Source organism: Anser cygnoides, chromosome Z (genome assembly GCF_040182565.1).
Source record: "Anser cygnoides isolate HZ-2024a breed goose chromosome Z, Taihu_goose_T2T_genome, whole genome shotgun sequence".
In the NCBI taxonomy this organism is placed as follows: Eukaryota; Metazoa; Chordata; class Aves; order Anseriformes; family Anatidae; genus Anser; species Anser cygnoides.
Window position 1 is genome coordinate 34,011,938 of NC_089912.1, and position 143,151 is coordinate 34,155,088.

The following is a 143,151-nucleotide window of genomic DNA, read 5'->3' on the forward strand; positions in this document are numbered from 1 at the left end:
TCTCTACAGGGCACATTGAGGGAGAAGGAGACCAGAGCATGTGCCTGTGCCATTCTGCACGTGGCCAATATTTTAGCTTTGCCTGTAGTGACCACACTGGGCTGTCAATGGTGGCAGCTGAGACAAGACACATGTCCCCTTCTCCTGCCCTTCCCATGTAAGAAGAAACCTCTGGTAGCTAGAGACTGAAAGCAAGATACACCTGAGCCTGTGCCGAGGTTGAGACAGGACACACACCAGAGTCTTGAAAAACAGTTTCTCAATAAAAGACCAGCATCAGGCAGGCACAGCACAGAGGATTAATAATGAAATCTGAGACCTTGGGTATAATTATCCAGGTACGGTACACTAACCAAAGTGTACTGATCCCCCACAGCAGTTCAGTACTGTGGTAAAAAAACAGCTGAATCTTTATTACTGGCTGTAGTTTGAGAACTGTTTCACCCTAAACATGCAGTCTCTGATACCTATGACAAGTTTTGCTGGATGTCTTACTTTGACAAATATTGTGAAACATCATTCCATTACTGCTGACTTGTGGTTAGAAAGTAATACCACACGATCTATTCTGAGGTGCTTCAGCTTAGTCTGCAGCCAAATTTTGCTAGACAGATGCAACTTCCAGATTTGCACCTGCAGAAGTGAAACCAGATTTTGTTCCAAGACCGTCACTGAAATATTCGTGTTGCAGAGTAAGGGCTGCACTTGCAGTACAGTGAAGCCAACATTACAGTGCATTTCTGGATGCTGCAGAGTATGAAAACCAGCACAATGCAACTGGAGAAGGACAGGGTCAGATCTCAGAATATGCTATTTGTCTAGTGCTGTTTTATCAAAAATATTTTTACTGTAGAAAAGAAGGTATAGAGGACAAAAAGTTGGCAGGTTTGGGAGCAAAAGTGCCATTAAAACTGCCTGCTCTCTGGAAAACCAGTACTACTGGGCAGAAGCAGAGTACTTTTTTCTTTTCAGGTTGGAAATTCTGCCATCTCTAAACTGCATAGCATACACAGAGATCTAGACCGGACCATGACTTGCTGCAGTAAAATGCCATGCATTATTTGCTGTCTGGTTACCTAGACATGTCATGGAATATCAGTAGATTTTCTTGTTGCCTGTTGCCCTGAACAACCTCACTGTTGATGCATTTACTTCTTCCCAAGGGGAGATCGAAAGATCAGCTCCTGCTCTGGTCAATGTTACCTCTTAAAAAGAGCTCCTTGTCTTAGAGATCAAGACACAAACTGAGCTGTATCTAACCATCATCAGCTTGACAAGAGTCACTACTCACTCAGCAGTGCCCTATGGACTTTCTGAGGCTTTGAGCCTTACAACACTGGGACAGTGGAGTCAGTTTTCAGCAATGTTTAATGCAGTGTATCAGAAGAACAAAAGAGCTGCAGACCAAAATTGTACTCTTTGCCTATGAACTTCATTTCTTTGCTGTTTGATTTGGCTCCAAAACACTTCCAACCAATTAGTCTGTTAAGTGAAATGGCTAAAGAAAACTTGAAGAACCAAGTTTAACCTGAAAGAAGTCAATGGTTACCGAGAAAGAGGAAACCACAGAGGAAAGCTACACGTTTCATTCAAATGAAGGATGCTGACAAGGATTTCAGGTGGTAGGACCCCTTGTTTTCTGCTAGGACAGTTTTTCAGTGGCTGCACCTGTATGTGCTGACAGCACAGCGCTCTCTGAAGGCACCTCCCCAGACTGTCTTTCAACAGAAGTGTCCCTCTATCTGTATATCCCACCAGCTCTGCCATCTAGGACAGGGGCTAGCTGCAGGGTTGTGTTGTGTCCCATCCTATTCCTGCCTGCAAGATCACCTTTGTGCAGTCTGTGGGCTTTTCTTGCTCTTCTATGATGACCAGGTCAAGCAGAGCCAGGTGTTGCTGAAGTTAGACTCACTATGACACTGTAGGCTGTGTGGGTCCATGTTAAGGATAATCACCTCAGTGAAAGAGTGGTTAGTAATGCAGAACTACAAAATTGCAGAAAACCAGTTCTCTTTACTTCACTTTTCTCTGTGGACAGGAGCTGGGCTCTCAGTGCTCAAGAGGAGCAAGGTACTGAGCACAAGCTTACATGGCTGTGGCCATGAGAGCTTGGTCCCAGGCATCCCTGGAGGTTCTCCACAGCCAAGTGTCCCCTGAGGCAGAGTTGTTATCTCTATCCTCCACTTTGGGCAGAGGTGGATTAGGTTGATGAAGATGAGAGCATCTTCCAGACTGTGGAATCTTTACTGGTATCTTCATGTAAGCTTAGTTCTGCTACTTCTCCTGGTTACACCTTTTTTATCACATTTGCCCAATTGTCTTTTGTTTAACAAAAATTGCATTGCTAAGGACGACATAGCAGCATAGTGCTCCATCAACCCACCTTCCTGAGCAATGCCAGCTCCATCAGCCCAGCACAGGAAATACTCAGCCTGGCTGGAGATGTTGGCAGAAATGACCATGGTTTATCTGTTCAGCTTAGCCTTTCATGTCAGAGTATTAAAATCTGCTAGACAAGATCTCATATGTTGCCAGCTTCCATTTAAAAGGAGCACTGGATTTTGCTTCACTGATCCTTGTCTGATAGACCTGTTAGAGCATACATTTCCCTTCAGTGCTTTGTAGTTCTAATTTGCTATTTCCAGAGTTCTCAAATTCCACAGTCGCTGCACACTCTGTAGGTGTAAACCTGAGATTTTTCCACCGATTCTAGGTGATTACACCATCTGAAAAACTGGCTTTTAAAGCTGGACAACTTAGCATTTCTCTTCTGGGTATATCTGTTGGTTTCTGTTCTTAAAATGCTGCTGGAATCAATAAAATTATTTCATGTTGGTAAGATGTGACTTTTCCCTAACATCCAAATTAAGATGTGATATCTGATGATGAAATGCAAGGCCTGATATTTTCTACATGAGAAAGATACCTATTTTAAATGTCAATTTGTAATATCTTTACTATCCATCACTTGAACAACTGCATTCTCTTATTTTTGCTCTCATATGAAGGTCAAATTGTACTAGTGAATACAAGACCTCTACAAATAGTAGGAGCTAACACTCTGCATGACTAAATGCCTGACAGAGACAACACATCACTTAGAGCAGATCCAGACATAGCAGCAGAGTTTATAAACATCTTGGATCAGATTTTCTGATATGCCTGTCTGCAGGCAGCATGCCTGAAGGGCAGAAGTGGCATAAATGGCTTTTGGCCATCGTCTCACACTATATCTTCCCCACAGCTTTATCTCAGACTTCATCTTATCTGAAAAGCAATAGCACTTATGACATTAAAAGCATGTGTGCTTGTATCTCAGCACAGTCTTGAACCCACTAACAGTTGCTGCTTTTAAAAAATAGCATCTTATAAAAACTGTTCAATGGTCACACAAACAACAAAAGAAAATGAAGGGCTCACATTTGTTTTAATCTTCACTAAATTCATGGTTCAGAAGAGACATAAGGGAGGCCAGAATCAGGATTATTATGGTGTTTTTTGTTTTATGGCACTATTTAGAACAGTTTAATCAGGAAAGCTGAGCACCAAATTGCATTACAGACAGCTTCCAAGAGCAACTTTTTGTTTTAAGACTGTAAAAGGCAAAAGGCACTGCCTTCTTCTGTGTGATCAAAGACCCAGCATAAAAAGCATCAGGAGGACTTTAAATGCCAGTTCCTGTACTCCCAATGTGTGTATCTTGGACTCTTTCCAATATGGGAGCAAGATGGATTTTTATTTTTATTTTCTTTTTAAATGGAAGAAAGCTGCCAAAATACATAAGGAGAAGGATTAGAGCCAGTTGCTTTTTGTTGGTTCTTGGGTGGGAATGTTGCCAGGCAAAGCCTTATGCTGAATTCCCAGGGAATTTCACTTTCAAAAGCCAGCTTCTGGATTTCCCTCATTTGGGAAGCTGTCCCTGAAAGGGATATTCATATCTAGCAATCGGCTCAATGCAGAATTGTTGTGCTGGCAAATTGGCTGTTGGCTATTCAGACGCTGCTCTGCATAGCAGGCTTTGCTGATTTTTTTTTTTTTTCTCTGGGTTGGGATGACTTGTGAGCCAGGCATGTTTCAAAAGCACAACTGCAGAGCACCCTGGGTAATCCAAAGGGTACTCTCACAAAAGCAGGAAGACAGCGTTGCTCTTGGTATCAATAGCTGCTAACACTGAATCTCCAGAGTTGCTTGCCAAGGCTGAACAATGACCACAGACACATTATTTCTGTCTTCTTGGAGCCTGTGATGGTATTGCAGCTGTTAACCTATAAAGGGACAGAGAGCTATCTCTTCCTATTAATTTACCCTGTGCCAATCATTCTGTCTGTCCTGTCTCTCTCCTTTACTTTGTTAGGTGGGGGAGAAAGGAATATTTTTAAAGGAAGCTGCATCTTCTCAAAATCTTCTTGTTGTCTACGTAAACAGAATCAAAGGATGTGAAAAATCAGACATAAGATGCAATTCTGGGAATAGGTTTCAGGTGCCAGTGGTTTTGTAAACTTCAAAAATGCTCTAGGGACTAATCACACTTCATATTTTTCATATGTCAAGGAGAAACAAGAGATCTTGAGAGGCTTCCTGGAGGTTTTGAAATAAAATCTAGCATTGTAGAAAGGCTAGACCCAAGATGAAGGATTACACAAGGGCTCTGGAGTTCTGCAGTTCCAAGCAGTGCAATGTATTTTTTATATGATTATGGATGAATTACTTCATGCCTTTATATTTCTGCCTGTAAAATGGGTCTAATAACATTCATGTGTCATAGGCACATTCTTCAGCTGTTTTGGGATGTTCAGATGCTGCAGCAATAAGAACAACAGAAACAGTGCTAAAAATAACAATATGTATAGCAGATACTGCACAGAAAAACTAAGCAACTTGTCAGACATTTCAAGTTAGCTTTAGCAGATAGCAGGGAAAGAAACAAGAGCATACATGACTAGCCAAGCATGAAAGCCACATAATTCACTGCTAGCCTACAAACTTTGATTTTGAAATAAATTATTTCTCTCTTCACTAGAATGAGGCATTATTTAACTTTGTAACAAAGTCCAAGTGTTCTTATTGCTGCTGAACCCTGATGCTGAAATGTAGCTCTTTTAAAGTTAGCAGTAGTCATTTGCAATACAGTAAGCAGATGGAGACCCCATCAGAAATCAATGTCCCATTGTAACAGGTCCTGTGTGTCTAGACAGTCAGAGACAGTCCCAGCCTTTGAAAAGATTACAGGCTGAATAGACAAGAGAGACAAAAAATGTGGAGAAGAAGCCAGCAGACCACAAATGAAGTGTTGTGCTCAGGTTCCCAGTGCTGGTCCCTGGTGAAATGGAGATGAGGATATGCCTGGGGGTGCTGTGGCTGAGTGCCTCGCACTCTACCTCCCACTTAGGGCCCAAAGTAAGGACTGCTAAGGGCTCCTGCTGCCAGAGAGAATAACAACGAAACAAAGATAACTGGATCAGCCAGGGATTCTGCAGCTGAGGGGAGCCTACATGATATTTACCAGCTGTCTGCAGGAGGGAATCATATTTCTTTTGCACAGATGGATGTGAACATAATCACCTTCTGAAGAAACAAAACAAGATTTCTGAATCCTACCCAGGTTTACCTAGAGATTACTTTAAATCCAATAATGTTTTTATCTGCACCTGAATAACTGTAATTAACAAAAATTGATCTATGCATGCAGACAGAAGCACCTGCAGGTGTACTGGACCTGCTCTAAGTAGGTCTTGGTACTTCTGTGAAGATGGTCTGCATGACCTCCAAACTGTTTTGCTAATTTCAACCAAACTTGACAATGATGTTCTCATGAGATTTGTGAAAATATGTGCATTGACAAGGAAGAGAACGTCAGTGCCAGTATCTCTCCAGCTGCTTAAGCTTATCCCACTGGTTTATCCCACTACTGGAGCTTACATGCGGGAAAACACTGTTGTGTTTCGTTTGTTCATGGAATGGTTTTATGTAAATTCATCCAGTGTACCTTACCTAGATTCAATGTTTCATTACCTAGATATCTTATTTTCATGGTCATTTCATTGCCTAGATCAAATTTGGTTTTAATGTGTATGCTTTTTTTTTTCTTTCTTTTTTTTTTCTTTTTTTCAGATTTTTTTTTCTTGTTAGCATATTATGCTGAAGCCTTGAGAAAAAACCTAAGCCCAGGAACAGTCCTGTCAATCTTGGTAAAGCCACTTATGAACCTACAAAGATCAGTAACAGCACCAAATCAGTAACAATACAAAGAAGTATGATTTGTATTTATCTTGCTGGTCCAGGACCTTCACAGTGTAATCAACATGGTACACTCTGAAAAACTCTGTCTTTTGAGCTGGGAATATTTCAGAGCAAGGAACATGCCATTACATGTGTTAGCAGTACCTACTATACGTAGGTATGAATGAATGATAGCATCTTTTTCTTCACTATTTTGAACATAGTAGAGCTTCAGTGATTCAGTTTTCTCATAAAGAGGTCTTCTGCTGGATGAATCATTGGTTGGCTCTTTGCAGTATCAAGGAATGTAGGAGAGGCTGCTTCACATGCACGCCTGAGTTAATAGATCAGAACTACCCTGCAACTGTAAAAGTCAGTCACATCAGTGCTGATGCTGAGAGCGCACAAACATTTGCTGAAAGCTTTGCTTAGCAGAATGTACTATAAGGGCACCGTGGTTTCTTTTCTAAACAAGACACTGGGCCATTAACACACATTCCTGATGTGTTCGAGTGTGCTGGTTCAGACTGTGGGATAGTTATCCACAATGCTGTAGTCCAAGACTTTAAAAAAAATCTAATTTTGTAACAGCTCCAACATCTGATACATTAAAGAAAACTTGCTATAGGCACATTAAAAACAAACTATGCTTTTTTTTTACTGTCTTTTTATTTTATTTTATTTTATTTTATTTATTTTATTTTATTTTATTTTATTTTATTTTATTTTATTTTATTTTATTTTATTTTTCAACTTACAAACAGATGACATGTCTAGGTTCTGGGAGATGGTTTTGGGGAAACAGATAGTTATTAGTATAAGAATATTAGTCATAGACAAAAAATCCATTTTTCTGAGTGTATAATTACATATTTAAGAGTATGTTTCAATCTAACTGGATTGTATACTAAATAACAGGGTTTTCTTGATCGGGAAAGAATGCATAGTTCTTACACACAAGTCCACTATGCTCTTTTCTTACCAATGTGTGCATGTGTGCGTGCAAAACAACCTGTGAGCCACTCTGCATAAATCCTGTTTAATATTAGGGACTCTGTATAGTATTTTATATCACATTGCAAATTCTGTTCTCGTTGTGTTTGCTTGTCTCCTCTGTGACCTTTTGCCTCCGGATTCAGCTAGAGTCCCCTGGGAGGTGACAGAAGGGAAAAAAATCTTTAACTTGGCTAGATTTAACAGTGGAGGGTCATTAAATCCTGGTGATCAGCTATTCAATTACAGTCCATTTAATCATACAGCAGCAAAATAATTGGCAACGACTCAAGGCAAACTAATTGTTCCAATCTGAAACTCGGCAGGGTGACAAGTGAGCTAAGGATGAGGTGGTGATGGATTTTGAACATCTGACAGGTCTGATCTGGGAGGCTCCTGACAAGGAGATGAGTGGCAATCCAAGAAGGGTTTTCTCTTCAGTCACATCAAAAATGAGAAAAGACTGGGTGCAGAAAAATGGCTGGAAGAAGGAGAGAGAAAGGGTACTTTCAGGAAGCAAAGGGGAGAGGAGGAAGGCTGGGCTCTTTAGAAGCATCTAATCTAAACCTTAAGGTTCCTTTGCAACAAGGGCACAAAGGCAAGCCAATGTGTACAGATTGCCTTTTTTTTTTTTTTTTTTCCTCTGTATTTCTTGTATCAGCCAAAAAGTAATTAGGATTACTGGAACTTGTGTGTGTCCTGGGAGAACTTGGACAGAGAGCTCAGAGAGCTCCAGGGCTTGGAGCTATGGGAAGAGGAGTTAGCTGGAGCATACTGGGTATCAGCCCTGGTAATGGAGGCTGGCCTGTGAAACTATTTTGCCACAAAAATTTCAGTGGCAAGGTATGTGCAAGAGGCAGACACAGAGCCTGGAATCATACCTGATGTGGATCGGAGAATCACAAAAACGTAGAAAGGTTTGGGTTGGAAGGGACCTTAAAGACCATCTAATTCCACACACCCCCTGCCATGGGCAGGGACACCTCCCACCAGACCAGGTTGCCCAAAGCCCCATCCAGCCTGGCCTTGAACACCTCCAGGGATGGGGTATCCACAGCTTCTCTGGGCAACCTGTGCCAATGTCTCACCACCCTCAGGGTAAAGATTTTCTTCTTATATCAAATCTAAATCTACACCTTTTTGGTTTAAAACCATTGCCCCTTGTCCTATCACCACACCCCCGACACAGAGTCCCTCCCCAGCTTTCCCATAGGCCCCCTTTAGGTACTGGAAGGCCGCTATAAGGTCTGCCTGGAGCCTTCTCTTCTCCAGGCTGAACATCCCCAATGCCCTCAGCCTGTCTCCATAGGAGAGGTGCTCCAGTCCTCTGAGCATCCTCATGGCCCTCCTCTGGACTTGTTCTAATACGTCCATGTCCTTCTTGTGTTGGGGGCCCCAGAGCTGAATGCAGTGCTCCTGGTGGGGTCTCACAAGAGCAGAGCAGAGGGGGACAATCACCTCCCCAGCCCTGCTGGCCACGCTGCTTTTGATGCAGTCAGGATACGGTTGGCTTTCTGGGCTGCAAGCACACACTGCTGGCTCATGTTGAGCTTCTTGTCAACCACCACCCCCAGGTCCTTCTCCTCAGGGCTGCTCCCAGTCTATTCACCGCCCAGCCTCTATTTGTGCCTGGCATTGCACCAGCCCAGATGCAGGACCTTGCACCTTACATTGACTCAGTCTACTGGGACTAAAAACAGTTGTTGGGTGAGCATCAGCAGGTTTGTGGCAGCACAGCCTTTTCCTGTATGTAAGATAAGTACACTAGTGCTGTTAGGTGAACCCCCTCAGTTGGCTCCAGTGCATCTTAGATAAGCAAATATTCAATAATGGAAAAAAAGTAGAGATTAGTTGGATATAATTCTGGGTCAGGATGGAAATTCACATTTTCCTCACTAAGACCTCAAATGTCAGGAGACATGCCAAAACATTTGAGGGAGAGGTTTGAGGACTAAATTTCCTGGAACTGAGGTATAAATGCTTGCCTAGCTCTTTCCATGTAGTAGCACAAAAGCTTTCCAAAATGCAGAGACAGATGTACCAAAACAACACAGCCATAAAGTAGAAATAACTCAAGTGGGAGCCATGAAGAAGTTATCACATCTTGTTCTAGAAGGCATACGCTGAGTAGCTGCAAACACCAGAAACAGGAACAAAATCTTATCATTAAGAAGAGGTATTTTTTCACTGCCCCTGGAACAGAAGACAACAGCCCTTGCCAGAAGCCAAAGGTTGAACATTGTGAGCAAATTATTCAGAATAAGAATTTCAGTGTTTTGGGGAACAAAAACTCTTTACAGAATCTGATGCGGATGGTAACTGAGGGGCACAGGACTGGGAGGGAAGCATGAAGAAGTGAAATATAGAGGAAACTAAAGGGATGAGTAGGCAAGCTCAAAGGCAAACTCAGGAAGTGTGAGTTAGATGAGTGGACAGTGAGGTGGATTGAGAACTGGCTGGATGGCAGAACTCAGGGGGTTGTGATCAGTGGTGCAGTCTGGTTGGAGGCCTGTAGCCAGTGGTGTCCCCCAGGGGTCAGTACTGGGTCCAGAGTTGTTCAACTATCAATGACCTGGTTATGGAACAGAGTGCACCCTTGGCAAGTTTGCGGATGACACAAATCTGGGAGGAGTGGCTGGTACCCCAGAGGGCTGTGCTGCCAGGCTGGAGAGCAACCTCAAGAGGTTTAACAAAGGCAGGGTCCTGCACCTAGGGAGGAACAACCCCAAGCACCAGCACGGGCTGGGGGTTGACATGCTGGAGAGCAGCTCTGCAGAGAGGAACATGGGAGTCCTGGGGGACATGAGCCAGCAATGCGCCCTTGTGGCCGAGAAGGCCAGCGGTGTCCTGGGCTGCATTAGGGAAAGTGTAGCCAGCAGGGAGGTGATCCTGCCCCTCTGCTCAGCCCTGGTGAGGCCACACCTGGAGTACTGTGTCCAGTTCTGGGCTCCCCAGTACAACAGGGACATGGGGCATCTGGAGAGAGTCCAGAGGAGGGCTACGGAGATGATGAGGGGGCTGGAGCACCTGTCGTACGAGGACAGGCTGAGAGAGCTGGGCCTGGTTAGCCTGGAGAAGAAAAGTGAGAGGGGATCTGCTCAATGTGTAAACTCCTGAATGGAGGGTGTCTAGAGGATGAGGCCAGACTCTTTTCAGTTGTGCCCAGAAACAGGATAAGAGGCAGTGCGCACAAACTGAAACACAGAAAGTTCCGGCTGAATCTGAGAAAACACTTCTTTACTGGAACAGGTTGCCCAGAGAGGCTGTAGAGTCTCCTTCCCTGGAGATACTGAAAACCTGCTTGGATGCCATCCTGTGCACTGTGCTCAAGGGGACCTTGCTTGGCAGGGGGGTGGACAAGATGGTCTCCAGAGGTCCCTTCCAACCTCAGCCATTCTGAGATTCTGTGATACACATGCATGTTTGCTGAAGTGGCCCCTAGTGGTAATGGACTGTTTGTAATCAGATTGTTTGTTTCTCATTCTTTGTAATCCTGCACGTGGATCCTGAGAGGATCGTAACAATGATAGAAAGGTTCAAGTTAGAGGGCGACTCTAGAAATCACCCCGTTCAACCTTCTGCGGAAAGCAGTGATTTAGATCAAGTTATCCAAGCTCTGTCACACTGAGTCTTGAATAATTTCAACAAGTCCACCACTTCTCTGGGATCCCATGTCTAATTGTTCTCATAGCAATTTTTATTTTCATTTTTTGATATATCTGGTCAGAATTTCCCATGAAATTGGAGGAAGTATCAATAGATGTTCAATTTTTGGTTCCTAATTCAACCTTTCTCCTCTATTGGTAGTTCCAAATTATTTTTTTTTGTCATTGTTTCTCAGCATAGAGACTTGGGGGCTGGTCTCCCCCAGGAGAACTGAGCCAAGGAAAGGACTGAGTAGTTCTGAGCAGTTTCCTGTAGGCATCTTAAATTAAACTTCCAGCCCCATACAGTGGCAGACCTACAGCTTCCTTGTACTTCTACTTGCTAACGTACCTGTAAGAGCCTTTCTTGCTATGTGTGACATCTTTTGCTAGTTTGAGCTCTGTCTGAGCTTTCACTTTCTTAACCACATCTCCTTGTGCCAGAGCAGTATTTCTGCATGTCTTTGCAGGAGTCTTGCCTTTTCGATCTCTCTCATACTTCTCTTCTGCACTGAAGCTCTCCAACTAGCTCACTGTTTAGGAGTCTGTTTTCCTGTTATGACTCTTCCTTTTTCTGATTAAGGGTGTGGACCCCTCTTGTGCTTTGAGGAGGCCATCTCTGACAATCTTCCAACACTCCTGAACTCCTTTGCCCTCCAAGAAAGTCTGTCTTTCACTGGATCTCCCTTAACCCTCCTGTGAGGAAGCTAAAATCTCCCTTTCTTGATCTCAGGGTCTTTATTCTGCTACTTGTCTTCCTCAAGCCCCTTAGGACATGACACTTCACAATCTTATCATCGCTGTAGACCAAGCTGCCAAAAAGTATTCATTATTTGTGAACAGTAGGTCCAGACCAACACTCCCAGATAGTGTATGCATTATATTGCCTGAAGACACACTATGTCCTGAACACAGAAGTGTAAATCGCTTGTGCAACACTATGTTACTTTCCCAGCAAATGTCAGGGCAGCTGAAGGATGTGTATCTGTTTGCATGTACCACATGTGTGAACTGCTGATAACGAGACTAAGGATCTTCTGACAAAAGGATGTTTTCCACACAAAGAAGCATGGGAACAGAGCCTGCCCTGGATGACTGTGTAGGATTTGCTGCAAGCCTGCATGCAATTTCTTGAGTAAGCTGAAATAAAGAGGCAAAGAATTCACCAAGCGTTTTTGAAAGCCTATCATTTGTAGAAAGAGAGACCCAGTCCAAAACTGTAGCTGCGGGTAAGCTCTCAGGACATGGAAACGTGCAAGAAAAAATACTATTTTCACTTTCAATTAAGTTAGGAGAGTAGGACTCCGAATGAAAGCTACCAGCTGAAGGATCAGAGAAGGTCTTTTAATTGCCATTTACTTTGTACAGCTGACACTGAAAGAGACAATAAAAGCTGACTGAACCTTGCCTTCTAAGCTTAGTCATAGACAGGCTGCACTGCCTCCATGACAAAGAAAGAAGCTGGGGACATCAGTACAATTTGGCTGCAAGCAAGCCTCACCTCTGTTTGACCCTCCCTACCATTTTGCTGACTTTGATGATGGCAAAGAAAGAGCCTGCAGCTGAAATGTGCTAGCAAACTCATCTTGTTCTGCAGCAGAATTGGCAATCTGGGTATTACAACCCTCCAGCTCGCAGAAACGCAAGCTGTAGGAGATTCATTCGAGCAGGAATTCTGCCAGAACAAAAGGAAACACATTGTTACATGCACTGCAGCAGCAACAGAGAGCTCAGGTGGAGATGTCTGCCCATTCTGAGGTGGTTAAACTCCCTGTCCCAAAAAGCTGGCCAGCCAGAGTGAGCCAGTAGACTGGGGGAGTGGGCTGCCCTCCATGGGGGCCCTGAGAAGGTTTTGGATGGGCTGCTAGCTTCCAGTAGCAAACTATTGAGTCAGTCACACAGTTGTTTAGATTGGCAATTTTCAGCACATATCGAATGCTTATCAGGCGGTATTTCCCACTTTTTTTTTTTTTCCCACAACTGTTAATTTACCTCAGTGGTGGACTATCAATAAAATAAATATGTTGGTGAAATAAGTAATTAAAAAAATTAAAATCTTTTAGAAGTCTCCTTCAAGAATGAGTATCGTTTGTCTTCTTGCAAAGTTACACAAATATGCAACAATGAAGATATGCACTAAGGGAATATTATTAGTAACCGACATATTATTTGGTTACTAAGTATGTGATAAGTTGTGCATTCTGCATTTCTGAAAAACCTATGGTTAACCAACAGGGATAATCCCAGTGAAACTGAAATAAGTGTAAATAATTGGAATAATTACAAAGAGTAGAGTTTAGAATAAAGAGATTAAGGATTGTTAGATATAATATTTAACAATGCACAAAAAAAATCAGAGAAATCTACTTGAATTAAAGAAGGTAATGCATAAACTCTGCCCAAGACATAAGCAATTCTTCAATAAATGCTTAATGCCATATGTTGATCAGAATACACGCCACTGAGGGATAAAGAAAAGAAAAGAAAAGAAAAGAAAAGAAAAGAAAAGAAAAGAAAAGAAAAGAAAAGAAAAGAAAAGAAAAGAAAAGAAAAGAAAAGAAAAGAAAAGAAAAGAAAAGAAAAGAAAAGAAAAGAAAAGAAAAGAAAAGAAAAGAAAAGAAAAGAAAAGAAAAGAAAAGAAAAGAAAAGAAAAGAAAAGAAAAGAAAAGAAAAGAAAAGAAAAGAAAAGAAAAGAAAAGAAAAGAAAAGAAAAGAAAAGTTGTTGATCCAAAAATTGCCATTTTATGGACATAGGTAAACAATTTTCTTCCACATTTTGAAACAAAATTGCGTTGACACAAGCAAAAAGAAATGATACTGAGCTTTACAGTCAGTACATTCATCCAAAGCATGTTTCCATCTAGGGACAAATTGTTTTAAGGGTTGTCATTTACTGTCAAATTCCCTAGAGACTTCCCTAATTAGAAAAGCTCTGAAAGAGTAAGAGTGTGAGAAGTGTAGAAAAGATAACCTTAAAAAAAAAAAAAAAGTACTATAGCATGGTTCCACTCAGACTGTCATCCTTTGAGGTGAAGTCTTACAGAATCATTCTGTCCTAGGTTGTTTGATCAACATCTTTGGGAACTTTTATCCCTCAGAGAAGCATCACAAAAAGTCTTTGAAAGAAGAACATTTGAATTTGTGATGCAAACGGAACTGCTTGATCAGCATCCTGTAGGACACATTGCCTAACATGTCCTTTTCCATTTTCCTTAGTGAAGTTCTTCACTAGTAAAGGTCTGTGGCAGATCACTTGATAACTGGCAGACATAAAAAGGTCTTGCTGGAAAAAACAAATTAAGTTGAAACTAGCATGTCTCTGCTCATCTGCAAAGCCAGTTGCCTACTTAACAGCAATGTTTGAAAAGAGAGAATTAATTAGCAATTGATCCGATCCAGTGAAAAAATAAAAGGGCAGTGTCCTGAACTATAAGTGGAAAGAAAGTACAGTACAGCCTTCTGTAATTGTGGGAATCATTATATCTCTGTACAGATTTCATAATAACACATGCATCTTACATAATTAAACAAAGATTGTTGAATCCACATAGAGGGATAAGTCGTTCTCCCAGGTAGTATTAAGTTAGTTAAGCACTTACTCTATAGGTTCGCTGGGTAATCATTGAGTCACATAAATCACTTCTCAAATGACTCCACACTTTTTTAGTCAAAGTTGATCCTTAAGGTGAGATGTTTCCTCAGAAGCAAAAGAACCTTTGTACATTTTGCATGATTATTTCTGAAGTGTAATTTCATTCTCCTTTCCCAGATGACAGCTGCTTTCCTGCCTTCACTTTGCAGAAGACAAAGCCTGTCCTGAACTTATAGCATATGAATCTCTAGTAACTGCTGCCCCACCATCCTTGGGATTCATTTTGATTCTCACTGTCCAGGTGGTTGAAATCATTACTGGAGTTTGCTACTTCATCTCCCTTGCCTTGTAAGTAGGACTCTAACAAGAATGTTCTGGTGGCTTTATGAACAAAGTCTAAAATATTCTGCCAGTCCGTTTGTATGCCTGAATCACTAATTCCCCAATTGCTGAAGAAAATTTATTATAGCAATCTGACTAATATCTTAGTCACCTGGATACTATTTGCAATAAACAGAGAACAAGTAAAAATGACTTATCCACTATCTAGGTCCAGTTTAAGAAATCTGTGGGTAAGAAAGTCAGGCAGACTCCCACTGCCAGAAAAGAAAGGTTGCTATATGATTTACGGGGACAGTGGATTTTCACCTCTGCTATCTTCTTAATATTGTCCACTGTTAATGTCGAGATGACACGAAAAGATATTTGAGTACCACAAACAGACTTGTTTAAATAGCACAGCTGACCGAAAGTTAAGTTTGACTCAAACCAAATCTGAAAATAAATAAACTGAAGATAACACCTTTCAGTGTACAGATTTGAAACTGAAGAATGAGCTTTAATTTCCCATTTATGATTTAATTGGTACACGAGGAAACATACTTCAGTATCTTTCTACTAAAGGACTGTTACAACTGCATATTGCTGTGTTCAGAAGAAAAATCTTCTACCAAAAATGAGTTCCATGGAACTGAAACAAATCTGCCCCCCCTCACATGTAACTTAATATTCCTTTGGTTAGAGGCGTTAAAGTAATTCTATTGAAAAGGAGAAGGAGAAGGAGAGGGAGAGGAAGAGGAAGAGGGAGAGGGAGAGGGAGAGGGAGAGGGAGAGGGAGAGGGAGAGTCAAGAAACTGGCATAAGGGTCTTTCTGTGAAGATTAGTATCTGCAACATTAGACACAGATAGTCAGCTGTCTTTTAACATCCTGGAAATGAAAGAGCATAAGAATTCAAGTGAAAATTACAATTCCTTTCCCATAACAAAGTATAGGAAATAGAATCAGCTAAAATAAGAGTATAATGGTGTAAATTCATTTTTTTTTTAGAGCCTACACGGTCAAAATAGCCTTTTGTATCACCTTTATTATTATTATTATTATTATTGATGAGTATAAGCAGTAATTTTGAACTGGGTATTTATAAGTTATTATATTCTATATATAAGCTGGGCCATCACTGGGAACTCTAACATCAGGAAGCAATATGAGTTAGCAGTTTCAAAACCTGTGATTAACAGCTGCTATGTTACCTTGTCAGCATTCATAATAGCTAGAATACTGAATATATTTGGAGTATGGACATTCATTTAACAATGAACTTGAGAAATGAGACTCAAATTGAGGAATAAAACATAACTGCACATGAAAGCAATGAAAGACAAATTCTTCTTAAATTTATTATAAATAGACTGAAGGAGAAATTTAAAATTTTGATAGGCTTCAGGAAAAGATCACCAACGTATAAAATCATAAAAATACACTACCATCATAAGTTTCTAAATTGATAGCTGAATAAAGTTTTCTAAAATAATTCATTTAGCACATTTTTAATGGAATATATCAAACAAAAAAAGAATCTGTGCAGGATCTGAGAGTATGAAGAAAGATGACCTTTTCTAAAGCTTAGATGCCATCTGCTGGATGGGTAAAAAGAATGCAATGAGCCTGACACTTCTAAGTGATAATTCTGTCACATGGAAATCTGAGGATGGACTGTCCCCAGAACTGCTGGTTCCTAACACTATAACATCAGAATTAGGAAAAAAAAAATCCTTCTTGGGACTGGGCAGCTCACTAGGGAATGGAAAAAAATGAATACAAGAAGATGTAAAACTGCAAAGCGACATTCTGCTTCCATTCACAGAGGGAGCACCCATTTCAGGAAAGAGGAAAATGGGCATCAAATTCAAATCTTTTGAAAAAGAATTTATCCAGCAAGACTCCTTTCAAGACAGTGAATTTTGGGCCCTAAACCTAGCACTTAAGCTTTGCTTTGTGCAAGAGAGCTTACTCCTTGAAGGTGAGAGACATAAAGAAGAAACTAGAGGAAAACTACAAGGACAGATGATCTAAGATTCATGTTTTAGTTGTAAAGTATGGGATGATTGACAAATCATTCTTCAGAGATAAAAGATTTCTGAAGGAGTTTATGCCCTTTGAAGACAAAAAAAGTGCATGTATTTTACTTTATTTAACTGGACTACAGATTTCCACTCTCTGCAAATTTGGACTTTTGCAGTGATGAGCTTTAAATGCTTCAATATATGCAAAAGCAATAAGCCTTTCATGATACTCCCTCTTAAAAAAGTAAATGCAGCATCATTTGGGGAAGAAAAATGAAACAGTGCAATAAATGAGCAGTAAAATTTGGGAATTTTCCTCCTAAAGCAACAATCAGATACTTGAGGAATGTATCTTATGGCATAACCTAACTATTTTTTCAAACCCAATAAATATTTGCGTATTAAAATGGACATAATCATCGCTTACCATATTAAAATTACATTCTTACTGTAGAGGTGGCCATCATTGACTTTTACCATCGTTTTCTGCAGGGAATGCAGACATCATACTTCCAGCTGATTGAATTAATCTTTGTTGCAGTCCTGGTTGTGGAGATCAGTGGCTCTTTTGGATTGTCCTTTGCTCTCTCTTTTTTTTTTTTTTTTCCCAGTTGGAAATTAAGAGTGGCATCTGGCCTGCTGGAAGTCTCTGATGAGACCACAGCATTGCTTGAGCCATGGCAACCACCTGCAGGTACTCTCTGTGGCTGCTGTGATGAACAGCTACCACTAAAAATTGTTGCACGTCCATGCAGAGGGCACATAGTCTGTCCTGTCTCCTCAGCAGGTATAGGTGGTTTGCTGCATGTGGAGTGCATCAGACGGCCTGTGTACATGCAGAAGAGTGTAATTCACAAGTACCCTCCGTGATGCCTCAGGTGAAAACATGTAAACCCTGTCTCTTGTAAGAAGCACAATGCTAAGGGTTATTGCCAGTTTTGTACTTTTGCTTCTCATTGTAAATTGCTATTGATCATGCACTAGTATTGCTACACTACCAGCTTCACTCCATTTACCCTTATCCACCCACCATTCCTCCTTTGTATATGTGTGAACATATACAAATCCTCTCACAGCAGCTGTGGAACAGCGGTGAGCAGAAGAAAGAATAATTCGTAATTACTGCTATCTGCGAAAGTTTCAACTTCTCTCCCCAGTGCAGGCTCACTTGGACAACATGACATCTCTGCTGGTTCTCACTGAAGCTTTGTTCAGCTCTGCTTGCTTTGCCTGTTTTCAAGTTTGCCCCTTATGCCTAACTTCTAAGAGTTTCTTGTCAGCTTTGTAGCTCTGAAGACCTACTCATCATCTTCTCTTTTGCTCAGACCAAACCAATTATCCCTTTAGGTCATTTTGCTCCCCCGGTTATCTTATTTGTGTGTGACTATTGTAGCAGAAAGTAAGCGTTACTGTAACCACCAATATTTGTAACCAGACATGCAAGAAGTGAATACTGCCTTAAATCCTGAAATGGAATTGCCCTGGTTGTTCTATCTTCTCCTTGATCTTAGAAAACACCATTTAGCCAAAAAAGTAGAGAGATAAACACAGCAATACCTATCTAATTTGATTTTCCCCTTCATTGAACTTGTCTTCTGACAAACAATTAGTGGATTATTGTTATTTGTTGTTCTCAGTGCTGGTGATTTAATTTGCTTCTTCAATTTAATTATATATTTTTTTTAAGTTAACGTTTAAGTCTGCACTTTGAAGATCTATTGAGTTCTCCCCACAGAGAGGACAGAACCACACAGAGCTCAAACCAAAATTGGTACATGACCAGTTATGTTGGGCAGGATTAACAGGCAAGCCCCCTGATTTCCACTCAGATTCCCTACCCACTGGTCTAAACCACCTCTTATGCTTGCAGTGGGAAGTCTGGGGACACAGTGGTGGAAGAGAAACCAATTGTCTGAGAGTAAACAAGGAAAAACATGCTGTGAAACCCCCAGAAACTCCCCTCTTTTTCTTTTCTTTTCTTTTCTTTTCTTTTCTTTTCTTTTCTTTTCTTTTCTTTTCTTTTCTTTTCTTTTCTTTTCTTTTCTTTTCTTTTCTTTTCTTTTCTTTTCTTTTCTTTTCTTTTCTTTTCTTTTCTTTTCTTTTCTTTTCTTTTCTTTTCTTTTCTTTTCTTTTCTTTTCTTTTCTTTTCTTTTCTTTTCTTTTCTTTTCTTTTCTTTTCTTTTCTTTTCTTTTTTCTTTTCTTTTCTTTTCTTTTCTTTTCTTTTCTTTTCTTTTCTTTTCTTTTCTTTTCTTTTCTTTTCTTTTCTTTTCTTTTCTTTTCTTTTCTTTTCTTTTCTTTTCTTTTCTTTTCTTTTCCTTTCCTTTTCTTTTCTTTTCTTTTCTTTTCTTTTCTTTTCTTTTCTTTTCTTTTCTTTTCTTTTCTTTTCTTTTCTTTTCTTTTCTTTTCTTTTCTTTTCTTTTCTTTTCTTTTCTTTTCTTTTCTTTTCTTTTCTTTTCTTTTCTTTTCTTTTTTCTTCTTTTCTCTTTTCTTTTCTTTTCTTTTCTTTTCTTTTCTTTTCTTTTCTTTTCTTTTCTTTTCTTTTCTTTTCTTTTCTTTTCTTTTCTTTTCTTTTCTTTTCTTTTCTTTTCTTTTCTTTTCTTTTCTTTTCTTTTCTTTTCTTTTCTTTTCTTTTCTTTTCTTTTCTTTTCTTTTCTTTTCTTTTCTTTTCTTTTCTTTTCTTTTCTTTTCTTTTCTTTTCATTTCATTTCATTGTACCAGCAGTCATGTGAAATAGACCCAAACCTGCCATCCTTGCATGTTCTGTAATCACTCTCCACAGTACAGACAGAGCTAAAAAGCTGTAATGCGACATGAATGCACTGGCACAATGGCACATGAATTAAACGTTACATATCCCTACTTCAGTTAGCACCAGAAAAAGGCTTTACCTGAGGAGTTCGGTAGTGACACAACCCTGAGCATCAGCTGAGCAGGCAATCCACTGAGTGCTGAGTGCTTTGCATAACTCAGGTTTGTAGCAGCACCCTAGGACAGGAACCATTACCTGGTGTTGGCACTGGCCCCAGTGAGGCCAGGAATCCTGATGATAAGCTGAATATCAGAATCACAATGCATTAACTAAAGGTTTGACTCTAAAGTGTTCAATGTTGTCTTCTGTGCCGGACGGCTGTTCATGGCTTCAGGAGGGAGGAAAGGTCCTTTTGAACTAAGAGAGCTTTTAACTAGAGGCTGATTTTTTTTTTTCCCCTCTCCAAGGTTGGCAGGGAGAAGGAACAATCTGTCCATCTGTTTCACATTTCAGCCTTTCACAATTGTGTAATTACTCCTTCTGCCCCAGCAGAATTGCTTGCTGAACCTTGAAATTTGGCTGGTAAGTAGTGCTCAACTGGAATGTGTACTACAGCCAGCTAAGAAGCCATACAGATCTCTTCTAAAAAATCAGTGCTGAGCATGCTTCTCAGTCACCTAATGAAGCAAGGCACACTCCTAGTGAGCCTGCTGCCCCATTAGCATTTAAACACTTGCTGTGACAGTTTACATGTGGATCTCTGTGACTGCGTTACTGAAAATGACAATTTACAAGGGACAGTAGAAGTGCAGAGCAGGGACGTGTGTGTGTGTATCCATCTATAGGTGAGGGGGGTGCCTGGACACAATAGTATCATTCAGGCCAAGTCATATGAAGGAATCTAAAATCTGTGCTTCTAATCACAGCCTAGGATATACCACCTTCCATTATATTTGCATAAAAATAGTCTTGAGTACCAGGAGTCACCACAAGCTAATGGATGTTATGCTGACCCTCTTAGCACTGCAGAAACAGTATTCATGTGACTTGGTGTTACCTTAGAAACAATTAGTGACTCTGGAGAAAATGGTGATTAGTACCACCATGGTACAAGAGGTAAGAATCTGAGTATAGGGAGAAGAGCTGCAGAGAGGTCTGTAATGACAGAGCATCAGTTAGCTCAGAAGTAAGTTATTAGAGAAATACTTCAGGGACTGTTGTTTGAACCTATTTTACTGAAAATTTCCTTTAAGGACTGTGTTGCAAAAACTGGAAACACCATGCAGAAACTTTGTGGCTAGCTCAAAGTTTACAGGCACTGTCCACATGGAAAAAGACCTGATTTCAAGAACTGGAATAAAGTAAATAAATGTAAGCAATTGTACTGGGTTTTTGTGGGAAGTGCTTAGTAGCAGGGGGGCTGCAGGGGTGGTCTCTGTGAGCAGAGCCCAGCAGCTGCCCCGTGTCAGAGAAGAGCCAGCTCCAGCCACTCCAAAATGGACCTGCTGCTGGCCAGAGCCGGGCCAATAAGCAATGGTCTTTGCATCCCTGTGAAAGCAAGCTTAAAAAGAAAAAAACAAAAAACAAAAAACAAAAAACAACAAAACACTGCTGTGCAGCAGCAGCTGGGAGAGCAAGGAGTAAGAACCAGCCCTGCAGCCCCCAGGTGAGTGCAGCAGGAGGGCAGGAGGTGCTCCAGGCAGGCAGCAGCAGTTCCCCTGCGGCCTGTGCAGGGAGAGGCCCCTGGTGGAGCAGGCTGTCCCCCTGCAGCCCATGGGTCCCACACGGAGCAGATCTCCACGCTGCAGCCCCCCCGTGGAGGAGCCCCCGGTGGAGCAGGTGGATGTGGCCTGGAGGAGGCTGCGGCCCATGGAGAGCCCCCGCAGGAGCAGGCCCCGGGCCGGAGCTGCAGCCCGTGGACAGGAGCCCACGCAGGAGCAGGGGGTCTGGGGGGAGCTGCCGCCCACCCGTGGGGGACCCGTGCTGGAGCAGTTTGCTCCTGGGGGATGGATGGACCCCGTGGTACGGAGCCGTGTGGGAGCAGTTCTTGAAGAGCTGCTGCCTGTGGGCAGCCCCCGCAGGCTCAGTTCGGGAAGGACGGCATCCCGTGGGAGGGACCCCACGGGGAGCAGGGGCAGAGAGGGACCATGAGGGAGCGGCGGAGATGAAGCGTCAGGCACTGACCACCGCCACCATTCCCCTATGCTGCTCAGGGGGGAGGAGGTAGAAGAGGTGGATGGTGGGCAGGTGTTTTTAGTTTATTTTGTTTCTCACTTCTCTGGATTGTTAGTAATAGGTAATGAATTTCTCTAATCTCCCTATGCTGAGTCTGTTTTGCCCATGACAATAACTGTTGAGTGACCTCTGTGTCCTTATCTCAACCTCTGAGTCCTTTTCATGTTTTCTCCCCCATTCCCTTTGAGGAGAGGGAGTGAGAGCTGTTGCGATGGAGCTCAGCTGCCCAGCTGAAACCACCACAAAAGGCTCGAATTGTGAATGAGGTTTTGTGTGAGGTACAGTTCAAGTCCAAGGAAGATTAAATCAATTTTGAGCAGGTGTGGGAAAGGACAACTAATCAGAGGAATGAAGGCAAAGCTACAAAAGTTCAGCATATTTAGAGTCACAAAATGAAAGCCGAGGGAAGTGGTACACTTACATCTCTTTAAGTACTTAGTGTACTTACATGTACTTACTGTACATGAATACTGTATGAATGCTGAAACGCTGGAAGGCCATGCTAGCCCAACAGCAAATGGGTTTAAATTGATCACCAAAATACCTTCACGTGTAAGACAGGAAGAGAGTTTCTGACTGAACATATTTTATTGCTTGAACAATAATGACAAACAGTAAAAACCAAAAACCAACCAATGAACCAAACATCAAAACACCCCACCTTACTTTGTTTTCAGATATTTTACGGGAGCATATCTGACCCTGAGAAAGGTTCTCTTGGTACTGCCTTCTTATATTCCCAGTTGCTAAGTTTGAGCTAGAACACCTGTGCTTGACACAGAACTACAATATGGCTGGCATGACTTGGTCTCCAGTCACTGACATTAGTTCTCCTGGCGATCTTCAACCTGCCTGGCATCTGCTGCAAAGGAAAGTATATCAGGCTGATTTCTGGAGAGTAGGGGTAACAGATGCTGGATCCACCAACCTGCGGTGATGCCGTCTTGGATCTGTACCTCATGAGCATGGAGGAACTGGTCAGACCTGTGATTGTCAATAGCAGCTTTGTAGTAACCCTGATACAGAGGAACTCAAAATCCTGTAGAGAGTGAGGAAGGCGAGTTGCAGCAGTAGCAAAACAGTCCCTGGACCTCATGAGGGACAGCTTTGGCTTCTTCATGTAAGAGGTAGCTGGGGAACAACTCCTGGGGAGCCAAGGGTAAAGAAGATCAAAAGGACTATCATGACTTACGATCTTCTCCAACAACAAGAACAGTGCATCCTGATGCTCAGGAAAACAAACAAACAGATGTATTAGAGGACTGGCATGGCTAAACTGGGAACTCAAGGTAGAGCTTTATTTGCTCCAACAGCAAAACTTAAGCCATACAAATCCATTGGCACTGATGGAATGTGTCTGACGGTGCCGAGTGGGCTGCCTGGTATCACTGTGAGGCCACTCGTCTTTGGAAGGTTGTGAAGCATGGGGGAGGCACCAAAGACTAGAGATGGCTGAGTGTTGCACCCATCTTTAAAGAAGGCTAGGGGATGATCTGTGGAACTGTAGGACACTCATCTTCACTTCTGTCCCTGGGGAAAGAATGAAGCAAGTCCTCTTGGCAGCCATATACTGATACGGTAATTTTAATGCCTTTGTTTATGTGCCCATTACTTCTAGATTACTAAGGAAAGCCTCCCGGTCCCCTTGGACCAGCTGGTTTCACTAGCTTCTGGAGGACCCTTCTAGTACAGATGACGACGTGGCCTCTTGTTGGGTGGTGATGAGGCTCTGCTGCTGTTCCTCCTCTTCTGCCCACGACGGGGCCTCGCAGGGGCAGGTTCACTGCGCTGGCTGGAAGTGGAGGGACCTTCTGACATCTCTTGGGGTTCTTCCTGCTCTCCAGAGGTGGGAATGGGAGGGGAGGGGAGATGGCTAGGACCCTCAAGAAAGGCATCTGAGAAGCTGATGAGGAGCTCCCCTGTGCTGGACACAGCAGAGCTGCTGGATTGCACCACTCTGAGGGCAGGAGTCCCTTCCAGGGAGGCAGCAGAGCTGCCCACCTGTCCCCTAGCAGCACGGTTGTCCAGCAGACGGTGGGCCTCCTCGTTGCACTGCTCCACTGCACTGATAATAAGCTGGTGAACAAACTCTGCTGTGCGCCTTTGCAGGAAAGGCTGCAGCAGCTGCACTAGGGGTTCCTCATGCAAACCAAAGAGGCTCAAGTTAGACACAACACGGTTCTCTACCACAGATGCTTCCCAGCGATTATCCCCAAACATCTGCCCCAGCTCCTGGCGCAGCCAGGGCAGCAGGGGCTGAAACAGAGCTGGGTGCTCTCTGAAGAGGGACGCCCAGATGTGGGGCTGGAGACCACCCACAAGAGGCCTGGGCAGCAGGCTTGCAGCCTGCGTTTCTGATGCTCTAGTGTGATACCGGATGAAAACTCTCCCTCTAAGGCGGATGATGACCGGTGTCTCCACAGATGGTTCGATGACGAGCTCCTTGAAGCTGTTGTCCGCCCGCACCGAGTGCACGATGGAGCTCACCCTCCTCTTGCAGAGGGGGCACTCGGGCTTGCTCTCAGCCCACCGCTGGATGCATTCAAAGCAGAAGCGGTGGAGGCATGGCACCACATAGCTGGGGTTCACCCAGCTGTCCAGACAGATGGGACAGCGGGTGTCCAGCGCCGTGGCCATGCTCTCTGCCTGCTGAGGTGAGCTGGGGAGAACTGGCGATGACAAGCCGCTCCCTCTCACCGGCGCTGCAGCAGCAGGTGTCACGCTGCAAAAGGCAGAGAAGAGGCCATGGTCATCGGCTGATGTGGGGGCTGCTGGAACGAGGCAGGGCCGCGGGAGAAGCTCTGATGGCTCTGGGAAGGGCACTGAGAGCTGCTGCAGCAACTCCCAGAGCACGACACCAGCACCAAGGCCAACCTTGCTCCTCACTCCAGACCTCGCGTAAACGCTCAGCTGGAGTGTGGGCACTAGCCAGCGGGGTGGGCCTCTGCGCCCACATATGAGCAGCGAGGGCCACGCAGTCACAATCCGTCGCTCCAGGCTCTCACAGTGCATCGCTCGGAGCCACCACAATGGGCTGTCCTGCCCCGCAGCGCTCTGGCCCTGGTCTTGGGCCACTGACCACTCCGTCCCCAGCATCATTAATCTTGTGCTCAGCATTGGTTTCCCACCAGTCACTGCAACCTTGGCCGTATTTTCCGTGAGCTCTGTCAGGTCACCCCAACCATGACACATCTCCAAATCCATTCATCAAGAGTTCAACAAAACCTCACGCCTGCCTTTGAGGCAGCGTGACAGTCCCACAAGCTCTCCCCACACTCTGGGCTCCCATGGTTTTTCCCATGCCAGTTCAAAGGCAGCCCTAATCCTGCTCTCAAGGATTTTCCCCTATATTTCTCCCTGGGGGCGGCAGGAATGATCCCTCTTTTGCTCAGCACCCATGAGGCCTTAACCGGGCTCTGCAAACCCTATGAGGTCCAGCCCTTCTGCAGCAGGGAAGGCTTCGGGGCACCAAACAAAATTCCCATGCCTACGGATGATCAAGGATCAAGGAGATGGGGATGGGCTTGTCCCAGCAGTGCCTGTTAGGAGGGCAAGAGACAGTGATATTGCCTGAAACTGGAGAGGTTCAGCATAGACAAAAAGAAGAAAAAATGACTGTGGGAATAATTAAGCGCAGTAGCAGGAGTCAGAGAGGCTGTGGGGTCTCTGTCCTTGGAGGTTTTCAGATCCTGGCTGAACAAAGCTCAGTGCATTAGGGTCTGAATTCATTCTTGACCGCACTCTGATCAGAAGTTCGGAAGAGAAACCACACATGCCCCTGCAAACAACAGTGACGGTGTGGTCTCTGTGACCTAGGAGTTACCATTATTTTACAAATGGCTTGAAATGTACAGAGTAGGTACACATAAAAGCGATTTCCTGATGAATCCAGAGGGCTCACAGTCTCCAGCTGCTAGGTTATGCATATGCCAGGAAAGCAATGCGCTGCAGCAGTTACGTTACACCACAGCAGGTGGCCCGTACAAGCTACAAACACTGCCACGGAAGCCACAGAGCATGGCATATTGTTCTCTTTTATCCTAAAGTGAGGATAGAAGCAAATTGTTGTAAAGTGCATGCTCAAAACTAACAAATGCATAAATCCATAGTCAGATATGCATAAAAAAAGACCTATGTTGGTGTCTAATTCTTCACACCATGCTAGAAAAGATTAATGTGTGTGTGAGGCAGTACAATTAAAGCCAAATTTGTTTAAATGAGTTTTAACTGTATTTTGATTAAATTAAAATACTTTCAGATAACCACAGTGATGACTGTAATATGATTAATGACTCATACAAAAATAAACTGGTCTAATTTATTCATAGTAGGCCCAGTTAGACCTGCATGATTTGATTCACTATTTTTCAGATAAATATTATTCTTGGAATCAACACTCTAGATTAATTGTTGCCAATTTCTGATGTCATTTCCCTAGGAGCTTTTTGTAGTGCAATCCATTCCACAACTGCTTAGTCCAGCCCTGAAGCGGGGAAGACCCTTACTGTGATATTGTCCGACTGCAGAAATAGCAATGGGCTGCATTTGTGTACACGTTATTTGTGTACACATTATTTGGCATTCTAATGTCTCATGCTATAATTGGTCTTGTTTTGGAAGCATTCAGATGTCTAGCCTTTTCACAGCAGCTCTGCTGAACTACGGAAGGCCAACATGCAGCTTCTGGCTTCCATTTGTGCTTGTTATTACAGCAAAGACAGGGACAAAGACAGGACAGAAGTTGAAAGTAAGCCTAAATATTAAAATAGCTGGCAGAGTCTGTACTCTGAAGTGTTGTAAAATCTCCCTACAGCGAGAATAGCCCTTCCTCCTAACAGGCTCAGCCATCAGCTAACTGTCCACAGAGACACACACTGGCATTTGTCATATCCAAATCATTCTTATTTCCTTCCCTTCCAGTTGCCCAGTGCTCCAAAAGAAACCAGTGATTAAACAATAAACTTCTAATGGATAGAAGGTTTCATTTACTTCCACATATTCTTGAAGAATGTAGAATCCAAAGCCTTCCTCTCTTTATTGACAAGTAGTCTTTGTGCATACAAAGATGCACAAAGTTTAATTCTGATGCCCAGTCAATAGTCTCTTCTGGGCACTGATACGGGTGGGATAAGCTTCCACAGCCACTAGCTGTGGTTGTTACAAGCCAGGAAGACGATACTTGCTTTAAAATGCTTTGGGCATCAAGTGGTATGCAGCCTGGAATTCAACTGCAAGCTCCCACACAGTCTTTCTTGGCAAACCTCATATCCAGGAGTAGCAAAGTGACACTGATATGACCACAGGAGAGCCTATAAACAAAACCAAATACTATATATGAAGAGATTACATTCTAACTGCAGGCACAGTGCTGGCATGAAGCTGGACTGTTGGAAGCAATGCCCTAGGAATAGCTTTCAGAGGCAGCATGCCTTGCAGACACTCCCTGAAGCGACTTCTCCCCTCACCCTTTGCATCCTGAATAAATGGGGTAAGATGAATTAACAATGATTTCAAATTTGGAAGTTAATATACTTGCTGTATTTACTGCAGCTGAAACTCAATAAAGAAAAAAATAATCACAGGTTTTCGTATTGAGTGAGAAAAATTATGTTATGTTTAAGGCAAACTTGTGGATTTGAATCAGCTGAGAAGTCTTTTGTCAGTTTCCACGTGCTAGGTAGTGATTTTATCGATGGAAAATATCATTGAGATATTCCTAATGCAATTATTACACCCACATAATTAGTGTAATAAATATATAAGCCTGTCATGGAGATAGACTAATGCACTAGCCATGCTGTTATTTTACAGTGAATTCCCAATATTCTTGTCAGCTATTTGAGTACCCATCAAGCTAAAAGGTTAATGACAAAAAAGCAATTGCTTTCAAATTAAAAGACCCCCAAGTATGAATCACTACTTATACGAAATTTAAATCCCCATTTAATACTAAAGGCTAGGCTTCCTTTTGATCTCATACATCCCACACGTTAGCATGTATGAACTGCAGCTGCTTCTGTGCACGCTCCAGTGCTAACATCTGGGTTATCCCAGCGCTGATGGAAACTCTAACGGGAATTTCCATGGTTGTGGGTGTGGTGCTGAAAACACACACGAATCAGTTCTCTCATTCAAGCAGTACACCACTGCTTTGGAGTGGGATTTCTCAGTCTGAAGGCTACAGTCCCTTTTGATAGCGTTTTCAGACCTTGAGGCACCCATGTGTGAGAGGGCACTGATAAGGCCAACCAAGTCACATTCAGATCCTCTTCTGGCTGTGGCTGGTAGCAACTGAAGAGGTTGCTGCCACCTTGCTGAGAGTTACCAGCGCTCCCACGGCCACTGCCTATTACCTCATGGTCTAATAACTTGGGTTAACCTGAACAGCTGCGCTTCACTACTGTGACAAACACTGAAGCAGGTTCAGTGTTGTCTTCAGAATAAATGAGTGGAAATGAGTGACTGTGGAAGGTTAGAAGCAGCTTCATGGGTACAGGCCTCTCAAGGAAACATCAAAATCATTGCTGTTGCGAAAGAAATACGCTGCCATCAGGAGACAGATAAACTGCCAGAGCACATGTAAAATTAGATTAAGGGTAAATTAATTTATGCTGTATCAATTCCTGCAAACTGGAATCTAAGTAATGGCTCACCTACTCCAGGACTTGTAAAAATTATGGTAATATAAATAATGATTGACAGCCTTAATAAAATACAGTTATCTACGACAGTGTGATGACCCAGGCAACAGGGTCTAGGTACTTAATGCAAATCATTGCAGAGACTGAATGCACTGATTTACCAGGCAGGGGCGACTGATAAAAGTATCTGTTCATATGTGTCCAAGAGGAAACACAGCACCTTTTACTAAGAGTAACCAGCTAGACTGCAGTAACATGTAATAGGGACTTTTTAGCGGTTAAAAAGGTGAAATACACAGAATTTGAGGTGAAAACACACAGTGGTACTCACACTGATCTCAATTTGCACAGTGCTGGATAATGCTGTTGTGCCTAAAGATCTGTAACAGTCAGGGTCCTTGAAGCCAGGAGTATGCTGACAGCTTAGGACTGGTGTGCGTAGCACACCCTGTGGTGAGATCTTACCCTAAGATTTTTGACTCTCCAAGCAAGTTCTTAGCCTTAGGCCTCTGCCTGCTGGACCTCATGCTGTGCACTGTTTGAAGGTGTTACTTTCCCAGGTTGTCAGGTGTGTTATCCTGTTGCTCTGCCTTTCTCCTGCTTAGCTTCTTCCTTCCTTTTTATTTTTTTTCCTCTTTATGATACTTACAGCAGTTTTTCTTAGCTCAAGGCTATACTTCCTGACTGGTAACTGCATTTAAGTGATTTTTATAGATCCTTGGGCATATTCTTTCAGACTACATCCATGTTTTCAAGGCCTTTGCTACTGCCTTAAACTCTACACCCTAACATGAGACACTGATTACAAAGTTTCTTTTCCCAAAGCAGGTTCTGATAAGTTGCCAAGCCTAATAGGCCCTGCTCCTTAGGCCTGACAAAGCTAGCAGGACTGTAGTCTGTTACCAGCAATGGTGATACTATTTTTATTGGGCCACCAGTAGCTCAGAGAATCAGGACCTTGCACACTCTCTGTATGTATGCAGGTTTGCATCAGTCCTGTTTACTGTCTCAGCTGCCAAATTCTTTTTCCATTAAATGTAACACAATGGAGAAAGACCTGGGAAATCACAGATGCCAGCTGCTAGCTAATTCAGGCTCCACATCATGTGTACGCGGTCAGATAAACTACCAGCAAGACCCTTAAGCTTTGGATAGCTGTTCCAGTCAAAAAGGGACAGCAGCGCCTAACATCCCTGTCACTGCAGGGGCTTACATGTACATATCTTCTCAGCTTCCAGATGCGATGGGGTTACGTAAACAAATTGGACTGTAGGTAAAGGTATAATGGAGACACAAATACTTTCCAATTATCTCCCCTAACATATTTTGGTTTCACTTAGTAACTTGTAAAACATGAAAACAATATACCTCCATCTGGGAGACATGAAAGACTAACATCAAAGTAGTTACTAGGGAATCACCGGCAACAGAAGAGAACTGAGAAGGACAAAACCATATGGTGGAGATCAAGTTACTTGGAAATGAAAGTCCAGTTTTGAAAAACAAAAAATAATCACTGTGTGCATTCGCCACCAAAAATTCTTTCTAACTTTTAGGCTCCATTGTACATCTCTTTCTAATCAATACAAGTTTTGTTATTTGCAAAGAAGAGGCTCGCATGCCAACCAAGTCAGCACAAAAAATTTGGTAAGTGTGATATGCCAGTTTGAACACAGGACAATTACCCACCACAGAATGAGTCGTCCTAAGTCCCTGGATGATTCAGCAGGGGGACTAAAATCACAGCTTTTTTTTCTTTTTGCTCAAAACTCAAATAAACAGTCATGAAAAACTTCATCCTTAGCAGTTTACAGCCTTTGGAGCTGCTTCACAGTAATGTTAAGGCTCTCACAAGCTGTCAGGGCAGAACTGAACAGCCTACACGTAAACGAACCCTTGCCCCACCACAAACTGCGCAGAACTGTTTCACACTACAACCAGCAACCACAAAAATGAAAATATGAGTAGTTTACTTTCGATATATTCTGAGTAGAAAAGGATAGTGAAACCAATACAACTCCGCAGCACAAGGTGCATTTTCTCATGAAGCTCAGCACAACGTAGGTTGAGCTGCTGAATGAGAAGTTGAAACTAAAAATCCCTTTTATTTTATCAGCAAAGTACTAAACTAGATCTGGTGTCAAGGCAATAGTGAAAGTGAGCACTCAGTGTATTTTTGGTTGTAAACAGCCATGCAAAAAACAGCAAGTGGTATTTTGTCTCATGCCTCTACTTTTGAATGGCTCTCCTTGCAATGCAAGCAAGTTACTCTGCGCTGCAAAGAATACTGGATTCCTACTAGCAACAGTCAGCAGTTTCTTTTTGACTGCGAAAGCCCTAAGAGGCTTTGGCTGGCTAGCAGCTGCGTGTCAGAGCCTGAGGTGGATGACGACAGCAGCAGCACCACCACCTGTGCGTGTAACACATGTACACATTCATACTCCACAGGAGGGAGAGGTGTCTCCCCCTTTTCCTTTGCACTGCAATGCAGCCTGGCTGGCCTCTGCTCGGCTGTGCTTCCAGTAAGAAATTTCTGTGAAGCCAAGTTTACTGTAGTAAAGAATTAAAGTACGATTTTTGTTGAAAAAATTACACTAACAAAGCAGCCAAGTAGAACTTCTCAAAGCGTTACATGACAATCAGAAATTTGGGGTTCAATTACATTACACTACCATGTTCACCAAGTATTTGCATCCTCTTTGGCCAGAAAAAGACAGCCATGGTTACCAAGGAAACTTGGTAACTTCTGTTAACTTCTAGGGAAGTGATTGTCCCCCTGTACTCGGCTCTGGTGAGGCCACACCTCGAGTACTGTGTTCAGTTTTGGGCCCCTCACTACAAGAAGGACGTTGAGGTGCTTGAGAGAGTCCAGAGAAGGGCAATGAAGCTGGTGAGGGGTCTGGAGAACAAGTCTTAGGAGGAGCGGCTGAGGGAGCTGGGATTGTTCAGCCTGGAGAAGAGGAGGCTCAGGGGTGACCTTATCGCTCTCTACAGGTACCTTAAAGGAGGCTGTAGCGAGGTGGGGGTTGGTCTATTCTCCCACGTGCCTGGTGACAGGACGAGGGGGAATGGGCTAAAGTTGCGACAGGGGAGGTTTAGGTTGGATGTTAGGAAGAACTTCTTTACTGAAGGGGTTGTTAGGCATTGGAATGGGCTGCCCAGGGAGGTGGTTGAGTCACCATCCCTGGAGGTCTTTAAAAGACATTTAGATGTAGCCCTTAGTGATATGGTTTAGTGGAGGACTTGTTAGTGTTAGGACAGAGGTTGGACTAGATGATCTTGGAGGTCTCTTCCAACCTAGACGATTCTGTGATTGTGATTCTGTCCCTCCTGAGGAGCCTGTAACCATCCATTGCAACACACCAGTCACAGGACTCATCCCGTATTTCGCTTATGCCGATGATGTTGTAGCTGTGGGACTGGGCCAAGACTTCTAGCTCATCCACTTTATCCTTCATACTGCGTGCGTTTGCGTAGAAGCACTTCAAATGTGCTTCATTGGACGCAGCACCTCGTGGAGCAGACCGAAGGACCTCACTAGCTCACGGTCCCTCTGATTCTAGGGCACCATCCCTTAGCTTATCACCGGCGTGCCTGGTTTTATCCCTTTCCACCTTCAACTCTAGTTTAAAGCCCTATCTATCAGCCCCACTAACTCCTGGGCAAAAATCCTTTTCCCCCTCTGAGAGAGGTGCATCCCATCTGGTGCCAGCAGGCCTGGTGTCACGGAGACCTTCCCGTGATCAACAAGCCGAAAGTTCTGCCGGTGGCACCAGTCTCAAAGTCACATTTTGATGCGCCAGATGTGCCTGTCAACATTGATCCCTCTTATCAGAAGGACAGAGGCAAACATGACCTGTGCCCCTGATTCTTTAACTAGTCGCCCTAAAGCCCTGAAGTCCCTTTTGATCACTCTCGGACTTCTCCTTGCTACCTTGTCATTACCAGCCTGAAAAACCGGTAGCGGGTAGTAGTCGGTGGGCTGTACCAGGCAAGTGACTTTCTTAGCAATGTCTCCCACCCGAGCCACAGGGAGGCAACAGACTTCCCTGTGGGTTGGGTCTGGTCGGCATATTGGGCCCTCTGTCCCTTTCAGAAGGGAGACTGCCATGACAATAACCCTTCTTTCTTTTTTGACAGAAGATGGTCTTTTTTGACAGTAGTGTCAGTGTTTTGACAGAAGATGGTCTTTTTTGACAGTAGTGTCACTACTAAAAAAGTCAGTACTGTCTTTTTTGACAGTAGTGGTGCGGGGGGTAAGCTGCCTTGCCTTAGGCACCCTCTCCAACTGGGACGGGCTTTTGTCTACATCGTTGTTCTGACTGTTGTGTTCTAGACCCTCATACCTGTTATATAAGGGTAGATGGGAAGGTGAGGGGGGGCAGGGACAGGGCTCGCCTACCACCCCAAGCAGGAACCTGACTCCATTCCCCCCCTTGTCCTATGTCCCCTCCTGCTGCCTGGCAGGATGAGGGAACTTTTGTCTTTGGTGTAGCAGGAGACATTTGTGCTGTGGCTGGCTCCTGAGTCTGCCTCAGAGAGGGTAGAGTACCCTTCCACCAGTCAATTTCCCTCTCTGACTCCCTGATGCTCCTGAGCCTGCTTACCTCCTCCCGAAGCTCCGCTTACCTGGCTGAGCAGCTCTTCAACCTGGGCACACCTCCCACAGGCACACCCCTCGCCGCTGCTGTCGGATACCGACAGAAGACTCGGGCACACCCTGCAGCCCAAGACCTGGACGGCTGCGTGTTTCCCCGAGCCCTCCCTCTGAGTAGCCACATCGGTGACTGCGGCTGGAGAGGCCGCAAGAGATGCGGAGGCCATGGTTTTCTGCCTGGTTGATACCACGGCCGGGCTCTCCACGAGCAGGTAACAAGCACCGATGAAAAAGACCGCTGCAAAAGAGCGGCGAGGGGCCCTCCCTGCGCGCCCTGCCGCGCCCCGCCCTGCCCGCCGCGTTCCCTAGGGGCTGCCTTTGGACACCGGGGGGGCGGGAGTGGGGGGGAGGCGGGGGAATGCGCTGCTGGCTCCGCCCACGCCTCGTCAGGCTCCCTCACGACGGCTGCCGGGCCCCGGCGGCTCCCTCAGCTGTCTCGACTGGCCGGCCTCGGGGCCGAAAAAAAGCCCTGCCCGCCTCGATGCCCCGCTCCGGTGCAGAACGCGTCCGCCCCGGAGCCGATCGCCTCGTTGAGATCGGGGACATTACCTCTGTTCACCTGTATAGCTGCCTCAACTTTAAGTGTTCCTTGTGGCTGGGTTCTCTTCACTGCCTGAGGAATTAGGGAAACAGAGGTTAATAACTCATCACATGGGAGCAGTAACCATTAAAAGTGGCGCTAGCAGAGTTCAGGCGCTACACTGTCCCTTTCTTTTCACCATTTTGAGGGAACAACTCACCTGGGCTGGGTGTCTGTGCGCCTGGATTGTTAATGTGGGATGCTAACGCCGACAGGACGATGGAAACTTCAGGAAAGCCTCACTAACACCTCACGAACACCAGCTGTAAAACCTGTGATAAGAAGAACCAGCCTACTATTCTGAAGAGAGCGCACGGTAGGGCTCGTCACGAATGTACGCACTTCAACTTAAACACGCAGAAAAGACACCGGCCTTTAAAAAGTCTGTCACACACGCTCAGGGACACGGCACCTCCCAGCCCCTCACGCCAGCCGACGACGTCCCGCCGCTGCCACCACCCTCCCACCGCGCATGCGCAGCCTTGTGGCGGGCAAACTCCGGCACCACCCAACCGCGCCGCCTGCGCATGCGCGCCGCCCTCCCCCTCCCCTCTCTCCCCAGCAACACACTGCGCAGCCGCATTCCGCCCTCCCTCCCTCCCGCCTCGGCGCCCCCCGCCCCCCGTCACCGTTACCCCTCACACCGCCCCCCCCTTCAACGGCGTTCAACCGCCGCTCCGAGCCGTTAGCACCGCCTCACGCTGCTCCTCCGCAGGGGGGGGGGGGGACCCCGGGGGAAGGCTCGGCTCGGCTCGGCTCGGCTGCCGGGCGGCCCGCTGCCGCCATGCAGATCACGCTGAAGACGCTGCAGCAGCAGACCTTCCGCATCGACATCGACCCCGAGGAGACGGTAAGGGAGCGAGGGGCGGTGTGTGTGGGGGGGCGGGTCGGGGCTCGCTCCCCTCACGGCTAGGCGAGGGCTTTGTGGGGGGGCGAGGGGCCGTACCTGGCACGGCGAGGAGCGGCGGGGACCGGGCCCGAGCGCCCGCCGCCGGCCGGGGGGTTGTGGTGGCGTCTGTGGGGGCGAAGCCGCGGGGGGGTGCGGTGTGTGGTGAAGGGGGGTGGGCGCAGGAGGGGGCTTAGTGGCCCTGCTGGCGGCGTGAGGCGGGCTGGGGCTGCGGGGAGAGCGCGGGTGGGCGCTCCCCGGGGCCCTGCGCATCACCGCCGGGCCGGTGTTGTGTCTCCTGCAGGCTGACCTCTGGGTGACTTGGGGGGGGGGTTCTGTTACAAACTGGCCTCCCGAGTTGGCAGGTGGCACTGGCTGTAGGGTTCCTCCCTGCCTGCGAGGCTGGGGGAGGGGGCGAGCGGGCATTTTGGCCGCCCATGAGGCTTTGCTGAGGAGTCTTCAGGCAAGTGTAGGGCTCTGAGAGGAGGAGGAGGAGGGGGGGGCTCTGAGAGGAGGAGGAGGAGGAGGGGGGGGCTCTGAGAGGAGGAGGAGGAGGGGGGGGCTCTGAGAGGAGGAGGAGGAGGGGGGGGCTCTGAGAGGAGGAGGAGGGGGGGGGCTCTGAGAGGAGGAGGAGGAGGGGGGGGCTCTGAGAGGAGGAGGAGGGGGGGGCTCTGAGAGGAGGAGGGGGGGGGCTCTGAGAGGAGGAGGGGGGGGGCTCTGAGAGGAGGAGGAGGAGGGGGGGGCTCTGAGAGGAGGAGGAGGAGGGGGGGCTCTGAGAGGAGGAGGAGGAGGGGGGGCTCTGAGAGGAGGAGGAGGGGGGGGCTCTGAGAGGAGGAGGAGGAGGGGGGGGCTCTGGGAGGAGGAGGAGGAGGGGGGGGCTCTGGGAGGAGGAGGAGGAGGGGGGGGCTCTGGGAGGAGGAGGAGGAGGGGGGGGCTCTGGGAGGAGGAGGAGGAGGGGGGGGCTCTGGGAGGAGGAGGAGGAGGGGGGGGCTCTGGGAGGAGGAGGAGGAGGGGGGGGCTCTGGGAGGAGGAGGAGGAGGGGGGGCTCTAGGAGGAGGAGGAGGGGGGGCTCTGGGAGGAGGAGGAGGAGGGGGGGGCTCTGGGAGGAGGAGGAGGGGGGGGCTCTGGGAGGAGGAGGAGGAGGGGGGGGCTCTGGGAGGAGGAGGAGGAGGGGGGGCTCTGGGAGGAGGAGGAGGAGGGGGGGGCTCTGGGAGGAGGAGGAGGAGGGGGGGGCTCTGGGAGGAGGAGGAGGAGGGGGGGGCTCTGGGAGGAGGAGGAGGAGGGGGGGGCTCTGGGAGGAGGAGGAGGAGGGGGGGGCTCTGGGAGGAGGAGGAGGAGGGGGGGGCTCTGGGAGGAGGAGGAGGAGGGGGGGGCTCTGGGAGGAGGGGGGGGGCTCTGGGAGGAGGAGGAGGGGGGGGGGGCTCTGGGAGGAGGAGGGGCTCTGAGAGGAGCAGGAGGAGGGGGGGGCTCTGAGAGGAGCAGGAGGGGGGGGGGCTCTGAGGGCACCTTGTCACTAGTCTGAGTGGATAGCTGCCTCACATAGCCAAGTACGGACATCTTCGTGGCCTTCTTTCCAGTGGCGTGGCGAGTTCAGCTTCTGGAGGTGTCTGCAGCAGCCTTGCACGTGGCAGCTGGGCAGCAAACCTGTGGAAAACTCTGGGACAGTGTGCCGGCTTTTATGAAGCTTACCCTCTTCCACCTCCATTTAAAACAATCAAGGAGGGTAGCTAAAACTGGACTAAGAGCTCATTTGGTCAAACAGCGTGACGGAGGGAGATGGCAAAGTGTCTCACTGGAGCATGTGTTAGAAACCTCCAAGGATTTAAAAAACATCATTCTTTGCTTATTACCGAGAAAAGTTCTCTTTTAATCTTCTCTTCTCTGTTTTAAGTAAGGTCCTGGAAAATAAAGCAGGGGGAGGACCAGAAGAATGTTGCCAGTCAAACACGCTTGCCAGCCTGTGAGACAGCAAAATGCATTAGCTAAAAGTTGGATTGTGGGAAACCACCATGCACGCTGGTTGTAGATGTAGTTGCTACAGTAGTTCAGTATCTGACACAAGAATGCCTCTCATGAGCATAATAGTTTAGGTCTTGGCTAGGAATAGAAGAAATGTGGTTAAGATTTGAGGAGAACTTTGTGTTAAAGTGTGTAGTATGAAGCCTTGATTCTGTTAACTCTAGAGGTGTGGGGGTGAAAATGTGTTTAAACTTTCTTGGACAAGTTTTTGGAATATTAAATTACTGTAGAAAGTGTTGTTAATATTAGATCTTAAAGGGAAGAACAATTTTGAGCCCTCAGTTAAGTGAGGAAAACTCTTTCACATATACTTTGTTAACCAGATGTTTGGAAGTTCTTGGTCAGATTTTTGAAAAATACTAATTTTTGATAATTGCACTGGTTTCTTAGGTTAATTTTCTATCATCGTGAAATAAATATGTGTGTTGTGGGGAGTTTGGGAGACGTTGCTTTTAGTGTTCAAACTACACGTACATGTTTCACTGCTAGAGGTAGTCTTGTTTACTTGGAGCTTTGCCCTATACTGTGACAAGGCCAAAAATGATCTAGTTGTAATAGGCCCAGGAAACTTGTTGCTCTAAAATTGGCTTCTGTTTCTCGCACTTTCTCCCTTTATTCTCAATCAAAAATGAATCTAAAGAGACTTGATGTTACAGTACAAGGTAGACAAGAATATAACAAGAATTTATGCTTGTAACTGAGAACTCTCATTAATAGTAAGGAAAATATTTAAATACACCTTCTGGAGGGAATATGAAGAAACACACTTCATAATAACCAATTAGACTTGTTACAGCTTCTACGGAAGCAGATGATTATTTTCTGCTTTATCAGACAGTTTTTATAGTTCAAAACATATTTTTAATATTGTGACTTTGTTTTCTGTTTAAATGTGTTTGAAAGTGTTAGCCCACTGAGTATTTTTACTGAATAAAAAACAGAGTCAAAGAGTGAATTATTCTTGCTGGTGGAAGTGCTAGTGCTAGGCAAAAGACTCTGTAGTGTGTAAAAATAAATGTTGTTCTCATCATGCTCTGTACAGAAGATGGATTTACCAGCTGTAATCGTTCTAGTGTTCTGCACCAAACAGTTCAGTACTCTAGCATTCAGACTTATCCAGGGTAAATGAAAGGGTGCATTTATCTACACAAGCTCATTCTCATGTCTGTTAATTGTTTGTGAGAGAGTAAGCACATTAAGCTACGTGTTAGAAGCAAATAGTAATGCAGACCTGTATAGCTACGTCTCTTGTCTGAGGTCATGCCACTGATGCTGTAGGCTTCTAAATCTAGTGCTTGGTTTGTAGGTATCACGAAGTAGGTGAGAAATAGGATTAAAAAAACCTCTACGGTTTTAACTTCTGTTATGAAGTGAGATAACAGTTTTAAGTAAGACTGTCCTATTTCTTTTTCAGTTTCCCTGTGCTGTTAACACTAACATCCTCAGTGTCAAAATGCAGAGGAGTCGAAGGAGCAGTCAGGATGTCAGGAGTCCTTTGACATCCTCTACTTCATGTAATACGGTCTTTCACATTTCGCTGTTCTGCCACAGTGAAATGCCCACCTGTTTAACACAGTGTCAACAGTACGCTTAGTTATGGAAGTTTGACCTTCTGTGTGTTCTGATATATCCTTAATATGCTTATACTTTATTGTTAAACATGTGTGTGGACTTCTGGATGCACACATAATACCCTCCCTGTGCTGGAAGGTCCTGTTATTTAAGTTTAGAAATGTAGGATAGGTGCTACTGTAAGCCATGTTAACTGTCTGGGGAGTGTGCTCCAGCAAAAATGAGTTACAAATGAATCAGGATCCAAGCAACATGTAGAGAAAATGTGAGGTGTGACATATGTTTCCGTTCTATGGATTAAATAGGCATTGTTCAGGGGAAAAATAGATACCGCTTTTAGGGAGATTTTTCAAAATAAAATGTTTTAGCAAAGAATTTTCTCATTTGTGGGGGGTTTAGAAAACATTCTGGTTATGTAACAACAAGGTGGTACATAAAAAGGAGGTACCTTTAAGTACATTTGTGGGGGACATCTATGGTAAAGGACAAGCTGCTTTAATTCTCTTCAGAGAGTACAATGATAAATTTCTGAACTACTGCAGAAACTGTCATCTGAATAGGTAAAGCATGATTTCTGAACTCATACAAAAGTGAATACTCTTCCTGAACCCGCACAAAAAAATAAGTTTGATTAGTTTCATCTGATTGTATCTATTCAGTATATTGAGAGTTATACTAAAGCATCTTTAAAAAAATTAATATATATATATCAAAACCCTGTGCGATTTTGAAACATACTTTGTATTCATTTTTATCCTCTCTGGGACAAGGAAAGATACTTGGAAACAAAGACGGAGTTGTTGTAAAATGTGTGGGCAACTCATACAAAGAGTGACTGAAGTCCCTTGGTTTGTTCAGCCCAGAGCAGAGCAGGCCGAGGGGAGGCCTCATGGCGGCCTGCAGCTCCCTCACGAGGGGAGCAGAGGGTCAGGCGCTGAGCTCTGCTCTCTGGGGACAGCGACAGGACCCGAGGGAACGGCATGGAGCTGGGACAGGGGAGGGTCAGGCTGGGTGTTAGGGAAAGGTTCTGCACCCAGAGGATGGTCGGGCACTGGGACAGGCTCCCCAGGGATATGGTCACGGCACCGAGCCTGCCGGAGGTCAAGCAGCATTTGGACAGTGCTCTCAGACATAGGGGCTGAGTTTTGGGTGGTCCTGGGTGGCGCCAGGAGTTGGAGATCCTTGAGAGTCCCTTCCAACTCGGGATATTCTCCGATTCTGGGTATTGATTATGTTTCTTGGAGCTTTCCTGGTAACCTGTGGGCTTCTGTTAGAAATATGCCTGTTGTTGTAGCAGCCTTGAATGAAGAATAAAGGTTAAGAGTGTTGAGTATATGAGTCAATTAATTTTAAGTAGAATTAATTTTTCTCATAAAGTGTTTTTTCTGTCATACAGAAATAATAGATTTAGTTTTGCTGAATATGCAGTTTCCTGTATTTATTAGCTTTAGAAAGAACTCTGCAACAGCGAGAGAGTATTTCAGGGTGAAACGGTAAAATCAGATTGTATGAGGACTGTAAACCTTGAAGAAATGTGAATTTATTCTGACAACCCCTTTCTACATGTGTTTCAGTGTTGCTTAATCCTGTAGACATCTCTGATGAGAGGATTTTTATATTTCCCTGACAGTTTATAATCTTAGTGGTTGGTTGGAGGAAAAGTGCTCTCACGATCTTTTTCAAAATCCAGAAATATCCATCCAGAATAGAGATGTCTTTCTATCTGCCCAAATCCTGATATTTTTTCTTTAATTCCTCTTTGATTTTACAGCAGGTATCCTTCTCTTCTTCTTGAAGATTGTTGTGTTGCTCTTGTCTACTTGTATTTTATATGCAGTTGCAGAAAGGGTGAATTTGAAGGGATTGTACATGCTGCTTGAGGTTTGATAGATGACTCTGCAAAAACAGTAGCTTCAGAGATCACCAGAGTAAGTGTTAAGGATTACCTGCAAATTTTTTCATTATTTCAATACTTTCTTTACAGACGATAGCATTTTAAAGTTATGTTCTCATAATACATGTTTATTTTAAGTGTTCTTTTTTCTGCAATTGCTTCTCTTCTGTGGCTAATCTCTTTCATTCCATGTTTCATGGCTAGAGTTAGACCTTTCAAGCAAAGGAAGTTTTAGTTCTTGGCTGAAGAAGATCTAGGCTGTCACATCTTCAAGAATATATTTTCTTATGGTTCTGGTATAATTTCCAAAGAACTTTGGATAGGATGGCATACATTCTTTAAAATATAATGAAGAATAAGTTATGGTGGCATAAATTATGAATACAACTAAGTTTATTCATATTAGAATGTGTTTTTCTCTGGTAACTTATTTTTTGTGTGTGTTACCTCTGTGGTCATAAGTTTACAGTTTTATTTTGGAATGTTCTCCAGTTTAACTGCCAGCAAGAAAAAATTACTTTGGTACTTTAATAATAATTTGTAAATATTATGTGCTATATCTCTCAACAGTCCAAACTTTCTTCGAGCGCTATTTCCAAGATGGCAAGTGAGTGAACTGACAAGTTAAATATACAGGTTGTATAGATAATTATGTATGTAGCTGCAAAACAGGCTTTAAATATGATTGGTAGGCCAAGGTGTCTGCACTTGATATGGATAACAACAGGCTAGAAAGTGTTCCCTTTGCAATCTATGGTTGGTGGACGTGTAGGTTAATTAAAGAATAGTACGAGCAAACAATCGTGCTACATTCTGCAGTCTTATTGCTGCCCTCGTGCATACATACTAGCAGGTCTTTCGGAAGTATTTTCATTGTGTTTCTGAAGCACAGCAAAACACTTTCCTGAAGGGAAATGTATATATCTGTTTAAACACAGGACTAAAGAATATGGCTGCCAATGTCTTCTCCTGCCGTGGGTGACAGGATACTCGGATTGAGCTGACTCATTGAAACAAATCTGTTTTTATCTTACAGGACATGGTGAGGTGCAGCATGTCTCATCCGGGCCCTGTCAGAACCAGACAGAGGCTTTGCAGGCTCTCCTTTTTGTGTGCTGCTCTGCAGGAAGCACCAAGTGAACGTGGAAAGCAGAGGAAAGGGCTGGTGGCTGCTATAGGTGTACTGAGTCGAAGTGTAGTATAAATGCTGACATCTCTCCCTGTCTCTTGTCATTCCTTGTCCCAGGGGTAGAGTAGACTCAGGAAGGGAAGTACGGCTGAAATACTTTTCTTCCATCCCCCCAGCTTGAATGCCTGCGCTTCATACCTCATATTTCTAACTGTTTTTTGGTGTCCAAAATGAAGGCCATTAGAGTGTACCTAAATAAAGCTTGTTGTACTCTTCCAATTGGTTTGTCAGTATGCAGAATTAAAAGTTTTGTTTTTAAAAAAATTATCTTATTACTTAAAATGTCTTACCAGTTTTCCTCATATTAGAAACTGTTCAAATAGAGTAAAAGCAATAGAACCAGTATGAGGAGAATATACTTGTTCATGCTAATCAGCATGACCATGGAAGAGTCACCACTTACAGAATGTAAGTTTTCTCCTTAAGGCAAGCCCCTGTGAGTTCATAGGGAGCACTGAGAGCTGTCAAAAGCCACATCTTTCTACTGTTTTTGCAATGTACTGACAGCTGAGCATTTTTTCTGTTGCTTAAAGCTCAGCTTTATGTTGAAATCTATTCATGTATCACTACAAAACTTCATGTGTACAGACATTTCAGTCATCATTTAGCATCAGAATCGTGACCCTAATGACTCCTTTTTTTAAAGTGTTGAAGTCAATTTTGAAATGCAGGATAGAAGTGCCTAGAGGCCAACTTTGAGATCAGAAATTCATTTTGTTGATCTCCAGGCAGTGCGTAACAGCAACTACTCTACTGATAAACTTCAGCTAGGTGTAAATGAACACAGTTTTGGAAAGGAAATTAGAAAGGCAGAGGTAATTGCTTAGGAAGTAAGTGGCAAAGCTAAATTTGGATTTTTACTTTGCCAGTTCCAGGCTATTCATCTACTAGGCCATGCTTTCCTTGTATACAGGCTGTAACATCACACATGCGAATGGCAAATATGGTAGTTTATGAATACTTTATATTGCCTGTGAGGCCGTTTTAAAATATTGACATAATTCTTTAAGTGCCTTTTTTCTTGAGTACATACTATTTTTTTTTTTCAACCAGTCATTAAAAGATGAATTGAACAGATTCACAGGACTCTTCCTCTCCTATGGTCCTTCTCAATTACTGCATCTGTTATACCTCTGGAACCCAATGCAGGGCAGTAATCTGTTCTTGCAACTCTCAGGGTGGTTTCCTGACTATTGAATGTCCCGTTAAGGAAAAACATATGAGAGATTTCTGTAAGTGTAGGTTTGCAACAACAAAACCTGCTTTTATTATTCATAGGAAAAGTTAGGACCAGATGTGGTCTTATCAACGAAGCTACTATAAAACCTTTAGTTACTAGATATGAAGCATCTTATGCCCTGGACATTTCAATAACAGGCAAGGTGTTTGCCATTAATGTGTGATCATGGAGTTTAAGGGTTTTAAAATTTGTGACACAGATGAGTTTGTTGCTTCATTATCTGGATTATTGTTGGATACAACAACGTTATCCTCAACTGGTTGAGCAGCATCCATATGGCAGTGCAGCGTGTGGTATATGTGTTTTCAGTGGGAGGGAAAACTTGGGAACGTTAGCCCAATCTCTAAACAGAAGTGTTGAGAGGAGCCTCCACATGTCTTAGCTCAGGAGCTGGGGAGAAGATCAAAGCCCTTTGGACTGAAAGCTTTTGACCATGTCTAAAAGGTGACTGTTTCTCCAGTCCGGGATAAACTTGTTAGTCTATTGCAGAACAGGTGAAGATTGGTAGCAGAATTGCAAAGACCCCCCTCTGTTCAAGTTCCTTCTCGAAACAGTTGAATTGTAGGCAGGTGGGTGGTGAAGGTCTCTAGGAGTTAGTTTTGGGATCCATCTATTTATAGTATTTTTATTAATTTGATAAGAGTAATACACGAGTACAAAAGCAATAGAAACATGATGGAATTAAGGGACTCAAAGCTTGTGCTTGGCTATCTGATTGGAGGGCCTGTTGTTTGGAAATGTCTGTCCCAAAGATGAAGCCCTCAAGCTTATAAATCCTGGAATTTCCTGCAAGAGTAGCAGTGTCACTGTTCTACATGTTTGCTGGCCACCCATTCCCAGGAGGAATGAATTTCCACTGGTACAGCAAAGAGGTGCTGTGATGGTGCGGAAGACTGAGACTATTAAGTGAAAGTAAGCTAAAGGGCCCAGGCTGGCTTAGGTTATGAGCTGGGAGGAGGGTTTGGTAGTGCTAACTACAGTGGTACGCACCAAGGGAGGTGGAAGGGTTATTCATGCTTAAATTGTAACACTGGCATAGAAACAGAAGAGTATTAATAGTCAGTGAATTAATTTGGGCTGGAAATCAGCAAAAAGGTGTTTTGAACATCAGAAGAAACTTCGTAGCAACCCTGTAGTGCAAGAGATAGCAAAAAATCCTTACTTGTCTTTAGATCCACTAATCTGTGGATTGGATTCCTGATGAAGATTGTGGTGTGGAAGGAGGGGAGTATATGACTTGATGCAGGAAGGTGTCCATTTTGGTTCTATATCCAGTTTCTCTATTGATCTCAAGAAATTCTGAAGTTTTATTTTGGCTATGTAGTTAAAAATGACAAGTATACTGGTGGCTTTTTTATTGGAAATTAAGAAATGTGATTTTATCTCACCTGATTTTTCCTTGTCCGTTTTGACATAGTGTATAAAGTAAGAGAAGTTGAAATTGGTGTGTGAGAGAGAAGGGAGTGAGTTTGTTCAGTACACTTGAGTTATGTGAAATACTTGCCTAGAAGGAACCCAGCATGTCCCACTTAGTTAGCTGGCTAAAATAACCGTAGGGAACAGCTGGGCATCTTAGCACTATCAGTTTCACGTAACCTGTTTTTAGGACGCCCATCTGGGATGCAGTCAGGGACTGGTATTTCTTTGGAAGACCTGTTTTGCAGTTAGGAGTTCATCAGCTGTGACTCTTAATTAAACAGATTGCAAGGCAGCTATTCTTAAGGGCATTGTGTTCAGTATTCTCTGACTAGTAGGGATAGTCACACATCTGAAATTCATAGGGGGCAGGAAAAAAAAAGAGATCATTTGTAGATTGGCTATCATAGTGTAAAAGTGTTCTGTTTCCAGATCTTTAGGGTACGGTTTCCAGCGCAGCTCCCAGAAGCAGCCAACGGGTGCTACAATCTTTGGCTCTGCTTTGGGAAATGTCAGGAAACTTCAGGACCTTCTGGGCTCAAGGTCCAGGAACACCGAGGAAAGCCTGGCAGCCCTCTGAGGAACTTGAGGGTGCCTGCTGCTGTTAGGCCAGGACAAAGGTGAGGGAGACCAGTAAAGGTGTGAGCCCAGGGAACCTCTAGTGGCCTCTGACAAGCTCAGGGGCTTCTGACAAGTGTGAATAGCCAGCCCTTGAGCTAGGATGCCAGGGGCATGTGCTGCCGCTGCCCTCTGATAAAGGAGTGTCAGGCACCCTTTTCACCCTTACTCTTAAGTAAGTGCCTGTATAGTAACACACACGGTACGGGGAATAAACAAGATGAATTAGAGAAGCGTGTCTGCTTGCAGGGCTGTGTGTGGTCTTACGGGCATCATGGAGATGTGGTGGGATGGCTCCCACGACTAAGTGTTGTAATGGAAAGGTAGCTGATCTTTAGGAAGGACAGGCTGAGGAGATGAGATGATGTTGTCAGTGACCAGATGGATTGCATGGAGCCCTACCTGGGGATGGATGACCAGATGTTCATGGGTTAGCGTTAGAGGGAAGACAGGGCTAGGTGATATTATAGTGGGGGTCTGCTACAGGCCACCTGACCAGGAAGAATGGGAGATGGTGCACAAGACCCTCTACAGACAAACAGGAGCAGCCTCACATTCACTACCCCTCATGGGGGACTTTCACCATTAAGAGCACTGTTTTTTTATTTTTTCTTTTTTTTTCTTAAAGTGTCTATTTGGTAGAGTACCATGAGATAAAGCCCTGGAGGGGAAAGGGGCCCAAGAAAGCTGTCTAACATTCAGGGATCACCTGCAAGGAGTGATGCATTGTCACAAAGAGGAAGTCAGGTAAAAATACCAGGAGGCCTGCATGGATGAACAAGGAGCTCCTGGCCAAACTCAAGACACAAGAAGGAAACTACAGAGAGTGGAAGCAAGGACTTGTAGCCTGGGAGGAATACAGACCCATTGTCTGAACAGCCAGGGATCAAGTTAGGAAAGCTAAAGCCCAGATGGAATTTAATCTGGCCAAGGACATCAGGGGCAACAAGAAAGGCTTCTGCAAGTACCTCAGTGACAGAAGGAACACTAGGGAAAATATGGGCCCTCTCCTGAAGGAAACAGGAGACCTGTTTACCTGGGGCAGTGCAAAGGCCAAGGTACTCCATGCTGCTTGCAGTGCAGACAGGCAATGTTATCATGGTACTCAAGGCCAGGGAATATTTGGGCAGACTGACCATTCCTAAGACCATGGGCCCTGATGGGTTGCACCCATGAGTGCTGAAGGAGCTGGCAGATGTGATTGTGAGGCTGCTTTCTGTAACTACTTGATCACAGTAACTGGGAGAAGTGCCTGAAGACTGGAGGAAAGCAAATGCCTTGCCCTATCTTCAGAAAGTGTGAGAGAGAGGACCCAGGGAACTACTGGTTGTTTAGCCATACCTTGATCCCTGGCAAGGTGATGGAACAACTAATTCTGGAAACAATTTCAGGCACATGAAGGAGCAGAAAATCAAGACCAGTCAGCATGGATTCACCAAGGGGAATTCATGACTAACTGTCATGGTTTTGGTTGGGACAGAGTTAATTTTCTTTATAGAGGCTCAGATGATGCTGTGTTTTGGTTTGTGAATGAAAACAGTGGTGATAACATGCTGCTGGTTTTAGGTGTTGCAGAGCAGTGCTTACACAGAGCCAAGGATTTTTCTGCTTCTCATGCTTTCCTGCCAGCGAGGAGGCTGAGGGTGCACGAGAAGAAATTGGTAGGTGACACAGCCAGTACAGCTGGCCCAAGTTGGCAAAGTGATGTCCCATGCCATGTGGTGCCGTGCTCAGCAGTAAAAGCTGGGGTATAGAAGGAGGAAGGGGGGGTTGTTTATACTGATGGTGTTTGTCTTCCCAAGAAACTGCTACGCTTGATGAGCCCTGCTTCGCTTGCAGGTGGCCAAACACCTGCCTGCCGATGGGAAGCAGCAAGTGAATTATTTGTTTTGCTTTGCTTGCACATGTGGTTTTTGCTTTACCTAGTAAACTGTCTTTTTCTCAAGCCATGAGTTATTGCAGTTTCACCTTTCTGATTCTCTCCCTCATCCAACCTGGGAGAGTGAGCGAGCAGCTGTGTGGCACTGAGCTGCCTGCTAGAGTTAAACCAGAACATGGACTAACCCGACAAGCTTCTGTAATGAAATCACCAATGTGATAGATGGGCGGGAGGCAATGGATGTTGCCTACCTGGGCTTCAGTAAGGCCTTTTACACTGTCCCTCGTAGAGAAGCTGTTGGAGGTGCGGGCTGGATAAGCACACTGAGGTGGTTCAAAAACTGGCTGAAGGGCCAGTACCAGCAGCTTGTAGTCAGTGGTGCAAAGTGTAGATGTAGGCCAGTAACAGGTGGAGTACCCTAAGGGTCAGTACTGGGTCAGTCTTGTTTAGCATCTTCATTAACAACCTGGATGATGGGATGGAGTGCACCGTCAGTAAATCCATTGATGACACAAAGCTTGGGGAGGTAGCTGACTCACTAGAGGGCCTCATAGCCATCCAGAGGGACCTTAACAGGCGGGAGAAATGGCCTGTCTGGCTGAATCTCGTGCAGTTCAACATGGAGAATTGCAGTCCTGCCCCTGGGTAGGAACAGTCCCAGGCACCAGGACATGCTGGGGGTCACCCAGCTGGAAAGCAGCTCTGCATAAATGGACCTGGGGGAACTGCTGGGCACCAAGTTGAGCATGAGTCAGCAATGTGCCCTTGCCACTAAGAAAGCTATCGTTTTTCTTGGCTGCATTAGGCAAAGTACGGACAGTAGGACAAGAGAGGAGACCCTCCCCCTCTACTCAGCAATGGTGAGGCCACACCTGTAGTACTGTGTCCAGTTGTGGGCCCCCCCAGTACAAGAGAGACCTGGACACACTGGAGAGTCCAGTGCAGGGCTACCGCTATGATCAAGGGACTGGAACATAGAATCATGGACTCATAGAATGGTTTGGATTGGAAGGGACCCTAAAGATTATCTAATTCCAACCCTCTGCCATGGGCAGGGACACCTTCCACTAGGCCATGTTTTTCAAAGCCCCGTGCAGCCTGGCCTTAAATGCTTCATGTTGAGCGTCTCGTCAACTAACACCCCCAGGTTCTTCTCCTCAGAGCTGCTCGCAGTCCATTTTCCACCCAGCCAGTTCTGGTTTCCCTGGAACCTTCTTTTCTCCAGGCTGAACAACCCTGGCTCCCTCAGCCTGTCTTCAGAAGGAGAAGTGCTCTAGACCCTTGATATCTTTGTGGTCCTTCTTGTGCTGGGATCCCCAGAGCACCTCTCCTGGGACTATACAGCAGTCACAGTGCTGCAGAATAAAGAGAATCCATATTTTATGAAAACATCTTTAATAATAAGCATCAATTCAAAGAATGCTTAAGGTTGGAACGTGTCTCTGGAGGTCATCTGGTCCAACCACCCTGCTCAAGCAGGGACATCCAGAGCAGGTTGCCCAGGACCATGTCCAGGCAGCTTTTGAAGATCTCCAAGGAGGTATACTCCACCACCCAACAGTAAATTCCTTCCTGATGTTCAGAGGGAAACTCCTGTGTTTTGGTTTGTGCCACTTGTGTCTTGTCTTGGCACTGAGCATCACTGAAAACAATTCATGTTGGTGTGGGTCCAGAGGAGGGCCGTGAAAACATTCACAGTAGTGGAGCACCTCTTCTGTGAATAAAGGTGGAGAGGGTTGGTTTTCTTCAGCATGGAGAAGAGAAGGCTCCAGGGACACCTTGTTGCAGCCTTTCAATACTTAAAGGCTTCTAACAAAGACTGAGAAAGAGTTTTTACCCGGGCCTGTAGCAACAGGACAAGGGGTAAGAGTTTTAAACTGAAAGAGGGTAGATTTAGACTGGACATAAGGAAGAAACATTTCACTATGAGGGTGATGAGACTCTGGAACAGGACAGTGGGCAGTAGCCCAGAGAGGTTGTGGACACCCTATCACTAGAATTGTTCAGAGTCAGGTTGGATGGGCCTTTGGGCTGCCTGATCTAATGGAAGATATTCCTGCCTGTGGCAGGAGTTTTGACTAGATGATCCTTAAAGGTCCCATCCAACCCAAATTACTCTACGATTCAAGCTGGTAGTTCGGAGCTGGCTTAAATATAAAAGTTCATTTATTTTTTCTGTTTAAAAGATATGATCTCTTAAGTCAATTCATCTGAGATATAATAGGGTTTCCCTTATATAAATTACTCTTCTCTATAAACAGTTGCCGTGTTTGGAAATGTATCACCTGGAAGTTACTTGTATATATTTCCAATTTAATAGGAACAACCTGAACCACATTCCAGAATTTCTTAATTTATAATGTGGAGCTCACGATGTGTCAAGTTACTGTGAATCAACATACCACATGAGATATCTTTGCATGGCAAAAGTTTTGCTTTAGACGAGAGTGCATGTCCAGTTAAATGAGAAGCTTAAGTTAATGTTCCTTGCCTTTGCAAATGGCAGTGTGTATGCATATAGTTAGCAAATTACTGTAAATTAGTTGAGCTATGTTAAGCTTAAATTTGTTTTAGGTCTGTGTAAACTGTTTGTCAGCTGGAGAAATGTCAGAGGTCTGAAGTAATTCATGTTTGAATTTAGTATATTATGTGTTCCTAGAATGATTGACATATTTAGCAAGTACAGAAAATACAGGAGACCTGTACTGGAAACAGTAACAGCCTTCTCTCTTCGATTTCTTTCTTTTTTTCTTTTTTCTTTTTTCTTTTTTTTTTTTTTAATTCCTGTAAGAAGCCAGTCATAGCCACTGTATTGGCAGGTTCTAGCCAGAGTGCCTCTGTACTTGGGGAGCAAACACGTTGTTTTGTCCTACCCAGTGTACCACTGTGATTCTGTGAGAGCTGGCTGTGGAGGACCTCTAGGGATGCTTGAGGCTAAGCTTGCACAGCTGGAGTTAACCACACTCCAACCTCGTGCAGGTGGCATCACCGTACTCAGTGCTCTGCTCCTTCTGACCACTGACAGCCCCACTCCTGTCAGACAGCAAAGGGGAAGCAGTGGTAACTGCTTGCGTATAACTTTGTATTGTTAGTTGTATTAACAGTCACTATTTCACAAAGGCAATAAATACCCAAACTCCTTAACACAGTGCAATTATTGTGTGTTAATGTGTTTAGTTTGTCCTGACCATAGCCACGACATTAATAATAATAAAAACTTCCAGAAAGCCAGGAGACATCTGAAAACAGTAGCTTGATAGAGTGCAGAGGACTTGAAAAAAGCCTTAGTTTTCTCTGTCAAAATACATAGTACTTGCTGATCACATTACAATATTTGTTATATATCCGTAGCAGACATAGTGACTGAGTGAAATGCTTTGAGATATCATCTTTGAGTCATTCGTAAAAGTACCTAAATACTTGAATAGTTAAGCACTATGTTAAAACGTAGGCATTTAAAACAACATGTCTTCAGCATGGTTTTGGAGATAGTTTTCCCTGATGGGAGCAGGAAACTTAACTGGCATTGCCTAAAAAACCTAATACTTTAAAATATTTAGAAAAGATGCTTGATTGCTTATCCACAGCCTAAGCAGATTGTTGTGTTGTAAGGTGAGTGACTGTCAGCTTTAAATAACAATTGGGAACGAATTCACAACTTATATTTTTAGTTTTCAAGGAAATGATCTTCTTAAGCCATTAAACAAATCTAAGTCCAGGGACAGAACTACTTTTGTACAAGTAAGTGCAAGAGAATGGTGATGCTATCAGCAAATCAGTAGTATTACAGTAGTTAATGCTTTGACCTTCTTGAATACTAATGGATAGCAGTGAGCTGCTGTTTTGCTGTAGAAAAGCAAATGTCTAGCTTGTGTTCTGTATCCTTCTGTGGCTAGTGGTTCAGTCACCTGTATCACCTAGGTGCAGGATTACAGAATGGTTTATATTCTGCAGGTCTCATTTGATGGGTTAAGAAGTATAGTAAAGCAAGCAAGCTCTTATTTTCTTGTTACTGTTGAAAAGATGCAGCTTCTTGTCAGTGTTCGAGTTTTGTCAATCTCTGTTGGACCAAACACCCAAAATGTGAAAGAATTAACCCATTAATAAACTTCAGAAGTAAAATCTGAGAGGAAGAGGGAGAAGAAGAGAGGAGACCAATGAAGGAAAAGAAGAAATAAAACAGGTTATTTACATTATTTACAGAGGAATGATAGGAAACCAGGAAATACGGCTGGCATGTCGAGTGGATGACAGGTTTTAATTGTGCTGAAAAGCTGGCCTTTTTGAGTCTCAGTAAATACTTATCATTTAACATCTTAAAATGTTGTTTCAGTGTATTTACTATGTAAGCCACCCTAGTAGTGAGCTACTGCTTTAAAAATTAAGAGCAATGATAGTACTGAAGCTACCTGTGATACAAATAATTCCCAGTCCAGCTCAGCTGACAGGACAAATACATTTTCTCATGCTTAGCTGGTGGAATTGCTAGATACATTATCAACAGCAAAGCATTGCATGAAAAAAAGCTTATGAATATGCAGGAAAAAGAAAGCTCTAGAAGGTGGAGTTAGTTTGGATCACTAAGTTCATAATAGATTGGCAGCGTCTGTCTGTCAAGAAGCAACAATAAATGTTTTGATATAGGTATTAAAATACGATTTCAAATGTGTTGCTACAGACGCTCTTCTACAAGAACAACCTTTGTCTCCTCAGGATGTTGTTACAAGGTCTTTGTGGAGAACACAGGCCCCCTGGTTGATCACAGCTAAAAATGTGTCATTTGAGCTGTTGTTTGCAGTGCTCTGAAGGTGTAGGCTGTATGGCAGTGGTCTGCATAAACAAGTAAATAGGGCAAAATGATTTTGGGGTAGGCTTAAATTTGTTAGGCAAAGCTCCACGTATTACCGGGAAGGGGAAATAATTGAAAACAATGTCTGTAAAATGAACAACCGGACAATTTGCACAAGTTGTTGCTTATCGAGGTTTCATGTGATTCCAGCAAGATAAATCAAATGTCATGGTGACCTTACAAACTAACTAACTAACTAACTAAATAAAGCAGACATTCCATGAAGAGTCGTTATGATAAAGATTAGTTCTAGCTGTGCATAGTATGTGTACCGCTACATTCAGAGAAAGAACAGGGAAGAGAAGTGGGTCAGAAGATAAAAGTATTTTCTGCCCAGATTTTTCAACTTCTTACTGTCATAGACTTGTACTTAAGAATTTTAATGGATAAATGAGTTGTCTCTCATCTTCGTATTTGAATTAGAGTATTTGTGGAGGGTACATATTGCACTGGGAAGCTTTGTGCTGACATCTTTGAAAGACTGATGTACTTCAAGTGAATAATCAATATATGACTGAAAACTACTATTTAGTAGTAAAAGCTTAAGAACAAAGTGTACTTAAAGTTTTTGTTGTAAAGCAATTTTTTTTTTCAACAAGACTGTTTCTGTGCTTTAGGTAAAGGCGCTGAAAGAGAAGATTGAATCAGAAAGGGGGAAAGATGCTTTTCCAGTAGCTGGCCAAAAACTAATTTATGCAGGTAATAGATATTTTCAAGATGTTGTATCTGAACCTACCATATTTTTTCTGTTCTTCTTTGACTTTGATTTGAATGTTAAATCTTCTAAATATGTTAAATTCTGAAAGGCAAACAAGTTTAATCAAAAAGAAAACCAGCAACAAACCTCATTGTCAAGGGGAGCTCTCAATCTTATATCAGATTTTTTGGGGTTTTAATTCTGTGTTTCTGTTGTTATTTGTGCTCTCATAGCATAATACACTAACAGTTTTAGTCTTGGGTGCTGTAAAAAAAACATATTTAAGCAGATAGCATTTTCTGTTATGGGTTAACTCTTTTCTTTTATTCAGTTTATTTTGTGTATATACCTGAAGCATTCCTCCCTGTACCTCAGACAGTTTAATAGATTATTTCTTGTAGATTGACAACAGACACCCACTACCAAACCCATGTCTTTTAATTACAAGTACCTTTGTTTCTGCAATTTGTAATACTTCTAAATTGTCACTAAAAACATGTATTATGTAATAGCAAAAAGCAGGCTAATGTCAGATAGAGACATGAAATTACTAGGTTTGTACTAATACATAATAATATATATATAATATATATATAATATAATATATATATATAATTCACATAATTGGTGAAATTTTGTGGTAATATTTTTCTGTCATCTTCTACCTGACTGGTCTGTTCTGTTACTAATACATAGAGACGGATTTTGTTTTCACTTCATATCAACATTCCATCCCACGACTCACGCTTCTACTGCTTTTTCCTCTTAAGTCACGGTTGAAAGAAATTTTGGTGGTCTACTTTTCCAGCTTTCTGCTTTGTAAGCAGTACTGGCTTTCCACTTTTAGTAAGATAAAGACACTCATCATGGTAGAAAGATGAAAATCATAAGATGAGTCCAGAGTCTCTACTTGTTTGAAGGGCTTCCTACAACTATGTTTCTTAGCAAATTTTGTCCCTTGGCCTTGAGTGAAGAGAATGCACATCAAGAATGTGAGCGTGACAGTCACATATATAATAAAGACACATGAACAAGGTAGAAGGCCTCATGTGATATATATAATTGTATGACATTGTTAGTATTTTGTGATTAAAAAAAAATCAGGGATTGCGTAAGATAATACAATGTGGTTTGCATATTTTCAAAAGCCAGAATTCATCTGCAGCATTGTATAATCCACAAGCAGTAGAAAATATAAAAAACAAGATTTAAAATTGAAGTGTACTCTTAGTAATGGTTCTCTCATATTTTCAGAACCCTGTCTTTGCTCCTCAAAGATGAATTTTATTTTTTATCTTGGACAAGAGATACAACAGGGGTGCAATGGTGATATTTTTACATGGATTAAAATGAACTTCAGAAGTTTCGTACTTTGGTAAAGTGATATCCCAGCTGAACCTGATAAGAAATACCCCATTTTTAACTAAAATGGTTTCTTATTAAAAAAAAAAAGAAAGAAAAAAAAAGTTACTGCTAGTCAGCAGTGATTAGTAATCTCTTGTGTTGTCATCTATATCAGTCTAGAAACCCTGAGAGCAGCGTGTCCAGAGAAGATAGGATGTCTGCAAATATGTGTTGTGCAAGCTCCTTCCCCAAAGTGCTTATACAGCAGAAAAGTGGAAATAAGCCTGTGTAGGTTGTGAGTCAGATGCCACACCACCTGCTACATGCATTATTACTACTACAGTATACATAATACATTCTTGATTATTTGACCTGAAAGGCCAAGATAAAACCACTGGGGACTAGGACAGTACCACCTAATTTGTGTTGTAAGTGCCATAATATTTGTGTACATTTCTTGTTTTCCTTGCAATCATCAGTATAAGGATGTCTCCTACTCGTTAAAGTTAAATGATATATTCCACCATGACTGAGGATGGTTTTGAAGGTGTGTATTTTAATCTTGAAATGGGAAGTGATCTTTGGCACTTCTTTGGAAAATGAATCAATTCGGAAAATTTGGAATCTTCCTCAGAAAATGAATCAATTAAAACTATAAAATATTTTCTGAAAACTTTGTAGTAGAATAAGCTGCTCTAAAACTCAGTGCGGTACAGACTTTATTTTATGATTTGTGGGATTTCCTTTGAAGTAACTTATTCTACAAAATGCCTGTGTGGTTTAATATATTCTTAAGTTCTTGTAGAAGTGAGGTAAATAGCCACAGTGCCATCTCTGTTTATAAAGCGTAAGAAGTGGTAGTATAAGAAGAAAAGATTTGTAGTTTTATCTGATCATTGTCTTTCATCCTTCTATCAAAGTAGCAGGATGTGGAACAGTCATAGCTTTTTCAAATGCTTTAGCCTTCTTTCAAGAATACATTTTTAAAGTTGTGAAGTCACGAACTTATCTCAAGTAGATAAACTTACACTGTGGCAGGGAACCATAAATAGTTCTCTAAATTTAAGTGCTAACAGAAGAGAACAGACAGGAATTTTCTCATTATGTCTAGAGTGTATAAGCAGGCATAAGTTACTCAGTTCAGCTTATTGTATGCTAAAATCTTTCCTTTGCATTACTTGTATCTCTGTGTTAAAAGTTAAATAAAGCTAGATTTTACACTTATGTTTTAAATGACTTGAAGCATATTCAACACTTTGAGCAAGTGTCAGGCTTTCTACCAAAATAGAAAGACTGTCTCCCATCTAACTAGTATGGGGACATCATAGGAGGAAAATTAGTAGGAGCTATACTGCCAAAACTTAATGGCCAGAAGACTTTGTACAGTTATTAGTGTTCATAAGCCTGCGTAAGACTTGTTTTTCTGTGTTTTTGGAAGTGTGTTTTTATAAGGGAAAACCAAGCTCATATAACAATCTGTTGAATGACCTGTTACGAACTTGCATCTGATTTATTTGCCAGGTAAAATTCTTAATGATGATACTGCTCTTAAAGAATACAAAATAGATGAGAAGAACTTTGTGGTGGTTATGGTGACAAAAGTGAGTAATCTTTATTTTTGAAAACAGAATTGCATTCACTTTTTTTTTTTCATTATGATGAGTGATTGATTATACATGCCTTGAAACCAATGGATAGTGGTTATCTGAGAATTTTGGTCAGCAGTAAAATGACTGTGTGAATAGATTTGAAATACTACTTCTCAGACCTTGTGCAACCAAGTTGATTGTTGTTGCTGCTCTGTTCTGAATGTTTATACTGAAGAAAATATTTTCCACTGACAGACTTTGATTTTGCTATTCCTTCTTCCTTGTCTCTGGGATATCCCTCCAGGGATTTGCTTAAAAGGAAGACTGGAAGCTAGATTGTTACTAAACTGAATGTACAGAACTTCTTTCAGTCTCGCCCTGTTGCTTTTCAGCAGCTTAAACCTAGTGGCTTAACAGAAAACATATGTCAAAAAATCTTGGAGTTTTGAAGGACCTCAATGGCAAATTGAAGTGAATGATTCTGACACATATTTGAAGCATTTCTACTCAAGCTACTGATTTTCTAGGCATTCCAGACATTTGGAATTTGAATAAAACTGGCTTCATCTAAGTCTTGAGATACGAAGTTAATTTTGGAGTTAGAGGTCTTCTTCCTAACAAAGAAAACCCATGTTCCTGTGAAGTGAAAACACTTCACTCCTGTCCAGTGCTGGCTCATTATCTTCTCAATTTGAATGCAACTATTGTTGCACTGTTCCTGAGCAAACAAATGTTCTAGTCTGGTTTGCTGGGAGAAGAGGCATTTATCAGTGGAAGCAAAGAGGTATTGATAAGATTTCAGAGTTCATCTTTCATTTTATTTATAGCATAAGAAACAAAGATCCCATGAAAAATTGCTAAATCCAATACCTTGTCATATCAAAGGACCTGTATTTTGGACTTGGACAGTTCTTCAGTATTGTGGTCCTTTTGTTAAGTCTTTAAGTTCATTTTTCCTACTTTTGAGTCTGTTCTGTGCAAGAGTTGTCTGTTGCATAAGCACAACTGCAAACCTTTTCGGATACTCAGAACTATTTACATTTGAGCTTTTTTTCTTTTTTTTTCTATGAATACTTGTTAAAATCATGTTTACCATGTCTGCCCTGTTGGAAGCTATTCATTCTCAAACTCTCCTTTCAGACATAAGGAGGAAATACATTTTTCCTAGTTTAAGAAAACATTATCTGCAAGTGATTTGTCTTGAATAAGTAGTTGTGTTACGCTAAAGTTCAACGGTTCCTCTTGGTTAGGCAGGAGTGTGGCTCAGCCGTGTCAGTCCATAAGGGTATTTGTAGGTAAGGGACTACAGTTGATACAGTTTTCAAAAGCTTAATTCCATAACTTAGCCAGGGGCTGCAATCATTTATATCTAGTATGATTATTACATATTTGCAGTAGTGAGGCATGAAGATTAAATCACAGTTATATGTGAGCTTTTGCAAATCTAAATTTGTTGCTGTAGATCTAGTAACCCTTGATTCTGCTGTATTTTTGGTGGTCACTACTGAAGTCAAGCATGTGAAATGTTATGTAATGCTTTAAATGTAAAGACAGCATAAGTAAAACTTGTTTCAAGTTCAGTTTAAATCTGTTAGCCTTAATTCTTACCATCTCATGTTTCAGAAAATAGTATTTACAATGAAAAGTGATTTCTACCTTTATCACTTCTTTCCAAATGTGAGTGGTGAGAAAACCTTACGCTTGTTACACTTGCCAGAGTCTCTTGACAACTGTTTTAGTTTCATCTGAAAATGCACTTTTATAAAACACAATATTGTTTTCATATTTGGAGTATTGCAGTCTATAAATATTTAGACCTTATCTTTGCATTTCACATCATATGCAAACAGTGTGAATACTTAGGTATCTGAGTAAGCACTTGGGTGGCACTACCAGTTGCCTGTTTAAACACAATAAGGGGCACTATAGTTGATATGTTGGAATATTTTAACGTTATACTTGTTGAGGCAGCAATGTCAAGCACAAATGGTCTTAACAGAACTTAATCAATGTATTGACTATAGAAAGCATTGGTTTAGGAGTTTTGTGCTGTGTCTGAATTCTGTTGTCCTCCAATAGCCCAAAGCAGCAGCAACAGCAACTCAGCAGTCAAATTCTACTGCCACTGTCAGCTTGACAAGTGCAGCTCCCACACCAGTCCCTGCACCAACCCCTGTAGCTGCTCCTGTGCCAGCTCCTGTCCCTACCACTCCAGCACCAGCTGCAGTTGCTTGTGAGTCTGCACCTGTGAGTACTCCTAAAGACGAGAAGCCAGCAGAAAAACCACCTGAGGCACCAGCTGCTGTCAGCCCATCACCAAATGACAGGTATGAATGAGCTTTCAGTTTGGCTTCTGTGTCCATTTCTGTTGCTTCTAGTTTTGGCTTTAAGTTGAATTTTCCATTGCAGTGTTAGTCCAGTCATTTTTTCTGTTCTGCATATTTTTTTCTTTTTAACTCCAGTCTCTGACTAAAGTACAATATTACTGACTGTAGTGTGTACCCCTTTCCCCTTGTACCTTTTTGTGTGGGAATGTGGACTTTTGACTAAATCTGTGGAGTGGGGAGTTTAATGACACAGGGCTTATGCTCCCTTTAGGCATTTCAGAGTTACTGTGGCCCAGATTTTCTTTCAGATTGATACTCCCCAGTGTGGGGAGCTACTGTTAGCAAAGCTCTTAAAAGAAGTGTGTCCTGTCTTGTTCATAGACCTCTGGCTGTGTTTTCAATCATACTGGTTAGCTTTGAACCATGCTACTAAGTTCTGTGTTGCTGTAGGACTCTTAATTTTTGGAAAGAGCTTTTTCTTCTAAAATGTAGGCTATAGTATTGCTCTTGATCATGTAATATATTAAATCCACAAACTCATTCATTCTGAACAATACTTGGCCCATCTGCAGATAGTTGTGGGAGTTGGAATAGCTTTTAACCTCAATTCTCAACATTCAAGAAAATCAAGTGTGAGTTAGAGGTTACGTTCCTGTCCTATACTTCTGGCTTTGCTCACCTAAAATTGCTTAAGCATTGCATGGGATAAAAATGTTGTTAACTATAACCTAATGGCCCTCGAATTACTGCATAACATCAGGTCTTCATTTTTCATACACTGGCTTGCAATTATTTGTATATTATTTATGTGAGTGCTATTGCACAAGACATTAATTTTTGAAATGGTGGTATTTAAATACCATCAAATATTTATTTGATTTGGTGATGAGGAAACAAAATTTGCAATTGGCAAGTATCTTGAAAATCTCAGCACAGATTTCTTACACTAAATATATTAACTGTTGGTTTAATTTTGTAATTCTGAGAAATGGACATCTTTTTAATGTGGGATACAAATGAAACCTCAGTTGTCAATAGAATAACTTAAAAGTTTTAATGTTAACAAGTGGGATTTTTGCTGCTCAGTTTGTTCAGTGGGTTCAAAGATTAAATTAAATCTTTAGAACTGGAACACCTTTCCAGATCTTTCATGTAGAGACCGCAGTGTTGTAAAACCTGCATGCGGTAAGGCAGTCTCAGTGTAAAGATATAAAAGAAAGCAACAGAGTAATCTGACAAATACACTGTAGTTATCACCTCTCTGGATTTTTCTGACTACTTTTTGTTTTTGATTTGCTTTAGAAGTTAAATTACCTACACTGGTGAAGTTTTTTTTTGACCCTTGTCTGGGCAAGCTGGTGTCTTCTTTTGCCTTTGATCTTTTTTAGTTGTCGTAAGTCTTACTGGCGATAGATACTCGTTAAGCATTCTAGCTAGAATGATTTTTTTCTCACCAAAAAAATGCATCTATGTGCCTTGTCAGATTTTTAATGGCATCTTCTGCAGACTGATTCAGGTTAATCTGATGATCTCTCACTAGCTGTTGTTAGGAGTTGCCAGCTCTGGTAGCCTGATAGATGTGAGGCTGCTGCAGCTCCATGTCCCCAGGTCCATGAAGTATCGAGATCAAGCACGTAGTCCCAGTAGAGGTATACTGTTCCCATCTGGCTGCTCAAGGGTGGAGCTCACTAGTGGAAAATACATGCATGCATACATATGTAGAATACGAATCCATCCAGTAACTGGCCTCAGTCTATTCCAGTAGCTGGACCCTAGATCTCCCAGCCTCCCCAGTTAGTATTTTTGCATGCAACCACCTGAGGTCTGCAACCTAAGTCCAGCTGCTGATATTCATGCTCACTTTGTACACATGCACATGTGTGCATGGTGTGTCCATGCAGGAACTGTCTGTAGACATGTGTTATACCATGTAGCTGGTCTCTAGATCGCCTGGTTGCCCAGTTGCCTCATGCATAAAGACATGAACAAATAGATCTCTCCGCTGGCTGGTTGAGGCCTGTGACTGTACCTGTAGCTGACCCCTGGACATTACAGGCCCTTCAGCAGCTGACTCTGAGTCGCAGCCCTTCCATACCTAGCTCTCAAGCTTCTTAGCCGGCTCACCAGCTTATCGGGCTTGACATTCACTGGTGAATGCACACAGATGTGCATAGGCATCCACACAGTACGCATGCACTTCAGTCTCTTCAGTTGCCAACATCCCAGGCATGTGGGCCCCTGTAGCTCCTTCTTCAGTGACTGGCATTTAGACCTCCATACACACACATGCACCAAGGACAGACACTCCTAATCATGAAAAAATGTTAAAAATAGAGTTTAATTAGGAGGTAGAACAGACTGGTGATCAGATGCAGGGCATGGCCAGTCAAGTGCTGTTTACATGTGACTGACCATTTTTAATCCTTTCTTCCCTCTTTTTTTCCCCACATAGTTCTCATCCACAGAGTGCCTTGATACTTCCCTTCCCCTGCCTTTTGCTCTTCTCCTAGATAATCCATAATAAGTCTTGCACAATCTCCAAACCCTTTTCCTGGCAATCCGTGTGTCCCATCATGCTGTAAGTAGCAATGCCCTGGGTCTGTAAGGAGACCTGGAGAGCCTCTCCTCTCCTACTGACCCGTTGAGGGTGTCACCCTCAGTCCATGGGGCTGATCAGCTTCAGCTTGTAGCCCTGTCAGGAGCCAGGACAGGGGCTCCCTTGGCTCTGACTAGGCTATTGGGGTTCCTCAGCCTTCTGTTGTGCATCTGTGTTCCTTGGTGAGTCTTTTATCCTGTAACATAACTACTTTGATAACCTGAAAAAGAATGATTGCAAATATTAGCAGTTTATTTTATTGGAAAAGTGGGATACTGAGATTTTAATTAATGCTTCCCGCTGACCTTCTTGGGTACTCATTGAGGTCAGACTGAATTACACCAGTGACTAAGGGGAAGCAGTTAACGAGACTGCTGTGTACTTTTGAAAAATCCACAGTGTTCTCCCACCCTTTGAAGTATTCAAGCAAACAGATGGCTAATCCCTGAACAGATGGGTAAGAGCCAAAATATTGGGGAATAGAGGGGGGAGGTTGGTCTTTAAGTATTAAAAATGGTAGTATTGTAAGTTTGCAAAACCTTGTCTCACTATAAGTCCAAGAGAGAGATCTTTGGAAAGCCTGTTTTTTTTTTCTTTGGTTGTTTTTTTAAAGAAAAAACAAAAGGGGCCACTTAGAGTTACAGCTGCTGCTGCTATTTTTGAAAAATAGGAAGTTTTCCAAAGTTTTGTAATTACCATTGCACTTGTCTTCATCTTACAGTACAACAGGTGATACATCTCGATCAAATCTTTTTGAGGATGCTATAAGTGCACTTGGTAAGTGGAGTGTTTTTTTAATGTAGACATTATTTTGGTGCAGCAGAAACAAATGACGGATTAGCAGATATTGACATTCTCTTCTGTATCTGTCATTGTTAAAGTTATAATCGAAGTACGCTTCTTTAAGAATTGAAGTTAATATCTTAGAACCAGCATCGAGAATTCTTTACTGAAGAATATTTCACTTCATATATTTTTATTGTGTAAGAGGAAGATCCTTACCATTCCTTTTTTTTTTCCCATAATTTCTCTTCTAACTATTCAGTTTGCAGTGGCATGGGTAAAACAGTGGACGTAAATATGTATATGCTTTTCTTTTTACCTTTGCTTCCCATTGAGCAGGTCTGATAAAACGGCTGATAAAATGGCTGCCTTTATAATTTGCTTGTTTTAGCTTTGACAGTATTTTCAAAGTCTATACTTGATACATTTACACTAGATGAATTTACCTGCCTCTCTGTGGGCTGAGGAGTGAATGTCTCTGTATACTTACATTTAGTTCACTTTTCTTTGACGGTTTAAATGTCTTTGTTTCTTAGTGGAATAAACAGCATAAAAACAGAAGAAATTTCTGCAGCTCACTTATGCTTACTTTGGTAGATAGGAAATTTCTAGACAAACCCACACGCTCCTTACTACTTACTTAAATTTTTAGAGATTTTTTTAGAGCGTATCAAGTTAAGACACAGAAATAAAGAGGAGGGTAGATTTTTTTTTTCATTTTGTCTTTCACTGTAAACATTAAGCAGCATCCTAGTACAAAAAGTTAAACTAGTCAAAGAAAGTTTCACTTACATTTTTGTGTAGCAGTGTGGATGCTGTGTAGGCAGATGTTGTAAAAAAGAGTTGATTTAGGAGCAAGTATTGTTTAACCGGTACTGGTGGTAGCCACCAGGTTTAGTCTGTCTAACTGCAGATTAGAGTCTTGTGTTACGGCTGTTCAAGACTGAAGAACTGTGTGAGCTGAAATAGGTGATAGTTACTGTAGGAAACAAACACTTGAGTTTTGTTACATTCTAAGAGTTACTACTGGTACCAAAGGTGCTGCAGGCTTCTTTAAACATTCATTTTACCTTAATGGCAGAGATGTGGTAATCATAAATGTTGCCATAAACAATAATGACCAACAAGTTAAATTAAACCGATGGTCTTCATTCAGTTATCTTCGGAGCTGACCAATTTTTTTTTTTTAGCGTAGCAGAAGGAGAACATGTCACTTACCTAATTTATGTGCAAGTTCTTTGCTTAGTTCTTTGCTTAGTTTCTAGTGTAGTTAACCCATGTCCCTAACATTTTGGAAATACCGGGCATTGTGTGTAATTTTCTGGCTGAGTGTACTGGAAGGGTTATATGCCAAAACATTTTCAAAAGCAATAGGCATGAGCTCTCTGCTTCCTTTTCTTTAGAAACTGTTTTAAAAGGAACTTGCTTGCACAAATTCCTGTAGTATGTTTTTGCATCCTAAGTGGAATCCTACACGTGTTCTTACTGTCACTTCTCAGTTACATTGTCTGAACATAATTGACTTCACTTTAAAAACAGGAATTGTTTTCTATTGAATCGCTTTTGTTTTCAGACATAAAGGCTGACTGGAAATCAGTGTGGGTTTGTGTGTTACAGAAAGATCTGCATGTCCTGCAGTTCTGTGCAACCATCCCTTTTACAGGAGCAGCCTGAGTTTTCTTTAGGGCATTGAACAAGAATTATTTTGGGGAGCATAATGAATTGGATTTCAAAGTTAATCCAACTTTAACATGTTATTTGAAAAACAGAAGCAAAGAGCAGAAACAGTTCAGAACTGACCTCACGAACATCCTTAGTTAACACTATGTAGAAAGAGATGTGACTATATCATGATACGGCTGATGTGCAATTCCTGAATTACTCTTGATCTTTAGCACTTGTGTAAGTAGACTGTGTATGGAGTACGTGTCTAGATACACAGTACTTCTGTTTGCTTTTTGCTTTTTTTTTTTTCTGTACAAAATCTATCATACTGTTCTGGTCTTTACATAGCCTGTATTGAAAAAGCACTACAGAAACAGAAATGTTTAAGAAGTGACTAATTAGATCAAAAGATAACCTGTGTGACCTTCATTAGTTCATTATCAACAGTAAAGGTAAACTGGTAGTATGCTGGAAAACATGAGCAGAATGTTAGTCAAAGCAACTATTGTTCCAGTACAGTGATTTTGATTTTTTTTTTTTTGCTTCTCTGAAGATATGTGCAGTAATATGTATCTTTAGAGCAAAGTTTGCATAACTGCTTATTTCTTTGAAAAAGTGAAGGTGTAAAATGTCTGAACTTGTAGTTTTGTGTAAACACAAGTACATACCATTCCTTAAACTCAGATTGATACTATTATTTTGAAGTCTGAGCAGTAAGAACTTAGATTAGCCAAGGGATGTCAATTCCTTATTTATCTTAATGGGTAATGCACAAGTATCTTTAAGCTAGAGCTGTTTTATTATTTGTTCTTGAGTATATTGCCCTCAGTCATACATCCACTGATTATTCAGAAGTATTCTTAAATGAAAACAAGCAATGCGCTTGTGCTACTCTTGGGTTGAGTTGAACAACTTCTCCCTCATGGTATAAAACATGAGATATTCTTTGGTTCTTCTAATTGTGACTTAGTGGTCTTAGTAGAGTAGCATTTGTTTCCTCTACATTTTTATAATCTCTTGTTTTTTATGGTTACTGTTAATTGTATCCTTTTCCTCCAAGTAACTCAAGTTTACAAAGTAAGTTTACAGTAAGTTTACAAAGTCAATAGTAGTGTTCCGCTAAAATCAGTAATATTTTTAGCTGGGGAAGGAACTGGTATTTTAGTTCCCGGATTTCTTTTTTTTTTTCCTTTTTTTTTCCCTTTCATTTTTTTCAGCTTTGTGTGGGAAGTAGCCTTTAAAATGTTGCTCAGCTGCAATTCAGAATATGGTAATTTTTCATTGGTGTTTTTGATTTTTTTAAAAACCTGCCGTCTGCTTTTAACATAAGAAAATGTGTTTTATTAAAAACTCATTTTACCTATGATACCATTAGTACAGTAATCATCTCTCCTCGAATCATCCATATATAATATGTGTACCTTTTTTTCTTGATGTCTGCAGGTATGGTCCAGTTTTAGTCCGTTTATAACCAGAAGGTGGGGAATTTGGTGTAATGGATATCTAGTCAAATATACATTAGTTTAGATAGTTCTCCTTAATCCTCACTAGGTTGAGAGATTCTCCTAGACGTAACTTCCAGTCTTCTGCCTGACTTGATTTGGTTCATGTTAAGTTGATTAAATTACTTTGCTTGTTGTCACCAGCGCATAGACAATAGGCTGTTATAACTTGGTTGTAAGTTTTTGTCATCTTTCTAATCATAACTTAGTGTAAATGCTTTATCTGGGAACCTCTCAATGGCTAGAGTTTGACAAGCAGCTTTCTGGCTAGAAAGCCTGATTTCCAAGCTTACACTGCAGGAGACTTTTCTTAATTACATCAGGAATGGAATGGTAGCTGTAAGGATTGAACAGCATAGAAACGGAATATAATCTCAACTATGAACACAAAAGTGTAAAAAGTTCTGCTTTTTTTTAATAGTATTTCACAGTGCGTTCATTACCTTGGAAGTCTACTGTTCCAATCAAATGCATAATGAAACCACCAGAATATATTTGGAGTTAAAGCCACAGAGCCATGGCAAGGTTAATACAAGGTGTTCTTTACTCTTCATTGAGTGACTCAGATTTGGGTAGAAGTGACATTTCTCCACTGAAACTTTTTTGTGCTTTTCTTTTGCCTTATTCCCTTAAAATGGTAATCATGTTACTTCTAGTGACAGGTCAGTCCTATGAGAATATGGTGACTGAAATCATGTCAATGGGCTATGAACGAGAGCAAGTAATTGCAGCATTGAGAGCCAGCTTCAACAATCCTGACAGAGCGGTGGAGTACCTTTTAATGGTGAGTAGTTTATTTCATGTGTACTCTGCTCTTTCATTGTTTAGTTTGTCCTCATTAAATGAGAATTTTAACTTTGATGTGCTTGTTATTTTGAATATTGTTTTTCAGGATCATAATGTGCTGCTATAGGAAATAATGAAGTTGTCTTTAGCTACATTTATCACTACTTCTTTTTATTCTGTGTTGGTTGTTGTGGTTATATCCGTAAAGTATGCCCAATTTCAGTGATAGTTGTAACTGCTAATGACTGGCTCAAGAAGTGATTGTTGTGACATATTAGTGACAGCACTAGCTGTATTTTTGTGTTAGTGTATGTAACTTCAAAAGGGCATCTTAAAAATTCATGTTTATCGTTCTTACTAATCATGCACAATGTTTATATTAATGTATTCTGCAAATAGATTCACGAGGCGTTTTTTTCTTTTTTTTTTTTTTAAGTGTGCTCAGTTTTTAACTGGTGTTTTAATTTAAGCAGCATTCTGGACAAGAAACAATTTCTTGTTTTACAGACATAGTTTCAAGGGTGAAATGAACCCTTCAAATACCTTGAACAGAATATGAGATAGACTGATAGGAAAGCTGATATCCTGACCTCTTGTAAAGCTTCTATTTTGTAAATGAATTTTTTCTTGAATAGTTATAACTACACATCACCAGCATGGCTGCTACTCACATTAATGATGCCAAGACTTTGTAACCCAAAATGTTTGTTGCCCATTTAAAAACTGTGAGTACATGGTTGTAGACAGTCAAGTTCTCGTGAGGTATTGGGCCAAACAAAGGTGATGAATATTGTGTTGCCCTGAGGGCAAATACCAGTCCAGCTGCTGTTCGCCTGAATATCTCAAATATTTGTTCTTCATGCTTTACAAGTGTTGGTTTTACTGTACGTTCATTGTGTATTTGGTCAGTGCATAAATCCAGTGCCTCCTAGAAGTGTTGCATTTGCTGTGCATGCCCCTGTTGTGTATGCTGTAGTGCCTTTACAGTCAGAATGGTATTTCCGTGCTCTAGCTTATTCCTGTTCAGAAAGCCCTGAACAGAAACAGAGCATCCTTGCAATGAATTTCAATGCATGGCATGTCTACCAAACTGATTAGGTCTGCTTGTACTCAGCAGTTCAACTCTTTTTCAGTAGGTCCTTACATTTAAAATGAGTCTTCCTGTTAACACAAACTGATCCCTTCCTGTTTCATGTTATCCCTTACTGAAAATATGTTCTCTTCATTCTTCTTCTAGCAGTTGGAAAAAGGAGTAGGGAGAAGGAGTTTTGCTCTTAGAGAACATATTAGTGGACATACTTCTCTTTTCCTCCTAGAAAAACACTGTTGCTGCAAAAAGTCTTTTAGATTGTTCTTAGTCTGATCTAAACATATTCCTTACCATCCTCCTGCATCAAGAAGGCTTTTCTTTAGTTGGTAGTGGTCCACTGATGGCACAGCTCTTTGATCTCATATTTTATCAGACTCCAAACAATCATCAGTCTTATCTTTTAGATACTTTGCAGAGTAGCGTTAGGAATTTGAGCTCTTAAGTGTATTCCACTATCCTGCTTTAAAGAGTCGGTATGAAAGGTGTGCCTGTAAACTGTTGGAAAGAAAAGGTCAAGAGAGTATCAGTGCTTAAACTGTAGCTGTTCCCTAGATTAGCACTGAAGATTCCACTTGCTGTCAGTAATTCAGATGACAAGCTGTTCAGTTTTCATGGCTGAGGATCTAGATTCTCTGTAATCCTATATGCCTCAGCTGTGTTTGTTGGAGGTTCCAGTTCCAAAACACTGTTTCTTATGCCTCAGACGCGTCTTTGGGAGGCGTTTAGATTCAAATCTGGTTTTGACCCAAGGATTTCCTAATCCTTAATTAGGAAGGAGTTCTGTCTTTCATCCAACCATCAGACCATTGGTTGCAACCTCTTTGTTTGGGAATGTGTATATTCCTTGGGCTGGGCCTGATGTGGTTATTATGTGCCCCTGTGGTGAAAAATGTCAGCTAAAAAACTGCTCCAGTGCTTATTTAAACTGTAAACAGATTAAATCCACCATAAGGCAAAAATGCCCTTCTCACAGTCCAAGCACTGTTTACATTCCAAATTAATTTTATGTGAATTAATACCATAATAAATTGATTAAAATGAATGATGATAAATTGATTAATTTTATGTGAATTGATTTTATGTGAATTGATTTATTATGTTTTGTATAGCTGAATAAACCAGGTGCATACATCTCACTAGTCTCATCTGAGTACCATCATACATAGTCTCGTTTTTTTTGGGTAGTTAGACTTCAAGATTGTATTAAAGAGTTGAGAAAATGTTCAAAATGATAAATTCTCTAAGTAAATTTGGTTAGAGTAGTTTCCATAGTGCTTCTATTTGAGAGCAGCCTTAAAGTTTAAACAAACATCTGCTGTTTGGTATGGATACAGATTGCAATGACTACATAAGCCTGTGAATACATGAAGTGAACCTGCAGTTTCAGGAGATTGATCCCAAATTCATAGAATCATGGAGCCATAGAATGGTTTGGGTTGGAAGGGACCTCAAAAATTATCTGGTTCCACACCCTCTGCCATGGGCTGGGACACCTCCCACTAGACCAGGTTGCCTAGAGCCACATACCACTTGGATTTCAACACTTCTACGTCCAGAGATGGAGCATCCGCCACTTCTCAGGGCAATCTGTTCCACTGCCTTACCATCCTTATGGCAAAGAATTTCTTCCTAATGTCTAATCTAAATCTGCCCTCTTTTAGTTTAAAAATGTTACCCCTTGTCCTGTCACTACGTACTCCATCATACAATAGTTTATACATTATGTTTGGATTCCTAGAAATAACTGATTTGATGTGAAAAGGTATTTATGCAGTGCTCTGTAAAGCAGTGCTAAAAGAGAGAGTTACAAATCATGTCATGAATGTAATTTTCTCCCCCCTCCGTGGAAGGATGGAAGTGTAGCAAGGTGATCAAGACAGATAAAGGTAATAAAGTGTGTGACTGGAAAAAATGCATTCATTACACCAAGTGGCTTAAATATGGACTTAAATGTGGACTTAAAGTGGACTTAAATATGGACTCAGTGTGTTAGTTGGCTTATATCTTGATGTGCTTCTTTAGATAAGGCAAGGTTTTTCCTGGAACACTGTGCAGTTCTACCTGTTTAGATGTGGCCTTTATATTATCTGCATATTTGTCCCTTTTGTTCAGCTACAGCAATGAACGTATCATGTGAAGAACACATGTTACAGCAGAATTTTCAATCTACATTACCTACCACTGACTTCTATGGTAGGTTTACCTAACCTCTTATTTGTCTGGTTACAGTGATGTGGTGGTTTAACCCTGGTAGGCAGCTAAGCACCATGAGTTCGCTTGCTCACTTCCCCACAGCGGGATGGAGAAGAGAATCAGAATAGTAAAAATGAGAACACTTGTGGGATGAGATAAAGACAGTTTAATAGGTGAAGCAAAAGCTGCTTGCACAAGTGAAACAGAACTAGGAATTCATTCACCGCTTCCCATCAACAGGCAGATGTTTATTTGTTTCCAGGAAAGCTTCATTACGTATAAAGTTTATTTGGGAAGACATATGCTGTAACTCTGAACATCTTCTCTTTCTTACTCTTCTCCCAAATCTTCTATTATTGAGCATAGCACCATGTGGTATGGAATATCCTTTTGGGCAGGCAGGGTCCGATGGCTGTGTCCCCTCGCAGATCCGTGTGCACCCCCAGCCTCCTCGCTGGCAGGGTGGTGTGAGAAACTGAAAAGTCGTTAGCTCTGTGCAAACACTGCTCTGCAGCAACTAAAAACATCAGTGTGTTATCAACAATATTTACAGACGCAAAATGTAGACTCATACAACTACAGTGAAGAAATTAACTCCATCCCAGTCAAAAACAGTACCACTAATATTCTGTGTTTTTTTTCCACTCTCCCTGTTCCTTATGTCTAGCTGTTCCCAAATGGAAGGGTGCTTTTTTTTCCTTTGCGTTAGGTGAAATATGTTCTGTTACACCAGTGCTGTTGCCTTCCCAGACTGTTCTCAATTTTTTGTGCCCTGGAATTTCAGTGCTTTGAGGTAAAAGATCTTGTATAGTCTTGTCCCTTTGGGGTTGGGTTTAACATAACTTCACCAGTTGATTACTCTCTGTGTGTAAGGAGGTTTACTGCTCTTTGGAGTGTGCCTCTTTTGGGTTCCTCTCTGGCAATTCCCCTTACCTGTACAACAAGGCTGTAGTCATATGGAAATCTTTCTACGTGTCTATCACACGCTAAGGTGCAAGAGGTTGCTCTGAAGAAGGGCACAAAGGTAGTTTGTAGGCTGCAGGGAGGAGGATGGAAAGGGCAAATTTGGAAAAACAGGAATTCAGTGACAAGAGCATGGTTAGGGTGGTAAGGGTTTCCTTGTAGGACAAAGGTAGTAGGGTAAGGTCTGTCTGGGCTGCATAACCTGCATTCTAATGTAGTATAATTTGTCATTTCTAGATTTATTAGGTTCATTGCCTTGAGCAATTCATAAATAGGTAATGCTGTTTGCGTACAGCAAACTAAACAAAATACAAATTAACTATTTCTCTTTACTGCTGAAAGTTTGATAACCTGACGTCCTTTTCACACATAAGATAGAGTAAATGACAACCGTCAAGCTGTTCAGTTGAAAAAAGAGGTTCAGAAAGCTATGATCTTATCTCTCCTTAATATCTTGCCAGAAAAATGGATCAACTATGTGGCTATAATCTCAGCTAGCATTGTGTACTATGATTCTGTTGCTGTAATGTAACTTTAACTAAATGCAGTGTTATAATATGTCATGGTGTTATGAAAATAAACTTTTCTACTTATGTCAAATACTTGGGAACACAATTCAAAGCAAGTATTTGTTTACCGACTTGAATGTGCTTTTAAACTGATGCATTACATGCTTTACCAGCTAGCTATACAAACCACATATTTTCATTGTCAAAAATAAATCATTCTTGTCACAGTATCCTCTTCCACCTGTAAATGCACCTGTCACAGCATCTCGCGTTGTATTTGCAGTGAAAACATTAACATTTTCGCTTTGTTCTAAAGAGTAAATAATACATGCAGTAAACCAAATATTTTTTAGCGTTCTGTAGGTAATAATGTCAACTGTGGCTTTAGGGTATACCTGGAGATAATCAGGCTGTGGCTGAACCCCCTCAAGCAGCGAGCACTGGTTCCTCTCAGTCTCCAGCTGTGGCAGCAGCCGTAGCAACTATACCTACAACTGCTAGTTCATTAGGAGGTAAGAAAGATATCTGAGTGGATGTGATAACCATATGCATTTAAGCACTTTGTGTTTCAGTGAATTTAAGTTCCATGGACTGATTAAAGTGAATTGGATAAGAACTGTAACATGAAAATTTCGTTAAGTGTGGTACTTGCTTAGAACAGATGGCTTTTTATATGTGAATATATCTGGAATAACACATGAAATGTCTAATAGTGCAGTGATCTTGCACCGTTCCTTCAATTCAGTATCTTAGGTTTCAATGTAAGACCACAAATGTGGGGGCAGTTGTACTTTCTCCCACTTAAGTTCTAGCTTCCTACTTTTGTGTTTCCCTGTGCACTGTTGAGTGTGACTATTCTAATACATTTACCACTTGGAAGTTGGAATATCAAGGAGGAAGCATACAATAAGGCAGCCAAATGTAGCACCTGTGAGACCTACCATGAGCTGGGACTCCTTGCGCTGCAGTGCGCCATGTGGACAGAGGGTTTAGGGCCTGCTGCAGAGAACTCTGTCTGAAGGGGAAATAAATACATGAAAGGAGTATAGTCACTGAGTAGGAAAAGTCTTGGTCTGTGGCAGAGACAATGTCCAAGGTGTAAGCCTTGTTAGAGGACAGGGTATTAAAGACGCAGGTAGGACTGACAGGTAGTCATGGCATCATCTGTAAAGAGAGAGTGGGGGAATGGGATGTTTCAGAGCACTTCTGACTGTTACAAATTCAAGGCAATACCTAATAGCACAAGGTATATGGGATGCTAAGACTCGCTTGAGAAGGAAAGAAGTGACTGATTGCAGGAGGTGGAACTCAGTTGTAGATGTAGAGACCAGACATTAGCTGGCTACGTGTCTCAGAATGAGGTTACTCAGAGATAAGACTTAAAGAGAAATCCGATGGAGATCAGGGACGGAAGCCTGTTGGATCTTCAGAGAAAGCTGGGTGAGAAGAAAAGGCTTGGTTTAACCTTAGCAGAAAGAATTCTCAGTTAAAGCTATAGAGTTAGTTAGTGTGAGGAAATAAGCTCTTCTGTTTTTCAGTGAGGGGTATATTGTCCACCTTTGTGTTCTGTTTCTGTCTACAATTATAACGTAGGTATGCATTTTATAACAGTCTTGCTAACTTTTTAAAAGCATGTTAATTCACTGTTTGTCAGGACATCCACTTGAGTTCTTGCGAAATCAGCCTCAATTCCAGCAGATGAGACAAATCATCCAGCAAAATCCTTCTTTGTTACCGGCATTGCTACAACAGATTGGACGGGAAAACCCTCAGCTACTACAGGTGAATCTTTAAATAACAAAATAATGCTACTAATTCTGATTTAGAAAAAAGGGAGATGTTGACGTTACATAAGATAACATGTTAATTGCAGTTCCATCATGCTGTTGTTGGCTTTTCATCAATTGTTGCTGTATGGAACATCGAATCATAGAATGGTTTGGGTTGGAAGGGACCTTAAAGATCACCTACCTCCAACCCCCCTGCCATGGGCAGAGACACCTCCCACCAGACCAGGTTGCCCAAAGCCCCATCCAGCCTGGCCTTGAACACCTCCAGGGATGGGGCATCCACAGCTTCTCTGGGCAACCTGCTCCACTGCCTTGCCACCTTCTGAGTGAAGAATTTCCTCCTTATATCTAATCTAAATCTGCCCTCTTTTAGGTTCAAGCCATTACCCCTTGTTCTATCATGACACCCCCTGACAATGAGTCCCTCCTCAGTTTTCCTATAGGCCCCCTTTAGGTACTGGAAGGCCACTATAAGGTCTGCCTGGAGCCTTCTCTTCTCCAGGCTGAACAACCCCAACTCCCTCAGCCTGTCTTCATAGGAAGCTGCTCCAGCCCTTTGATCATCCCCATGGCCCTCCTCTGGACTTATTCTAATACATCCATGTCCTTCTTGTGTTGGGGTCCCCAGAGCAGAACGCAGTGCTCCAGGTGGGGTCTCACGAGAGCAGAGCAGAGGGGGACAATCACCTCCCCAGCCCTGCTGGCCACGCTGCTTTTGATGCAGCCAGGATACGGTTGGCTTTCTGGGCTGCCAGCCCAAGAGGGGATGGTCACTGCAACTGAACTTAAACATGAAATTGAATTTCTTTTGTTTGGATTTAATCATATTTTACTACACATTTTTACGCTTGCTTTTGACTGTATAATTTACTGAAAATAATAAGTATTCTTACTTGCTTGTTGGCAGAACTAAACATGCTTTATTTCAATATATTTCTTCCTTTTATTCTCCTATGCATCACAGCAAATAAGCCAACACCAGGAGCATTTTATTCATATGTTGAATGAGCCAGTTACAGAGTCCCGCCAGGGCTTAAGTGGCAGTGATGATGGTGCCAGCACTGGAGGAGTAGCAGAAGCTGGAAATGGTCATATGAACTACATTCAAGTAACACCTCAGGAAAAAGAAGCTATAGAAAGGGTAAGCCTTTCTGCTTTTAAGTGTTATTTGGCTTTTTTTTATGGTGTTCACTATGTTTTTTGTATGCTTACAACATGCTTTAACTTATGCTATGTTTATTATTTTATGTTCAGTGGTTTTGAATGATTTTTGATATTTCACAGTTGGTGTAGCCTAGTTTATCAAATCACATCTCTTCTTGCTTTATAGCCAATGAGTATAAAATCTCTCGAGTCCTTACTTGAAAGATGCAGAGCCTTGTAAGTGATCAGATGCCATCTCTAATAATTGATGACTGAATGAGTTTCCCAGAGGAAAGGGACCCTCTTGCAAAAGTCTCAGACAGTACTATTTAAGGTAGTGCTAACTATGATGGATTTCCAGGTACAAAGAAGTGTCTGCATGGTCATTCTTTGCAAACTATTGGGATAGTTAAAGCTCTCATAGTTAAGTAGACTAGTTAAAGTCACTTCTTAACCCAGTTATTTGTCTGTCCATTAGAATTAGTTAATTACAGCTTTTTACACAGTTAAATACGTCTATAAAAATACATTTTTGAGGGTGTACCGCATTCGTAAATACCATGTGTAGCACGCACTACATATGGATTTATATAGATGGCAATGCCTCTGAGATTTTTTTTTTAAGATCAAACTGTGAAGAATTATGTCATAGTGTAGTAACATTTCTGTTGTTTATCAGAAATTTTTTTTAACTGACAAAGCGAAAGGTTTTGTAAGGATTATCAGAAAAACCCTTTAACATAGGTGTCAACTTCCTAAATATCAAGAAAATGGACATTAGACAAAATTAGTATAATAAAACTGCTCGCTTACTTCTTGACAGATCGTCTCTAGTCTGCTGCATTTCCTTTTAAAACCATTTTATGCAGTAGAATATTACCTCTGCAACCTGTTGCAAAATCCAGCAAAGTGGGATGTGTGCCTCTTCCTTTTTCCATGAAAAACACACCTTAAAACTTAGGTGTCATAGTGCTACAGCTGACACCTTGATGCTGTTTGTAGGCACAAAAATGTAAGAATGGTTTATAAGTGATAAAAGGAAGTAGTTTCTTGCAGAGATTTGTCTGTCCTATATGTAAAATGTCCTGCAGGTGCTGTGAGGATTTTAAGAAAATCCCTAAATGACAGTATTTACTTGCCTTTGGCTAAAACAAAGATTGTTTTGCTGAGTTTTTCTAAGTGCAAGCTAAACCCATTTCCACTGTAACAATCTCTCCTCTAGTACTCTAATGCCTGTTTGTCAGTGTGTCCCAGATATTAGACCACTGACTTTTGAAGAACGGATTAAGCTCAACTGTCTTCTCATAGCTGAAATTTTTAGTCATTTTTTTTAAAAAGTGAAAGCCAGTTAAAACAACTGAAAGTATGGCATAATGTGGTATGTTGTGCTGTCTGCCAGTGATTCATAAATAAGAGGCTGGGAGATCTTGCTCTAGGCAAGTTTTGTTAAAATTGCTGAGCTTTGTATAATTAGTAGCTTAAAATGAGCATTGTTTCAATGTTTTTTCAACAGCAATGCAAAGTGCAGTTACTTCCTGACATTACTGTGACCCAAGTCTGTTTTAGCGACTTACTGTGGTAGTGAAAGAAAAGTGATATAATTCATGGTGCTTCCTTAGACTCACATAAATCACTTTTTTCAAATAAGAACTTAGTTTTGGTTAGTAAAGACAGAGGCAACACCTTCTAACTCTGCTCACTAGAGGTTATATTGAGCTAGACAGCAGTGTTGTTTCAAGAAAAGCATTAATTGCTTAAGTGGCATCTGAAGATACTAGACATACAAATAAGCTTATTATACAAACTGTGCTTTCTAAACATGTTTCTTTTCTTCAGTTAAAGGCACTAGGATTTCCTGAAGGACTTGTGATACAAGCGTATTTTGCTTGTGAGAAGAATGAAAACTTGGCTGCCAATTTTCTTCTACAACAGAACTTTGATGAAGATTGAGAGACCTTTTTTTTTTTTTTTTTTAAATCTCACACCTCACACCAGTGCATTACACTAACTTTGTTCACTGGATTGTCTGGGATATTTGGGCTTATATTCATAATGCTTGGTGTATGGTATAAGGGTGGGGGAGAAGAAAATGTAGGAAACAAAGAGAAAAGTAAGTAAGTAAGTATGTCTGCTTTAAATTAGCAGATGCCGCAAATTACACAATGTAAAATAATATACAACCAAAAATCAGCTTCTGCAGGTATTTAGTTCCTTCTATAAACTGTAGTTTAACTTTTTTTTTCCTAGGGTTTCGTTCTTACTGTGGTAGTTCCAGAAATGTAGTGTAATGCCCTACTTCGTGCTCCTTTCTACTTAATATTGGTATTGGAAATAGCCTATACTACCTAGATTCTACAATCTGTATTTCATGGCAACACTGGATAGCAGCTTTGCAAAATCTAAACGATCTGGGCAAATGTAAACATGAATGCCAAAATATGGGTAGTTATTTTCCTGTTTCAGATTAGCTCAATTAGTGCAAGAATCCCATTAATTTTGTTTAATGCTGCATTAAAAAAGGTTTTCTTCAAATGAAAACCTATTTCAGTTAATCATCTTGATCATTAATTGAGAAATCCCTCCACCCCCCCATAATCTGAGAAGCTATATACAGACAGGTAAAATTATTCTTCTGTTTACAACTTTTCTTTTGGGGAAAATTGATAGATAACTAATTACTGTTCACTTTAATGTTACGTTGCTGTAAAGGTTTTAAAAGCAATAGATTGCATGTTTGGTTTTGTTATATGCGCTCCTGTGAATTGAATATTCTTTTTCTGCCAACAAACAAAATGCAAGCTTCAGTTTTGTCCGTAGCAGTGAGACTTCATTTACCATCAAATCAAATTTCACTTTCATACTTTCGTTGGACCAACTTTTACAAAAGAAAGTAAAAATGCAGTTGTAAGCATCTGAAGATACTGGCAATCTGATCTTGAGTAGATTGTAATGATCAAGCTATTTCTGACCAGTAAGGACTTTTTTTGGATGCATTTACTTTATGAGGAAAAGAGTTTAGAACTTGCATTGTCAAGCAGACAATCAAGTTACTGCAGTCCAGAAAGAGTCTGCAGACATAACTTCCTTTATATCGAAAATAAGCTCTGATTATATAGTTTTGAATTTTACTTCTTGTACCTACTTACCATTTACTTCATTTAGTCATCACAAAATGTAATGTCTTCTTTTAACATACATTGACTTTTAGAGACAATTTTGCCCATCATTGCAGTACTAGTGGTAAAAAAAAATACCATTTTTAACTAAAGTTATTTTGTTCATTCTTTATGTGTGAACACAACTTGGGGATCTTTTGACTTTTTACTGTTGTACTCCAATTAGCTGGATTACAAATTTATCTCTATAGTAATCAAGAAGATGTTAGTATCATTAGTGGTGCAGCAGTGAGCTGTTGTACCATTAATGGTATTAATTATTTAGTGGTTATAACCAAAGAAGGATTTTCTGCTTAGATTGCATAGCAGTGGATTTAACAACTACTTAAGCTAAAAATACAAGTCAAGTGTCTGAGGAAAAAGGTGCAAGAAACACTGAAGCATTTGTATTTTGTTTCCTCGTTGCTTGGCCGTAGTCTGTAAATAATTATCTGAATCAAATAATTAAATGTATTAAAACCTTCTTCTTTTTATCCTTAAACATCTGTGATATTTTTCCAGATAGTGTGTATGGTAGTTATTCAGATTTTATTCTTTTAAGACTTCATAGGTGCATATTGTTTATCGGTGATGCAACCAAAATTGTATCGGTAGAAGTGATACTGCTAAACAGAAAATAAATCTTTCATAATGCTTCATTTTGCAGAAGTTAACATTAAGACCTGAATCATCCAGTAGGTTTTAACTAGGCAGAAATATCAGTATATTTATGGATTTCAAGAGATTGATTTTAATGATGTAACACTCTGCCGTTAAAAAGGGGATAATTGTTATCTGTAAAAGGAGCAGCTGCCAGATGCTTGAAAAATGCCAGATAGATTCAAGTATTTCCTGAATGTACTTTACTACATAGCTGATACATAAATAAAAGAAAAGCTTTTAGTTTGTGGGAGTCTTTTGTACTGATGAAATTGTTTGCTATCAGAAATAACCATTCCTTCTCAGGAAGATGGAGAGGAAATGAAGAATGTCTGTGGGTGTTTCAGTCTGCTCCCTTCAGTTACGATTCTGAAATGCTGACTCATAAAAGCATTTGAATTAAAGACTGTTCAGCTTTGTCTTCGTAAAAGAGCTGGTAATTTGTAACTCTGTATGCAGACTGACTGATGGGTTTGTAGTGGCTATGATTGAAGCCTTACTAGTAGTTATGTTTCCATTTTCCAGAAGTGGAATGGTGTTCATACAACTTCTGATGACCTGTTGTCTGATTTTTATATGCTAGCAAAAAATGTACCTGTTCTCTGGGGCCCCCAGCACAAGAAGGATGTTTTTCTGTCGGAAAGGGTCCATGGGAGGGCTACAGAGTTGATAAGAGGGTTGAAGCACCTGTCCTATGAAGAAGGGCTGAGGGAGCTGGGGATGTTCAGCCAGAAGGGGGGTGGCTCAAGGGTGACCTTTTTGCAGCTTTTCAATACTTAAAGGGGGCTTACAAAAAGATAGGGAGTGACTGTTTGCCTGGGCAGACAATGACAGGACAAGGGGGAATGGTTTTAAGCTAAAAGAGGGGAGATTTAGATTAGATATAAGGAGGAAATTCTTCACTTAGAGGGTGGTAAGGCACTGACACAGGTTGCCTAGAGAAGCTGTGGATGCCCCATCCCTGGAAGTGTTCAAGGCCAGGCTGGATGGGATTTTGGGCAACCTGTTTTACTGGGAGGTGTTCCTGCCCATGGGATGGGGTTGGGGGGTGGAACTAGGTGAGCTTTAAGGTCCCTTCCAACCCAAGCTGTTCTATGATATGGTTCTGTGAATACTGGAACACTTGCCAAGGAGAACCAGTATCTCTGTAGCTGCAGCTGAAAAGGAAGAATATATGGAACTTAACAGCGTTGAGAAGGTAAGTGTGACCTGAACAGGCTGTGTCAGCACACTGCTCCCTGCTTCTTACCAATGACTGCCAGGAATTGTCTACATGGAGTGCTTTTCAGCTTGTTCGCTGAAGATCTCTTAGGCATTTGGGATAGTTATACTGTTGTATATACTTCTGCAGCTGTGTCTAGAGACCTAGAATGATAAGTTTCTTTAGCTTGCAAAATAGGTACCTTTCTATTTTGATAAGGCTCGAAGCATTAATGCAAATACTGTATGACACAAAGGGCAAGGAGCAACATCCTTGAGATTCTTGTTGCCTGAGATAGGGATTTGAGATGTGATAGACCAGGAATAACCACATATTACAGCAGGCAGCTGTTTGCTATCCCAGGGGAAGGTTTCATAGCTACCCTTGTAATGTGAAGCATTTGACTCTTAAAATGTGCAGCAGCCAAAGTTGAAAAAATGGGGCAGCATCTCCAAAGTTCTTGTCTGTTTCTGTAGAATTGGCAAAAAAAAATATCTTTTAAAATCAGTTATATATTTTTAGTGATATCTTCGAATTAAACTTGCATCCCCCTTCCATACATGCACCTATGTCTTTATCCTAAATCTCTCTCTCTTTTAAAATTCTCTCTTCCCTATTGGAGAAAACGTGAGCTGCAAAGGACATGCTGTCAGCTCATGTTAGAGAATGGAAGAAGAAAAATTCAGAAGCAAAGGTTAAGGAGTTGGATAAGGAAATGGTCAGTCTTTGTTCTGAGTTGCATATTAAACAAAACAGTGAGTGCTGAATCGCTTGGACAGTAGAGGTTTTCTCTGTAGAGAGGTTAGGCTGAAGAGTAGAGCCTGCGTCTGGTTGGAAAGCAGTAGTGTTTGTGAAAGGGCATTCCTGGAAGAGTTAAAAAGTGTATTGAAGGTTGAGAGGAGTGGCGTCATGCAGCAGTAGTGAGTGGAGAGTCAGCTAACGAGTGAACTTTTGATGGGACTCTGCGTGCATATATAATTAAGGAATATTCAGATTGATAGAGAAAGTAGGAAGGGAATTAACATATTCAAGGAGACATCAGAGGCAAAGAAATGAAAGGCTCCTTTTTGGCTGCTAGCTCTTCGTCTAACAGGCTGTTTCTAAAGCTGGTTCTGAGAGGTGATAAAGAGGTTACAAAAAAAAGAGTGCAATAAAGGGAAGCAAATCAGTTTACATGTTTGTGAGAACTCTGCCAACATACAGTCTTGGACAGTCCAACCCGACTGAGGTGCTCTTGGTTAAAGCTGCAGAAAAAAGTAGTAATATGATTTTTATTTCTAGCTACATATTACGTTATGATCTGATGTGCTCTTTGGGTCTCTTCAGAAGCTTTTGTTGCTCAAGATGACAGAAATGGGTGATCCACCTAAACTGTACATTTCACAGTAAGATTACTGTTTGGTTTATGTGTACCTCTGTAGTGGGTGTATGTGGCAAGGCTTTGGTAGTGGGGGGCTGCAGGGGTGGCCTCTATGAGCAGAGCCCAGCAGCTGCCCTGTGTCAGATAAGGGGCCCGCTGCTGGCCAGAGCCAGGCCAGTAAGAGTTGTTTGTGCCTCTATGAGAGCAGATTTAAGGAAGGGGAAAAAAAAAAACCTGCTGTGCAGCAGCAGCTGGGAGAGAGGAGTTGAGGCAGTGTGAGAGAACCAGCGCTGCAGTCCCCCAGGTGAGTGCAGCAGGAGGGCAGGAGGTGCTCCAGGCAGGCAGCAGCAGTTCCCCTGCGGCCTGTGCAGGGAGAGGCCCCTGGTGGAGCAGGCTGTCCCCCTGCAGCCCATGGGTCCCACACGGAGCAGATCTCCACGCTGCAGCCCCCCCGTGGAGGAGCCCCCGGTGGAGCAGGTGGATGTGGCCTGGAGGAGGCTGTGGCCCATGGAGAGCCCCCGCAGGAGCAGGCCCCGGGCCGGAGCTGCAGCCCGTGGACAGGAGCCCACGCAGGAGCAGGGGGTCTGGGGGGAGCTGCCGCCCACCCGTGGGGGACCCGTGCTGGAGCAGTTTGCTCCTGGGGGATGGATGGACCCCGTGGTACGGAGCCGTGTGGGAGCAGTTCTTGAAGAGCTGCTGCCTGTGGGCAGCCCCCGCAGGCTCAGTTCGGGAAGGACGGCATCCCGTGGGAGGGACCCCACGGGGAGCAGGGGCAGGGAGGGACCGTGAGGGAGCGGCAGAGACTGACTGCAGCCCCCATTTCCCATTCCCCTGCACTGCTTGGTGGGAGGAGGTAGAAGAGGGTGGATGGGAGGGAGGGTGTTTTTAGTTTATTTTTAGTTCTAACTGCTCTAGTCTACTAGTGATAGGCAATAAATTATATTAATCTGCCTATGCTGAGTCTGTTTTGCCTGTCACGATAATTGTTGAATGATTTCCCCGTCCTTATGTCAAACCTTGAGCCCTTTGCATCATATTTTCTCCCCCATTCCCTTTGAGGAGGGGGAGTGAGAGAGAGCTCAGCTGCCCACCCGAGAAAAACCACCACAACTTCCTCATAAAATATCAAATTTCCTCTTGGTAAAGGGTAGGATTAAGTAGCATACCAATGGACCAGTGCTGCAAAGTTCATTTGGACAACTAATTCTGATGGGATTACGCCACAAAAGTGTGAATGTAATTCACGATCCACCAGTACATGTGTTAAATTGTAGGAAGCAGCAGCAGAAACTCGGAATACTGAATCTCAGCAGAGCAGCAAGGTCAAGATGAGAAGCTATCAGGGTATATGAAATAGGGTTATAAATCAAGAGGGCCATATCATTTTTTACAACTGCTGTAAGAAAATGAATTGTTGTTAAATGAGGACATAGCTGTATTGGTTTTTCTTCCTCATTTCTCAGAATTTGAAGCAACTGGCTCACTGGTTCACAAATACTAACAAGGTAAAATAAATGAAAGACCTTTTTTACTCCTGTTTAAAGAGTGCGTGCAGTGTCTAGGTTACTGTTCAAAATCAGTGACTAATTGACATCTGTAAATGTGTAACCTTAGTTGGCCTTGAACAAGAGTGATGACTTCACTCACTTGCAGGATAGCTGAATGGGGAGATGAAATTGCAGGATACAACTGTTTGGTATGACAATCTGTGGGAGAGGAACATAAATAACATTTAATAGTGTCTTTGTATGCTGCTGCTAGCAATGAGGCTTAACCTGTATTTCTGAATTCTGTTTAGAAGTCGCTGCACTCCAAAGCTGTTGGAAAGGATCTGTTGCTTTGCAAGCTTACCGAAGAGTCAGCTTCATCAGTTGAGTTGTATATCCTACCCTGCTTAAAGGGGATTCTAACTGAAAGCTAAGAATGCAAGTGAGGAGAATTGAGAAGGTCACTGACTTCTTCATGATGTGTTAAGAGCTTAGCCTTTTTTTTTTTTTTTTTTTTTTTTGGGAAAGAGTCACAGTACTCCAGCCTCACTTTACATTTCTATGGTTAAATTGAATTCATGCATTTGAGACAGTGTATCTTGTGTTCATGCCATCAAGTGGGAGAGATAAGGTGGTGTTTTTAATGAGTTTGCAGGGTATAGTTTGAGGGACGAGAAGGCAAATTGCTTCCAAAGCACTAGTCATGGATCCTCTTTAATCACAGCAGGTCAGCTAGGAGAAAAATCCTACTACTCAAGTTTGTGTTTAAAAAAAGTGTCCTTTTATGAAGTTTTCCTCATGAAAGTGTTACGAGCACATGTTAGTGGAGGTTACATGATCTAGTTACTTCTAATGCTGGCTCTTGGTGGGACACAGGCTAGATGTCCTTTTTGATGTGACCTAGGAAGAAACAAAAGAGCAACCAAGAAATACATTGTTGGAAGCTACTTTAGCAAGAAAAAAAAATAGGTTTGATGAGTGCATAGGCAGAATAGTGCCATGTTCTCTGTATTCAGATTTTGGTTTGAAGACACTGGTGCTGTAGTTTGTGTTGCTGCACTACTGCAGTTTGCGGTGTCTTTAGAATGCCTTATTATGCCTTAATAAGCCTTACTATGCCCTAGCAATGCCTTTAGAATGTCTTATTAATATCCAAGTGATTTAAGTCTGTGTTTACATCAATAAGTATCTTGTTGGTAAGATGTCTTTTGCATGATTGTAGTTTGTAGGCTGAGAAGATGCAAGCTTGTCATCTTACTCCTTCCAACTGAGAAAGATCTCTACTTGGCTGTCCCATCATCTTCATAGCCTGTATGGGACAATTAGTATATTTTACAAGTGACTGGAATAATATTGCTCCTCTTTTTATGTAGCTTCTCTTTGGGAGTTTTTCTTTGTAGAGAGAGAAAAACAATTATTTTAGAGTGCTGAGACATATGAAACCAGTCTTTCTGTAGTATTGCTGTTAATTAGATTCTGCTAATCTCCACTTTTGTGTATATGTGGACAATTCAGTGCCCTGAAAAGGGCTGAAACTTTTTTCTTTTGTAGAAACAATCACAGGGTCATCATGTAATCATAGAATCATAGAATATCCCGAGTTGGAAGGGACCCATAAGGATCATCAAGTCCAACTCTTGGCACCGCACAGGTCTGCCCAAAGTTTAGACCATGTGACTAAGTGCACAGTCCAATCTCTTCTTAAATTCAGACAAGCTTGGTGCAGTGACTACATCCCTGGGGAGCCTGTTCCAGTGTGCAACTACCCTCTCGGTGAAGAACCTCTTCCTGATGTCCAGCCTAAACTTCCCCCACCTCAGCTTAACACCGTTCCCACGGGTCTTGTCACTGGTGTTTACAGTGAATAGGTCACCTGCCTCTCCACTCCCCTTCGCGAGGAAGTTGTAGGCCGCAATGAGGTCCCCCCTCAGCCTCCTCTTCTCCAGGCTGAGCAGGCCAAGTGACATCAGCCGCTCCTCATACGTCTTCCCCTCTAGGCCCTTCACCATCTTCGCCGCCCTCCTCTGGACACTCTCCAACAGTTTAATGTCCTTTTTGTACTGTGGTGCCCAGAACTGCACACAGTACTCAAGGTGAGGCCGGACCAGTGCAGAGTAGAGCAGGACAGTTGCTTCCCTCGACCGACTAGCAATGCCGTGCTTGATGCACCCCAGGGTACGGTTGGCCCTCCTGGCTGCCAGGGCACACTGCTGGCTCATATTCAACTTGCTGTCAACCACAACCCCCAGATCCCTCTCTGCGGGGCTGCTCTCCAGCATCTCGTCGCCCAGTCTGTACGTATAGTCAGGGTTGCCCCGTCCCAGGTGCAGGACCTGGCACTTGCTTTTGTTAAACTTCATGTGGTTGGTGATTGCCCAGCTCTCCAATCTGTCCAGATCTCTCTGCAAGGCCTTTCCACCCTCAGCTGAGTCCACAACTCCTCCAAGTTTGGTGTCATCAGCAAATTTGCTCAAAACATCTTTTAGTCCTACATCCAAATCATTTATAAAAACATTGAAGAGGACTGGCCCTCAAATGAAGCCTTGAGGGACCCCACTAGTGACCATCCACCAGCCAGATGTGGCCCCATTAACCACAACCCTTTGAGCCCTGCCCGTCAGCCAATTGCTCACCCATCATATGATGGTTTTGTTAAGTTGTATGCTGGACATTTTGTCCAGTAGGATCCTATGGGAAACTGTGTAAAAAGCTTTGCTGAAGTCCAAAAAGATCATCGTTATAAAGTGACTGTAATCAGATTCAAGTACTGGTTGCTTAGCTTGTTGCTCTCCCTTCGTCTCTGACCCCAGCAACATTGTTGCTTGTTTTCATATTAACAATTATAGTTTGTAATTGTGTAGTAAACTACACTAAGAAAATGAAAATTGTACAGTTCATCTGACAAATTAAATTAGCAGCTCCAGATGTGTCGACAGAGGCTGCACAAAGCTGTCCAGGATTCCTGTATGGCTGGCTCATGGTGCCGATGTAAGGAACAGGGTGATTATGCATTTGGGGCAAGAGAAGGTAAAGGTGAGGGATTGTAAAAGCATGCAAGTGAGGTGGCTAGATACCTGAAGAAACCTCTATCTCAATTGTTTATGCAAGAGTTTTTATGGAGATAAGGAATTACGCAGCTTGAAGTATCAGAGTTGAGGTTAAGTTCTTATTTCTACTCAAAGTTGCATCACTTATCAGAAAAACTGATTGTAACCTCAGGCTGCTGGGATGTGTGCTGCTACTTAATGGAGTCTGTTTCTGCAAATCTGAATATATAAATCTAAGGACAAATAACAGTTTGGAGAGCTTGAATGTACTGCTAGGAATTGAGGTGATTTGGGTTTGTCTGTGAGAGTATACTAGAGTTTGGACCTCTGCTTGATCACAGTACAGGCTGTTCGGCAAATATGAGTAGCTTGACTAGTGTAAAGGGCTGTTACAGTCGTAAAAAAAATAAAAAATAATGGTTAGAAAGGAGGTGAGATGGGGTTTTTACAAATAAAAAAGCTTGTGGGGCTGTTTGCAGATGCTGTGCAGGTTACACGGTATGAGTGAGTCACCAAGCTATGGCACATCCAGCTTTGGAAATGAGTCTAGGAATCACAGCATTTATTTGCTACCCACAAGTGTCTGTGAAGGCTTTTAACAGTTTCTCATCTTGTTCTTTTTACTATTTTTCTTAAAGGATAACATTCTATAGCAGTTACAATCTTAATCCTTAGGTGAGGTGGGAAGGCTTTTGACCACTACTGGCGAACCTAGAATCAATGGGATTTAAGTCAGTTTTTCATATGGGTGATATCAACTTCATAGTTTGTTTGACAGATGGATGCTGCTGTTCACTCAGGACCATTTCTAGGTTTCAGGAACATTTTTATCTTAGCTTATGTGAATATAATTGGAACAATGAAGGAGCGGATGCAGTTGCTAACACACTCTCCAAAATACTTGAAAAGTCATGACAGCCGGGTGAAGTTCCAAGTGACCAGAGAAAAAGGAAACATCACACCCATTTTTAAAAGAGTAGTAAGAAAGAGCTTGGGAACCGCCAACCAGAGAGGCTCATCTTAGTTGCTGGTGGGATCATGGAACAGATCCTCCAGGAAGTTGTGTATAGATATAGGGAAGCCAGGGAGGTGATTAGGGACATCCCTCATGGCTTCATCAAGAACAAATTGTGCAGCTTTGCAGAGCAGAACTTAAGGATACTGGTGGATGAAGTGTTGAATTTGAGCTGGCAGTGTGTGCTTGCAGTGCAGAAAGGCAGCAGTATCCTGGGCTGTGTAAAAAAAAAAGTGTGGCCATTAGGTTGTGGGAGGAGAGGGTTGGGTTTCTTCAGCCTGGAGAAGAGAAGGCTCCAGGGAGACCTTATTGCAACCTTTCAATACTTAAAGGAGGCTTTAAGACCAAGAAAACACTTGTTACCCAGGCCCGTAGCAACAGGACAAGGGGCAAGAGTTTTAAACTGAAAGAAGGTAGATTTAGACTGGACATATGGAAGAAATTCACTATAAGGGTGGTGAGGCACTGGAACAGGTTGCCCAGAAAGGTTGTGGATGCTGCATCATTGGAAATGTTGCAACTTAGTTTGGATGGTGCTTTGAGCAATCTTATCTAGTGGAAGATACTCCTGCCTGGGGCAGGGGGGTTAGAAATAAATGATATTTAAAGGTCTCTTTCATCCCAAACCACTCTACAATTCTTAATATGCTGAAGACAAGATTCATTTGGATCAAACATTGGAACAGAGAGTCCATGGTGGTTGTACTTTCTGCATCTTTGGACCTTTTCAGGCACAGGTTGGTTGAAGCCCTGAGCATGCAGGTATGGCCCCATGGCTAATACTGTTCTGAGTCAGGCTGAGGACCTCCAGAAGCCCCTTCCAATCTGATTCATCCAGTAGCTTAAGTACTTTTGTCATGCAACCTTGTTTTTTTTTTTTTGTGGGGGCATAACCCCTGAGAAGGCTTATCCTCGATTTCTGTATCCTTTCCTTTTCTTTATTTTCATTTTTTTTAGAGTAGTCTGCCACCTCTGTCCTTTGCCACTTCACATTTTGCAAACATGTCTGTCATTTCTTTAAAAAAAATCACCAGTGATGCTGATGAAAGTTAGATTAGGCTGAAATTTCCTTCTTAGGAAATTTCCTCCTTTCTGAGGAAACAAAATACCAGAATCAGGTAAAAAGTTAGGTGGCAATTCTTAGCCAAAGACATGTGACATCTACCACAAAGTGAAAGAAGGATTTTGAATAGCATATAATATAAATTTCCTATGCATCTCATTAGTGTTTCCTGTAAAATTGCTCAGTCTCCTTTACTTGATGTGAAAGGAACTGACCATCTCTTCATTTTCCACAATTGGCTTGCATTTCCATCTTTTCTCCTCCAGCTAAAGGCAACTCCTTATGTTTTTAAAATAAATAAATAAAATAATAATGAATCTTTTTAAAAAATGCTAGTCAATATATATTTGTAGTGTAGAAGTTTAACAAAGAAAGGCAAACACCCTCCCAAAAATCTTATGTTCTGGTAAACACATAATCGAGAGGAATGAGAACCTGAATTTTCTAAAATTGTAAACAGAAGTCATTTTAAGAAAATTTTACTAAAAATCCCTTACCATTTACAGATCAGCAGTTTCTTTCACTCTGGGTTTAGGTTGGGAAGAAGTCAACAGAATAAATCACAAATACCATACAAATTTGAGTGACCTATCTCCTAGGCTTCCCTCAGGGGGAAAAAACCTGTTAAGTCCCCTGGGTGAGCTGCATAAAGGTAGGAGAAGACACACAGAAGAATCCAGCTAGGCTCTAACAGGGATTTCATTAAAAACAATGTGCCAAGATGACAAGTGCTAGACAAATCAGGGTCATCTTTCACAGAAGACTCCAGGAAATTTTCTGCTTCACTTGGAAAGTTGAAGTGTGTCTGTGTGAGGTTATTAGAAAGTTTTGGTGAGCGTAGAACAAAGCAGATACACAAGCCGGTGCTTGTGATTCCTGTTTTCTGCCCTGGGTTGACTTCTAGCTAGATGTCATGTTCTTTGATGTTCTCTGACTGTGGGACTGCTGTGATGGATTACCGTTCATTTAATTTGTGGGATATTTTAAGTACAGTTAGTAACAGTGATTGGGGGTGGGGGAAGGTGTATTCTTCTAAATAAAATTACTTTTCTGTGACAAAAATCTATGTATTTGGATGGAAGTTGGAAGAGATGGAAATATGTGGTACTTGCAATAGCAGGAACTAAAAATTTAGAAATAATACCAATATTTCGCTGCTGATCTTTGTGCAGTGACTTCTGTCATGTCCTGTCCTCAGGTTTTTATGCTTTCAAACTTGCAAATTCCAGCTGTCTAAAATAAAATAAAAAAGAGGATCTCATTATCCTGAATCAGTCTATCAGTCTCTGAGGTGTAAAACAGCAAAAGAATTTATCAAGACCCTTAGGAGTCAGAAGATCAAAGCTCCCTTTCAGCCACCAGAGTAATACATTTCCTTCTTGAGAGATGCTTGCTAAAATGCCTCCTGATCCTTTAAGGTTGAGCTGCTTTGGTCTCCATGCCTCTAAAGCACTGACAATAATTTTTCTCAGTGAAAAATGACAACATGGAAAAAAATGTCCATATGGAAGCTTCTCAGAGGATTTGTTGACTGATAATCTCTGAACAATTAAGAGCAGATTTAGGATGGGAAGAGAAATTCCTACGTTGGCTTGTCAGGGCAGGAAAGAACACCAAATGGGGTGCTTTAGCTGTGTCTACTATCTCATTTCAAAGGATCCCCTCAGTATCAGACCTAAGTTATGCATCTTTCTAGCTGCAAGAAAATGGAGGCGTGGTAGAATGCAAGTAATTCTCAATCCTGTCTCTCTTGCTAATGCACACAGTGTGAACTAGCGTAGGCCGATATATTTGAGCTCATTCCTGAGTGCTAGAAATGATTTGACAAACCAATGACCAGAACTTTCCTCAGTGGCTGTGGAAAGAGAAATGCAAACTGAAAGACCACTCTGCTATTTTCCTGAATGAAGTGCTACCACTGGTCTGCATTTTGGGTGCCTGCCTTCCTGCCTGGGCTCCGTCCTAAAGTTTGAGCTCGAGCAGACAAAGGAGAAGGCAGTAACTCAATGAAACAAACCACATACTAGATGAGTACTCAGCAAACAAAAGAGCCATCTGCTGACCAGACAGTATCATACTGCAGGGGATTTTCTGTTAGGAAAAACTAACAGTGGTACTGCTGTTTGTGTATGAGCAGTGTACTTGGTACTGCAAAGGACTCCAGATGCAATTCTGACACAGTGGGAGTAATTCACACCATTAGGTTACTCCCTAATGGCAAGAAGAGGGCACCAAAGTAGTCTTGTCTGTTTTTCAGACGTCTATACACTATAAAGCAGTGGCCTGTCTGCGTAGTGCCTTTTTCTTTACATCTGTTTTATTATATTAGCAAATTAAAAAAAAAAAAACAAATAAACAAAAAAACCCAACAACTTAACTGGACTCAGTGCTAGGGATCTCCTTTGAAGCAAAGACACTGACAATAAATCAAGGGTTGGTGGTGAGTTGATGAAGGTATAACTGGTATAATGAGGGAAGGTGGTTTTTCTCACCCTCCTGTCTAAAATGCCCCCAAGTGTCCCCCACGTCATATCTGGTGCATCATGTTCTTGCCGTGTGAAAAAGCTGGTGGTGCCTCAACAAAAGTATGAGTGTGGTTCACATCTGCTGTGTTGTAAGTCTATAATGTATTGTAGCGCAGAGATGGATCCAGCTGTGTGAGGTCTCCTTCTGTCCCTGCAAGTTGCCTGTAGCCACTGTGGAAATCTCCGTTGTGTGAGAGACTAGCTGATCCAGAGGTGTTCTTGCTGTGGCAGGTTTCAAGCAAGGCAGGCACTTGAATTAATTACATCTCAGCTTGAATGTAAGTCTGGGTTTTATAGTTCACACGAAGTGGAAGGCTTTCAGTGCCCAAATGACAGCTGAGCGTTCCTCACGATTTTGGTGGGAGTTTAGTGTTTTCAGAAAAGACCTAATTTCTGTCAAAATCCTACCTGGAAGTGAGCAGTTTATGCCATATTCTTGGTAGCTGGGTCATTTCTTTTCTCTTCAAGCTAGTGACAGTGAGTTTTATCACTCACAAAAAGAAAAGATTTAGAAAGGGTGTAATTGGAGATTAGCCTTGTGAGTGTTTTTAGTAACTAGAGCAAAGGACAGGACCTATTGTGAAGAACAGGCCAACTGACACCTAGCCTAATCTGTGCTCCTGATCCAGGTTAACCGCATCATCTCTGCTCTCTTCCGAACCAGCTGACGGTACTGAATTTGAGTGCTGGGCTGCTTTAGATCTGATGTAGGTCGATAATTATCCTTCTCAGGAGGAAGGATTTGGTAATTATCCTTCTCAGAACATACTGCAGCTTGTTTTGAGACTGCCTGCCCTGTGAACGTCCACATTGTACTTGGAGGAGTTGAGCCCTCTTTGGAGACCTGATCATCACATACTGCAGAAAAATATCAAGCTGGGGAAGTAGGTTTAACTAATATCCAAGTAACAATAGGAAAAAAGTAAAAGAGTGGACCTTTGAGTGCCAGGAATAAAACAGCCAAGTTACCTGTAGGACTGTGGATTTCGGTACACATAAAGCACTCAAAGAACCTTTATCCCTCTATTGAGAAGTTTTTAGAACTTCTCTTTTTCTTGTCTAATTTTTTTTTTTGGGGGGGGTGTTGTTTTTGTTTTCCAACCACATATGGATGAGTTTGCACTGAGCTCTGCTTTCCTACAACATTATGAATATTTCTTTCTTAGGCTGCTTCACCTCAGGGTTGCAAATATCTGCCCCAGACAAATTTGTTGATTGAGTTTGTGGAAGGACTGGAGATGGTCAAATGGGTAGACATGAGAACAACATACCTGACTGTGTCAATCTCATTGATGTGATTTCTTTAGGAAGCAAGGTTCTCTTCAGAAATTTAGCAAAGACTAACAGCTAAACCCAACAGACGAATCCTCAGTCCTCACTGGCATGTGAACTTTCGCCATCAGTTCTGCGTGTGCCATTTTGCAAACTTTAGCAAGTTTCTTCTGCATTCTAAGCCCATCCAAAATCTTTGGATGAATAGTCATTATTGAGCTGTTCTGTCTCATTTGCTTATGAGTATCTCCTCTAATTGTACTAACTGCCCTTCCAAGTAGGGCTTTTTTTTTTTTTTTTTTTTTTTAAGAGCCCTTTATTATTTTTAAGTGACTGATAAAAAATGCAGTGAACTTCACACTAAAGCTTGGAATGATCTGTGTTGCATAATTACATTATATTCTTTTTTTTAAAAAAAAACTTTTCCGTATCTCCCATTAACCCCTCTGCAGCTTTTGTCAGCACCCCATTAAAGCAGTCTGTTACAAACGTTTCCAGTATTCTTCACAATGGCATGCTGGCTTCTGCGTGAGTTTCAGATGACATTGATCTTTTCCAGGAGGAGCTGGAACAAAGACTGTGAGGTTCCCTTCTGGAAATCCCACTTCTCTTGGAAGCCTCTTCGCAAAGCCAGAATGATGCAAGGAAGGCTGAGCATAAATAAGAATCAGATGCTGTTTAAAGTGCAGAGGGATGACAAACACATTCATTAATTTTCTTTTCGCAATAGAGCAACATAGGATATTGCAGGGGCCAAAGCGTCTGCTGATGTAAATTATCACGGTTTTAGTGGTCCAGGGATTCGTATCCCTTCATCCCAGCTGGAAATGTGTCATTGAGTGATAGTTTAGTGATCTACCATCAACTTTGACAGATATGAAAAAGCAACAATAGAGGAAACAATCTGCTTAGATCAATATGGGACATTAAAGACCTGCTTTAAAACAAAACAGCAACAACAAAAAAGCCTACACATTGTAGTTGATTTGAAAATGGAGTTCTAGTGACGCTTCCTACAATAATGTGATTTTATTGGCAGGTGGTCTTGTTAAATATGAGGCTTTTCGTTTGTAATTACTGGTTTTAGAAATGAAATAATATTAAGAACATGCCAATTAATGCCCTGCTCTTGCAGATTCTTACGTGCACACATAATTAGATCCTTAGACTTCAAAGGGGTTAGTCACATGAGCAAAAATGAAATGAAGAATTGTTGTGTTTTTATTATATTCTGGGTTGGTGTCTCCTAGTGTAACCTCTGGTGCATTATCCTGAAAATCAGACCAGTGTCCTCTGGAAATACCCTGGAAATTCCTAGTGTAATCACATTACCTGCTAATAAAGTTTTTTTTTTTCTTTTTTTTTTTTTCTTTTCATTTTTCACTCTCCACATAATAGACTATTTTTGCTGTGCGCTGCTTCCTGGGTATTAATGAAAGGCTGAAATTAACTTCTGGCTGGTGACACTCCTGCTAGAACATGCAGCCTGACCAGTCATCAGTCACAGCCATGACGGATGTATTACTCATCCCATTCTGGGATAGCCAACTTCTGTATGCACAGGGGGCATTGCTGTTCCCGAGCAGGTGTCTGAAGGTGGCCAGGCTCGCAGCCATGTTGGCAAGGTGCAGCCTGTATCACTGCTGTGAGCTTGATATGGATCTGCCTTTCCCCTGCCTCTGCTACTTTTCTTACCGCGATGCTCCAGTCCGGTTGTATGGGGCTGGTGGGGAGTGTAGGGAGGAGAAGAAGTCAATACAATTGTCCTGTGGGCTGAATTAGGCCTGTGGGCTGAGAACTAACCAAACCTGTTTAACTCTCTTTTCTGGTGCAGCATTGTTCTTCCAATATATTTACTGGTGTGTTTTATATTCCGAAAGCTCAAGTGACTTGGTTTATAGATCTGGCTCTGAAAGTAAGTCCATGTGACCCAACCAACAAGCATTATAGTGTGGTTAATTTGGGCTAATTATTTCTGCTTGGGTCAAAAGCATTAGTTTTCCACCAAAGTTGTGAGACGGATGTTGCTTCCATTACTTCCTACAGAAGGTTTCTAGTAATTTTGTATGCTCTGTTGCAGGTGTAGATTTCTGCTTCTTATCCAGATGAGAAATCCTGATTTCCTTGTCCCCTCGGTCAGCAGGAGACCCCCTTATGTCTGATTCTGACAATTCCCAAGCATATCTGCAGGCTCACATCCATGCCTTTGTTGCTTTACAGAGGTAAATGCAAACAAATCCTTCATCCAGCTTCCATTAAAGTCAGTGAGAGTCTTTCCACTTTAATGGCAATCTGAGAGTGAGACTTTCATCTTTCCTTCCTAGAAACGGGTTGTTCCAGGCCCATTTTTGTTGTTCTTGTCCTGGCCTTTGTTCTCATCGTGTCTGAGCACTTCAGTCTGTAGTAGATTGCTCCTTCTTGTTCTGGTACACCTATTCTCTCCTGTGTGACAAGGCTGGGAAGCACTAGTGTCTCCATTGTTCTGCATATCCTCATCTTTGGCTGAGGATGAGTGACAATGATGAAAGACCAGATTTTCAAGATGTGAAGGACAGTGCAGTGTGATTTTTTAAAGGTATTTAGACATTCCAGAAAGCACCACTTTTTTTTTTTTTTTTTTTTTTTTTTCTGTTCCTTTAAACCCGTAAGTATCCTGAAAAGACCCAGCATTAGATGGTTTGACAGGGGTCATGTGGAAAGTTTATTGCAGGCAAGCTGAAGAGGCACAAGCTGCATATCTGCTTCTGAATGGTTGGATCATCCCTATTCTGAAATATGGACACCAGTCGGCCTTGGGCTTCTCTGTGCAGTGGATCTTCAGGCAAAATGTGGCAGCAAAACAGCTCAGAAGATCCCTGCAGGGAAAAGCCATCCTCCTGCAGTATATGATGGTGGCTGTGACCCAGTTTAAGAGCTTGAGTGCTCTTCTCCCTTTCCTTAGTTATCGTATGCCTTTTTTTTTTTTTTTCAGTTCAGGAGACTGGTTCTGTGATTTAAGAAAAATCTAAATAGACCAATTTTTGCAAGACTCTAACCTCACAGAGTGGCCATGAAGTGAGTAAGCTTTCAGAAGGAAAGAACAGACCTGTGACTTGTTCCTTTCGTATAGGAATGATGTAGGAGAAACAGGGACGTGACAGATGAGAGATCTGCAAAATCCTACTGCCTGTTGACAAAAACAGCTTGATCCCTTAGCTTGCTCACAGCTTACCTAGTGGATTTTGCCTGGTTTATGGCTTCCCTGAGGTGTTCAGATATCCATGCCATAGCACTGGTGCTAGCAATTAGTTGTACCTCCTAAAATGGAGTCCCTCATTAAAACTTGGCCCAAGATGTGAAGAAATAGCATTTCACCTAAAACCTTTGAAGTCTTTGAATGTTGAAAGTCTAATAATAATAATAATAATTATATATAAACCCATAAACACTTCCTGAGTGTGTCACAACCACATGAAGGAGAGACTAACACATGTTGGTAAGAATGCAAGAAGCAGCAGAACAGCATTTGGAGATACCCACTTGCACATTTTCAAAACATCACTGTTTTAATAGAAAATGTGTCCCTTTCTCTTTGGGCAGATTTTATTCTATGTTACACCATTATGTGTTCAGGGGACTTTGTAGCATAACTGAGTCATTAAGATTACGGAGAGAAGGAAGGAGTTGTGTTTTTTGAGGTGAACTTGTGACTGTTCAGCTACCAACAGCCATTGTATGAAACTGTTGCTGGAAGATCTCATGAAAAGTTCATGGAAATATATCCTTACAACCTCACCTGAAAGGTAGGAGGTCATTAAGATAATCTCTGGAGTATGGCACTGACCAAACTTTTCTCCAAAAACTACTGCTGTATTTAGGGAAGAGAGATTGAAGATTTAAAAAGCAAGAACTACCATCATTGTTTAAGGTTGGTTGTGGTCACTTTCACCTTTTTAGCAGTCAAACAACATTATTGTGTTTCTGAGTCTGGAGTGAATGCATTTTAATCAGAAGGCTATTATTTTAATTTTGTTGTGTGAAGGAAGTATAACCCTCAAAAGAATGAACAATCCTGTGCTTATTCCCCAATGGCCACTAGGGTCTCAAAATAATTACAAAACCATGTAATACTGAATAGAAAATGAAGCCTCTTCTGAGAGTGGCTTGGGTTCCAGAGCTGAACCAGGAAAACATTTCCAGGTGGCCTGAGACATCTTTCCAATAGACTGCAATGTAGGGGGTCAGACTGAATGACTTAATAGTTATTTTGACCACAAAAATCTAAGAATCAGACCTGTTTTCTGGACAAAGGTTTCTGGGAGGCTTGCACTTCCTATGTAAGTCTGAAGGCTTTTCTTCCAAAAATGCAGATCCTAGATTAATCAGTTTTTAATGTATAGTCATTTGTAACAGTTTATAACATATGAAGGGAAAGGGGACAGCCTTTTTTATGATACAGAATTAAGTTTGCAAGAGAGAAGATATCATGTCATGTCATCAGGAAGGAACAGTGAATTTAGAATATTGTTTGCATAAACTTCAGGAAGGTATCAGGCCTGCTTCTAGAAAATCTGAGGCCTCATGTATAAAACTTCCTTGAAACCATTCATTACTATTGAAAATGTAAGTTCTTAGGGCTTCAGGGTCATTCTGAAACCTCAGGTCCACCCAACTGTCCTGTCACTCAGGCTCTGCCACAAGATCTGCAGAATTGGAAACGAGGGAAACTGATCAGCATTATAATAAAATGCTGTCTGCTCTCCTGCCAAGAGTTTTAGCCCGAACAAATTTATTACCCTTTTAAGGAGATTAAATTATGCCAACCACTGGAGATCAAGTCCTGGGGACTTTGTTACTTATACTTTGCCACATTATCCTAGCTGGAAATCTACGTAGTACATAGCAGAGGGCAAATAGCCCACTCACTGTGTCCATGCCAGCCTGACCTGCTGCGCGGGAGTAATTTGTTTCTTCAGACCTATATAGACAGTCTGTTTTGTTTTGTCTGACTTTTCAAAGTGTAATGAGGATGAGGATGTGTTTCTTCTCAGCATCAAGTCATGGTTGGTTTTAACATCGTGGTTGGTTTCAATGTCCTCTGTGCTTCTTGTACCTGAATTCAAGCAATAAACTTGTCTTAAAACATGGGAGATGTGTTAAAAAATAAAAATAAAAAGGAAGGTGGAGGTAGGTGTTTTTCTGGAATTTCAGTGTAAAATAAACAAGTATCTATATGACTATAGTTGGCACCATGCAGATATGTAGCCAAAATCTTAAGAATTTGCTAGTTGCAAGCGCTAGCCACTTCAACAGCTCTCCTTTTGGCAAGCATGAGATGTCCTCTAGCATCTGATGTCTTCTCCATGTGTCAATATCTGGACTGAGCTGTTTCTCAGTCACAGTGGTTCCCGTTCTCCCTCTACACCATTTTTTTTGTAGCTCTCCTGTTACCCATGGGCCCTCTTTGGCCTATCTTTGTCTTTTGAGCTCCTCATCATGGATATGGGCATGGGTGAGCTGTGAGAAGGCACAGGACATCCTCCTAACCTCTTGGTATGACTTACGCTCTGTGCCCAAAGATAGCGCCTAGGTATTAGCTCTACAAAAATATGTTTTTGTCGTCTTGTGACCATTAATCAATTGCTTCAGATCATTCTGTAAGGATGATCCATCCTCCTTAGGTGTTACTGTCCTCCAGCCCCCCCAGTCACCCACTGACTTCACCAGTGAAGATTTGGCATTGTTGTCTAAATAGAGAGTAGTAATATGAAATAATATTGCAGCAAGGATCACATCTGGGGGTGTTGCTAAAACAGGCCCACACAGTTCTCATGAGCTCATTAGCCGCCGCAGAACTTGAAGACCTGTCAGTGGAGAGGGTGTTTATTCCTACCATATCTATTCTCTTAAACATCCATAATGCAAAATCTTGCAACAGACTGTAAGGTAAGACACCTTGGAAAATTCAAGTATGTCAAGTCAACACAGTAATCTCATCGAAATAAAATGCTTATTGCATAAGGCATGCTGACTGGAATTAATTATGTCAGTTAGACTCTGACAGTATATCCCAGGAGCAACTGTTTCATTTCGCTCCCTGAAAGTGGCATTAGTCTGAAGCTCATGTACCAGAAATGAGGCAGCGCTTTCTGTGCCAGCTGTTTTCAAGTTCTCCCACAATCAGAAAATATTTGCTCATTCCTTGCAAATACAAACATTCTTACACCAGTCACTCCTTTCTGCTGCAGATGTCCTCAATCCAAGGACAGTGGAGCGGGGAGGAATGGAGGAGCACATCCCCTTGTCAGTCCCACCACCTGGCAGGCTGTGTGGCTGGAAGTCACTCATGCCTGCACCGTGTGAGCTCTGTCACAGGTCTTATGGTGCCATGGTTGGCTCGGCAAGAAAGGAGTTGGTGCAAGTGCGCACATGCATGCTTGTGCACATGTTGCACGTATGGAGTGAGCAGGATTACCTGAAAAGTGTTCTGTGGCTCAGAAGCACTCTTCTGTACTCAGAGGATGGCTGAAGGGGCTGGCAAGGTGATTTCTTTGCAGTAGGAAAGACGGCACATGCATGTGGGTAACTGCAGGCCGTGGGCTATCTCAGAAGGCTCTCTGCATGTGTGCATACAAGGTGACGAGAGGCATTAGAATTTGTATTGTCAAAGTTGCCATGAGTAAAACTTACAGGGCAAACAGATTTCAGATCCCTCTGCCACACGTGCTGGATGCCTTTTGCCATGCCTTATTTTGTAGCTTCCTCCAGCTGTAATATTCTCCTGCCTGTTCTGCTGTGGGGGTAAAAAAGTTGAAATGCAATTTATACCTAATGCTTACTGAACATTCACTGGAGTCCTGTGTGGTATCTAGACACGACACACACCAATTAGCCAAACTACAGAGGAAGAAGTCTCCATAATGTAAATGAACAATTTCTGCAGACTTCCTTTACTTGTAATGACCCTATATCAAGGAATAGATGATGTAAAACATGTAATTAAGGGCAAAGGTAGGTGGTGATACCCCAAGACCTCCAGTATCATCTTTCAGGCTGACAGCAGAGATCAGTGTCTTACAGCACCTGGGGCCAAAATCTCCCAGGAGCTCAGCCCTTTGGAAAACCAAAGTGCTTATTTAGATGCAAAGTTATTTTTAAACTGGTTTCCTAAGGAAATCAGGGATTAAGCATTCCCCCTGCCTATCCCTCTCTGACCATTTCTGTCTTTGAGGGCTCACCCCTGAATAACTTCTAACTGGCTAACCACAGTTGACACAACAGTGAACAGCCCTAGAGCATGTGAACTCCATATCGTAACTGATTTTTCATACAAGGAGATGGAAAGGCCGGTGAAACCACCTCTATCCCACTGGCTGGTGAATCAACATGTCTGGTGTTGTGAATCAGCTTCTGTTTGCTTATGCTGAGGGACAAGGGGTGTGAAAAGGGAGTTGTTTTGCAACAGGAGGAAGCTGGGGACAGGGAAAGGATAGGAGGATGTTTGTGGAGGTAAGGGGAGCTCAGCCTGCCTCCTTAATCTGGCCTTTGGTCCACAGCTGACTGGCTGGTAAGGACCCTTAAACTTTCTTTAATCTGTATCTTTGTAATAGAAAGCAAGAATTTGGCCAAAGCTAGCTGTAAAAATACAAATCAACCCTGTCTTTGAATATCCAAAAAATGAAACAAAGGAAAAGAGACCTGAGTTCTGATACCGCATCTGGTGTTTAGCTGGTTTTTTTTTGTTTGTTTGTTTTGTTTTTTTTTTGTTAGTGGTATTATGTCTGCTACTTCCCGAGGAGTTTCTTACTGCAACCCAGGTTTAGCACAGTGAGGCAGCTTTGCCCTAGTCCTCAGACCTAGAGTCTACCATCTCAGTTCCTGCCCGTTACACTATCATTACTTCCCCTCTCCACCTTCCTCAAGCACATACCCAAATGTGATCCCAAGAGCACAAAGGTGACCAAATACAGTCACACAGAGAAAAGGTATCTAATTCAGAGCCAGAAGGAGTTTTGAAATAAAACTATATGGGGAAGTGGATATGCTGGCTTAGAGAAAATTGCATTAGTTGACACTTGGTGACTTTGAAGCCTCTTCTCAAGTCTGTGCCAGGACACCCAACTCATCTCCTGGCAGCCCTGCGCATCTCCTCAGCATCTCCACAACCAGGTGCTTTCAGTAACCTTGTGCATTTAGCTGGATCATCAGTGAGTGGTAGGCTAATTTCTCCCCCAGGGACATTGCTTCTTCTCTCCGCAAAAGTCAGGTTTGCTTCAGCCTTTGATTTTATGAGGCAGGATATAGATCATGCAAAACTGATGGCGTGCTGTCAGCCTGTTTATTTCAAAGCAGGACATGCCTGTCAGTACATTCTTGCTATCAAAAAGGCCAGTGCTGACCTCATTAAAACCATGTCTGAGGGGACTCCACTTCCTGTGTGTAAACTCATGGGCATTTTTAATGTGTTTCCCAAGAGGGAGGCTTCTCGTGCACAACAGCTAGGGAAGTTACCAAGTGGGCAGGCAGTCTGCTCAACCACCTGAATAAATATCATTATTCTACATATTGTGGCATAAATCAGCATTTTTACCTTATAATTTTTATGTGCTATCATATAACCCGTAGATCCTGGCACTCCACCCCCATAACAGCTTGTGTGCTTTAAGTATCACTGATGAAGAAATTCAGAGCTGTGACTTGTGTCGTCAATGGTGACACAATGGTTGTCTTACTTGTCCCTGACAAATCCCAGAACATTTCAAAAGGGTAGGGACATCAGGAAATCTCCAGTCTAACCTCCCACTTGGCAGGGAGCTCAGACCAGGGCTCCCTAGGCTTTGTCCAGCTTTGAGCCCCTCCAAGAATGGAGGTTGGACAAAGTCTCTAGTCCTTGCTCCACAGCTGAGGTGTTAGACTAACCTAGGACATGCTTCTGTCATTTTTCCTTCAGTGAGTAATGAAAGGCCAGCGTGGGCCAAGAAGGAAGCCAGCACAGCTGGTACCATTACAAAACAGCCTCAGTGGGCTGAAAGGTGAAGTATCTGTCAGTAAAACACTGCTCGTGGGCAGAACAACACACTGGTCTCCATGTGCATGAGGAGTCGCTTAAAATATACATACATCAGTCGATCTTTCTTTTGTGCTGGAGCAGCCCTTCCAGGATGAAGCCAATAATGTTCTTGCAGTAATAACATCTTCTGGGGTGATGTGGAATAAAACCACTGGTTCTTGGAGCCTGTAATTATGTTCAGGCTTTAATATAACAGGAATATTAAAACCAGTGGAGGAAGAAGCTTGTGGGGAGGAAGAGTGGTTGTGTCTTTCAGGCTGTTGACCCACTCACTCAAGCAGCTGGCCTGAGCCTGCTGTCTTTCATGCTGGATGACCTTACACAAGCAAAGGCAGACCCTGATGTGCAGACCTGCAAGTCTGAAATCACAGGGCTACAGGGGGACCTGGGCAACTGATTTGCACAAGTCACCGGACACCCTTGGCTGTATTTTCTGTAAGGTAGTTGTTATCTTACTCCTGCAATGCCTCTAGCAGCTCTGTGGCAGAGGCAAAGCCCCACCATCCACTCTTGCCTCAAATTCAGCTGAGGTCCTACGATTAATAGCACCTCACTTGGTGGTGGTGCATCTCACAGCTGATCAACAACCTGTTACCCGTGGGTCTGTAATGACCGCCATCTCATGAAATCACTGCTTGTGGCATTCAACTACTTAGTGCACTTTTCCAATAAAGAAGCACAAAGTGAAAGAGAGGTCTTCAGAGCTCCTGTGTCAACAAGATACAGAACAATTTTCTGGCTGCAGTCACAGCACATTGCTTTTTCTGTGGACATCTTGTCTTATTCTCTTACATCATCTAAACAGTCACAGGAGGAAGATGCTGGCAAATGATTGTTTCCAAATCTTCTGGGCAAGTCTGCAGTAGCAAAAACATTGGCTTTCTCTGTTCTGATTTGCTTTTGTGTATCAGCTTGGTTTGCTGGATATTTTGGCTTTGGAGGCTGTAGAAAAGCCAACTCACCTGACAGTGCCTGCCTGGGAAACATACTTTTCTGGGAGGTTGACCAGGGGCTTTCACACTGAGGAGCTGACAGAGCTAAAGAACAAAGCCAGATAAAGAACAAAACCAGATAAAGAAAAAAACAAATTCCTATCTGGGGCAAAAAGAAATAAAAAGAAAATGCCACAGCATCCTGCAGTGCCTTTACATGGCTGGTATTACCTGGCAGTATGATCCAAGAGTTTGGGCCTAGTAGCAATTGTCCCATTAGTGATTTCTATGATTCATATACATCATAAATGTGTGAGAGGCAAAAGAATGGTGAAATGAATCAGTGGTTTCAATGCCAATGAACAATTCAACTTCAGTTAATCTTCATATACTGGCTTGATGAAGCACACGGTTGCACAACTTCTCATTGTGCACTTTAGCAATGAAGTCACAGGATAGCCAACATGTTGGGACCTTCTACCTTCCTGCTATATGATTCTTTTGTGCTAGCCTAAGCTGCTGCAAGCAGCCTCTGCAGCTCTGGGGATAAGCCCGAACACTTATCCGCTTCACTTGACGCTTCCTAGAGGGCTGCTGTGGAGACTGTGTACCTTCTTCTGAGATATTTACTGTTGTCTGGCACTTACACTGTCCACTAGGGAAATAAAACTCAGAAATTCTGTTGTGACAGTGATATATTTCTGGTGGGAATGGACCTCACCTCTTCCTAGGGCCCAGCTCATCCTCAGCCTGCCCTGAGGAAAAAGTGTCTTGCATGGCTTCAACCAGAGACACCCTGCACACCACTCCCGGACCCTCTGGAGGCATACCTGCTTGCTTTTCAAAAAAGTAGGACATAGATTTGGGATCCAGGTGAAAGGTAAACAGAAAAAGAGGATATTCTTTGAAGAGAGATATTTTTTTTTCTTTGAATTTGAAACAGAAAACCAGTAGGTCTTCTGGCCCTGATCTTTATCACCAGCTATTGAATTTCATGCAGGTGCCTATATGTTGAGATCAATGACTAGTTTTTCACTTGTACACATCTTTCTAGCCTGCCATAATGCGAGGGCAGTGACTGTGCTTTCCCTCCACTGTTGCTTGCAGTGCTCAGCCACCCCTCCTGTTAAATGGGTGGCCCTCATTCCTGGTTTGAATATATCTACTTCCAGTTTTCAGATCTTAGTTCCTCTTAAGCCTTTCTCTGTCAGATTCTTAAACACTGTAGGATGTGACGTGCCTTTCTTTTTAAAATGTTTGAGTATTCCTGCATTGTACTGTAGTTCAGCAGTATCCAAAGTCTCTAAATGAACAAAGCTGGGTTTCAGAGAGGTCTCCATGTAGCAACATATGCCTTTTTTTTTTTTTTTTTTAAAAGCAGATGACGTTCATCACAATGGAAGAAAACACATGGGGAATGACGCGCAGACTTGGCTTGATGTATTGTGTCCTGAGTTGTTTTTCCAATCACTGTCTTGCTATGCAATTAGTGCTTTTCTCTGCCTCAGTTTACTGTCTGTAGAACTGGTTACAGTGTTTTTGCCTCTAAACACAGGACTGCTGGGACAATCTTGCCATCTTTTGCTCTATGTTTCCAAAAATGTGACACAAAATGCTATACCTTGCCAACACAGCAGTCGCAGCAACCCTGAAGTGTTTTGTTTCCTTTGCTTTAAATTATTTTCATGCAACACAAAATATGTGGTTTGGTCTTCTTCAGGTGAGCGTGACCCCACTCTCTGCACCCTACGCAAATCCTAAACACCGTGACACATCTTCCAGTGGAGTTTGTGTAAATTGCCCACTTAGCCAGTGTTTTGATGATGTTATGTTTATTTTGCTGTGGGGAATTATTTTTATGGTGTAAGTGAACTTTGTGAAGATTGTGATAGTTGTGATGTAAGAGTATATATTGTGATGAAATGTAATTATAAGTCTTAGAAAGATAATTTTGGGCCATTTTCTCTTCTATAGCATGATCACATGAAAAAGCTCATTCCGCCACCTTCAGAGAGAGGAACTCTGTGGCTGTGTCAAGGGCTGACGGCTTTACAGCAGCTTTGCACTAGGCCACAACAGCTCTCCAAAGCCACTGAGAGAGACATGTTTGAAGGCAAACAAGATATAAATCTGATGACAAACCTCTGCTGAGCAAGAAGAGGAATAACGAGTTATCAGCCCTGCTGGTCAGGCAACTTTCCTTGGGGCCTGGGGCAGTGAACTCGACATCTGAGGAGGACAGAGGAGATAAGCCTGGTGCTGCGCTCGCTTTAAGCTCCCTCTACAGGGAGATTTGCCTCCATCTCCAAGCTGGGGTGCAGGCAACCCAAGCCTGGGAAACCCAGGAGCTGATCCTATACGAATAAAAATGGCTGTTTAAAAAAAGCAATTAGGAAACAGGTCCTTCTCCTCTTCCACCTGCTTTTTATAGAATGGATCAGAAGTGAAGAATGGTGTGCTACCCCTGTGAAGACTTGAAATGGTGAATGCCATTTCAGTATAGTGTGTCTGCCCAGGCTTCCTGAAGCAGAGATGATATGTGTGGGGAATCAATCAGCATATGAATAATAACAAAACTGACAAAGAATAGCAAGTCACCAGGGCTCTGCGCACTGCTTAATCTGCCTGTGTTTATCTGTATCAACACACTCGATATATATTAGCTTTGCTGATCATGCTGTTTTAGCAGCCATCTGCCAGCTCTTCCGTGAGAACAGCACTAGCAGCCCAAGCTCACATGGTCATATGCCATATTTTTTTCATTTATAGATCTTAGGTACAAATTTCAAATAAGTATGATGAGACAGTGGATCGTTTTTGTTTTGTTTTGCATTGTTTTTTCCATATGATAAATACCACCCTGAAACACGTTCATACATGTACTAAAAAGGACCCATCTGGGAGGTGTTCAGTTTCACCGCCAAACGCAGACCTTGGTTGAATCAAATTTCAGGATGCGGACAGTGGAGATCAAGTTTAAATCTGAAATGTTGAACACTGAGCGCTCATGAGGCAGGTAGAAAGCAAACAGCAGAAGACATTCACCACAGCCATTGGGAAGTGTTTCTCTGACAAAGTTTTTTATTTATTTATTTATTTTTTTTTCATGGAGCAAATTCAGCATGACTTAGAGCAGTGGGTCCCGTCTTTCCTGTCATCCCAAGTCCATCCTTGTCTCACGTAGCTGTACTGCATTCGGGGTGGACAGCAGCTTTGGGACAGGGATGGCAGTATGAGCGTCGTGCTGAACACTGAGCTGGGGGTCAGCGGCTGAGGTCTCTGCTCTCCTCACAGTGCTGCTGACCCCCCTAGCCAAGAGGATGACAACAGGGCTGGGTCTGCTCCCAGCCCCACCACTAAGCTGCCAGGCATCCTCAGTAACCTACTTCATGTCCCACCCTTTGACTTTTCTATTTATACTGTAAGTTCTTCGAATCTCCCTTCAGTGCTAAGCCCAGGGGAATGTATGTCTGAGGCCACTTGGCAATGTGTTAATTACAATGGCAACGGACATGACACAGAGAAGCGTGTTTTTATGTTCAGACTTTATGGGACGTAACCCAGTCTTGATACACCAGGCTGCAGCTGAGCATGCTCACCTGCTGGCCACAGGTAATACAGTTGCTTGTCTTGGGGTATGCACCTCATGCCGCCGGTGCCCTTTGGGCATACGCATTTGGCCCCCCTGCTGTTAAACAACACACAACACAGCCCAGGTTTGTTGGAGGACTGGGCTTTCACGCTCAAGGAAGAGCCATGCTGCAATGTGGAGTGGGTCCTTCGTGGCCCCTAGTTAGTTTTCAACGGTACATCCCAATTCAGACAGGAAAACCACCACATCTCCCTGTGGAGTGCTATTTATTGCCGTGCCAGCAGCCATCCCTCTGGCCCAGCAGCCCACACGATGCATGGGACACTGGAAACACTGCCAAGCAGGGGGCGGGCGAGTGACCTGACATGGGAGACCCCAGGGCAAGCACAAGAAATGTGCTCCTCCTGCACACAGTGCAGCGGAAGCAGGGTAAATTCCTAGTCATTTACTTGGGGTTCTGAGCCACATCACTGCCTGCGATATGCAGCAGAGAGGTGTTGCAGGAGGCTCTTCAGCAGGCGATGGCTTGTTTGTCTGGTGGCTGTTTGGGTTCCTCTAAGTGCCAGATTTGTTGCTGCCTCAGACATGTGCTGTAGCGGGTGCCTTATGAAGCGTATGTCTGCTTGCTCTCATCAGCGTGTGCCGCAGTCTCAGCACTCCTTACTACTGATAGGAGGGAAGGGTTTGCGTGTAAACATAGGTTTGTAATGTGCATTTAAAGCGTGTTGCTCACAGTGTGCAGCACAAACCTTCTCATCAATGTGGCAACACAAAAGCAAATATTCTACCCAGGGCTTACACACTGATGCTTTGTTTCCAGTTTGGCAGGGGTATACGGAGGAAAATTTCTTTTTCAACTCTGGTGTGTCCTGCACATCTCCTAGAGAGAAGTATAAAGAGGTTGGGTCGTTTTAAGAATGGGCAGGAGGCAGCTTTTGTGTTTGGGTTCTACTTCAGCTGGTGTACATAGATAACTGCATAAAAGCAGAGACTCTGTTGGGAACAGGAATCTGTAACGGTATTTTCAGATCTTGTAAGGAGTAACTCTTCTTATCATCTGAGACAAAACAATAAGAACACCCAGCTTACCCTTCTGGGAGAAATGACCAGGATAAATTGCTGCTGTGCAGTTGTTTCTTCCCTTGCTAGTACAAGCAGGGATGGGATGCTGGAAGGCAATGGATTCTTACCGTCTCCACTGGATTGGTATGGTGTTGGATCCATACCACATCTAGTCCTGCCAATACTGAGAAGTATCAAGCTGTCTTGCCCAAAAGCTGGGAAACTGAAGCCCTCTTTCCACACATTAAAATAATCTCCAGGTTGGTGGGAATTTACTCTTTGCAATGAAATGCAAAAGCTAGCAATTCAAGCAGCATGGCATTTGGGAAGTCTGACTGCTTGATCTTTTTGAAGCATCTCGTGAGAAGCAAGTGTGAAAAGCCGATCTGTGCCACCCGCTGCTCTCCGACTGTGGCTGGCCAGGAGGACGTTTCACACGTCACGGAAGGATTTTCCAGAGGAGGCGAGGTTTCCAGGATGTTTACACTCAGCGGCTCCTCCTGGCAAGCTCTGTGCCAAATGCATTTGTGAGCCGTGCCAGGGCTCTGGCGAGCCTGCCGCCTCAGGCATGTCCAAGGCTGCACACAGAGGCATCCGAAATGGGCCGCCCCTCCTGGCGTGCAGTTCTGCAACGTGCTGGAGCTGCTCCACAGGGCCGACGCCGACCTGCTCTGATGGACAGCCATCCCGAGGTTTTCCAGCAGAAACCTTTGCACTAGGTATGATGCAATAATTTGGGTCAAGACCTCTGCTCTGGGGCATATTATGCATGAGCTCAACGGGTCTGTTCTCGACATGCTTTTGGCTTGCCAAGTGATGCTTACAGTATGTCCCTCCTCTGCCAGCAGGAATGGCAAGGAACAACCACGTTTCTGTGGGGCTGGTGCGCTGAGGCCAGCTGCAGCGTGCACAAGCCATTCTTTTGCTCTTGTACATGCTGGTATCCTATCAAACAATTATCACACGGAGCTTTGAATCTGTCTGTGGTACACTTTGCCTCCAAAGCAGTGGAAGCTCCCTGGGCAGCAGGTGAGATACCTCACTGAAAACTCTGTGTGGCTGCCTCCACAGAGTAGGCATGCTAACTTAGCATCTCTCTTTGCACTGAAACCATATTTCAGCCAAGTCAGCAGGGGAAAACACAGTTCTGAGGCTTTCTTCTCGTTAATCCCCCCTTGTAATTGCGATAGGCAGTGGCTGAGGCTTTTCCAGAATTGCTGCTCTGGGCTGCATGTCCCTCCTGCTTTTCGGGCTGTGCTGCTCTGCACAGGTCCCTCGGCCACAGGATAACCTCAGCCACCAGGCTGCAATGAGGAGCCTGCAGGCAGCTGGCACGCAATACCGCCTGTCACACCTCCTGCGCGGCCTTGCCTTCGCCTGAAAGTGCAGCACGAAGTTCTCCTTTGAACATCCTTCTCTGTTGGGTAGTAGTGATGATGAATAGAGTTGTTTTCCTGTGAGAAAAGTCATGTAATAGCTCAAATGACCAAAACGGGATAGCCCTTGCATGGACTGGATCTGCACAGCATGCCGGACATGGGTCTGAGGAGGCCCGTGAGATGCTGCACGACTCATGGTTCCCAGCATCCAAGGGGACATAACGTTATCTATGCTTCCCTCTCTTTCTTTATAGCATTGACTCTAACAAACAGCATTCAGAATGATCCCTAACAGGGTCTGAGTGCCTTTCTTAGTATTATAATGGACCAGTTCCTCCTGGTGCAAAACACCGCCATGCAGGCAGGATTCTGCCATTGTAAACAAGTAATAAATATCGGGATAGCACACTGATGCTCATGTTGAAGGCTGAGTTCTGCAAAGCGAAAATTGATTTCGCGGAGCTGAGACTGCTGCTGGAGTATTTTAGATTAAGCTTGTTTCATGACTGGCTCTAAATATCCTGTGGGAGGCTCAGTCAAGAAAAGCCAGACCCATCAAACCAAATTCATGCATTTAAAAGCAAGCAAATAATAAGAAAAAATGATTATTTTTTAAAAAAAGCTCTAAATTATACCTAGCAGTGCCTTTGAACAGAAAAATAGAAATAACAGGAGGGATCTGTCACTGTTGGCATGGAGCTTGCTGTCTCAGAGGGAGAAGAATTAGTGGCCGCCCTGGGTGTTTTGATTTCATCTCCTGCAGTCAGGCATGGAAACAGCTTGTGTGCAATTCCACATGCTCTACCACCAACTCTCTGAAGGTGGTAGTGTTCTCTTCTCCAAACGCTGACTGCAAATGAAAACGTCAAATACACATATGCTGTAGGGAGGAGGAAGAGCCGAGCAGGTGGGAGGGAAGAAAACCAACGGAGGGAAGTCCTTGCAGAAGTTTGTCAGCACTGTCCCTGTGAGCTGCAAACTGTCCTGGTCGCGTGCAGTGCCGAGGATTTCCTCTCCCAGGTTACTAACCAGTTTATCCCTTTTTAGAGCAAAGCGAGGTAAGGACACAAAGATGCACAGGGCACTGTGGTCAGTGCCTCGATTTGTTGCTCTGAGGAGTGGTGTGGAAAAGGAGATCCCTTCTGCTTGGGCCTGCCCATGTGCCAGGGAGGGGAAACTTTGAAGAACAAAGATGCAGCACGAAGGTATTGAAGACCATCTGCACTGTCTGTTCTCATTATGGTGACTCATGTGGGGACAAGAACACCGTACTTTGTGGAGGGAATTGGAAGAGCATTACATTTTGTTCTGCATTTGCGGGTGCCAGGCTTTGTTCAGAATAGTCTCCTCTCCAGTGGAAGGGCTTGGTCAGTCTGAGCAAGTGTCCCTGGACCCAGTGGCATCCCACCAGCTGAGACAGGGCAGCCTGTGGCTACAAGTTCTGCAAGCCACCTTGTCCCTTCACCATACTGGATGCAATAGACAGATAAAAATAGGAGTCTTTACTGGCAAACCTATGGGCAGGTAGGGAATCAAACATCCCGGTTCACAGCAGGGCAGTACTTAAACCAGCTTCTGAGAACCTCAGTTTTGTTCATACACTGCCTCACACAGGAGAAAAGCCTCTGCGAGCTGGTAATACCCCATGTGCAGCGTTTTGTTGAAACACATCCACGGTGACACCTGGGGTAATTTATGTTGTAAAAAACAGCTTGTGGTGTGAATGGCATGAGAGAGGACCCGTGGAGCAGCTGACCTGGGATAACTTACTGTAAAACAATGAGGCAGAGGACAGCTAAAGCTCTTAAGTACCTGCTTGGTGGTTTGTGTCCATGACTAGTCATGAAGGCATAAGCAGGGCCAGACCTGTGATGTGGGCAGTAGCTTGGACTCTGTGATTGATGAACACCTGGACACTCATGTTCTATGCTAATATTGGTGGAAAATTAACTTAATAGAGGAAGAGTGTTCCAGATCTAAATTGTGCTTTTCATATGCATAGAGTCTTCCTTACACTTCCCTTGTGCTGCACAATAAATGAAGTTCCTCCCTGTGCTTTAATAACAAGTCTCCCACTGTGCATAGTGGTCTGCAACAGCTGGTCAGAGACAGGATGACGGAGATGTGAACACCGAGACAGTGACAAAGATGGGTTTGTGTCACTTGCAGCTAGTTTTGGAGGAAGAATCAGAGCAGGAAAAGAACAAATATCTGAATACTGTAACATCCTACTCCAGTCCTTCAAAACACGGTGTTTCACATTTGGAAGCTTCAAAAGCAATAAGAGCTCAGTTGCAGTTTGACACATAGTGGAAATAAAACAGACGAGGTGAAGCAAAACGCTTCTTCAGGCCTGCATCACTTAAACAAACAAACAACAAAACAACTACAAAAAAGGGGGTGAAAAAAAAACACAAAGCAAAACAAACAAAAACCCCAACAAAACCACACACACACAAACAACAACAACAAAACAAAACAAAGATATGCCCCAAGACTTCCTCGCAGCAGATGTCAAGATGAAACCCCACCTGCCCCTCCAGCCACAGAGACCTGTGCTCGCCCTCTGGCTGCAGGCGCGAGGCGGAGGTGGCAGCGGGTCCCCGCTCCTCCGCAGTGCTCACCGTGTTCGGGGGCTGGTGGGCACCCTGCAGGAGACCCCTTTGATGTGAAATGAGCTCCGGCTGCTGGGCAGAGGCCAGCTTTATGCACAAAGTCTCAGACCCAAGGGCTCCCCTGCCTCGGTTCCCAACTCATGTGGATGCAACCAGAAGCGTCCACACCAACCAGAGCACCGAGGGGTGCTCTGCACACTCAATTTTGGGGTTTGCCCTGTGGATGCCCAAGCCCAAATGGGGCAATGTGGCAAATGGGAGAGAGACCAATGGGAGAGAGTCTTTCAAGCTGCCTCAGAAGGGGCAACCATGGCTGAAGGTGTTTTAAAGGCCCAGCTCTTGCAAAGAGCTGCATAATTTGCCAGCTGAACAATGATGCTGTTGCTAATTTCCCACCCCTAAAAGTATGCCAGTTTGTGAAGGAGAGCAGGCATTGTGAGGACAGGAGATATTTTATTAATGATTATTCACTTGTCATATTAGATAGAAGAAGACAAATAAATATTCTAGCTGGAAAACAGGTTGCTAGGGCACTTCTAAGATATGCCAGATATAAAATAGTTTGTCATTTCTTTGCTCACCAGCTCAGCCGCTGATCTGAAATCAAACCAAACAGAACAAAGCATTGTGCTGCTGGCCTCTAAGTGTCTCTCCACGAAGCAGCTTGAGATGGAGACAGGAATTTAGCTTAATCGTATTCAGAAAACAAAGAAGCAGAAATTAGAGCATCACTGGAGTCACTGAAAGTATTTTGAGCTGCCTTCTCGGAGTCTGAATAAAAGATGGATAAACAGGTTCCAAAAATATGTGAAACCACCACACCTAAACCCTAACCCATTCCTGGCATTAAAATGTTAAATTAAAACAAAATGTTCTCAAAGGCTTTGAAATGTTCAGTGATTATTTTTATGATGGTAATGCCTTCAAGCCCAAACAAAATCATAACCCTACTGACCAAGCATGGTTCTTGCCATTTACACAGCCAGGGCTGCACTTCCAAAAACGTTACTGTACTGCATCTTTTAAAGCTGGGCTGCTGACTGCTCACTTGAGATGGCCTTGGGGCCACTGACAAACTTTTGAACCCTTTCACCATTTATTATCTCCCTCTCCGACCCCTATTTCTTTCTAAATGCAGTTTTTCTGATGCTCAATGCATTTCCCAGCCTGTGTGGTGTGGTAGCAGCAGCAGCAGCACAGGGCCTCCACTTGGTCCTTGATGGGACTCGCAGCACTGATGAGGTGCTGGCACCACCTGGGCTCAATTCAGCAGGCACCTGCAGACTTTCTGCCCCCAAGGAGTGCCCACAATTGTGGGTAGAGATGGATTAAGCTGTGTCTCAGCCTCCAGAGGCTGCAAGACCTCATTTTTTTTTCTAAAATCTATCGCCATCTCCCCTACAAGTCATGAAAAACAGGGCTGAAATTTCTGCACACTAATCGGAGCATCCTGGGCCTGCGACTGAGTGTGGCCCACCCCTACAAACAGTAGAAAAAAGGCAGATTTCGGTTAATGCACCCCTGATACGCATTTCTTCTTGTTCTTAACATCTGCAAATTACCACATCACTATGCTTTGCGAGCATGGCTGTGTACAAAATGTTTTTGTGTGTTTGTACTAGGGGTAAAGTGTATGTGTATGGATACCAGCTAATGAAATTTCAGGTTGTACACCTCGGCAGGACAGCTTGGGTAGACATTTGGCAGAGAAGTGGTGTCAGAATGGTTGCAGATGGCAGGGACCTCTGGAGGCGCCTGGTCCAGCCCCTGCCCAAGCAGGGACACCACGAGCAGGCTGCCCAGGACCATCTCCAGGCAGCTTCTGAAGATCTGGGCATCATGATAGCTGTGAAGGTGTGACAGTCCACGAATACTGTGCTTTTTAAATCTGCACAGATCATCTCTTCATGGAGAAAGCCTCCATGCAGATAAACCTCAAACCACCTTAGAAAATTTATATATGGGGAAATTCTGTGTGAGTTCCCAGAATTTTTTCAAACGCAGTAAGGATAAAGTGAAATAGTCGATTGGATTCATTTTACCCACTTAGCTCCAATGTGTGGGCAAAGGTTATTTTACCACAAGTATTTATCTTGCTGCTTATGATTCAGCGCTGACTGTTGCCATATGACCAGAACAAATACATTCTCATAACTAGGAAATCATTAATAACCATTTTATCAGCCAGATGTCTAAAAAATCTCATTTGCTGTTCTAACGCATGTCCCCAGCACAAAGGGCTGCTGCGCTGAATAGCCAACTCGCTCTCCGCACTTTCCCACTTCCTCTTTGTGAGAACTAGACGGACTGCTTAGCCCATTTCATGCTGGCATCAAAAACCCAGAGCAGAGGGCGAGGAGGTTGCTGCAAGTCCCACAGAGCCTCGGTGATACTCGTGGGCTTGGTGTTGGCTGTGACTGTCAGGTGGGAGCCATGTATGCCTACCTCAGACTTCAGTAACCTGCCTCATGTAGGCTTGCAGTGGCTACTGCTTTGCCTATTTGGGTTGCAAGCAGAGGCTGCTCCAATGTGTGCCCATCCCTGCCGGGGCAAGGGGAGGTGTAGGGTCTGCAGGAATGGCTGCAGCCAGCACTGCTCACCATGCAGCCCTGCTGGACATCAGCGCCTGCAATGGCAGTCCCGAGTGTCAGCCGGGGCCAGGATCTGTTTTCCTTTCAAGCAGTTCTCCAAAACAAATAAATAAGCAAAGCTTGAAAGATGGTGTCATCAGAAACCGTCCTGAAACAGATAGCGAAAAGTTTTCTTCCTGATGCATGAAAAGTCAATTAGTGCGTTACTAAATACATGCCAGGAGAGATCATCATCATAGGAACAATCAGGTCATTTGAATAGCCAAATTTGCTTTTATGCTGTATTTGTTTACCTTGTAGGATGTATCCGTGATATGCATGTAAATGCCAAAGTCTACTTCTTGTTAAGCGTAGTAATCCCTCCTCCCCTCAGCTATCGGTGTGGTTCCTTGTTTGTACCTGTCAAGGGCTGCAGGAGCCTACAACTGTTGGTTTAAGCAAATAGGCAGCTCTTTGCCAACAGGAATATCCTGTTCGGTGGCACTCTCGAAGGAGCCAGTTATATAAACTTAGCTGTCTGCTGTCACAGCAGGCGCTCAGCGAAAAAGCCAAGAGGCATTGCACGTAGTGGAGCCCCTCACTGGAAATGTCACGATTTGTCCAAGCAGAGACACCTGTTTAATCTCTATCAGCACAAGATTAACTCCCAGGTACCTGCCAGCAGCAGGGGAAGCCCCTCTGAGTGCAAAGAGGCCAGCAACATGCAACAGCTTCCACTCTTAGCCAAACACGAGGCCTTGACACAGCTGAATCTCTCTCGAGCTGCAGTCTGCCAGGGAAACGGGCAAAGGCATAAGCGTGGTCCCAGCCATTACACTCAGTCCTACGCCAAGCAGGCTTCAGTCTAAACATGCAAAGTGAGTGGGAATAGGGAAGTGATCTTTGTTCCTCTGCTAGATGTAGGAAACTGAAACACAGGGAAATTCTGGCAGCACTTCAGCAAGGTGCTTAAGCCTGCATTTAATTTTTAAGCTGACATGCGTGGGTGGGATCTGGCTCCATGAAGTCAAAGGCAAAACTCACATGAAGTTGAATTTTGCCTTCTCTGACTATGAAAGTGTTTTGGGAGGGAAATAGCTTGCCTAAGGTCACACTGGGAGTCTGTGGCAGAGCTGGGAACTGACGCCAGGTCTCTGCAGTCCCACATTAGTGCCTCAACCTGTTTTTCACTTACTGCACACTTCCTCTCCTTGGACATACACACCAGGTATCTTTGAGTCACTACAAGCCTGTCACTTTGTTTTAGTCAGTTTTGGAGGGCTAAGATGAAGATACAGCTTTTATTTCTTCCTCCAAGTGATGGCTAGATAAGATGCAAACAAACAAACAACAAAAAAAAACACCACTAAATACAAAGTGATGGAGGGTCCTGCAACATGATGTACACCACTGCAGAATTTCCCACCTGGCATGTCGGTGAAGCATACAGCTAAGAGTTACGGTGTGGCATCGGTTTATGCATGCATAGTGTTCTTGTATTGAGCTTCTTTCCCAATTTTCTAAATCCGGAAGGGGCAGCTGTGTTGCGCTATGTTGATCTGCATGGGATTGCTCAAGAACGTCTCCAGCACCGGCTGCACCTTGCAACCCTTGCAACTGCTAGTGCTTGAGAGCTGCTGTTTGGCCCTGCTGGTGGTGCAGAACACGAGCTCAGAGCTCCCCAGGGCCAACGTTAGCTCAAATGCTGACTTTAAGGTGCTGCCTCATTGTCCTCAGGCGTTTCCTTTTTTTTTTTTTAATTATTTTTTATTTTTATATTATTGTTATTATTATTTCAGTGTAAGGAAGAGACCGGCAGCCAGCAGCCCTCACGGGGGCACTGCACAGCAATTAATCACGGGCCCCACCAGCTGGCGGCTGTGTTGCCTTACTCTGTCAGCAGAAAGAGACTTTTGGGGGTGAAGCTTGCACCTACTCGACAGCCCACTTCTGGAATATCTCAATATTGCTAAGCCAGACAGATGTGAATGCAAAGTGCAGTCTGATCTGTTAATGCTTGCTAAAAGGCTTTCATCCAGCCTCCAAGTACCAGCAAGTGGTACCGCATGTTAATGCCTTCTTTCATGTTCTAGCAGCAAGTCTTCACATTCTTTTCCTTATAAAAAATATTAGCATTAAAAGAAAAAAAAAAAACACAACAAAAACTACCACAGAAACACACACACACAAACAACAACAACAACAAAAAAAACACAAACCCAACCAACAAACAAAAACCCACACACAACTCAACAGCCCAAACATCTGGAAAAACGATTATTCTCAGCATTCAATTAGTACTGCGGTTATTCACTCCCAAAAATCAGCATATGGGTTTTCCCACCTAGGAGAAAGGCAATAACTCTTTCTTGTTTGTTGCTGAAGCTTCAGATGGGCCAAACTCTGCTCACGTGTCCCGTAGGAACCAGGGGCAGCTGTGTCTCTGTAGGGCCTGATTCAGCCAGGTAATAAAACATGTGAGCAGTCCCTGAGGCGTGATGAACAAACCCTGGGTTACACACATGCCTGCCAAAAACAGAACGCGAGGAGGAACACAAACACAGCTGAAGGTTTTCACGGGTGACTAATGGTTTTGGATGTCTTCGGGACTGGAGATGCTGTGAGGTATGTGCAGTATGTGCAGTTATGAGGGTGGCCAATTGCTCTGCCTCTGGAAACCCAGGGCTCTTTATCAGGCTACCTCCACACATCAGAGCAGAGCTGTGGCCACTTCTTTCCGAAATGCGGGCAGCAAACCACTCTTGAAAAGGAAAGGGATGGGTCCACTTCCTCCAACGTGAGCATGCTACGCGCTCACTGTGCCATAGGACTTCCTCCAAATCGCTACCCAGGAGGCACACCAGCGGCTCGCTGCCCATCAGCCCTGAGGGTGGGCTTCTCTGCTGGACAGGGGCAGCCTCGAGGGGACAGGGCTCTCACTCGTGGACACCACCAGGTGTCAAATCCAACCATCCCCAAAGCGCCTGCCATGGCCCCATGCAGCAGGGTAGTGTGTGTGTGGGGGGACACAGCCCCACCAAGATCGTATTTGATCGTATTTTTCCCTGCTCATGTGTATGTGGAAAGATACAGCATTGCAAAAACAGTGTTTAATTGCAGGGCACAAAGCCCTTCCAAAAGGAGAGCTTAACTTTTTTTTTTTTTTTTCTCTGCCAAGAACATATGTATTTTGTATAGATTTAATTACTTGATACAAGAAAGGAAAGAAGATTTGCCCAGATACTACGACGATGAGTGCCATATAGATGCCTATAAATAAATAAAAACACAGAGCAAAAACAGACATCTGCAACAGAGTATGAAAGAAAAAAAAAACAACACCCAACAACAAAACCAACACACACAAACAGAGAAACACCCAACAAAAACAAACCAAACAAAGAAACCTGCCTGGAGTTTTGTACAGTCCATCACTTTAGAGAAACAAAAGCTCACCACAGCCTCTTTTTGACACTGTGATTTTAGGATCCAGTTCTCTTTTGGACGTGTTCCTTCCGTCACCTCCAAGTATCACAAGGTGGGCACGTCTTTATTTGCATTCTCCAGTCTCTCCTTCCTGCTGCCGCCGTGAATCCTCACCACCTGAGAACTTGTTTGTGCATACTAAGTAATGAGGATCCAGAGCACTGGGAACCTCTTGAACTTTTATGACATTTGAATTCGAAGAAAAATCTGAGCTTTCACACACACCCCAAGTTGAAAATCCTGTCTGTGTTATACAATTTCCTCACTGCAACAAAGCGAACAAGATGAAGCCCTACAGGGGCTTGAACGTGTGACCGGCTTTTTCACTGCATCCAGCAGACATGGGGAGCACCTGCCAAGCTGCTGAGTGAGGCCCCCTTCCTACCAGATTTCCGACTCCTCTCCTCATGTTTTTGAGCCCTTCATCTCGATTCCTCTGTCCAGCAACGCGTTTTGTCACTTCACATAATCCACAGGACGCCAAGGGCTGGCTCTTCATGAACAACACCCAGCCGTGAAGTGAAAGCTCTGACTCCCAAACAAAAGCATTATCTTGGCTCAGAAGCACAACTGCAAATTCCCTTGCACTAAACTGGCAAGGCAAAATGCAGAGAGAGAGAAAGAAAAAGATGAGAGCTGGAACAACAACAGCAGACCCAGTGCACTTCAAAGAATCATCATCTGCTCCAACTCAAAACAGCTCTGGTTTTGATTCATTTATATATGAAGGGGGAGGAAATCAGAACAGCTGTCGCTCCATTATTCCCTCTAGCATTACCGAGCCATTTCATCTGTCTGCAAATTCTCTTCCTCCCAACCCCTCTCCTGTTTTCACATCCTTCTCTCAGGATCCTTGCCCTCAGAGCCCCGCTTGCCGCCAGCCACCAGCTTCTTGCTGAGTGCTCGCTGTGTGTCCGCCTCTGAAAAGAGAGACGGCGGTGCGGGCACAGCGTCACTGCATCCATCCTGGGAGGTTTGTCTTCCTGCTGCCACATCGCTTCCAGTGCGAAGCAGCAGACTGGGACAGACGACCGAGCAATCTGCAGAGAGACTTCCCTGTGCTGGAGGAAATTTGTGCCTCAAGTTTTCTGCACGACGTACGCAAAGTGGATGGAGAGCTGCCTTTTCTGCCTTGTGTGCTGCTGTGCTCCCTAGGGAGTATGTGTCCACGGACGGTCAATACTTATTCAAATGACTAACTTGGGCAAACTTATTAAATGTAAACTCTGTCATCTTTTGTTCAGCACAGAACAAAATGCTGGGTGAAGCCAGCCAGACAAAACCTCTGACTTACCCAGCGGTTTGGGCAATACATGAATCGTTCCTCTGCTCTCTATACTGCGATACCTCTCCTCCCGCAATCCTTTACCTCATTCACACATAACTTCCAATTTTGGACCCTGAAGATTCAGATCTTAAACTTTTTCAAAGTACTGCCTATTTTTATAATGCTTTGGATTTGCCTATGCGGTTCATTTGCTTAGCCCCAAATCAGCATAAACCAAAACCTCATCCCACCAAGGGGATTTACCTGTAACCATCAGAATTTGGTTTGCTAATGAGGCAGTCGGATTCCCAGACAGCTACGGTTCACCTTGATCGCTTCTTAGAAAGCTCATTCTGTCACCTGGAGTGGATTTCAGTACCCGGTACGAAGGGAAGCTAGTTTTTTGACACTTGCTCTTCAAAATCTAGGACACAACAGGGAAAGACATGCAGGAAAAAAAAAAAAAGTTAAAAAAAAAAGTGCTGGAAATGTAATCCAGAGAAAAAGCTGGAGTTAATATCAGAAAGGTTAGATATGCACCAATGAACACTGCTGCAGTCAGCTTCCATTTCCATGTAACAATAAATGAGAGCAAATAGACAAACCCAAGAATTACTGACAATGCCTCAGTAATAAATGTGTGTAAGTAAATAATGAGTTATTCAAGCCCATGTGGATGTGCGGGTACATGAGGTTGGAGATGTTTTAACCAATGGAATCACGTCTTGCGAAGATTCAAAGACCCAGTGAAAATTATGAGAAGTGGGGGGGTTTGTTTGTTTGTTTGTTTGCTTTGCTTTGAATAAAATGTGAAGAATTGCTCAGCCTTAAACAAGAAAACACCGATGGACGAGGGCTTCTCAAATGTTCTGGTGATGAAAAAAAAATAATAAAAAAAATAGTAAGCCAAAACATCTTTTAAATATTGACTGAAATATCATATTAGGCTAATTTCTCCTGGCATTCTTCCAGTGTACAGTAGACGAGATGAACTCATCCATATGTAAAAATGCACAAATGTAAAAAGTTCATATTTACTTTCTCTTCCCAAATTCATTAAAAAGTACAACTGAAGCTGAATGTTTCCAGCCTTTGGCAGTAAACAACAAAATCAGGGATGATTGAGAGCAGGACCATACATCCTTTCCCTCTCTCGTGCTTGCAGTACGTAGAAAAGAGGAAATGGTAGGAATCTGGAAGGTGGCAGCCTCAGAAACTGAAGGAAGGAAATACTTTCTTCTCCTCTACCCCCACCTTTATTTTTAGGCTAGCACATAACTAACTGTGAAACTGCTTGCCACAAAGGCTCTCCGAAGCCAGGAGCTCAGCACGGCACCAGAGGGGATCAAATATTTATTGAGTAAGTAGAATCTGCGGAGCTACAACAGCAAGTAGCGCAAAGCAAACACGGGGTTGACAGGGATCTACGGTCCTCAAGCTTCTGAGCCTGAACAAACCCGTAACCTTCAGGGCTTGGGAGGGAATTTTCCGGCGAGAGCGAGGAGGGGTTACCCCGGAGCTGTCCCTGCCAGGGTAACCCTGCCTCACTGTTAGGTTTCTGGCCAGCGGCTGAGGCAGGACGCCCGCGGCCAGGCTTGGCTGGGCACCGCTCTGCCCTCTGCTCCTCGACAACAGGGCTGAAGGGAACCCATCGCCCCGACCATAGCAATTAGCGAGCTAGTCTCTTTGCATACGAAGCCTTGCCAGTAAGTTTTACATTGTGAACATGGGAACTTTGTCAAAGCAAATGTTGGCTAGAAGGTGTTTACAGAAGGAAGGTAGTAAAACATCTTTGACAGGTGACAGGAACATTATAATATTCTCTAAGGCTGAAGAGAGCACGAGCAATTACTGGGGAGGCAGGAAGGCTGAAAGCAGCGAAATATTTTGCTTTCCACTGGAAAACTTCTCGATATTTGGTAATACAAATAATAACCTGTTGCACGGCCAACAAACTCGGCCATTCCTTGTCGGGCGGGGGAGCCTATTGCTGAAATAGTGTGATGCAGGAACTGGGAAAGGACAGCCAAACCTAGTGCATCCCAGTGCAAAGACAAACACTTCCCTTTGGGTAGCCTCCTTGAGTAGCCAACAGCATTATTGACTAAGTATGTTTGGAGCCTAAACACAGAGCAAGATCTCATCCAGAGCTTAGAAAGTGAATTCCAACACGCTTCAGTAATCGCCGTCAGTGTTGCCCCAGTAGTTTATCAACATATTAACGTACAATATTCATTTTATCAGAAAAGGGGAACATAACGATGACGGATGCTAGGCCCCAAGGAGACCATTCTGCTGGAATATCCTAGCAGAAGTCTGGACATCAAACTGCACTGACGCCCATGGCGCCCTCCCAGGGGCCCAGTGTGCAAATCAAACTCACGCAGGAACCTCGAGAAACACTTTTTTGTATGTGTGAGCAACGTCTCCTCTGCATGGTAGGAAGCACATGGCTGGCACAGGCAGGCAGGTGGCAAAAGCCTGCGGAGACAAGTTTTTCCACGTGGCAACTGGAAGCCTGCTTCCCAGAGCCAGTACTGTCAATTATCCTTCCTTCTCGTGGCTTTCTAGGGGTGGGAGGACGAAGCAGACCTGACGCTCTGCTCCTGCCAGCCACGAAGGCACTGACAAAAGGATGTATGCCCACAGACATCACGCACCACCAGGGAAGTGTTCAGTAAATAAAATTCTGTGCTGCTGGTGCAATGTTGTGGACAGTGGGGGAAAATCCTTCTGGACAACTGCAGGATATCTGTTTCTAAAATGAAGGGTCTTCAGCCAACCAGTACAGGGCAGCTCTATCATTTTGTTGAATAAAGACGGAAAGTGTAATAGCAGAGAACTTGAATGGCAAGATTTAAGCAAGCCTTAGCTTGTGCTTGATAAACAAGCATGCTGTACCCTGAGTAAAACCATGCAAAACTTTTTTAGAGTTGCAGCAAGATTGCTGAGGTGATAGTAGCACATGATTACGCTTCTGCTCATACAAGCTCCTGAGTGAAAGGAGCTTGGTGTTTTAACTTCTTGTTAACAAACGTGTCACAATGTTTTTGACATGTGAAAACGGCTGTCTCTGTTACAAACGGAGCCACAGCTTCCACAGTTCAGAAAGCATCACCGAAGGGAGAAGGTCCGGCTGCCAGGTACCTCTCGGGAGCAGCTGCTACGGCCACTCATCTTCCGTAAAACCTAGGGCACTCATACTCTAAATATAGAACAAACATTCATAAAGCACAACCCACTTTTTCCCCTTCTGTCTTTCACACAATTAAGGTTCCAGCCCCGAGGGCTCACAGGTAAGCATCCAAAGGTGAAAAGGAGTCTAACAGATACCTATCTGCAGCCAGGGTGGAGAACAAGGCTGCGGAACCACCACCACCACCCACTTCCATGCCGCAGAGACGACTTCTGCACTCGGTGGCAAGGCCCTCAGTGGTAATGGAAACGTCCCCCAGTAATTCACCATGGGAGAGGAGGGCAGACAACTAAACGTGAGTCATCCAGGTGTACTGCAGACAGGGGAATGTGGGTGTGTTACCCTGTGGCTCGAAGCCAATGTGACCTCAATTAAATTTCGGTGAATGATGGGCCTTCCCCTCTTGTACGTACATACTGCTCTCCTCGGTCTCCAAAGATATACCCACTGATCCTACACACAGATGCGTAATCCGGGCAGCTTTCCTGGCAAGTACAGGTCAACACGTGCTGTTGTTGTTCGTGGTGGTGGTGGTGCTCCTCTTTCTCTCCAAGCGAGTTTCGATCACCATGCCTTCTGCTATTCCTCCAACAAACGCTCCTACCGCATCCAGACCCTTCCCAGACCCGAGCATCATGAATATCAATCTGTGCAAGCTGTACACATCTGCAACATGTTCCTGTTCTCCTGGTGCCTTAGCTGACACAATCGGGTTGGACACAGGGAGGAGGGAAGCCCAGGAAGGAACAGAGTGTTCAATGGGTTTAATTTGGAAATTCTTGCGCTCAGATGCCGTTAAAGCGCTTGCCAGCGACTTCAATGGGAGCAGGCTAGCTCTAACGCCTAGCACACTCCCATAGGAAACCTGTGTAAACTAATTCAGTCGAACCGTTAGCACTCGGGGTGATTAACCGCAGGAGTCTCTGATCTCCCCTTATTAAAGAGAAGGGGAATGAAATTCACTGATTCATATCAGCTTAATATAAATCCCTGTGAGATTCGCAGTTGACTTCAGCAGTGGCAGGGGTTGGTAAACTCCATGGGGGGAAAAGCAAATCTTTTCAAAGCACAGCTCCATGTGACCGGGGAAAGCTGAAGGCATTTGTGCTGGGTTGGATGCAGCAAATGAGTTTAAAGTGCACGAAGCTTCCAGCCCCGCGGTGCGCAGCAGACAAGTGCACAGAAGCGCTGCGGCTCTGGGCAGGTTTTTGTTCCGATGCCACTTTTGAACACTTGGCACCCAGTAGGCAGACATGTGTCATCTTGTTTAAAACAGCTCCATCTTCACACGTTAAACATGCTTAAGAGCGAGATTTGGGCGAGGGGTGAGCAGAATTAAGGATGGCTGCAGTTCGACTGCAGAGATCATTCTCTGCCCGGGGAGCTTTTCCCTTCCGTAGCTAAAGTCATGCTCCAGGGCAGCTCCAGAGGTGCTCACCCTATGTCAGAGAGGCCACCCCTAATAAACCCAGCTTCCAGATGCCAAAGCCTGCGTAAAGTAGCACATGAACATAACTTTAGTAATGCTAAACAAATCCCGTTTTTCAAGACACCCTTACAAGACTGCTTGGTGTTTTACATATGCTTTACTAGATACGGCTTTTGATTTATGTGTTGCCCCACTGCATCCATTTATGATCTTGCACCTAAGTGCAGTTCCAGGAGGACAGACACAATGAAACAGGTGGTGAACAGGACATGCTATTTGTAGCTCTACCTATGCGAGCAGAGCACAACTGGTACAACTGCTCGCTTCAGTATTTCCCCCAGAGACCTCCTTAAGAACAAGCACTGCCTCTCCCGGGCTGCATACTGTGCGGCAAAAATCAACTGTTGGCTCCTGTCCCGAAAGTATAGGAATAACATTTTGGAAATGGTTAAAGGAACAGCAGCATTTCTTTTTAAATACCAAGCTACAACTGTGTCTGTTTAGCTCTGGAAAGAAAGTCATACATGAGGACAGCCTAGTTAGGAACAGGGGAAAAAAAAATCACGTGGGAGAAGAGAACAAAGCCCCATTTCAAGAACGCTGTTGTCTGTGCAACCATAAACCTAGGGTCTATAAAACCATCAAAGAGAAACTGAAGTTGGCATTATCAGGTACAGATTACTAAATGCTAGAGCACCTCATAAAATTCTTAAGGTTTTATAATGACAGCACACGGGGAACACAAAAACAAAACAAAACAAAACGAACCCATCAAGTTTCTCAAATGAAATCTGCAAATTTCAATACGTACGGATGTGTTAGGACATAAATCTTGCACAGATTCAGGTCATCCTGAACGGCAGTCCTACAAAGGTGATCCTACGGCTACCCAAGCATGTACCAGCATTAGAGACAGAACACTCCAGGTCAGCTACAACACTGACCTCAGATATCTTCCCTAGGATCCACATCCAAAACAACAGAAAAATGTCAGAAATTACTGTTTTTAAGTTTCCACATGAAAAAAAAAGCTTCAGGATGACTCATAACTTTAATTCAGCTTTAAATAGCTGATATTTGCAAACCAAACAAGACATTCCCTGCTCCCCATGTTACCTACGAACTAAACCAACTAAGATAGCTTCAGGTGAAGAAAGCCTGCCTAGGAGATAAGGGGTGAGAAATAGTTTTAGCATCGTTATGGGACTTAGATAGCTTTAGAAAGAAAAGGTGCCAGTCACCACACAAAGAACACAAGAAAATGTGGAATTTGATGGGACATTTGGAACAAGAAGCTGATATTACAACTCCTGCTTTAACTGCTGCAAAAATATGAATGGCTCTTGCCTGTAATTTGTTTTCCATGGTCAGCTTTATTCAGCATTATATATATACACACAGATTCCTGGCTGACGGACATTTTAAAATAGAGAGGGAAGAATCACTTCTGCCTTCTCTTTACAAAGAGTAGTTAGAAAAGCATGTCCTATTCAGCGAGTATTCATGTTGAAATCATTATTGCTACATGTTTGTAAAGAAAGTAGAGCAACAAGGTCCCTAAGGACAACTACAACAAAAGTGCTAACTACCCAAGCCATGCAATGGGCTCACTGCATCGACTGCAGAAAAACAAGTGCAGTTGAAGGTACACTAGAGAATTGGCAGCAACGTGTCCCAAATATGCATCTAGATTCTGCATGGTCAACATCCCCAAGTTACATATGTATACCGGGACTCCTACAGGAATTCTGGCTCTTCACATACTGTTGGCTTATTGAATTTCCAGGAGAGAGCAGGCTTCAAATTAAATGAGACTGCATGTAGTTTATTGTTCAAAGGTGTTTTATGCATGCATGTTATTCCTTAATTCATGCTTTGTCTTCACTATGTTACTCAGCTGATCTTTGTTCATTCACTTGAAGGTGACAGGAATTATACAAGCTTATCTGAGAAGCCCAAGGAAATGAAGCTAGAAGTCTTACATGCTGAAAAGACCACTAAAAAATTTCTAAAATTTGTTTTATTTGTATATGCAAAGTCTAACATGCTAAATGGACATGCCCTGTAACAGATAACTGTTACCTTAAAAATTACGTTTCATGATGCTGGTAAGTGGCACTTCAGTATTTGTAACAAAAAAATACACGTTTTTTTTCCCCCTCGAATGATGTGTTTTTTTTATCAGAACTGCACTTATCTATCCTACCTCTTTCAGAGTCCTGAGGCTACAAGCCCTCACCACCCCCTCTGCCTTGGGAAACTCAACCACTAACAAACACCTAAGCTTTCTTTGGACATATCCATGCACAGAAGAAAATTACAAAACCCATTCAGATAAAATATTATAGGTTTATTTAAAACTTATTTTCCGCTTGAATATGCAAAATACAAACTCCAAAATGTCCTTTTTCTTTACTTCGTAGTTTACAAATATACAAAATAGAAGTTTGCTTAAATTTATATTACATATTTATTATGTAAAGAACTATATAGAAAACATTTGTTCTGCTTAAGGCATATTTGGGAATAAACCATTGTACAAACTATTGCACATCGAAACCACAGTGCATTACAGACTGTCTGCATAAAGTTATTTTCTTTAAAAAAAAAGATAAACCAGGATTATTTACCTGATTTAGGTCATAATTGGCGATCGGAAGACAAAAATATTTCCTTGTCAGATATGCAGCAGTTTGAGAACTTTGGCTTCCTGTTTTTGGTACCTCTAAAACCAACAGTCACTAAGCACCATGAAATAGGCTTTTAAAACATAACTCTGTACCTGAATTTTTCCTCCTCTTCTAACATTGTAATGGCTTTTAGAAGGAAAAAAAGGAAAGTACAAGATGACATTTACATCTAATATTGCATTGAAAGAAAATTTAAGGGAATGTCATTTCCCTGTGTAATATCCCCACCCTCCGAACTACACGCAGTCTGTTTAACCCTGATATCCGTGACTTCCAGTCACTCCTTGGCATTTTGTAGTCCGGAAATAATTCAAGTTGGATTTACAAATGGAATGATAGAAGATCCAGTCATTGACCCCAATGTTTTTGGTTTTCTTTTAAATGTATATATATATATAAAAAAGTTGCAATGTCTATATGCAATTATCCCTCTTTCCACTCTTTGGAAGACTTCACCTTGATTCTGTGTAGTGCTTAAACTGGGTTCTCCCCTTCTTGCGGAAGACAGTCCTTGTGCTGTAAATACTGAATCTCTAAGGCAGTTGGGGAAAAGATCCACTGCTTCCAATTAAAAGTGCCTCTTCATGTGTAAGGCGAGGTGATCCGACCTGGAAAACGCTCTGTCACACCGCTGGCACTGGAAAGGGCGGTGGCCCGTGTGTTTTCGGTAGTGACGAGTAAGTTCATCAGATCGGGCAAACTTCCATCCGCAGCCTTCCCAGTCACAGTGATAAGGTTTCTCACCTTTAAAAAACAGAAACAACATGTCAGCAGGTTTATTTGTGGCTACCTTTGTTTCCACTCCACTGCTAACACCTGACTTTCAAGAAGAAAACAGAAAAAGTATCAAAAGGCAACAAAGTTCTTGAAGGGGTTGTAAGCAAACTACTAGCAGACTAACAGTCTTTTCAAGACATTATGGGTATTATATAGCATGAACACCACTGAAATCTTCGCTAAAGCTTGCCTTGTACTTGAGGCTTTAGAACACAGGCGTTCACTTAGGACTGTATTTTTGCTGGCTAACGTTACACAATCAAATATCAACCAGAAATAGCTCAGCAAAAAAAAATAATACATTTAGATAATTGTACGTCTCAATTAAAACCAGTTGGAAACTGTTTTCATTAGCTCAGCTCGATTAAGAGCTCAATCCTTCAGCCTTCACAACAGCAAAACTGCTGTTGACTGCAAGACAAACTTCCCTGACAATTACAAACTCGGTCCTACACATCCTGGAGACCACGCTGGCAGTCTCGGGACGGGCAGGAAGAACTGTTCACTTGACCAATTTTTCTTCCCGCTGCCATTAGCCGAACACGTAGCCTAACCACTAAGCTGTTGTTTCTCCCTTTCCCACCTCCTCCTCGGGAGAAAGTTTTGAATCAAACTCACAATCCCGGGATTTAAATTATGCAAATTCCCAGGTTATTTAATCACTGTTACGGAATGCCTGCACTGGCGAAACTGTGCATGATGTGCCTGCTTTCACAAGCTCAGCTATTGCAATACGGCATTCAGCTGTAAGGTTGAAGTTTGAACTCGAGCTCAGATGCGTACTTTGGCAGATTTTATCCAAATTCTAGCAGTCGCCAGCGAGCTGTTAAACCCCGTCTCTTTGGTGCTAACCCTGGGGCAGATGCGCTCCCACACGTGGGCGAGGCACTCCCGGCAGTGCCACCAACACAGCTGCAGCCCCGCTCACACGGAGCCTGTCACCACTGGGCTCAGAAAGGGAACGGCAGCTCGCAGAGGTGTCAAGGCTTCGGTGAGTTATAGCTAAAGGCACCGTCAGCTACACGATCCCTCGCACCAGAGCAAGCCAAGACAAGAGGGTTGTGTACGAAGCACTTAACCACAAACAAAGAAAGCAGAATCTTAGAGAGAGGTCTGCTCCTTCCTCTGAAGTGGGCCAACAACATCTACAGCAACAAATCCTTGCTGACTTCCAACTACCTGCTAATTAGCCAGACACACAGCAAGAGAAGAGCAACAAACTTTGCCTCGGCAAGAAACCCACCCTCTCCCACATCTGAGTCATTCTGCACCATTAAGTGAAACGCAGAGCCAGTAAGCAAAGACTGCACAGGACTTAACGTAGCCAAGGGGAGAAAAACGCGCCCAGAAACCCAGCAGAGAAAGGTTAGGACTTGCTACTTTTGGCTCTCCTCCTGTCCACCCCCTGCCCCTTTCCGCTGTCCGAGGGGGCTCGCCCCACGTCCCAGCAGCCCGGTGACCCCACGCAGGGTCTCACCTGTGTGGGTTCTCAGATGCGCCTTGAGATGAGAGCTCTTGGTGTAGGTTTTGCCGCAGCCTGCGTAGTCACAGGTGTGCGTGGCCGTCCTTTTCCTAGGCCACGACCGGCGTCCCCTCTTTGGCTTGGTCTCCTCGGGCAGGCAGCTCCCCGGCGGCATCAGCTCTAAGAGGCAGGGAAGGCGGAGAGTGAGCACCGCCACGGCCGGTGCCGGCACGGGCACATGGCACGCCTGCCGCCGAGACCACGGAGGCAGGCACGGGGACTCACCTTGGTACTGGAGCGTGCTGGGGGGCAGCTGCTCGGGCAGGAAGGCGGGGTAGCCGGGGGCCGGGGGGTACCCCGGGGGCAGGGGCAGCGGCGGGTGGCTCAGCCCCGGTGCGGCGGGGAGACAGTCCCTGCTGCTCAGCATCTCCTCGGGACCCAGCGAAGGCGTAGTCCGGGCGGGCAGCAGGCGGCCCATGGCGAAGTCGTGCTGGGGGGCTCCTCGGGGGCCGCTCCCGTGCGGTGGCGGCGGGGCCAGCGTGCACGGCGGGGTGGCCTCCTGCTTGATTTTGGGGCACATCCGCGGCAGGGGGCTGTAGGGGGGCGCCGCCGGTCCCTCGGTGCCGGGCGGCGGGGCCGTCGGCGGGCCGCTCTTGGGGCTGAGCCCCGGGTGGCTGTAGTCGCCCACGGCCTTCACCACGAACTTGCCCTGCAGGCTGCCCAGCGGCGGCAGGGCGGCGGCGGGCGCCGGCAGGTACACCGGGTCCAGGTCGGGCCGCATCAGCTCGGCCACGAAGCCTCCGGAGGGCGACACGTCGGTGATGTCGGCCAGGTTGAAGGGGGCGGCGGCCGGGCCGGCGGCGGGAGCCCCATCGCGGCTGCCGCCGCCGCCGCCGTAGAGGAGGCCGCCGGGCTCGGCGCGGGGCAGCGGGTAGGCGAAGGGCCCGGCGGGGCAGGGGCTGGCGGCGGGGGCCGGGGCTGCTGCTGCTGCTGCGGGTGCCACCACCACGGCGGCGGCGGCGGCGGGCTCCTGGTGCATGAGGGAGTTGGAGAGGATGAAGTCGAAGTCCAGCAGCTCGTTGAACTCCTCGGTGTCGCGGCGGGGACCCAGCGCGGCGGCGGCCGCCTCCAGCTCCGACGGCTGCGGCGGCGGCGGCGCCTCCACGGGACGAGCCGCCAGCGCCGGGCGCTTCAGCTGCGACAGCTCCTCCCGCCACCGCTGCGGGGACACGGGCACGGCTCAGACCCCGCACCGACACACCGCACGTCCGCACCGCGCCGCGCCCCCGCCCCGCCGATACTCACGTTGCCGGGACCCGCGGGCCGCGGCGCCTTCTCGCGGCCCGCGGCGCCCGCCGCGAAGGTGGCGATGGAGGGGAGGAGCGTGCCGCTGAGCGCCATCGCGCACCCGCCGCGGGGCTGCCTGCGGGACGGCACCGGGGGCACGGCACGGCACCGCACCGGGGGCGTCAGGCGGCGGCGGGCGGCGGGGGCAGCGGCAGTGCGGCGGCGCGATGTGCTGCTGCTGCTGCTGCTGGTGCTGCTGCCCAGGAAGCCGCGGCCATGGGGGAAACGGTGGCGCAGGAGAGGGGAAAGTAGGGAGGGAGGGTGGGGAGGGAGGGGCCGCGCCGCACCGCGCTCCGCAGCCGCCGCCCGCCGCCAGGCGCACCCCGCTCGGCACTGCCCGCGGCCCGCCGCCGCCGCCCCTTTTATAACCTCACCTCGCGCAAGCCCCGCCCACCGTCGCCGTGGCGACGGAGAAAACAAACTGACACGTGGGGAGACCGGACGGGGGGGGGGGGGCCGCGCGCGCGAGGGGAAGGAGGAGGCGGGAAGGGGGGGGCGGGGTTGGGAGGGGGAGGGAGCTCGCGCCTCGCCCCGCCCCGCCCCGCCCCGCGCGCGCGGCTCGGTGCGTGACGCAGGCGGGGCGCTGACGTCAGCGCGGGGAGGGGGGGGGAGCCGGGGATGCCCGCGCGCCGCAGGGTCTCGCGCACCTTCGGCAGGGCGGGGCGGGGCGGGGCGGGGCGGGGGGGGGGAGGGGAGGGAGTGCGCGCTCCCGCCGGGCGGGATGGGCTGCGGGAGCGCGCCCCGGGGCGTGGGGGTGGGGAGAGACCGCCCGGGGGTGGCACGGGACGGCGCTGCTTAGCATAGCATAGCGTGACACATGGAATTAAATGAAATTAAGTAATAATAAAAAAGTACATTAAAATAAAGTAAAATAAAATAAATAATATAAAATAAAGTAAAATAAGTTAGAATACATTAAAAATCAATAAATTAAAATAAAATAATTAAATAGCCCTTCCCTTCCCTTCCCTTCCCTTCCCTTCCCTTCCCTTCCCTTCCCTTCCCTTCCCTTCCCTTCCCTTCCCTTCCCTTCCCTTCCCTTCCCTTCCCTTCCCTTCCCTTCCCTTCCCTTCCCTTCCCTTCCCTTCCCTTCCCTTCCCTTCCCTTCCCTTCCCTTCCCTTCCCTTCCCTTCCCTTCCCTTCCCCCTTCTCCTTTCCCTTTTTTTCCCCTTTTTCCCTTTCCCTTCCCCCCTCCCTTCCCATCCGATTTCCCCCTTTCCCCTCCCCCCATCCCCCCTTCCCTTTACCTCTCTTCAATCCCCAAATTTTCTCTTCCCCCCCCCTCCCCCCTTTCCCGCAGCACCCCTTGCCCGGGACCCCCCGTCCCGCAGCCCTCGGCTCCGTGCGGGGCGCGGGGGCAACGCTGCAGACTGTCGGCGTTAAAAACAAACAAATAAACAAACATATATAGTAATAATAGCAACAACAGCAACAAAGGCAATAATAAAAAATAAATAATAAAAATCAATAATAATAATCCATAATATAAAGCAATAATATAAAATAATAAAGTAATAATATCTGCAATGAGTAAAAGCGCACAACCACAGCCCCCCCCCCGAAAGCAGCCGCTGGGGGGGCACGGGAGCGGCCGCCCGGCTCCTGCAGAGGGCAATGGCGAGCCGGCCGCGCTCAGCCGCCCCCCCTTCCCCATTTTATCCCCGCGGGGAGACCCCTCCCGGGCCCGCTGCGGGTCCCAGCCGTGCCCCCGTCCCGTCCCGTCCCGTCCCGTCGGAGCCCCCCCCCCGGAGCGGTCCCTGCCCGGCCAAGAGCCGTCGATGGTTGAACCAAACCCCAAAATAACAGCGGAGAGCGCGGCTTCATTTTAGCGAACTGGTTTTACCAGTTCTGTGTTATAAATGTTAATTATTAATAACTCTGGCACTAGAAAACAGGCTTTTGTTTTGTTTTGTTTTTCTTTCTTTTTTTTTTTTTTTTTTTTCCCCCCCACACTAAGTCCACGTCTTGGCAGAGGATGTGCCGGGAGCCACCGGGTTAATCCTAAAAGGATTAACGTGAACAGATGAAGGCTGCCCAGGGATGCCCAAGGACTTCTCGGGTGCTCTCTGCCTGGCACCTCCCGGCTTCGATTTTTGTCCGGGGCTTGTTCCCTCACTCTCTTGGACAACCCCTTCACCAATTAGCCCGTCCCAGCCCCAGCGGGTTTGGGATTTACACCTCCCCCCTCCAGCCTAGTCCCAGAGAGAGCTCCCAGTGTGGGAGCCCGCAGGTCTCTGGAGGGTTTTCCCTCGTCGTTTGTTCTTCTTTTGTTCCCTGTCGGTGTGCATGTTAATTTACAGAGCTCCTAAGCAATGCCCCATTCCAAATTTCAAGCTCGGAATGACTCCAGGACAGCATCGGGATTAAAATTGCATCCCTTGTTAGAAATACGAGACCCAGACAGCTTCAAAAGCATACATAACCTCTGTGAAGCCAATGGCAGAGCTTTGCTTGTGTCGGGAAGAGAAAGCCTGAGCACAGTGCAGGTGGCTTTTGCAGCTCTTCATTAAAACGGACTTTTTTTTTTTTTCATGGTAATTCCTATGGATACGTGTGAGGTAAGTTTGAGTTCGTGTTAAAAAGACGTGATCTGCATACAACTTGGTCTCAATTTTGGGCTGTGTAAGCGCGGCATCGATATGTTCAGTGCCACCTGCTTTTGGACACCCCCCATGAAGGTGAAGACATTATTTTTCTGTAATCGAGCACAATCTGTTAGTTCTTCTTTTTTCCCTTAAATGAAAAACAATGTGATTTAATGGTCCCTGATGTGAAGATTAAATACATTAAATTTGCACAGCCAGTGCTTCCCTAGCCTACAAAACAACATCAATGTGGTTTCCTTAAGGCAGATTTCCTTTAATATGCCGTCTTTGGCCAGTCGACGACTCCTCTAACTCTGTTTTCTCCACATTTCCCAATTTTCTCTGAAACTTTCCTTCCACCAAGTCAGAACACAGCATGCCTCTATGCTGTTCAAAGCTGACTTCGGGGATTGCCTAACTCAGATAGAAAATTGCACACACAGAATTTGTGTCCCTCTAGCCTCGGGACGCGCGGTGACATTTTTCCAGACTGCGATGTGCTTGGACAGGAGGACGCCTGCTGCCCAGGCTCTGCGCGGGAGGAAAGCAGTTCCACCTGCAGACACCAGCCCTGGCCGCGCCGTGGGTGCTGCTCACCCGTTTTCGGGAGAATTAGGACCTCTTGCTGACAGCCTGTATTAATGGCAGGTTAATGCAGAGCGGAGTAAATCGGGTTTTTAACGAGGCTGATCCTGATGGAGCCTCGGTGGCGGACCTGAGCCGGTGCTGAGTGCATCACCTGGGAGTGTGAACCCTGCAAAGACAGGAAAAAGGCCAGGTGATGGAAGGGCATGGCTTCCCGGGGTGGGAATTTGTGGGGAAGGGAAGTTGTAAGGAAACAGCATCCCACATTAAAACTATGGGGAACATCAGCAACAAGGAAGGGTCATGCCGAATGTGCCTGAGGCCAAGACCAACCTGTTTATCTCAATGTTTTTATTTTAAAGCGCGTGTTTGGAACTTGCTCTTCAACCCACTGGCTCGCGGGAACGGCAAAGTACGGCTTATTTTATCCCCTCTGCTTTGGTTGTCTGTGAGAGCAGCTGGCAGAGTCGGGGATGCAGATTTTGGGAAAGACCAAAGGGTCGTGGTGTCCTCAGGGCTGGCAAGAGGATGCTCTGCCGGCATCTCTGAGATCACACTTTATTATCTTCCGAGGTAACTCCAGTGGAGCTCTCCAGGAGGAGAGCTGTGAAGAAAGCCATGTGTTTGTCTGTTTTCTACCGTGGCTTGTGACTCCTCACAAAATGTAACCGAGCTTATGGTTTATTTACCTCTTCTTGCACGGGGTACGTGATTTTTTGCAAACGTAAGTAAAACCATGCGTGGTTGGCAGCTACACGTGCGGATTATTAGCACAAAGCAAAGGGCACGTTTCTGAAGACTGTCCGCGGGCAATTCCAGGCAGGTTCCAAGCAGCAGCGGCGCACACATACACAGATGGCACACACAGGCTTAAGATCATAAGTGTTCATGCTGAGCGAGCCAGCAGTGCCTGTGGACAAATCTGTTTTCACCTGTGTTTTGAAAGCCCCACCATATTTTGCTGGTAGTTATTTTACTATCCTACAGGAGTGAGGCTGGGAAGACCCAGTGACAGGGATTGCCACCAGCATTTTGTCGCTGAGAGCCTCTGACTAAGAGGGGCTTAATCACAAAGGCCAATTCTCAGAAGGGCTCAGGCTGTTGATTCCCACCAAATTTCCCACTGGGGGCTAAATCCCCATCAGACCCAGGCACTAAATCCAGAGGTGCTGACCCCACATCACCAGCCTGCAGCACCCAGGGCTCTTGCACGCAGCAACCCTTCGTCTTCCCAGCAGTCCAAAGGTTGCTGTCTTCTTTAAGAGCCAAAATACCCTGAATGTTTTTTTTTTTTTTTTTTTTTTTGAGACGCAGGAACTCTATACATTTTTTTTTCTTAATCTTTCGCATGCTTTCTTTAATGCCTTTGCCCCATCCCTCATTGTTTTAATGGGCATACCCCTTCTTTGAATACAGATTTTCCCCAAGCTCTAACAATGAGTTGCAGAAGTGGGTCCCGCAGTGGGACCAGTGCAAACAAGGACTCCACGATATGCATCCTCCCCAAAGTCCCTGCAAGTAAACTCATTTGCATTGAGTGAAGAGGAATAATCCTTGTTTGTTTGTTTGTTGGTGAATTTTGTGTGCATGGTGCTGATATACTGTATGTTTCTAAAGCTAATGGAGAAGTCAAGGAAAAGTAGAGAAAAACTGAAAAATTATCAACTTTTAGCTAATGAGTAGATGGTGGTCATTGGTTCATGATAAATTTGGTGTATTCCAGAACATACAGGGAGATGTATGGGTGGGAAACCCAAGTTCCCCTGTGGAGATTGCTCTGAAGAAGCAGCAAGGTACCGGGATTACTGCTAATTCACCTTCCTGAACCCCGCCTGGGGACCCAGACTGTCATCTCTAGCTGCCTGAAACCCTTAAGGCACCGCTGTCCGATAGCCTCTGGAAAGGAACAGAAACTGTACTCATACAGGAACTGGTGACATTTTGCTCCCGATGAAGCCCTAAAGCTGCAGAAATTAGTAAGTCAGTCTCAGCACCCACACAGGAGAAATCAGCTTTCAACGCCAAAGGATTTTCCAAGCCCTCTCTCCGTGGTTGAGCTCTGAGTTTCTTTTGTTTGAATAAAAGGGGTGCTTCTAAGGAGTGTAATCTGAGCTGATAACAAGCCTCCTAACAAAACGTACATTAAGGTGCGAGATACGAGAAAACCAGAAAATGCGAGATAGCTGCTTCTGGTGCACAATGCGCTTTAACTTGCGTGAGGAGAAAGTAAGAGAGGGCTTAGCAGTAAAGTGCCTCTTGGTTTCACCAGCAGCATTTAAATTAAATTTGTGCTAATGAGCCGGGTAGTCACAGGGCGGTAAACAATGCCCCTGACATCTTTTCACTCTTCCTCCCGTGCAGCGTTGTGGGTAAGCTGACCTGATTCACCCGAGATGTCTTTCCAAGCGATCTGCCATGCTGAAGTCAGGAACATCTGCTGCTGCGCTGCACCAGCATCCAGCAGAGGAAATGATTAGATAAATATTCCCCTCATTTGAACAGGGATAAATACATGGTAAGAGAACGCTGGGAGAAAGGATCAATGCTGCCCGCTCTGAGAATAAATATCAGGCTTCCACATTGTTTCCATAAATGCCTCCAGCTCTGCTTCAACACTAATGGACCAGCAGGAGTCCATTACTCTATGATAACAGTCTCTTGCTCTCTTAATGAGAGCAATATGGAAACGGTTCTCAGATTTTTAACATAGTCTGTGCATAACGATGCTCTGATGGCGTTGCAGAAGGCCAGGGTTGGTGGTTCCATCGCTTCTAGGGAAGTTTTGCAGGGAAGAAGCAGGAGTGGCACAGAGAGTGCACGGTACCACCTGCCCTAGCAGCTCCGGGCTGAGATGTGCTGCTCGCCTCGGGGCTGCCCCGACACACGCTGTGTTTGCGGGGACGTGGGGATGAGGAGTGCCATAGGAAGTCAGCAATGAGGAGACATGAGGAAATTAATAACGCTGCATTCTGAGCAGGGATTGAATAGCGTGCAGTAATTGAGGCCTGGGGCCACACTCTGCACAATGAGGAAGAAACAGAATAAGGAATAGCTGCTCATTACGCTCCAGATTCAGCCGGTCTGAATTCCACCTAAGTCTTTGTCCCAAGCGTTTCCTACTGGCAGGCTGAAGGCCTGTGGGGATGCTGAGCCAGTGGGAAGCCCTAGGTGGAATTTAGGTTGGGACTAAATCTGCCTGCTGCTGAGCAGCATGCACACCTTGAGCAATCGGCGAGGCTGAGCTGCCCTGGGAAGTGGCTGGCGATCCTGTAGTGCAAGAGAGGGACCAAAAGAAGGCGGCATGGGCAACTTCATTTCTGGCACATCCAGTTTGTTAGCACACAATGTTGTGTGCCTGATTTTGCAACATTAATGTTTTCACTTTTTTTTTTTTTTTTTTTTTTTTTTTCCAGTGGGAGGCCTAATACCAGCCGTTTGTGGAGAAATGATACAGCTAAACCCAAAAGAAAAGTATTTGCCTCTGAACTCCATTAAAGTTTCCGTGTATACATCAGCAAAACTCTTTGTAGTGCATGCAGTATATGACAAGGACCAATGCAGCCAAGACTACGGATAAATGCACAAGTCATTAAAACACGGTAGGGCACTTACACCAGTTAATGCTCCCAGATGCTGGCACCCCATGAGTAAAGACACGGTCATTGTCAGCTGAATCCATATTACCCTCAGAAGACTGATTGCCAAAGAGCGTTCCTATTGATAAGATCTCCTGTCCAGCCTTACAGGCCATGGCCTAGCACAATGGGTGGGTGGCAGGGGCTGCGAGGAGGGCACCTGGCCTGCCCCTCGAGCCAGGGGCACAGATCTGCCTCCAGAGCAGAGGAGAGGGGCCTGGAGACCTCATTCAAGCACTAGATCACCCCATAGGGTGTGCTCAAGGAGGCTGGCTGGCAGGGGCTGGGCACGAAAAGAGGTCTCATGGATGTTCCCCACAAAGGTGCCTGTGCCTTGGGTCATGTCACAAGGATACCAGCTCTGGTCTTCAGCACCAGAAGTCATTTTGAAAGGTAAATTAGACTTTGCTGTGACTAAAAGTGTCCCATCCAGCCAGTGACACCTTCTTTATGTTCAAATCCACGCGTGTATAGTTGTGGCTCATTGCTTTGTCACCTAAAAAGTTGATCTGCTCTTTTTTTTTTTTTCTCTTTCTCTTTTTTTTCCCTTTTGTAACATCCACCATTACAAATGATGTTTGTGTAAGTCCCGTGGCTCCTAACCTGAATGCTCACACTTTTGTCATATAGTTGTAGTGAGATCCTAAAAATCTCACTCTTGTTTGATTGTGAAAAACGGAAGTATTACAAAGTGACTGGACTGGAAAGGAAAGGAAGATGTCTCTTATTATAGTGTACTCATAATTCACTCAATGAGGTGTTAATGAGACCCATCACCTGGAAGCCAGGACTATATAAATACAGTCAGACTTCTTTTTTAGGAAGGTGGATAATCTGCTGTAGGATATGCCATGGTGCCTGGGCAGTTCTCCATTACTGTAAGCTTGGGTGAAGATGATGTGGAGATATATGGGATATGGCAGGTGGAAGCACCAGATCTGGATCTTGGGGCAGGAGGGCATACCTGGCAGATATCAAGGTCCTTTGAAAAGATGTGTAAGACTGCAGATCCTGGCTTTCCTCCTTTAAACTGGCATGAGATGCTAGTAGGTAGAGATCTCCTGGAAGTCAGTGTGTGCAACGTGTTTGGTGTTAGAGAGAGAGGAGATTCACTTAACCCCAGAGCCCATTCTTTGAGACCTTCCTTCTGCAGGCACGTCCTTGCCAAACTGGGCAGACCTCATCATCCTGAATCCATTCCAAGCAATATTTGAAGCTTGTTCTGTGATTGTTTTCTCTGGGCTGCTCCCTTGTATCTCTGTGCCTCCTAAGGACTGCCTCTCCTTTGAAGACACTATTTTTATTGTTTTCACCCTCCCATCTTGGCCCAGGTCCACTGGTCCACTTTTTCTTTACTTCCCTCCCACCCCACCCCCATTTTTTCTCCAATTTCCTCCTCTTCTGATAGCTAAAAATATATGCTTAATAAAGTGTTTCTTTTACTATATATCTTACTTTCTCAAACTTTATGCAAGAGGAGCCGACCTGACTGCCTGATGAAGCTGTGGGACAGGCTACCAGAGCCCTCTTTAGAGGTAAACCCTGTCAAGTTCCCTGACAAGAAACCCTGACTGAGTTCACTCACATTTCCTTCCCTTTGGAAAAGATTGGCTTGACTCTCAGCACTGAGATTACCGCACACAGGAAATGAGTGGTAACATCTCAATCCGTGTCCAAGGTTTTGGAAGCCAGGAGAAGTTTTGCGGTGCGAATACCAAGACAGACCTGGTGTGTTTCAGACAGACAGAAGGGTGCACAGGATGCTTCTTAAGAGCAATCTGGAACACTATTACATGGTCAGCTGCCTTCTTGGTTACAGTGGAAGGATTACGTGCAAAAAGACCGCAGAATAAAGAAGATACACCAGGGCAGATGAGCTTTCTTCCCATCCCAGTTCTTGCATTGGTCTGCTTTACAGTGACTCAAAAGCTGTGGGTTGCTAGAATTTCCTTTAGCCTCACACACTGCAGGATAAGGAAGTGCCTCCAGACAGTCACTCTGCACTTTCCTTGACTCAGTTTCCCTCCGCTGCTGCTACGTTACATCCTTTGGATCGTTCCAGCCCCCTCCCTCCTGGTTCTGGGATTCATGGCCCTCTGGGCGCTGTAGATGTTGATTACAGTCATTTTCTTTCTGACAGTTAGCAAGACTGCTCTGTGTGTGTTCATCACCGCAGCCTCCAACGCAGCTGCAGCCAAAGGGACTTGGACGCACAGCTCTTCCAGGGCCATGGAGCACCAGACTACCATCAAAGTCATCAGCTCACTTCTCTCCTAAGCACCACTGTGTCACAGAACATCTTAGTCATCTGTGAGTCCATTCTGCACAACCCATGCGAATATGAAAGACACCTACCTAACTTCTGTGTCCCACAGAGTCATGCGGAGCACCTTGAGACACACAGGTGGCTGAGAACATGACCCCAAAGGACAGCTGCTTTGTTTCCTGGCCAGGTATTTGCCTGCACTCAAAACCTTAGAGGGTGACAAGCACCTGAAGTAGGCAACTTCAGTGGTTAAAAACGTCACACAAAAAAAATGTAAACACTATGAATGGGATATTTAACAATTCATTTTCAGTTGAAGGCGAGGACTGAGGGAGTAGTATCATTTGGGAATGGAGGATGATTTTAGTGCTGCCACATTGGTTAAATGTGGCTGGCGTCAGTGCTAACTAATTTTGCTTATTTTTTAAGCTTATGCCAAACTTGTGTTAGCTATGCTAGAAAAAGAAGCATTTATTTTGCCATTGGGAGCAGCATCCATGCTACTGCTGGGGGGTTTATTCATCAGCAAAGAGCAGCGCATGAGGGAAAGCCATCTGGTTTCAGCAGCTCTCTGTGGTCCTCCCCATTAGCTCACAGGGCTGACCAGGTCCCACCTGAGTTAAAACATGTCTGCTGATGTCTGCATTATTAGTCTGACCCAGTCCTGAATGGCGAGAGAGTGTTTTCTTTTTCCCTTTCATGATTAAGGTGGACCAAAGACCACATGTGCCAGCTTACTATGGCTTGATAGACAGCTGAACATTTACCAGCCTCTGGTGAGCTTATTATTTTGGACCCCATTTCTAGACATTAATAGTCTGAGGATTGGTTGTGCCAGCTGTAGTGCTGTGAGGAGAGGAAGCAAGACTTTACTGTTGTAGGAAAGTGATTGCATGGCATGGCCTAGACCAAATTTAAATGTAATAGACAAAAGTGAAACAGACAATCAAGAACATATTATCTATTATGTGAATAAATGCTTTTTACTGAAATTCTTAAGAAAGAGAAAACTTTCCAGCACATCATGCAGCAGTCAAGTCACAGTGCTGAACCTGTGAGTCACAGTCATCTCTGTGTCAATAGGCAATGGAGTAAGCACAGACCCATGACTTCACTCCAGGAGTGAGCTGTTTGTGGTGGGGAGCAAACTTACTCAGACGCCCACCTTCCAGCAGTGGCGGAGGAAGGCTTAACAATGGGCTGCAAAGAAGGTTCACCTTCTTTCTTCACCCACACTTGTCCTCTCTTGGAAAGTCTTATCAGTGTACCGTTGTGCACCCACCACATACAGCCTTCCTCTTTTTTTTTTTTTTTTCTTGGATCTGCATAGGGAACCTATAGGGAATCAGTGAAACAAAAAATGCCAGAAGTGAATGGGATGGTTCTTTGTCTCTGGATCTTTGGCTGAGATCATCAGAAATAAGTGGTGCAGCTGTACTAAATGGTATGAGAAGATAGTCAGGCTGGTTGATACTGACTTCAGTGGTAGTGTTACTTTTTGTTGAAAACTGGGCAGCTAAGAACTGGAGATAAGCCTAGCTCTGCCAAATTTGCCCCTGTCCCATGATAGACCTTTTTGCTGTCTCTGGATTAGCAGTCTATGGAGCTGATGTCAGGGTGAAGTTTGAAATATTACATCCTGAAATGGAGATATCCATTTACAGGTTCCTCCAAACCCTACTAGGGGCTGTTGCACAGTGATGCAGTCTGTAGTTATCAAGTTGCATGTTGCCAGAAGGAGAACATTTGCTGCAAGCTCTGGGCTGAAAACAGGCTGGAGATGCAAGTCCTGAGCAGAATCAAAATCCACACGAAGACTGTCCGTAGTTCCTTTCCCTTCCCTTCCCTTCCCTTCCCTTCCCTTCCCTTCCCTTCCCTTCCCTTCCCTTCCCTTCCCTTCCCTTCCCTTCCCTTCCCTTCCCTTCCCTTCCCTTCCCTTCCCTTCCCTTCCCCCTTCCCTTCCCTTCCCTTCCCTTCCCTTCCCTTCCCTTCCCTTCCCTTCCCTTCCCTTCCCTTCCCTTCCCTTCCCCCTTCCCTTCCCTTCCCTTCCCTTCCCTTCCCTTCCCTTCCCTTCCCTTCCCTTCCCTTCCCTTCCCTTCCCTTCCCTTCCCTTCCCTTCCCTTCCCTTCCCTTCCCTTCCCTTCCCTTCCCTTCCCTTCCCTTCCCTTCCCTTCCCTTCCCTTCCCTTCCCTTCCCTTCCCTTCCCTTCCCTTCCCTTCCCTTCCCTTCCCTTCCCTTCCCTTCCCTTCCCTTCCCTTCCCTTCCCTTCCCTTCCCTTCCCTTCCCTTCCCTTCCCTTCCCTTCCCTTCCCTTCCCTTCCCTTCCCTTCCCTTCCCTTCCCTTCCCTTCCCTTCCCTTCCCCCTTCCCTTCCCTTCCCTTCCCTTCCTTTCCTTTCTTTCCAAGGCAAACTGAATGCTGGAATCTGGTTTTCTGTTTCCTCAAAGTGGAAGCATGTCTATTTATTTATTTATTTATTTATTTGTTTGTTTGTTTATTTATTTTAGTTGTTAATTCACTACTGTATCTAATTATAAGCCTTGAAAATAAAGCATTTTACTAAACTAAATGCCTTGGCAGTGCCGTTCTGAAACAGCTATAGCTGAGGTGGAATTTCTAGCCCATTACAATCAAGTTGGCTGAACAGATGATCTCTGCTTTCCTTCCTCAAGCTTTCTGATTTACAAAAATATTTCCTGGTTCACATAACGTAAGGAACCTGAAACCTGCTTTATGGATATCTGCTGTCTTAGAGAAAGTGTTCACTCCCCTTCTTGTATGTCCTGTAGTACCTGGGGACATTACATCTCTGCTTCAGTTATCTCTGAAATATTTCTCCCTCCTTTCCCACTGAGATATGATTTTCAGTCAGATTAACTAATTTGGACTAACCAGCATAGAGGAAGACCACACTTTTTTTTTTTTTCTTTTCTTTTCTTTCTTGTTCACACAGAATTGACTTTCACAAGTCATTCATATGACAAGCAATGTCAAGGCTCTTGATTTGATGAAAAGGACACACCAAACAAGTCTGATATTTTTTCCAGAACAGATAGTTCAGCCCTAGTTAAATATACTTCCCTGGCAAAGCATATGTAGCCTTTATTGAAAACTGATCAGCATGCCAAGTTTCAGTTGTTAAGTATGAGTTTGGATTGTTTTAAGGATAAAAGAAAGTAATACTTTTTCTTGGCATGCTAGTAGATCAGAAACATCCATGCTAAATGTAATCAGACTTGAAACAAAGAGAAAAAGATGAGCCTGCAGAAAAAAAAAATAAAAAAATAGAAAGACTTTCCACATTTGAAGAAGAAGTGCAATGAGTTCCAGCACTGAATATTTATTACTCTAAAGTTTGTTAACAATTAAAAATAATAGAAATGCTAATTCCAGGTGAAAGGTCTTGTGTTATTTTAATTGTGCCGTAAATAGCCTGGTACATTATGGTTAGTTAGACCAGAGCCCCATTGAAATCAAAGTCAAAGTATTTACTGGATAGCTGTAGTGCTGTTTCTCACCGTGCCAAAGAGCCTTTCAACTGTTTTCACATGTTGGTGGTTCCCCGTTGAGGTGTTAGCAAAAGAAATAAGGGCAACATGAGCTTTCCTTCTTTCAAACAGACGGAGAGCTGCCTGAGCCTGGAGAGCTCTGAAAGCAGCCTGTGGACACCTGCCCACTGCTTTGCGTCTCAATCTGCTTGCAGGGACTTTGGGCTCACCGAGTAGAAAGCATTCTGTGAACATACATCAGCCCCTGCAAGAAGATGGGCAGCCCAGCAGGACCATGATCATCCCCAGATCCACCAGAGCAGTAAGAAAGGCAATTTGTACAATTTGGTTCTCTGACATTTAAGCTGTACGTCTCACTTCCTTGTGTTTGCTTGCTGTGCCTTTGTTTTGCAGTCTGGAAATGCTGTGCTCAATTCATTTTTGTGCCTATTTGTGCCTTTAGCTGCATTGGGATCAAATACAAAATGTATCTCCGAGTGTAGTTTAGCACCATGGAAGTCCATAGCAGGTCAAAGTGTATTTCACAGCAGATATGAAGCAAGACTGGAGAAGGTCTTCTTTGATCAGGTTTCTCCAGCATTTTTGTGATTTCTTTACTGAAGATAATACCAGTCTCCTACAGTGGGCTACAAGTCCTTGTAGCTTGCGTTAGAAGGAGGGCTTGCTTACTCTTCCTGACTAGGTTGGTTATGGCTGGGTGTTTGTATCAGTCTGAGCTCCTCAGGTGGATTCGCAAACCACACATAAGCCCACGGTTTCAAGGGTAGAGCCCACCCAAATTTCACCCAGATGTTAACTCTGTTGAGTGGCAGACACCTGGGGCTTGTTCCACCTCCTCATGGACATCTGTGCTAGGCATTGCTGCCCTTGTGGGCAGCAGTTGTGACCTTGTGGCCACTGGTGATCCTTCTCCCTCGCTCCAAGGACAGATCTTCATATAGACATGGGGCTCCTGGTTATTTAGCTCTTATAAGTGCTTAGCTCTGTGCCTGGGAGACTGAAAGATGTTTAAACACAGAAATCATATCAGTAAATGCAAAGTCAGTCCATACAGCTTTACCACTCTGGTTGCCTGTGTCCTAGAGATCTGGAGAAGGTGGTTGAGATTTGCTTTGCCGAAAAAACAAAACAAAACAAAAACAAACAAACAAACAAACAAAACAAAGAAACAAAGAAACAAAGAAACAAGAACAACAACAAGAAGACAAACAAAAAACAAAAACAAACAAACAAAAAACAAACAAACAAAAAAAAACCAAAAAAACTCCACGACCTGGTGTCTTTAAAGGATGAAGAGAGAGATGCTGAGAGGCCTTTGGAAGGAGGTGGGAAACAAGTTATTTTCCTCACTTGGCCCTAAAGCCTTACAAATACCAGCCAGGCTTAGTTTCCTAATGTCACCAGATTTCTCCTGCCAGACATGAATATTCTGCTGTTTGGCACAGAAATGTTCCTGTCTGGTATCTAGTGAACCATCGTTAAAAAAAACAAAGAGTAATAGTTTGGTGAAAGTGCAGAGTCGATAGTGCTGAGTAATGTATTTGCATACTGGCACAGGCATTATGAAAGTAAATAAGATTATGTCAAACTCATCTGGAAGAGAGTTAATTTAACATCCCGGCTAAAATTATGCAACCAGAGGGAGGCAGAGGGGGCGGGGGGTGGGGTGGATGCAATAGACTGGCTGATGAAGCCTGGGGGACAAAATGTCCTAGTGGAAATTCTATGTAGCACAAAAGAATGTAACATAAGAACCCAGCAGAAAAGCACTGATTCAAGGCTGCTTACATATGCACACAACTGTTTTTCTATTAGTTTTAGGAACAAACAGGGCAACAAGGCAAAAATAATAATAATAATAATATAATAAAAATAATCTGCAAGACAGATTAGCTGTCTCATTCATCTTGAATTCAAGTCGCTTCTTGGTTCTTGTTCAGAAAAGCCCCTTCAGGACATGCTAGGGCGTGAGTGTGCTGCAGTGCATTTGATGGATAAAGGCCAGTCTGGATTTTAAATCGCAGGACTGAGCAAATACTAGGGTTGCGTATTCAAAAACAGACAGTGCTGCGAGAGATGATTTCCTTTAGACTTGTCATGGATTGAGAAGTTGCAGGACTTCTGGGGTCTTCGGATTTGGACTTAACCTATGTATCTGAGCTTCAGTTTTTAACCATTTGACTTAAGCACTTGTGTTGTACTACTTTTTTAGGCATCTTTGCTCTAGACTCTCAACAGAAACTTTGTGTAGTTTATGTCTCTCTTTCACTATTATAGGCTTGGAGCTAAGTGTGCTATAGAGAATCAGACGTATTTCCTGCAATAAGCAAAGGCTGAAATGAAAATCAAACCCTTACTTCCAAAGGTCATTGCAATCTGTATTGCAGATTGTAGCAGACAAAACTCTGTTCCTCCCATGCTGGTAGTCACAGGTCTCTAAATCCAAGCTGTCCCTCAATGCTAACACTAAGGAGTAAGTTATCAAAGCTGGAGTTTCAGAACAGCTTCTCTCCCAAGGAGATTTGAACAAAAGTTCAAATATATATCACAATTTGTGGACGGTTAGAGCAAAGATACTATATCACAGTACAGTGATGGGAGTGTTTTTGTTCCATTTGATTAATGTACTGCATCATGCTGCACGTGCTTAGGGAAAAATGTCATCAAGCATAATTGCAGTGCCAGGATGTGAAGTTTTAGAACATAGTTAATGTTTAAAGTAAGGCTATCTTGGACCTCACGGTGAACATTGATGACAAATCTATCTCCAACAGCAATGGATACAAGAAACTTGATGCTATGTGCTAAGCATACTGACGTCACCAAGTGCTCCCACGCTGTTAATTTAAGAGTGTCTGTTGCATGCAACTGGCATAGGGCTCAAAATCTTCCTGTGCTAAGGAGATCTGTAAAGACTCTGAGCCCACTTCTCAAGCTGCAGTGCAAGTGGTTGCTCCTGTAGCTCTGTAACCATGTCTGTGCTGAATCCTGCTGGAGTTTGCCTACAGTTTTCCTGTTAAAAAAAAAAAAAAAAAGGAATTTGCCTACACTCCCCGGGCAGAAATGTGCACTCTCTTGTCTGGGCTAGGCAGATTTTAGGGGCCTATGTTTGAACATCAGTCAACAGGGAGACAGACACTTCCAGAAGGTGTTTAGAATAAGGACTTAATTCTTTTCACTGACTCCTCAGGGGCACCAAACTGCAAGGCTAGGCAGGAAGAAAATTAAATTTAAGATTGTTGAATCCTTGCAAGAATGGAGGAGCCCCGGGAGGAATAAAGGAACTTCAGTATCAGAAAATTCAGCTCTAGCAAAGCTCAATGGAAAGGTAGCTGAAAGCACTGGTTGTCAGCACCTAGTTTCAAAAGGATGCACTGAAGAAAGCATCAGTGAAACCCATGAGGAATGGTACTAGAGTGGTGTATCTCTTGTGAAGAGTTACCTCTTCTGGAAGGAAGAGTTGCCTTACTGGCATGAGTGATATGCCATCAGTACTGGGATCCCAGCAACACTCCCCTGACACACAGCGACTCTGAAAGTCCAAATAGAAAAGAGAGATGAAGGGCTAGAGGGAAAAAAAAAAAAAAAAAAAAAAAAAAGAAAAGAAAAGAAAAGAAAAGAAAAGAAAAAAGTAGAAAAAGCATGGTTTGTCCAGGTTCCTTTCACCGAACTGAAACACAAATCTCCTGAGTCTTCAGCTGGAACAAAACGTCTGAAGGGAGAGCTGGAGTAAATGTTAGAAGGGCGGGAATCTAGAAAATGAGCACCACAAGGAACGCAGCACAAAGCAACATCGCCTTGAAGAAGGTTTCCCACTTTAAAAATGGCCCAGTTTGAACTGGCATGACACAGCACCTGGGATTCACAGTTGTCTGATACTTCAGCCTACGGAGTGAGCATCTGGTTGTCTCTTGTTCAGCTGACTTCAGCTGTTGGTGCCTCATGCCTTTAGCCTTCTGGATCCCTGTGCTTTTTTGGAGGCCCCACAGCAATCCCTTATCAAGTGGTCAGGATCTACCCCCGCTGGTGTGGTCTTCAGTCACCTCTGACCGTCTTCTGTCCCTCTGCCCTTGCATTCTCCAAGGGCAGCCCAGAAACAATGAGAAGCAGACCAGCTTTCGATGAAGGACCTGCCTAGAAAATGACAAGAGAAGAATAAGAAATATGTTCTGCTCGAGTGTCATAACATTTTCCCCTGCTTTTCTTTGCAAATTCTTGCTGGTTTCTGAGAATGTCTTGGATAGGGATTGAAGCTGTTCTTTGATAAACTTTGTGAAGGTTTTGATTACATCAGAACTAAAAGTCTCCAGCTGGATAGTAACTGTGAAAGAAAATAGTCTCCAAGAGAACAGAAGTCCTTTAGCAAACATTAAGATACCCCTGGATATTTTAATGGTTACAAATGTGTTTCAGTTTCCTTATATAAATTGAAGGAGTGTCCACTGAGGATGCTGAGATGCCCTTTTACTGTACTCTGTGCCGTGCCTGTGTCTGCACAGCTGCCTGTTGGTGGTACTGTAGGTGGTGTCACTTAGAGCAGAGCTCACGAGTGCCAGGTCATGTTAGCTGGCAAACAGATTTCCCCTTGGAATATGCCCCCAGTATCTGCCCCATCACCCAGTACCTGTACAAGCTGCCCGTGCTTTAGGCAGGTAGGCATTTATTTAATCTTCTGAAATCCCTGTGGGGTGACAAAAATACTTCCCTCCCAATACATTTCTCTCAGAGCGAGGATAGAAGAA

The 143,151-nt window shown here is 43.8% G+C and overlaps 3 protein-coding genes across 8 annotated transcripts; 1 reads left to right on the forward strand and 2 right to left on the reverse strand.

Moving 5' to 3' along the window:
• Window positions 1-21,419: 21,419 nt before the first annotated feature.
• LOC106040438 (E3 ubiquitin-protein ligase Topors-like) lies at window positions 21,420-34,160 on the reverse strand. Of its 3 annotated transcripts, none has more exons than XM_066987597.1 (4): window positions 33,997-34,160; window positions 33,815-33,917; window positions 33,047-33,687; window positions 21,420-24,498 (listed from the first exon to the last, which is right to left on the reverse strand). In XM_066987597.1, exons 3-4 carry the CDS (start codon window positions 33,196-33,198, stop codon window positions 23,460-23,462), a joined length of 1,191 nt encoding a protein of 396 aa, XP_066843698.1. In that variant the 5' UTR covers window positions 33,199-33,687; window positions 33,815-33,917; window positions 33,997-34,160; the 3' UTR covers window positions 21,420-23,459. The 3 variants fall into 3 exon arrangements, with proteins under 3 accessions (XP_066843698.1, XP_047907168.2, XP_047907169.2); XM_048051211.2 differs by having other exon boundaries at window positions 33,815-33,926; XM_048051212.2 differs by having other exon boundaries at window positions 33,624-33,687; window positions 33,815-34,160.
• Window positions 34,161-34,289: 129 nt separating this feature from the next.
• Window positions 34,290-76,261, forward strand: RAD23B (RAD23 homolog B, nucleotide excision repair protein). 3 transcript variants are annotated; one of them, XM_066987594.1, is made up of 10 exons: window positions 34,290-34,504; window positions 51,834-51,915; window positions 54,779-54,858; window positions 56,926-57,173; window positions 60,491-60,546; window positions 64,376-64,503; window positions 69,649-69,772; window positions 70,915-71,042; window positions 72,015-72,191; window positions 74,030-76,261. In XM_066987594.1, the coding sequence occupies exons 1-10, from the start codon at window positions 34,439-34,441 to the stop codon at window positions 74,141-74,143; spliced, it is 1,203 nt and encodes a 400-aa protein (XP_066843695.1). In that variant the 5' UTR covers window positions 34,290-34,438; the 3' UTR covers window positions 74,144-76,261. The 3 variants fall into 3 exon arrangements, with proteins under 3 accessions (XP_066843695.1, XP_066843697.1, XP_013043744.2); XM_066987596.1 differs by lacking the exon at window positions 74,030-76,261 and adding an exon at window positions 72,381-74,007; XM_013188290.3 differs by lacking the exon at window positions 34,290-34,504 and adding an exon at window positions 46,024-46,149.
• Window positions 76,262-121,890: 45,629 nt separating this feature from the next.
• KLF4 (KLF transcription factor 4) lies at window positions 121,891-126,024 on the reverse strand. 2 transcript variants are annotated; one of them, XM_066988188.1, is made up of 4 exons: window positions 125,790-126,024; window positions 124,770-125,703; window positions 124,500-124,664; window positions 121,891-122,989 (listed from the first exon to the last, which is right to left on the reverse strand). In XM_066988188.1, the coding sequence occupies exons 1-4, from the start codon at window positions 125,883-125,885 to the stop codon at window positions 122,814-122,816; spliced, it is 1,371 nt and encodes a 456-aa protein (XP_066844289.1). In that variant the 5' UTR covers window positions 125,886-126,024; the 3' UTR covers window positions 121,891-122,813. The 2 variants fall into 2 exon arrangements, with proteins under 2 accessions (XP_066844289.1, XP_066844288.1); XM_066988187.1 differs by having other exon boundaries at window positions 124,500-125,703.
• Window positions 126,025-143,151: the final 17,127 nt, after the last annotated feature.

Excerpts from the sequence above, each read along its gene's own strand:
- LOC106040438 (XM_066987597.1), bottom strand. The coding sequence starts at position 33,198 with ATGTGGCTACTCAGAGGGAGGGCTCGGGGAAACACGCAGCCGTCCAGG. Across the intron at positions 24,499-33,046 it reads TTGAAGAGCTGCTCAGCCAG|CGTGACACCTGCTGCTGCAG; the intron begins GTAAGCGGAGCT and ends TGCCTTTTGCAG.
- RAD23B (XM_013188290.3), top strand. The coding sequence starts at position 46,039 with ATGCTGCTGGTTTTAGGTGTTGCAGAGCAGTGCTTACACAGAGCCAAG. Across the intron at positions 57,174-60,490 it reads AGCCCATCACCAAATGACAG|TACAACAGGTGATACATCTC; the intron begins GTATGAATGAGC and ends TTCATCTTACAG. Across the intron at positions 72,192-74,029 it reads AAAAAGAAGCTATAGAAAGG|TTAAAGGCACTAGGATTTCC; the intron begins GTAAGCCTTTCT and ends TCTTTTCTTCAG.
- KLF4 (XM_066988187.1), bottom strand. The coding sequence starts at position 125,885 with ATGGCGCTCAGCGGCACGCTCCTCCCCTCCATCGCCACCTTCGCGGCG. Across the intron at positions 125,704-125,789 it reads GGCCCGCGGGTCCCGGCAAC|CGGTGGCGGGAGGAGCTGTC; the intron begins GTGAGTATCGGC and ends GTGTCCCCGCAG. Across the intron at positions 122,990-124,499 it reads GCATCTGAGAACCCACACAG|GTGAGAAACCTTATCACTGT; the intron begins GTGAGACCCTGC and ends TGTTTTTTAAAG.